This window comes from Lactuca saligna, chromosome 6 (genome assembly GCF_052625555.1).
Source record: "Lactuca saligna cultivar CGN05327 chromosome 6, ASM5262555v1, whole genome shotgun sequence".
In the NCBI taxonomy this organism is placed as follows: domain Eukaryota; kingdom Viridiplantae; phylum Streptophyta; class Magnoliopsida; order Asterales; family Asteraceae; genus Lactuca; species Lactuca saligna.
The window spans coordinates 8565318-8709496 of NC_136422.1; the positions used below are offsets into that span (position 1 = coordinate 8565318).

General features: G+C 39.4%; 5 protein-coding genes across 5 annotated transcripts; all 5 read left to right on the forward strand.

The window, feature by feature from the left end:
- Window positions 1-41569: 41569 nt before the first annotated feature.
- Window positions 41570-42499, forward strand: LOC145002285 (uncharacterized). The gene is made up of 2 exons (XM_078961583.1): window positions 41570-41816; window positions 41916-42499. The coding sequence occupies exons 1-2, from the start codon at window positions 41570-41572 to the stop codon at window positions 42497-42499; spliced, it is 831 nt and encodes a 276-aa protein (XP_078817709.1).
- LOC144999657 (uncharacterized) lies at window positions 42462-43296 on the forward strand. The gene is made up of 3 exons (XM_078958783.1): window positions 42462-42658; window positions 42751-42869; window positions 42940-43296. The coding sequence occupies exons 1-3, from the start codon at window positions 42499-42501 to the stop codon at window positions 43063-43065; spliced, it is 405 nt and encodes a 134-aa protein (XP_078814909.1). The 5' UTR covers window positions 42462-42498; the 3' UTR covers window positions 43066-43296.
- A 734-nt stretch (window positions 43297-44030) lies between these two features.
- LOC145002081 (blue copper protein-like) lies at window positions 44031-45612 on the forward strand. The gene is made up of 4 exons (XM_078961380.1): window positions 44031-44368; window positions 44468-44635; window positions 44850-45023; window positions 45131-45612. The coding sequence occupies exons 1-4, from the start codon at window positions 44197-44199 to the stop codon at window positions 45388-45390; spliced, it is 774 nt and encodes a 257-aa protein (XP_078817506.1). The 5' UTR covers window positions 44031-44196; the 3' UTR covers window positions 45391-45612.
- An 11783-nt stretch (window positions 45613-57395) lies between these two features.
- Window positions 57396-103992, forward strand: LOC145002287 (uncharacterized). The gene is made up of 8 exons (XM_078961585.1): window positions 57396-57564; window positions 57672-58022; window positions 58114-58339; window positions 65207-65218; window positions 66108-66129; window positions 102853-102946; window positions 103059-103409; window positions 103501-103992. The coding sequence occupies exons 1-8, from the start codon at window positions 57396-57398 to the stop codon at window positions 103764-103766; spliced, it is 1491 nt and encodes a 496-aa protein (XP_078817711.1). The 3' UTR covers window positions 103767-103992.
- A 17507-nt stretch (window positions 103993-121499) lies between these two features.
- LOC145000894 (blue copper protein 1b-like) lies at window positions 121500-122611 on the forward strand. The gene is made up of 3 exons (XM_078960194.1): window positions 121500-121698; window positions 121813-122163; window positions 122256-122611. Exons 1-3 carry the CDS (start codon window positions 121530-121532, stop codon window positions 122519-122521), a joined length of 786 nt encoding a protein of 261 aa, XP_078816320.1. The 5' UTR covers window positions 121500-121529; the 3' UTR covers window positions 122522-122611.
- Window positions 122612-144179: the final 21568 nt, after the last annotated feature.

Sequence of the window (144179 nt, forward strand, 5' to 3'; positions counted from 1 at the left end):
CCTTGCGCCTCCAGAGATGCAAGAGTTATCCTTGCAACTTCAGGAGTTGCTAGGGAAGGGGTTTATTCGGCCGAGTAGCTCGCCGTAGGGAGCACCCATCCTGTTTGTAAAGAAGAAAGATGGCTCGCATCGCATGTGTATTGATTACCGGGAATTGAATAAGCTGACGGTCAAGAACCGTTACCCGTTGCCGAGGATCGACGATTTATTCGATCAGTTACAGGGAGCATCTTGGTTCTCTAAGATTGATTTGAGGTCGGGCTATCATCAGGTGAGGGTGCGGGACGAGGACGTCCAGAAGACAGCATTCAGGACGCGTTATGGGCATTATGAGTTTGTGGTGATGCCTTTTGGGCTCACCAATGCCCCGGCTGTATTCATGGACCTCATGAACAGGGTATGTCGGCCGATGTTGAATCGGTCGGTGATTGTGTTCATTGATGATATTCTGGTATATTCGAGATCTAGAGAGCAGCACGAGGAGCATTTGAGGGAGGTTCTTGGAGTTTTGAGATCGGAGAAACTTTATGCAAAGTTTTCCAAGTGCGATTTCTGGTTGCGGGAGGTCCAGTTTCTGGGACATCTCGTTAACCAGAAGGGGATATTGGTCGATCCGGCCAAGGTTGACGCAGTGATGAGGTGGGAGGTGCCAAGGTCACCTTCTGAGATCCGGAGTTTCCTTGGGTTGGCAGGGTATTATCGGAGGTTTATTAAAGATTTCTCCAAGATTGCGGTTCCACTCACCAGATTGACCCGGAAGGGTGTTACATTTTTATGGGGTCCCGAGCAGCAGACCTCCTTTGAGACGCTTCGCCAGAGGTTGTGTGAAGCTCCGGTATTAGCTCTTCCGGAAGGGATGGAAGGTTTTGTGGTATTCTGTGATGCATCGATTTTAGGACTGGGAGCGGTACTGATGCAGAAGGGACATGTGATAGCATATGCATCGAGGCAGTTGAAGCCTCACGAGACGAGGTACCCCACACATGATTTGGAGTTGGGGGCAGTGGTGTTCGCCCTCAAGATTTGGCGGCACTACTTGTATGGGGTTCGTTGTACGATTTACACGGACCATAAGAGCTTGAAGTACTTGATGGATCAGTCTAACCTAAATATGCGGCAGAGAAGATGGTTAGATGTGGTCAAGGATTATGATTGCGAGATCTTGTACCACCCGGGCAAGGCTAATGTGGTAGCCGATGCATTGAGTCGCAGGGTGGAAAGTACTCCACTGAAAGCTGTATGTTTGAGATTGACCCAGATAGCTCTAGTTCTGGATGCCATTCGTGGGGTTCAGGCCGAGGCTGTGCGTCCGGAGATGCAGAAGAGAGAGCGGGTCGTTGGGTTGGTTTCTGAGTTTATATCGGATAGTCGGGGTCTTATGACTTATCAGGGCCGGATCTGGGTACCGTTTGTGGGCGGTACGCGTACTACATTGATGGAGGAGGCTCATAGATCGAAATTTTCGATCCATCCCGGGGCTACAAAGATGTATTTGGACTTAAGGAAGGAGTATTGGTGGCCTTGTATGAAGAGGGATGTCGCATGGTTTGTCGAGAGGTGTTTGACCTGTCGAAGGGTAAAGGCCGAACACCAGAGACCGCACGGCAAGTTGCAGCCATTGGAGGTTCCCGAGTGGAAGTGGGAACAGATAACTATGGATTTCATCACCAAATTGCCGAGGACTGCCAGAGGAGTCGATGCAATTTGGGTGATTGTGGATAGGTTGACAAAGAGCGCTCACTTTCTTGCCATCAGTGAGAGTTCTTCGGCGGAGAAGTTGGCGGAGATTTATGTGAGAGAGGTTGTATCTCGGCATGGGGTGCCGATCTCGATTGTTTCAGACCGCGATGTGCGTTTCACTTCCCGTTTCTGGAAGAAATTTCATGAGGAGTTGGGTACTAAGCTGCATTTTAGTACCGCATACCACCCCCAGACCGACGGCCAGAGTGAGCGGACGATTCAGACACTGGAGGACATGCTTCGAGCATGTGTATTGGACTTTGGGGGTAGTTGGGACACGTATTTGCCCTTGGCAGAGTTTTCCTACAATAACAGCCATCATTCGAGCATCGGTATGTCGCCCTTTGAGCTGTTGTATGGTAGGAGGTGTCGGACTCCCATATGTTGGGGAGAGGTTGGGCAAAGGGTAATGGGTAGTATAGAGATCGTGAATCAGACGACAGAGCAGATACAGCTGGTGAGACAGAGGTTATTGACCGCTCAGAGCTGACAAAAGAGTTATGCGGATAGGCACCGGTCCGAGCTGGAATTTCAGGTCGGCAACTTCGTTCTCCTGAAGGTTTCTCCTTGGAAAGGAGTGATCCGGTTCAGGAAGAGGGGCAAATTGGGGCCCCGGTTTACAGGTCTGTTTCGTGTGATTGCAAGGGTAGGCCGGGTAGCCTATCGGCTGGAGTTACCAGCAGAGTTGGGGCAGATTCACAACACTTTTCATGTATCGCAGTTGAGGAAATGTATAGCCAATGAGTCGGCAGTGGTTCCATTAGAGGATATTCAGGTGGATGCAAGCCTGAATTATGCTGAGAGACCAGTGGCTATTAGGGATCGGAAGATCAAGATTTTGAGGAACAAGGAGGTACCTCTGGTATTGGTTCAGTGGCAACATCGGAGGGGATCAGAAATGACCTGGGAGCCGGAGGGTATGATGCGGAAGCAGCATCCGGAGCTGTTTTAGAGCGAGACTTCGAGGGCGAAGTCTAGTTCTAGTGGGGGAGAGTTGTAACATCCGGATTTTTACCAGGTATCTTGTAAATTTAATTTTGTGGTATTGTGAGGGGGACTCTGCGAGTTGGAGCTCAGACTCACCGAGTAGGGACGCGGATTTGGGCAATGGAGCGCGCCTGGACTCGGCGAGTCCAGGATATGGACTCGGCGAGTCTGCGCTGTGTAATGAAACCCTAAATTTCCGGGTTTGAGGCCTATTTAAAGGGCCTTATGGCCGTCATTTGTGCTCACCCAACCCTCAGTGAGAGACCCTTGTGTTCTTGAGCGATTTGTAAAGAGAAAGGAGCATTTCTTGACCTTGTGTGTGTTATTTAGCAAGAAGAAGGAGACTCTATGCAAGAGGAAGCAAAGGAGGTTGCTATTTCGTGGATTTGGAGCATAGATCATCACTCTAGAGGTATGATCTCAGACTATTTTCTGTTTGGTGAAGCATTATGCAATTTAGGGCTTATGATGGTCATTTATGGGATGATTTGGTGCCCATTGGTTCCCTCCTTGAGTTGAGGTTATGGATTTGGACCCATAGAGGTCCAGAGAGCCTCACTCATCAAGCTTTATGTATGACAATGGAGTCCATGACCTTGTGTTGTAGTAAATGAGTCACAAACATCATATATGGTCATATAGAGGTTGTATGTGCATCAAGATTGTAACTTTACGTGCTAAATGAGCTTGGAGGGACTGGATCTATGGATTAATGGACTGGATCTGACCTTTAGAGCAAGATTGAGTCAGTGCATGGCACGGACTCGCCGAGTCCGAAGAACAGACTCGGCGAGTAGCATGAATGTTGCCCGACCACACTGTGAGTGGCCTCGCCGAGTTGGGGAGGGTGGACTCAGTGAGTCAAGGGGGAGCCAGAATGGACAGGTGGACTGAGTCAAACTGGACTCGCCGAGTTGTTCTTGAGACTCGGCGAGTTGAGTCGTGGTGGCCCCACAACTCGTGCCAGGTGGAACTCGTCGAGTTGAGTGAATGCTCGACGTGTCAGGGGAGGATTCCAGGGAAATTGGGGTATACGCTCAGACTCGCCGAGTCGCTATAGCGCACTCGCCGAGTCCGATCAAAGTTGACTGTTGACCGTTGACCAGCGTTGACCTAGATTGACTTGTTATAGTATGGTCAGCCCTAGTTGGGAAAGTGTTAATTAGAGATGTATTGTGCTATAGGGGGACTACAGCTCGGCAGATCGAGTGATTAGCGATTTCAGGTTTACGATTTACCGAGACACGAGAGGTGAGTCTTCTCACTATACTTTACCTTGAGTAGGTAACCAGAGTTATGTGATAGAGTATTTGTATGCTATGTATGTTGTGTGTTGTACTGCATGATTTCTATGTGATTTATATGGTGCATGTTTATCAGAGCTAGAACCTGAGGGTTCACAGAGTTTGGGTGCACGGACCCACATAGTTATAGCCTAGAGTGGCTAATATGTGTTATATGTGGTATTTTGGGGAACTCACTAAGCCTTGTGCTTACAGTGTTGATGTTATTTGTTTCAGGTACTAGTGACGACCGCGGGAAGGCGCCGGCTTGATCCGTATACACACACGTTCGGAGCTTGATATTATGATCTTGGGATTTTGTACTGTTTTGTTGGATAATTAAAATGGTTGTTTTTATGAATATCGATGGAATTATGTTTTATAAAAATTGAAAATTTTGTTTGAAATTTTCGGTGTTACACAAAGGACAATCCAAAGTTCACTGAGGATTGGTCGCTTGTGAATAGTTGGATGTATAGTACTGGATGGACCATATCGACATTATTATGAATAGATAAGATTCTATTTAGAATGAGCTGTCATATGACAAATATGAAAATGTTTCCATAATGGAAGTTGGATATTAAGAATCTATGTCTGGATTAGAAACTTTTATATAAGAAGGATGTTCAAAGGAATGAACTTTGAATGAGAGACTTCATGACTATGGAATTGTCGTGTAACAATTTCTAATAGAGAACCTTGTGATCTCATTGGCCGAGTCTTAGTGACTTTATGTTGTGACTTGATGAAAGGATTGTTGCATAAAATGTTAGAATCTAGCATATTCTGATAGTGGCAAGAATTCGTTATTCTTACACTTATGATAAGGATTAGGAATTGTGAAATGAGCATCATTGGAAAAGTTTTCAATTGATCTATTTCACAAAGTAGGGAACATAGGAAACCAAAGTGTGCATGCCTGGTGCATGGGACAGCTATTGTTATAATTCGAGTGTCAAGTTGATTATCCAAAACATTATACAATCAATAATGAGTAATCAATATGGTGACTAAATAAGAGGTGTTTTATTTATACTCAAAAGCTTTGAGGCCATATAGGATTAAGTATTATTATTGTGTTTCACTTTGCATGTTTTGACTTCCAGAATAACTGAGTTATTCGAACCTCCACAATCGGTCATACGTTGGAAGTAGGTATGAAGGAAGACTGTCATGAATCTGTCTGTAGATTGTCTAAAGTGTTTAGACATAGCACAAGTTTGCTGCAGATTTCATGAGTGCTTTGATAAGATTAGAGTATTGGATTAAACTCACGCTCACTTGAATCACTTCATGGATTTTATCACGAGTGAATGTGAGACGATAATATTGTATATTCTTGAATCGAGACATGTGAGTTGTAATTACGATTCAGTTGTGCATTGATAATAAGTAAACGCACCAGTAACTTGGTGTTATAAAACTTATTGTTGTGTGTGATTTGATGAGTAAGAGCAAGTGAGCATTTGGGTCGAAGTTTATCCGTTCCTTTTACCCAAAGTGGGGTAAAAGCGATATATGTGGACCCTTCGTTGATTTAGTGATGATACCCTAAGTGCTTGGCCAAGTGGGGACCAAGTTGATGTGTTCAATTGTAGTCTGTTGTCAATAATCATAAATCGAATGCTAGGAAACAATACATAGACAGAGAGAATGAGTTAAATCCATTTCTCGTGTCTATATGATATCTTGTAGAATGGAGGAATATATGATCTCTTATCTAAAGGATACGCGTATCTGATAAGATCAGAGTTGATAGCGACTTTTGAAAGCTACGATTGCTGATCAGGTTCTGAAGTCATGCAAAATAGTTATTAGACTTATCCAAGTGGGAGACTGTTAGATTAGTGTCTAAGTCCATAACTATTTTGGTATGTACTTGACTCGATTATGAGCATGGTCCTTTAGGGTTGCCTTCACCATAACAATATGTAGGATGAATTAAGGAGAGAAAGGTTTAATTATGATTTATTAATATATTATGCGAATAATATATTAAAAGAGAAATCATATAGTTTAATTAATATTAGTGAAGAATTAATTAAGAATTTATTTTGTGGCTAAAAGAGATTAATTAAACTTAGGGGAATGGAATGGTAATTATAAGATAATTGCAATTGGGCTATGGATCAACTTGGAATATAGGTTGGACAAAATCTATGGGAAGACCATATGATTTTTGTCCAAGGCATGTTCCAGAAGGGGTCCATGGGTTGCTTAGGGCTTAAGCAGTCAAATTAGGGTTTCCTTGTTAGATAACCCTAATTGCCTACCTATTTAAAGAACCCTTGAGACCCAAAAACGTGGCAAACACTTATGAAGGGGACGTTTTTTGCTGCCTCCTTTCTTTTCTTCTTCATCCAATTGCTTAGTGGTGTCTGTGACTCCATTAGAGGGGCAACACTTGAAGTACTAAGCTTTCTGAAGCCAATTACAAGGAGGAATAGATTGCTATTGCTACATAACAATCAAAGGTATTCTCTAAACCCTAATTCAATTTATAATATGTTAGATCTAGGGTTTATAGCTTTGGATAATTCAATTGCATGTTCATTAGACAAACTAGATCCAAAGCATTAAGGTTTGAATGTACACCATAGAATTGATGTAGTGCTCAAAACCCATCAACTTCAAGGTAGAATATTATTAGAAATGGTCAATGTGATGCGGAGTTAGTTCGTGCTTTGGGCACATCGGTCAGGATTGTTCAAAATTAATTCTCTGTTCTTGGTTGTGGACCATCGGGGTTCGAGGCATATTTGAACCTGAGTGGCACTTGATAGGCGGGGTCGTGGGTGAGGCCCACATGGTTATGAAAATTCAAAGTTAGACCTGGTAGAGACCGTTAAGTCAAGGTTTCGAATCTTGAGTGCAGGATCACATGGGTGATAAGTGTATGACGCATGGGGGTTTAAGGCTGAGTGGCCTTGTGGTTTGGACTCTTGGGAACCTAGTGGTTGGACCAGGTGCGAGACTGGTATTTTCAGGGATTAGTTTGATGGTATTTATTTATCGAGCAAGTAAGGGGTGTCAATAATCAAAAGGTGGCAGTGTATCCTACAAGTGCAGATTCGGGGATCTCGGGGTATGAGTGGAGCAAAGATTTGGTTTCGATAAGATCTTGAGTCGGGTCCATGATTGTTAAGTGCAAGATTTTTGTTCCAGTGGGATGAGGATTGAAATATTTATATGTTGAGGGCATCAATCATAGGGTTCAAGGGTAATGAATGGATTTAGCTCGTAGCATCCGGGATTTTCCAGGTATTATTATTATTCATCCTATTAAACTGTGGTGTGGTTTGGTTTAGGCTTTCACCTTTGGGCCTTGCTTGTAGGCTGAAGGAGCTGCGTACGCGGAGCGTACATTGCCGTGTATGCCTAGCGTACTCGTGTAAAAGAAGCGCGGAGGCCAAGCATGTACACCTAACATACGTGTGCAGATCATTAAACCTTAAAAATTATAATTTTCTCCCTATATAAAGAACATAACCCCTATTGGTTCAGCCTCCCTTCACTCTTTCCCAACCACCACGAAAACCTTAGCTCCCTTTGTATGTCTTTGTGCTATAGAAGCCATTTGAGAGTGTTTGTGTGTTATTTTAGTGAGAAAAGAAGAAAGGAGCTTGAAGAAGAAGCAAGGATCCACCAAGAGCTTGTAGATCCAGAGGATTGACACCATTTCTGACTCTTTTGAGGTATCAAGCTCCATACTTAACCATTGTATGGTTAGATTTGTTTATTTGAGGCTTTTATGTCCTTTGTGGACCCCATTGTTGGGAATGTTTGAGTATTGTTGGTTCTAGAGCTTAAGAGTTGTCCTTTCGGACCCTTAGAAGCACCTAGGATCATAAAAATCGGATCTTGGTGGTTAAGCCAAAACCATGCAAGGGCTAGATGGTCTTATTGTTGGATTAATGGACCAAAATCATGTTTTTACCCTAACCTTGCATGCAAGCACATAAAGTTCATGACTTTATGGTTTAAGAGGCCTAAAAGGGCCTGGACCTGCAGTTTGGACGTAAAGACTTAACGAATTAAGTCATGAATAAAGTCCCAAAGAAGCTACCTAGTACATTGGGCGTACTCCTTGGTACGCCACGCGTACTGGGTCAAACTCCCCGTATTGGTCAAGGCCAACGTACGTTGGGCGTACATGCCGAGTACGCTGCACGTACGCATGCAAATTGGGAAAATTGGGCTTTTGGGCTCTAAGAGGATGGGTTGGGACTTTTGGGCCCCATGGCCCATTAAGAAGTATCATTTTGAACTTAGGAATAAGAAGCTTGAGTATTGACCCTTTTAGGCCAAGATTGGGCACTTTGGAATTATTATATTTGGACTTGGAACTTTTGGGCCCATTTGGAAGGTGATAAGGCCAAATTTAGAAATTGGGCAATTAGTAGGATCTTAGGGAATATTTAATGGGCCATATCAGAGCTGGGCCTAATAAGATAGAATTGGGACACATGTATGTCACAATTGGACTAAGGGGTAAAATGGTCATTTTACCCTGAATAATGTTATAGACTCTGATTGAGTATTAATGTGACTATGATAGTCGGGAGTCATCGGAGCAGCTGTTAGAGATTGCTTCCGTGAGATTTGACACATAGTTTTACGAGGTGAGTTACCTTTCAATAGAAGTGGTTCTAAGGCACCAAGGCCAACCCACTAGTAGTTGGTTACAGTTGAGATGAGTGTCTTTGTTATAACTGTTTGGTTTGCTATTGCTTGATATGTTCTATGTGCTAGTATGCTATGTTGTATATGATAGTGGTATTAGGAGGGGAATAGTCCCCCGATCGGTTGTTAGGACCGAAGGGTAGGTCGAACACCCCAAATATGTCTGACAACATGTTATGATAGATTGTTATGGGATAGTAGTAGGGGTGAACTAGTCCCCGTGATCGGGTGAGATAGACCGGAGGGTAGGTAGGAAACCTAGAATCGCCTGACATGGGTAGTCAGCACCCCATAATGGATTGACACGAGTAGTCAGCACCCCAGAATGGCTTGACACGAGTAGTCAGAACCCCATAATGTCTTGACATGGGTATGTTGGGGGAACTCACTAAGCTTCGTGCTTACAGTTTCAGTTTTGGTTTCAGGAACCTCTTTATCCAAGGGGAAGGAGCCAGCAGCGTAGCAGCGTATCACACATACACACATGATTTTTGCATCAAGTGTTATGGGATTGTACTCTTATTTTTATTACTGTTTGATGTTTGTTTTTGGGACATATTTATGATGGTTTATGGATGGATTTGATATCGAAAATGTTTTCAGTAAACGATTTATTATAAATTAATTAATTAAAAATGAATTTTTTTTACTCGAAAATTTGGACGTTACATAGCTGATGACAGTTCGAGTTATTGTGATGTGTCTTGGGTTGGTTCTATCAATGAGAGCGCCATAACGTGTTTGAAGTGAGGAAAAGATGGGTTGTTGGAGACCGGGTCTTGTTAGTCGGAATTCTTTTCGGGAGGTGCGTAGGGTTGCTGTGCGTGTGGTTTTTGGCTCAGCAATCGGGTAGGTGTCCGATGTTTCGGGTATTTTGCAGACAAGTTAGGACCAGGGAGATCTCGGTTGTTTTAAGAAAGGCAGCTATATGGAAGCAAGGTGATTTGGGGTGGTTTCAACATTTTAGGATTCGTGTGTGGACTCAATTGTTATTCGGGGGGGGGGGGGGGGGGGGATGCTAATTTGCTTGCAGTGGATTAAATAATCTTAGAGTGGTTGATTTGACCGTGTCGCGCAGCTTTCGTTTAAGTCTAACCGTTGTAGGGATGAATCTTTTACTCGAAACATTATCTGAACCTTCTGTGAAGTATAATTACTCTACAACTGTTTATAATCAGTGGCTTTATTTTCGTAGGTTTCATCAAGAAAATCAGGGTTAGAAGTGTTATGTTTGGTCTGTTATTCGATGAGATTTTTGTTTGGTAACGTTTCAGCGTAGGTGGTCTGTCGGGAAGTCAGACCATTATGGACCTCAGGTCTCAGAAAAGTAGAAGTGGTCTTGCAGGGGATAAAGGCTTGTTTTCTTCGGGAATCAAGTTTCAGTTGTCTTGGGAAGGTTGTATTATGCAAAAAAAAAAATTCAGTTGCGTTCCTCAGGATGTTTGTTTTGGCATGAGTGTTAGTAAAGTGCGATTTTGAGGACAAAATCTAATTAAAGTGGGGGAGAGTTGTAACATCTTGTTTTGAATTGTTCCGTTTTTAGTATGAAGATCAAGGAAAAGTATTATCAGGCTTCAGATCCTAGAGGAATTAGGTTTTGGACCCAATTGGAGTTGGTTAATGTAGTTTGGTTTCTTGGGTATTCAATTTGAGTTTTTGGGTCAAAGAAGTATTTCGGTAATTTGATAGATTGGGCTTTTATTGAAAGTGAATTTTAGTTCGGAATATCTTATGGCGAGTCTGAATTGATAATAGAGTTGTGCGTCTCAATACCTTTTTATGGATATATGAATGGTTGGAATCGGGGTTGTATCGAGTGAGTTACGGTCTTCAGAATAATTAGGGTTTTAGGGAAAAGCACTAGTACATGGGGTGTACCAAGGTAGTACACATGGCGTATCGAGAAAAAGGAACTACGCGAGGCATAGCTGGGAGGAACTAGGGGCGTTTGTGCGAGGTTGGGTCCGGGTGCGCGGCCTCATACGCGGGTAATACAAGAAGCTACGTTGGGCATACGAGGGACAAATTGAAAGCCTTAATCCAAGGGTTGTACCCTATATAAGCATATGGTTAAGCCTCCTTCTTCATTCTAAGTCAGCCCCTCTCTCTAAAACCTTAGAAATCATCCTCAATCATCATGGTGGCATTTTGAGCTTATGGTGTCCATTTTTAGTGCCTTTGGTCCATTTTCAAGAAGGAGCTTATGGATCTTGCTTATATGTCTCATTTCTAGCTTGTTGGAGGTAAAAAGTTGTGAACTTAATCATTTCTATCTTAGATCTCTCATTTGTGAGTTTTAGTTCATTTTGGTCCCAATGATGAGATCTAGTGGTCTCGATTCCCTTCCAAGAGCTTTGAGTTGCCCCTCTTAGTGTTTCTGAGGTTCAAGGTCCATAAAGTTGGTACCTTTATAGTTCTAGACCATCTATGTTGTATTTTGAGTCATTTCCATGATAGTAGAATGCTATATTTTGAGTTTGGGTCCATTTGGGGCATGCAAGTCACCAAGCCAGTGACTATACAGGTCTAGACGTTGTTTAGGATTCAGATCTATGATTTGGATTTATGGTATGAGCATTAAGTGCTTAATGAAAAAAGTGGGATTAAGAGTGGAGTATGTGATATGTGCATATTTAGTGTGTATTAAGTGTGGTTTATTATTCATATATTAGCTAAATTGTTGCATATTATGGACAAAAGGTACTTAAAAGTGTTAAATTGTGTTTTTCAGTCCAAAGATGAAGCTCGGAAGCGAAAGGAAGCAAGAGAAGCGGTTAAGAGCTCAAGAGTGGAAAGAAGAAAGAAAACAACAAAAAAAAGCTTCTACTCGTCGAGTTGTCTCTTGACTCGACGAGTCCGGTCGCGGATTCAGAAAGATAAACATTCGGAAGTCAAGACAGTTATCAGGTTACGACTAATGTGAGAGGGACTCGACGAGTCACCATATGACTCGACGAGTCGGTATGCATATATAAAGATAACTCTATAATGCGAAAAGAGGAGAATTCCGGGAAGTTTCAGAGGTGTTTAGCTGCGAATAAGAAGCCAGAAGAACCCTAGAAGTCGACCAAAGAAGCTAGAATCCAATTCCGGGAGTAATTGAGGCGTAATTTCATCATTCTATTTAATTCTTTTGTTTTGTCAATATGATTAAGCAACTTGAACTTATTTGTTTGCTGTTATTCACCTTAGTTATGAACTAATTTCTTTATACTTCTGTTTGGGGATACAAAGTTGACAATATGGTTTGATTGATTGGTAGGATTAATTCTAAGTTGGTGATTAATTGTTATTTTAGCTTGCTAAAGAACCTTGTGCATGAATGATAATTTATTTTCTGTTAATAGGAAGATAGTTAATTAGCATGAACATCTATTAATTATCAACCTCATATAATAAGTGACCACTATATCATATGTCTAGGATTAATGAATATGAAACTAGGATTAATAAGTAAATTGAGTAAATTCATGTGCAAGCTTGTAAGATGACTATCGAACAAGAGGTTAATTAAGAATAACAATTTAATTAGCTATTGCAAGTCTAACTTAACCCGAATAATTAATCTAGTAAGTATAATTAAGTTAAGCAATTGGCCACTGTTTGAGTTAGTTGATTTGCTAAGGATTAGGGTAGTGAACACAACTTAATCACTTGAATCGGTAACCAACGAAAGAATTAATCCATTGCACTATTACCTTAAAAGCAACCATAAAGTTAACCGAGTTGAACTAAGCAGAAGTTTCTTTCCCATTATTGAATCTAGTTAATTTGTTCTTTTCTAGCCTTACATTAGTTTTGTTTAGTAAGTTTCTAGTCTTGTAAAACTAGAGAAAAACCCTTATTTGCTAAAGTAATTTAGATAGAATTAGTTTTTAATTTAATTTGCCGTTCCCTGTGTTCGATACCCTGCTTATTTAGCTATACCACAATTGATAGGTTCACTGCCTTTTGTGTGTTATTTGATAATTAAAGTAGGATTAAAACTAAGTGAGTTTTACACACATCAAGTTTTTGGCGCCGTTGCCGGGGAACGGTTCTAAAATTAGCATTAAATTCTAATTCAATCGATCCTTTGTGTAAGATTCATCTTACGCAAAGTTAATTTCTGTTTCAATTTTTTTTTTAAGTTTTAAATAAAAATATAAAAAAAAAAAAAAAAAAAAAAAACTGATTTTAACGTGAACTCGCCGAGTGCATTCGCTCCGACTCGGCGAGTCTGACGCTGAATCAGATTAAATTTTTGTTCTTTTTTACGCGTTCTGTTTTGTTTTAAGTTGCAGTTAGTTCATGAACCGAGGATCTGCTACGCCTCTAATTCCTCCTCTTGAAGATCCGGAAACCGCATTAAGAAGAAACAAGGGCAAAACCGTTGGAGAAACCGCTTCTTCAAAGAACTCACCACTCAAAAACTTCAAATCCGTTTTTGGCAAGAAGAGGAGCAGCAAAGCAGGAGCATCCAGTGCGTCGTTGTCAACTGAAGATCCGATCCCGAAAGACACCGAATACGAGACCGAAGAAGAAAGCGAGCACACATCCGATATTGAAGAAGACTTAGCCACCGCAATGGCTAATATTGACGAGATCCCCATGGGGGAGTGGAAGAAAAGGATGCGTGATGACACCGGCCCGGGACTTGTGCAACCCGCAATCCCCGCTACCGCGACGTTTGAACTAAAGGGCCATATTCTCGCTCAACTCAAGGAGATACCATTTCACGGGAGAGATCATGAAGACGCCTATAAGCACTTAGATGAAGTAAATGACGTGGCGGATTACTTCAATGTACCTAATGTGCCCCGCGAGGTCCAGCTGCTACGTATGCTTCCTGTCACGTTCAAAGGAGCTGCAAAGGATTGGTTGAAGTCACTCCCTCCCGGATCAGTTACTACATGGGCCAAAATGAAAGAAGAGTTCATAGATCACTTCTGCCCACCTTCCAAGATAGCCAAGCTAAAGAAAGCCATTGCCAACTTCGAGCAACAACCCGGCGAATCCCTATATGAAGCTTGGGAAAGATATAAGAGCCTACTTCGAAATTGCCCTCACCACGATCTCAATAGCCAACAAGAGGTCTCCATTTTTTATGATGGAGTGAATGTCACCACGAGGCAACTACTCGATTCACAAGGCCCACTCACTCGAAAGACACCTCGAGAAATAAAGGAGTTAATTGAAGAATTCTCTAGGCACTCTAGAGAATACCACAACCCGAGGAATGAAGTGAGTCGCGGCGCAGTAAATTCGGTAAACGATGGTATGGCGGCGGTGATAGCGAAACTCGATAGCCTAGACCGAAGAATGACGAAAATGGATCAAACGATCCATGCCATTAGAGTTGGATGTGAAAATTGTGGCGGTCCCCATCTTACCAAGGAATGTGATCGAGATGAAAATGGAAATAAGAAAGCTCAAATATGCTACTCCAGCGGCGATAGATATGATGAAGATTGGAGGAAACTTAAGAAGGAGTGGCTCCCATACGAAGAGTACAGAAAGGCTAAGGAAGAAAAATATAAGCAGAGGGAGAGGGGTTATTATCAAAAGGAAGAACCGGTGACGGACAAGAAGACGAACTTAGAAGACATACTTACAAAATTCATAAGCGCGTCCGAGAAAAGGCATAATGATCATGATGTGGCAATGCAAGAAACCAGAAACATGTTGAAGAATCAGCAAGCATCTATTCTCAACATAGAGAAACAGCTGGGCCAACTTGCACATCAAGTAAACGAAAGAAGACCGGGCCAACTTCCGAGCGACACCCAACCCAATCCAAGGAACGAGAACGTGAGCGTTATAACTTCCAGCGGTGAAGAAGAATTGGAAGAAACGCTAAGGGTTTCCAAAGGGAAGGCAGAAAAGGAAGAAGAACCAGAACGAGAAGAACTCGATCCGACTCGCCGAGTCACCAAAATGGACTCGACGAGTCCAGTCGGGAATGATAAAAAAGCCAGTTTTCTAAAGCCATACAATCCGCCTTTGCCATACCCATCCAGAGCCATTCCTTCAGAAAAAGTTCAAGCCTATAGAACCTTCATGGAGCATGTCAAAGCTTTACAAGTCAATATGCCATTCGTGGACACAATGCTCCAAACTCCCAAATACTTTAACTTGCTTAAAGGTTTGTTTGCTACCAGGAAAGATCTTGCTGAAGTCGCGGAGATATTGATGAGTGAGCTACCTGAGAAGAAGGGTGATCCGGGTAATATAGTAATTCCGTGCCAATTTGGCAATAATGTTTCTACACGAGCTTTGGCTGATTCAGGGGCAAGCATTAATTTGATGCCCTATTCATTCTTTAAGAAGCTAAATTTACCAGCACCAAAGCCGGTAAATATGAGAATCCATTTGGCAAATAAAACAATTATTCATCCACAAGGCATATGTGAAAATCTCCTTATCAAAGTAGACAAGTTTATCTTCCCAGTAGACTTCGTGGTGGTGGAGATGAAAGAAGACCCCGAAATACCAATTATTTTGGGAAGAACATTCTTAAACACCGCATGTGCCCTAATTGACATATCCGAGTCTACTTTGACATTAAGAGTGGGTGATGAGTCGGTGATGTTTAAAGCTAATCCAGAGATCAAGCAAGAAGAAGAAAAGCGAGAAGAAATCTCATTTATCCAATTAGATGATGAGGTATTGCAAAAAGAGCTTGATATTTTATTAAAAGAAGACCCAAGTAAGTTCACGCTACACTCAGAAGAAGTTGCAGATGCTGACAAAGACTTGGAGGAGCTAGAAAAGCTACTGGAAGGAGCCGACTCAGACAACGATCCAGAATTGATGGAACCCGACCCAACTCGCCGAGTCGGCATAATGGACTCGACAAGTCCAGTCGATTTGGAGAAAAACTTGACCCAAGCTGATTTGTTTGTTGACAGTTCTTCACATACCATGGATTCAGTTACTGTTAGTGATTCTTTGGAAGAACGATCGGCAGAAGAAGTAAAAAGAATGGAGGTCCAACACGCTAACGTGGCATGCCTTGATACGATGCCATTTGGAAAAGAGTCGATCACAAAAGAGGATGAATGTAACACCAAGATTTTCAAGACAAAATTTTTTATTTAAATAATCAATTTAATATTAATACACTTGTTTAAAATCTTATTCACATTCGAATTACAAAACATAGTTTCATTTTTATTATAATAGAAGACCAGGATCCTCCAAAACACAACTCTTTCTTCGGTGTGTACAATCGAACCGTTGCCATCCCGCGTTACTGTATGAACCTGAAACAACATAACATAAACAACGTAAGCACGAAGCTTAGTGAGTTCCCCAATATACACCTTACGCACGTACGCCTTTCCAGGCCCTGACCTTCCGGTCCACTGCGCAATGCCTTCCGGCCCATGAGATAATCGCCTTCCGGCCCATAAGATATTTGCCTTCCGGCCCATAAGATAATTGCCTTCCGGCCCATAAGATAATTGCCTTCTGGCCCATAAGATAATTGCCTTCCGGCCCATAAGATAATTGTCTTCCGGCCCATAAGATAATTGCCTTCCGGCCCATACACATATATAACACATAACACAAATACTCTAACACATAAAGCACATATATCATATATCAACCTGCCTTCCGGCCCGTAACATACTCTAACACATAAAGCACATACATCATATATCATACCTGACCTTTCTGTCACATAATACTTTGCCTTCCGGCCCATATATAAACATGTATATCACGCGTAGCAGCTAACTTTCCATTTATAGCATATAATCATAACACATAACATACTTGACCTTCCGGTCACACAATCAAACCCTTCCGGGTACAGTATAGTGAGAAAACTCACCTCGCGGACGCTGAAAGATAACAACTCCTGAAATCCCTTGCACTTGATCCTCCGAGCTACAAGCTCCCTGTAACATCATATATCTCTTCATTAATACTTCTATCTTCCATGTTAACTGACCCTAAGAAATCACACCGGTCAACTCTGGTCAACGGCCATCTCGACTGGACTCGGCGAGTACCCTGGCGACTCGGCGAGTCTAGTCGTCCTCACAAATTCCTGAATGTTCCCTTTCTACTCGTCGAGTATCCCTCTTGACTCGACGAGGTCCTCGTGGAAGAATCGCGGGGCCACCCCGACTCTACTCGCCGAGTCTGAAGAACACACTCGGCGAGTCCCAGTGAATCTTCAAGCTACTCGCCGAGTCTGCTCATCCGACTCGGCGAGTCCACGCCATGCAGTCGATCGAACTGCTTCCTGAGATACATATATTCCCGAATATACAAACATGGGACCTTCTGGACCTCTAAGGGTCCTAATACAAGGTTATAAACATTGGATAACGACACAACAATCCATCTAATCTCCAAATGGGTTTCATAAACCCTAAATTCGTGTACACATCAAAATAACAGGAATGATCCGAAACATAACCTGAAAACGTACTCTCTGTGTCCCCAAACCTCAGAACTCGACCCCCTTGATCTTCCTTTGGCCAAAATCCTTCCTCTTCTTGCACCCCAATTCCTTCAAAGTCAATAATGGTCTTATAGTTTGCTCTAGATGCCACAGTCGTTTAGGGTTCTCCTCAATCGGCCAAAAGACGTGAAATGACGACATAACAACCCTTATATACGACCCAATACGAAACGGCTAGGGTTTCCGCTGAACAGCGTCGACTCGCCGAGTCCATACCTGGACTCGTCGAGTCCAGTCGCGAACCCGCGACCAAAACTGCGACCCTACTCGGCGAGTCTGGCTCCAACTCGCCGAGTCTCCCCTTTAAAACACCCCAAAATGCAATTTAACAATACTTGAGATTTTGGGCTGTTACAATTCTCCCCCACTAGAATTAGACTTCGCCCTCGAAGTCTCACTCTGAAAATAGTTCTGGATGCTGCTCCCGCATCACACGTTTCGGCTTCCCTAAACACTTCCGATATCTTCCGAGGTTGCCACTGAATCAATGCCAGAGGTACCTCCTTGTTCCTCAGAAACTTGATCTTCCGATCCCTGATGGCCACTGGCCTCTCGGCGTAACACAGGCTCGCATCCACCTAATCGTTCTCTAGTAGAACCACTGCTGACTCATCTGCTATACACCTCTTCAATTGCGACACCTAAAAGTGTCATGGATCCATCCAAATTCCGTTGGCAGCTCTAACCGGTATGCCACTTTTCCTACCTTCGCACCTTCACGCAAAGACCCAACATACCGGCCCCTACTTACCCCTCTTCCTGGATCCAAAACACCCCTTCCCAGGGAGAGACCGTCAGGAATACGAAGTCGCCGACCTGAACTACATGCCCGCAACGGCGTCTGTCTGCATAACCTTCCTGTCAACTCTAAACGATCTTTAACCTCCGATTAGCCTGACGCATCCGCTCTGTCGACCAAAACACGATCGATGCACTATCCACCACTTCCTGCAACCGAGAATTACCCAAAACGCGACTCTGCTCTAAATCTCAATGATCACACGACTCATAAGGCTTATGAAACTCAGAATTACCGGTTCCCCGATCCTAAGCCCACTTTATCCATATCGGAACAACTGAGGGACCCATTCTCAATCTTAGGGCAACTCTCACGAGTTCTCTTCCTGCAAACACCTACCCTGGCTGCATTAGCCCCAACATACCTTTCCCTTCCCTCACTTAGTGAAACCCGCTGGACAACCTTGACACTACTCCCTGTATCACACATGCACTGGATCTGCTCGCAAGGACTCTCGAGTCCATGCATTACCTTTCCTCCACGAACGAGGTTCCGACATCACCTTCCATGCAACAGCTCAAAGGGCGGCATACTAATGCACTAATGATGGCTGTTAATATGGAACAACTCAACCAATGATAATTACGTACCGCGGCTTCCTCCGACAGCTAATACACATGCCCGAAACATGTCTTCGAACGTCCGCATCGTTCGTCCTCTCTAAAGTGTCCTCAGATGTCATCATGATAAGCTCCTTTCCCATATTCCTCTTCAAGACTGAGTACCAGATCAACTTTTGGCTCCACATCTGAGCCCCCAACGGTCACCCATATCACGATCCCAATATTCCACTGACTTTTCTCCCCGTGACCACTATCCCGACCCAGTGACACGTAAGTCACAAAATCTTCTTTTTCTCGTGAGAGAAAATACAATCCCACCGAGGATCGTCTCAACTCTAATCTATGGTTTCTGCTGTGCCTCTTCCTTGCGTATCTCCCCGCATCCCCCGACAGAGACGAAGACCCCCGTTTCGCCCCTGACTCAACATACAAGCTCAAAAGACTCAATATCAGGGCTACCCAAACTCGAAACTCTTCCACCTCATACGCTGCTCGAAAATATTCCAACATAAAAATTCTCTTGCCACCCAGTGAGTACTGCAACTCCACGCAGCATCACAACACCCTCTGACTAGTGAGTACTGCGACTCGAACATCCACCACAGACTATGGAGGCAATCAACATAACGAACGCCCATCTTGCGAAAATCCACCCTCTCAAATAATCTCCCTGAATGCCCATACCCGAAGACTCCTACTAATTCCGCAGATACCTGATATGCCACACGTCGATTCAATTCGGGATTCCCGAATAACTCCAAAATAAGGATATCATACCCGAATATCCCAGAATACTACCACCACCACTGATCTCCTGCACCCCATAATTAAGCCTATATTTTCCCCGCCTTACAACCTTGGTGCATCTAATTTCTCGATTGGAATGCGAGGTAACGTTAACATACGAAATGCGCTGATAATTCTCCAAATCCCTTTTTCCCGACACTCAAAATCCAAACAAGGATACGCATACCAACTCCAGAAGTTGACTGCCCAATCATTCTCTATCTTCTTGCAACAACACCAATCATCTGTCATGAATACGTTCGTTCTCCTCTTCAAGTACTTCCCGCATTAACTCACTCTGACCCCTTAACTCGATCATCGACACCTCTGGTCTCATGATTTCTTACTGCATATCTCTATACTCCGTTTATAACTACTCTTGCCAACTCTTTGTTTTCTACGTACCGCACCCGGTTCTCCCCCACTAGGGTTCGAACCGTCACTAGTTAGCATACCATCAACCCACGACTATCTTTCACCAGCGAAATCGTACCTACTCCAGGAAAGTGCTATGCAACGCCCAATAGTCCCTCCCCTTATGAAGTCAATCAACCCTCTATACTCTAAACCTCTGGTTAACTCCCAAGAACTTCTCATCACGGCTGTCTCTAATCGTCCCAAATCCCATACCAATCCAACACTAAGCATCTGCTCCGCTCGATAACATCTTTGACTCGTAGACTGCACCACAAAATCATCGTTCCTCTCAGCTCAACTCATCAACCCATATCCAACGCCGGATTTGTCCCAAGAACAGGAACTCACTCTCAACATAGACGAAACTCTCTGCACTGCAAAACTCGACTGAACTCTTCACTGCTACCACTATAACACAACCTGTCCTTCTCAATTAGGTGTGGTGTGGTTCTCGACTACCTCAGTCCCAACTGACTGTCTGCTCACGGTAAATCACTGTCTCGCGGCACACCCGCTACCTGATGCTCTGAGGGAAGTCATTATCGATAACCACCTGCAGGGTGTACTCCCAAATCCAAAACTGAAACACCAGACCTCTCGTGTCTTCCACACGAACATAAATGGCACTACCCACCTAGAAGGTGACCTCTCCTCTATCGACCGATTTCCCAACTCAGACCGAAATTTCCTCTCCCTTTAACTCCCTACCACCATACTCCGATAGGTACTCGCCTTTCCCCTCAAGGAACGCCTCTCCATCCTCAATCATGGTTCACAGGCCTAAAACCCATAGCGTCCGATCTCTACCTCATCGATCCTAACCGGATAACAAGATAGTCATCAACATCATCCACTACGAACTACGATACTCATCCCATGACATCCCTTCTCCATTTGCTTCGGTGCATGGTGCCTGAACCATAGTATTACTCCTCAATCTGTTCCGACGTATGGTACACGAACCATAACATCACTCTGTAATCCGCTCCGATGTATGGTGCTCGAACCACAACATCCATCCTCAATCTGTCCCGATGTATGGTACCCGGACCATAACATCGCTCCGCAGTCCGCTCCGACGTATCGTATTCGAACCATAACATCACTCCTCAATCTGTTCCTTAGGACCTTCAGAATGCTCCCTGTATCAAGTATGGGTCCTCTGCTTTCAGTAGTACGGGCCCATACTACCTGCCACATCTACCCATACTTTCCACACGGACCATCCCAGAGTTCCTAAGTAGCTGATCGACCTGCTCTTTTCACCAATCCCATCTTGCATGCTCGCTCTCCAGTGAAATCCTCTACTCTACCCGCGCACCCATCTTGGCTAGGTTTAATCTCTAGCCCCTTCCGCCGTCCTCCCACTTCTTTGCTATCAGCTGCTGAAGAGCTCCTACTGATGCCAAACATCTACCTCCTGAGTATCGTCATACTCACTTAGTAGCTGTCTCCCATCATCGAGAACTCCACAAAGCACGAAGCAAGCAACATTCGAGCATCGAAGCATACATAGGACTCCCTAGCTGTGATAGCTCCACCTTCTCGGCTCATCCTCGGAAGTACCACTGTACTCTGTAGCTCTACCCCTCGCGCGTTCTAACTAGATACCCTCACTCATCACATACACACAAAAGCATAACGCACATATAACCACAAACCCTAGACTAAGGCATCACAAATCAGGCCACTCTAGTCCTAAGATATGAAATACCTAGCCTGTCTCTAACATGCAATAATATCTCATAAGTGCATAATAAATATTTCGTAACACAAAAGTAAGGGTGTTTTGGGAAATCACCGTTTGGCTCTGGCTGATTGTACACACTGCTCTTTCTTGCTTTCTCTTTGAACTCTTATTCACTTTTAGAAAACCATTTATTTGGAAAACTTTTTCTTACTTCCTCAGTTTGAGTCCAGATTTACCCGTAGGCGCGTCCGAATCCCTCAAACCAAGGCTCTGATACCAATTGTAACACCGAGATTTTCAAGACAAAAATTTTTATTTAAATAATCAATTTAATATTAATACACTTGTTTAAAATCTTATTCACATTCGAATTACAAAACATAGTTTCATTTTTATTATAATAGAAGACCAGGATCCTCCAAAACACAACTCTTTATTCGGTGTGTACAATCGAACCGTTGCCATCCCGCGTTACTGTAAGAACCTGAAACAACATAACATAAACAACGTAAGCACGAAGCTTAGTGAGTTCCCCAATATACACCTTACGCACGTACGCCTTTCCAGGCCCTGACCTTCCGGTCCACTGCGCAATGCCTTCCGGCCCATGAGATAATCGCCTTCCGGCCCATAAGATATTTGCCTTCCGGCCCATAAGATAATTGCCTTCCGGCCCATAAGATAATTGCCTTCCGGCCCATACACATATATAACACATAACACAAATACTCTAACACATAAAGCACATATATCATATATCAACCTGCCTTCCGGCCCGTAACATACTCTAACACATAAAGCACATACATCATATATCATACCTGACCTTTCTGTCACATAATACTTTGCCTTCCGGCCCATATATAAACATGTATATCACGCGTAGCAGCTAACTTTCCATTTATAGCATATAATCATAACACATAACATACTTGACCTTCCGGTCACACAATCAAACCCTTCCGGGTACAGTATAGTGAGAAAACTCACCTCGCGGATGCTGAAAGATAACAACTCCTGAAATCCCTTGCACTTGATCCTCCGAGCTACAAGCTCCCTGTAACATCATATATCTCTTCATTAATACTTCTATCTTCCATGTTAACTGACCCTAAGAAATCACACCGGTCAACTCTGGTCAACGGCCATCTCGACTGGACTCGGCGAGTACCCTGGCGACTCGGCGAGTCTAGTCGTCCTCACAAATTCCTGAATGTTCCCTTTCTACTCGTCGAGTATCCCTCTTGACTCGATGAGGTCCTCGTGGAAGAATCGCGGGGCCACCCCGACTCTACTCGCCGAGTCTGAAGAACACACTCGGCGAGTCCCAGTGAATCTTCAAGCTACTCGCCGAGTCTGCTCATCCGACTCGGCGAGTCCACGCCATGCAGTCGATCGAACTGCTTCCTGAGATACATATATTCCCGAATATACAAACATGGGACCTTCTGGACCTCTAAGGGTCCTAATACAAGGTTATAAACATTGGATAACAACACAACAATCCATCTAATCTCCAAATGGGTTTCATAAACCCTAAATTCGTGTACACATCAAAATAACAGGAATGATCCGAAACATAACCTGAAAACGTACTCTCTGTGTCCCCAAACCTCAGAACTCGACCCCCTTGATCTTCCTTTGGCCAAAATCCTTCCTCTTCTTGCACCCCAATTCCTTCAAAGTCAATAATGGTCTTATAGTTTGCTCTAGATGCCACAGTCGTTTAGGGTTCTCCTCAATCGGCCAAAAGACGTGAAATGACGACATAACAACCCTTATATACGACCCAATACGAAACGGCTAGGGTTTCCGCTGAACAGCGTCGACTCGCCGAGTCCATACCTGGACTCGTCGAGTCCAGTCGCGAACCCGCGACCAAACCTGCGACCCTACTCGGCGAGTCTGGCTCCAACTCGCCGAGTCTCCCCTTTAAAACACCCCAAAATGCAATTTAACAATACTTGAGATTTTGGGCTGTTACAATGAAGCCATAAATGGAAGAGGAGCGGAAGCTGATCACCAATTCACCACTAAACCTAGAGCACGGACCAATATGAAGTATGAAGTTATCAAATTTAAAGAAAAGGAGGTTCAAGAGTTGGTGAAAAAGCATGGGTTGAAAAAGAAGAAAAGGAAAAGAGAGGCCCAACCAGCTGAGGATGATACAGCGAAAAAGAGAAGAGACGAATTGAAAAGGGCTTACAAGAAAAAGATTCACGCCTACAAGACTAAGTATAAACCGCAAAAAGTACGGCGCCCATTCCCGATGCTTGAAGGCGACAAAACGTAAATGGGAAGGAGTCTAGCTAATGACTCCTCAAAAAGAAGCGCTTGGCGGGAGGCAACCCGTCGTTAGAGTTTGCTTTCTTTTACTCTTTAGTTTTTTTTATTTATTGTTTTTGTTTTGTGTTTCAATGTTAATCTTCCAAATCATCGGACTTGTCTGCTTAAGGGAGCGCCTAGCTTAAGAGTGGGGTGAGAATATTTTGAATAAATAACAAAATTTCAAAAAAATTAGAAATGTTTTACAAACGACTCGCCGAGTCTGACCCTGACTCGACGAGTACATACTGATCTCAGAATAAATTTTAACTGCTCGCTGGAACTCACCGAGTCTGACCCTGACTCGATGAGTCGAGCTTATTTACAGAAAAAAAAAAATAAACATTTTCGAAATTACTTTTACATATAATAGGGTTTTAACCCTAAAAGTTCAGTTTTCACATTACACTCGCCGGGTACAATCCTCTCACAAGCATTCAAGACTTCTTCAACCTTTCTTCCAAATCTTCAAGAATTAAACTAAAAAGGTAACAACTTTCTTCTTGTTTTCTAGATAGAGAATGATTATAAGGCCATCTACACTTGCAATTTCATGAAAAAAACCCGTTTTTGAAATAGTGACTAAATTCTAGGTTTTTGATTTTATCATGAATCTTGTTGTTTTGAATGTTTATTATAGCCTTGTTACTTAGTAGGACGTCCCTGAACAAAACCCTTGTAAGAATTTAGAGATTACATGGTTCAATCTTGTGAGACCCGTCGACTGACTCGTACAGGTCCCGCGACTCGCCGAGTCGGGCATGGACTCGACGAGTCCAGTCGAGATGCAGAAACAGTTCGGTTTGTTAACATTCTGTGTTTTCTGGGTATGGTTTATATGTTTTGCAGGAATCATGTTTAGAAGAGGACAATCTTCAAGGGGTAGCCAAGAGGAATTTCCATGGTTAAACTTCCCGCAAATCGAGTCCGCTTCAACAATGCGGAAGTGGAAAAAGAAGCTTGCCGATATTAAAAAGAAGGAGGTCTATGTCCCGAACAGAATAGATTGGGAATGGTTGCAAACGGTGCGATATGAAGAGGAATTAGCTCCATACATTTTAAAGGAGTTTCAACATGACGGCGAGTCAATGATATGTGATGGATGGAGCCGGGTCTTCCGCATGCAAGAGCCGGTGTATTTGGAGCTTTGCTTGGAGTTCTTTTCCACGGTATCTTTTACCGGTGGAGTGGATTTGTATCATCCGGCAAGTTTTACATTTTGTCTTGGGGGCGAGTATCATCAATGCTCGGTGGTGGATCTTGCTTGCCGGCTAGGGATTTATGATCAACCGTTGGTTTCTACGAACCTCTTTCGGGCCTTTTTGGCAACCACTCACATGGTGTTTCCCGATGGGGTTACTAGCACGGGTTGGTGGCACACTATTGGGAATAAAGTTTATATCCCGAAGTCCGCGCAGGAAGGGAGCATCCAATCCCCGACCCACCGCCTCATTCACCGCCTTATTTCATCCACCATCAACCAGAGGAAGGACGATGACAAGGTTTCCAACCTTGATGTTTTCTACCTTTGGAGCATTATCACACCAGGCGTCTTTTGCAACATCCCGTGGTGCATTGCTGCATACCTCTCAGCGGGTGCGGTCAAAGATCGCAAAACATCACGCATCAATGGAGGCATGTTTGTCACCCGATTGGCTAATTCATTCGGGTTGATGAACCGTGGTGCCTGGAACCTCATGACTTTGATTCCGACACCCCCATTTAATCCCATTCTTTTCCGCAGGGCCCGGATTATTGAAGACTATGGTGGTGGCCATTATGCCATCCCAAATGATGACCCGGTTGTAGGTCCCGAAGCACCGGGAAGGAGGGTGCGATCGCGAAGGGAAAGGGATATGGAGGATGAGCCGCCAGTGATTCCGGTAGAGACTGAAGATGTACCAATGGATTGGTACAATATAGAGATGAGGCGGATGCAAGACCAAATGGCGCGGGGGCTAAATTTTAGCAATCAATCCCACATACGACTTTTTGACCACTTCAATATTCCACATATTGATGGTGGGAATTATCCATATATTCCATCGTGGGACGAGAGGATTAGCGCACGCCATAGCGGAGCGGGAGGAAGTGGAGCTAATGTCGATGATGAGGAGGATGAGGATTAATTTTTTTGTGTTTTTGTGTTTAAACAATTTGCATTTTTTTTATTTTGTTTTATTTTTGGTGTGTATGCTTTAAGATATTATTTTGTTTAATAGTTGTTTGCTTTAAGTATTTTCAGGATTGCATTTTAATTGCTTAGGATGAGGTAAAGCATGGATGTTTTTACGTGTGAGAGCGAGTCAAGGAAGCGAGTTTTTAACGTCAAAGTGTCAAGTCCGGTCTTAGGAGTGTGAGCGATTGAGTCTGCATGTGAGGAAGCGTTAATGAAGTTGTTAGGGACTCAAACAGTTGCCACATACCTAGAATTTACATTCAGGTGCCAACTCGTCGAGTGCACTAAGCTGACTCGACGAGTCGCTTTGTATTTTCAGATATTTTGAGAATGCGCGCTGCTACTCGGCGAGTCCATCAACAGACTCGACGAGTCGATCATTTTTTGAGCCAAATGACTGCTGATTTGGTGCTACTACTTATACCACTTGCATCCTTCTACTTCCATATCCATTCTTGAAGATCTTACGCCGATTATCGCATATTTAGAGCGACCCACACGATACATGGATGAGATTGTTCCCATGTATGAAGTTTATTGAAGATGGAGCTTAAATGAGAGTGATCAACCTATCCACTGCTATCCCAAGGGAGTTTGTTCCAATTCCCTCTTTATTTTTATGTTTTTATGCATCATATGCAATGAGGGCATTGCATCACATAAGTGTGGGGTAGGGGGTTGGTTACATAATAGTCAATTTTAAAAAATTTTGCATACCAAAAGGATTATTTAGGATCTAATTTAGGAAATTTTGGTAAGAAAATAGGAGTCCATGTTAGTATTATATTTAATAATTGCATGACAACCCAAATGTTTAGTTGAGCCTATATACGTTCTAGTGCATTTGTGGCTTCCTTATTTCAGTGAAATCATGAGACAAAAACACGACCTTGCTCAGCCTGAGGGATGCAATATGTTTAGCAACCTAAACCTGAAATGTATCCAGGAAAATTATTATCGTTAACCAATAAAGGTTGAAGTTGAGCGCCCCTGCTTAAGCATGTAGGGTTTTGAGTGAAAAAAAAGTGAGTTAGATGTTATAAAAAAAAAAGAGAGAATTACAAGAAAAAGTTTGAAGAATTTTTGGAGCATCAAAGTCAAATGTCAAATATGAAGATTGAAAATTCTGAAGAAATCCAAAAAGTTGAAGATACCAAAGAAATCAAACAAAGGTGGTGAATTCAAAGATATGCAAGATCAAATTATCAAGCAAGTGAAGAATTCCAAAGAGCTCTAAAGTGGTATCGAAAAGTTGTAATTCTAGATTATGTATGCTTGGGTTGCTCAATTAAAAATACCTTGAGGTTAAAGAGGTTTTCTGAGGATGGATTCGGAGGGTTGCATAAAATGAGCATAGTTCGGGGTCAGTGGGCGAATGTTTATGAGGATTGTGATTATTTGAAGTATGGGGGGTTTTTAGGAATTTTAGACACAAATGCATGCGTTGCGGTCTTGGCATAATGGCTGGGTTGGATTGGAGTTATTATATGTGATTCTAATGTGTTAAAATTCAGTTTTGCTTGAGGGCAAGCAAAGGACAAGTGTGGGGTATTTTGATATGTGCATATTTAGTGTGTATTAAGTGTGGTTTATTATTCATATATTAGCTAAATTGTTGCATATTATGGACAAAAGGTACTTAAAAGTGTTAAATTGTGTTTTTCAGTCCAAAGATGAAGCTCGGAAGCGAAAGGAAGCAAGAGAAGCGGTTAAGAGCTCAAGAGTGGAAAGAAGAAAGAAAACAACAAAAAAAAGCTTCTACTCGTCGAGTTGTCTCTTGACTCGACGAGTCCGGTCGCGGATTCAGAAAGATAAACATTCGGAAGTCAAGACAGTTATCAGGTTACGACTAATGTGAGAGGGACTCGACGAGTCACCATATGACTCGACGAGTCGGTATGCATATATAAAGATAACTCTATAATGCGAAAAGAGGAGAATTCTGGGAAGTTTCAGAGGTGTTTAGCTGCGAATAAGAAGCCAGAAGAACCCTAGAAGTCGACCAAAGAAGCTAGAATCCAATTCCGGGAGTAATTGAGGCGTAATTTCATCATTCTATTTAATTCTTTTGTTTTGTCAATATGATTAAGCAACTTGAACTTATTTGTTTGCTGTTATTCACCTTAGTTATGAACTAATTTCTTTATACTTCTGTTTGGGGATACAAAGTTGACAATATGGTTTGATTGATTGGTAGGATTAATTCTAAGTTGGTGATTAATTGTTATTTTAGCTTGCTAAAGAACCTTGTGCATGAATGATAATTTATTTTCTGTTAATAGGAAGATAGTTAATTAGCATGAACATCTATTAATTATCAACCTCATATAATAAGTGACCACTATATCATATGTCTAGGATTAATGAATATGAAACTAGGATTAATAAGTAAATTGAGTAAATTCATGTGCAAGCTTGTAAGATGACTATCGAACAAGAGGTTAATTAAGAATAACAATTTAATTAGCTATTGCAAGTCTAACTTAACCCGAATAATTAATCTAGTAAATATAATTAAGTTAAGCAATTGGCCACTGTTTGAGTTAGTTGATTTGCTAAGGATTAGGGTAGTGAACACAACTTAATCACTTGAATCGGTAACCAACGAAAGAATTAATCCATTGCACTATTACCTTAAAAGCAACCATAAAGTTAACCGAGTTGAACTAAGCAGAAGTTTCTTTCCCATTATTGAATCTAGTTAATTTGTTCTTTTCTAGCCTTACATTAGTTTTGTTTAGTAAGTTTCTAGTCTTGTAAAACTAGAGAAAAACCCTTATTTGCTAAAGTAATTTAGATAGAATTAGTTTTTAATTTAATTTGCCGTTCCCTGTGTTCGATACCCTGCTTATTTAGCTATACCACAATTGATAGGTTCACTGCCTTTTGTGTGTTATTTGATAATTAAAGTAGGATTAAAACTAAGTGAGTTTTACACACATCAGTATGTGTCACACCCCCAAACCGAAACGGCGGAAAAGTTCGGGGGTGGAGGACGTCATGTGTAGTATCACAAGAATTGCATCATAGTAATCAAAGTAAACACAACCATTACAATAAAATATGAATATTTACATCTGTTTGATTCATTGTTTGTGTACATAAAAAGTATAGCATAATATAAAAGATGTGTTGTTATATGCTCCATCTTCTCAAAATGTTGCACCAGTATGTATAGTATGTTCTGTCTGAAAACCCTGGCTACCACCAGTATGTATAGTATGTTCTGTTGAAAACCCTGGCTACCACCAATATGTATAGTATGTTCTATTTGAAAACCCTGGCTACCACCAGTATGTATAGTATGTTCTGTTTGAAAACCCTGGCTACCACGAGTATATATAGTATGTTCTATCTGAAAACCCTAGCTATCATCAGTATGTATAGTAGTTTTATTATTTAAAATAAAACCAAGTGTTGTATCCCTGGAATCCTCCAATGTAAGGTATAGTAGTTCTATTAATTAAAATAAAACTAATGAAGAATGAAATCCCGTAAACAAAGGTTAGTTTATACTATTGTGAGTTTGTATAACCATGCTTGATATGACTGATGACCTCTGTGACATTCTTCAGGCGTCGTACGGTATGATATTTGTCACCCCAGACATGCCTGCCTAACTGTAGCTAGCAGTTTAGGTGTGGGATTGTCAGTCCCAAATAGATATATTCAAAAATCTCACGCTCTCCCTCCAGGAGACTTTGGTTATACTAAACGTTGAGGATTTTGCTAATACCCTAAGGGGTACAATTGAAGAGTTGTCTCACAATCCTATATTAACTAGTTTATGTGTAGTTCTGTATCGTTTTCTCGTAAATGAAGCTGTTTGTATACTTGGTAGAGTATGAACAATTATACTTAAATAATTACTTAGTGTTATACTCTTGTTATCTAGACGTGGCAATGAATATCATAAACTAAAGTTGTCATAGTTTATTTTATTTACCCATGTATATAGTTTGAATCGGTAAAACTAGTAATGAATTCCCCAAGCTATACCCATTATAGTTTGACTGAAATGTTATGTACTTAGTTCGTGAATTGTTCTGAAAACTATGCAATTAGAATTTCAAGTTGAAAGTGTCCCTTATGCTCCGCATGATACAAAAGGGATTATATATATATATATATATATATATATATATATATATATATATATTATGGAAATCGTTGGACTGTATCAATTGCATAAGTTTTAAACTTGTTGAAAACCTTTTGTTTTGGTTCACAAAATCATTTGTGTTTGGCTTGTATTCCCCCTAAAAATGTTTTAAAATCATAAAAGCGTAGGGGTTTGAACTCACAGCTAGTTGTGTGCAAGCGTCGAACTAGAAATGAAGACCCTCGAGTTGTTGTTTGTGACACTTAACGAAATACTAATAACAATTGAATACATATATGTATCTAAAATAGCGATTTTGTTAGATAATGTGGTAGAAAAACACTTGCTTTCGGTAAAGGAATGTTACCGGGACTTAATTGAATCGAGGGAAACGGGTTTTTAGCCTAATGCACCATTTAGGAAGGGTTTACGGTCGTGAAGGGGATTTACAACCGTGAACTGCCCCTTGAAAGGTTTACGGCCGTGAACTACCTCTTGAAGGGTTTACAGTCATGAACTGTTTACGGCCAATGAAGATTTGCAGGTTTGAATGGTTTAAGGCCGTAAACTCAAGATCAGGGATGTTGAAATCGATGAAAAATGTGTTTTTGATGCTCCTAAACAACCTCCAAATGTGATTTCTTGATGATTTTCGGAAGAATAAGGGTGTTTTGGGAGTTTACTGTCGAGAGGTAGAGAGAGAATGAGAGAGTTTTCGGCCAAGAAAGTTCTAATGAAGGTGGGGGTCCCGTATATATAGGTTGGGGGTATGGTTAGTGGAGGGGTCCACCTGGCACCAACCGCAAACGGGTTTACGATCGCAAACAAGTTTACGACCGTAAACTCACTTAGTCCGAAGAATTGTTGTATTTCGAGAAAATTTGGGTTTTTCGCGGGATTTTTGGTTCTGACTCGTATTTATAATTTAACTATTTATTTTAGAGGATTTTCTAAACCATAGGAATTTGACGGAACTTAAATAAAAACTTAAATTTATTTGACGAAATCGGTTAATATTAACGGAAAAAGTTTCGGGTTGTCACATCATCCCCCCGCTAGAGGAAATTTTGTCCCGAAATTCAAACGTAGAATACAAATCATGGACTCGGGAAAAGATGTGGGTGTTTTTGTTTCATCTGATTTACGCTCCCAAGTGAATTCAGGTCCCCGCTTGGCATTCCAGCGAACCTTCACTATTGGTATGCGACCTTGTTTCGTTCGTTTGATCTCCCGATCCATGACTTCGACTGGTTCTTCCACGAAGTTAAGGTTCTCATTGATCTCAATCTCATCAAGAAGGATCACAAGGGTTTCATTGGATAAACACTTCTTAAGATTCAATACGTGGAAGACAGGATGAATATTGTTAAGCTCTTGTGGTAAACTAAGTTTGTATGCTATGGGACCGATCCTAGCAAGGATCTCAAATGGTCCTATGTATCTCGGATTTAGCTTTCCACGCTTTCTAAAGTGTATCATCACTTTCCAGGGTGAGACCTTCAATAGAACACAGTCACCAACCTGAAACTCCAAGGGTTTTCGTCTCTTATCGGCGTAGCTCTTTTGTTTATCTCTCGAAGCCTTTAGTCGTTCTCGGATTTGTACGATCTTTTTTGTGGTTTCACGAATGATTTCTGGGCCTGTAAGAGTGCTGTCGAGAACTTGCCCCTTGGTTAGCTGCGTGTCGCCCACCTCAGCCTAGCACATAGGGGATCTGCACTTACGGTCATAAAGGGCTTCAAATGGCGCAACCTTGATAATGGTGTGATAGCTATTGTTTTAGGAGAACTCAACCAAGGGAAAATGGGTGTCCCACGACTTAACGAAATCTATTACACATGCTCTCAACATGTCTTCCAATGTGTGAATGGCCCTCTCACTCTGCTTGTCTGTCCGTGGATGGTAAGTTGTGCTCATATCCAGCTTAGTTCCAAGAGCTTTCTGCAGTGACTGCCAAAATCTCAAGGTGAACCTGCTATCCTGATCGAAGATAGTAGACACAGGCACACCATGCAGGCAAACTATCTCTTGAATGTATATCCGAGTCAATCTCTCCATCTTGAAAGTTTTTCTGATTGGCAGGAAGTGGGCGGATTTGGTCAACCGATCGAAAATTACCCATATGGTATCATACCCACTCAGAGATTTGGGTAATTTGGTAATAAAATCCATCGTACTCCTTTCCCACTTCCACTCAGGTATTTCTAGTTGCAGAAGCAGACCTGAGGGCTTTTGATATTCCAAATTCACCTTGGCGCAAGTCAGACACTTGCCCACGAAGGTCGCAATCTTTTCTTTCATGTTTGGCCACCAATATAGCTTCTTGAGATCCAGATACATCTTATCTAAACCTGGGTGAACGGAGCATCGAGTCTTATGAACTTTGCTCATGACGACTTCTCTGTAACTACCAAACTTTAGGGTCCAGATCCGGTTCATGAAATGATAGAATCTGTCTCCCTTGATCTCTAAGTTCTTCTCCATTCCCCTCAGGGCTTCATCTGACGTGTTCTCTGGTTTTAAGGTTTCCAGTTGAGCCTCTATGATTTGAGCGGATAAATGGGATTGGATGGTCATTGTCAGTGCCTTCACTCTAAGACCTGAATACTCTTTTCGGCTGAGGGCATCTGCTACCACATTGGCCTTGTTGGGATGGTAGCGTATTTCGCACTCATAATCATTTAGTAGCTCTACCCATCGCCGTTGCCTCATGTTCAACTCTTTCTGTTCGAAAATGTGCAACAGGATTTTATGGTCTGTGAAGATGGTGCACTTGGTTCCGTAGAGATAATGTCTCCAAAATTTTAACGCAAAGACCACTGCTCCCAACTCCAAATCGTGATTTGTATAATTGACTTCATGTGCTTTCAGCTGTCTCGAGGCATACACGATCACCTTTCCTCACTGCATGAGCATACAACCTAGGCCCTGACTGGATGCATCGCAATAGATGATAAAGTCCTCCATCCCTTTAGGAAGAGACAAGATAGTTGTGCTGCATAGGGCCTGCTTTAATGTTTGAAATGTAGTGTCTTGCTTTTCTCCCCAACAAAAGGGTACATCTTTCTGAGTTAGGTTTGTTAGAGGCTTAACAATTTTGGAGAAATTCTGGATAAACCTACGATAGTAACCAGCGAGGCCCAAGAACTGACAGATTTATATGGGCGTCTTTGGTTCTGACCAATTTTCAATCGCTTTGATCTTGGAGGGGTCCACGTGTATGCCTTCCTCGCTAACCATGTGACCAAGGAAAGTTACCTTTCGAATCCAGAATTTGCACTTAGAGAATTTCGCATGTAGATTCTCCACCCTTAGAGTTTCCAACACTAGCCTCAAGTGCTGACTATGATCTTCCTCACTTCAGGAATAGACAAGTATATCATCAATGAACACTATCACCCACTTGTCTAGGAAAGGGCTCTAGGAAAGGGCGGCACACCCGATTCATCAAATCAATGAATATTGATGATACGTTGGTTAGACCAAAGGGTATTACTACAAACTCGTAGTGACCATATCGAGTCCGAAATGCTGTCTTAGGAACATCACCCTCATGGACTCATAGTTGATGGTACCCTGATCTTAGGTCTATTTTCGAGAAGTAGCTGGCTCCTTGATGTTGATCGAAGAGGTCATTGATTCGGGGAAGAGGATAACAAATTTTGATGGCAATCTTGTACAATTCGCGACAATTAATACGTATCCGAAAAGATCCATCCTTCTTTTTCACATATAAGACCGGGGCTCCACAGGGTGAGGAACTCGGTCCGATGAATCCCTTGCTGAGTAGTTCATTGAGTTGGCTGGATAACTCTTGCATTTATGCTGACACTAGGCGGTATGGGGATTTAGCTAAGGGGGTAGCTCTGGGGATTAAGTCGATTCAAAAATCAACTTGGTGCTCGGGAGAGATTACCATAAGCTCTTCGGGAAAGACTTCAGGAAAGTTTCAGACTTCGGGGATGCTCTTGAGGTCTTTAACTTCTTGCTTCTCATTAACGACATGAGCTAGGAACGCATGACACTCCTTTCTTATATATTTTTGGGATTTGATGCACGAAATGATACGAAGGTTTGAGCTAAATTTATCACCATAAATCATGAGGGATTTGCCAGATGGTAGATTGAGGTGAACGGCTTTTTCATAACGATGGATATCAGCACAATTGGGGCTTAACCAATCCATGCCGATGATGATGTCAAAGCTTTTTATGGAAACTGTCATAAGGTCGATTGGAAATGAATGGTCCTTTAGGGTAAGGGTGCAACCGATGAATATGTCGTTAGTGTTCTCTTTCTTACCGTTATCCATCTCAACGGTGAATGTTTCGGTTAAGGGTTAGGGTTTATGTTTGAGAAGATGCTTGAATGCATGACTAACAAAACTTCTCTCCGCACCAAAATTGAAAAGAATGCATGCATAAGAGTTGTCAAGGAGGAACGTACCCGTAACAATGGTGGGATCATCAACTGATTCCTCTTGGCCCATCGCTAGCACTCTCCCTGTATTGCCAACTGTTGTCTCCTTGGGACAATTTATTTTGAAGTGCCCGATCTTCCAACAACCATAACAGGCTTGGCTTACTCCTGCCCTAGGAGCCTAATTAGTGGGTTGGACTTGTGCCTTACAAAAACGAGTTGTGTGCCCCTTTCTGCCACATCTATTGCACAACACTTCACGGCATGGTCCGTGATGATGATAATTGCATTTGTCGCACCGAGGAAGGGTACCAGCATATCTATTAGTAGGTGCTTGAGCTGCAGGAATAACAGCAGGAGTGGTAGCAACATGAACTGCCACTATTTGTTGTTTCTTGGAGGGCTCCTGTGAAGACAGGCCCTTACGCTTGTTCCATAATTCTTCTCCTCCCACCACTCGCCTTCTGTGGTTTGGGAACAATTGCTATTGCATCACGATCAAACCCGTGATCTATGAGAGTTTCTGCTAAACACTTGGCACTATCAAATGTGAGAGGTCTAACAACCAAAACATTTCCTTGAGTTAGGGGCGTCAATCCCCAAATGCAACTCTCTATCTTCTTGCTTTCTGGGGCGACCATTCCTGGACAGAGAAGAGCCAGATCGCAGAATCTAGCTATGTAGGTGGAAATATCGGAACCCTTCATCTTCAGATTCCAAAGTTTGTGCTCCAACTTCTGCATCTCGCCCCTTGGGCAGTACTCAACAAGCATGAGTTCCTTTAAACTTTTCCAACCCATGACGCTTTCCACTAGAAGGGTTAGGGATTTAACTCGACCATTCCACCAGGTCAATGCTCTATCGATGAAGGTGCAAGCGGAAAACTTCACTTTTTTTTGCTTCAGAGCACGTACAGATCTCAAAGACCGATTTGATCTTCTCGATCTATCAGGTTAGGGCAATGACACCTCCATTTCCGTCAAAGTATTTGGGCTTCGCATTCATGAAATCCTTGTAGGAACACTCCTTCTGGTGTCCTAACTACCATCAAGATTATGGGGATGGGTACCACTTCCTAACCCGCTACAGCCGCCAGAATTAATCTGCGACATCGCGGCAGCCACAACGGCTGTAACTGCTGCCTGGAACATGGAAAGATCGAAATGAGGATGTGGTGGCGTTGGATCCGTTGGGGGATCGTTGTTCTTTCTGTTGGGTCTTTTCTTCGGAGGCATCTTGTTCTAAAAATAATTAGGAAAAGAGGATGGTAAGTCCCCTAGATTTTTGAATCAAGAGATATGAAACAAGATATATCTCAGCTTGACAGATAAAGTGTTCTACTAAGCGATAAACAAGGAAATGTAATCAATACAAGTAAACTATCGCTAAGAAGAAATGAGTAGCAACACTTGAAATGAATCTGTACACTGTATTCGGCTCTAGCTAAAATACTCATATAGTATTTTAAGTTGTATGCTCTGTTCTATTAATATCTTGTTGTAGATAACTTGATAAGTTTTAGGCCTGCTGCAACACCACCGTCACTCCCAACACATGTTGGTCATGTCTCAAATAAATATAGTTGACCATGCTATATTTATCCCAGACATGATTACATAGCTATCCATGTTTAACCACAGTGTCTAACATCCAAATACTTTTGTTTTGTTCTACTTACGACGATGTTTCTGGTGCATACGTACACTTCTTATAAAATACTTATATTTTAAAAGTATACTTTTAGTTCAGATCACTGCATCCCTTTAGTGTTTATAGTTGTATACCATGTAAGGTTCGATATACTAAATTCACTATAAACAATAGCTCTGATACCAATCTGTCACACCCCCAAACCAAAACGGCGGAAACGTTCGGGGGTGGAGGACTTCATGTGTAGTATCACAACAGTTGGATCATAGTAATCAAAGTAAACACAACCATTACAATAAAATATGAATATTTACATCTGTTTGATTCACTATTTGTGTACATCAAAAGTATAGCAGAATATAAAAGACGTGTCGTTATATACTCCGTCTTCTCAAAATGCTACATGAGTACTTGTCTACTGATTTCCTGAGAATACAAGCGATTTTGATAGAGTATTAGCATAAAACTGGTGAGTTCATAAGAATGTTTTTATAGTGAAAACCAGTCATTGAATTCTGAAAAATATATACATGTTCCCTAAGAAAATCCAATATTTTCTAACATGTATATTCGTTAATGTGTTATGTTTCGAAAATACTGGTTACCACCAACATGTATAGTATATTCTGTTAGAAAACCTTGGTTACCACCAGTATGTATACTATGTTCTGTCTGAAAACCCTGGCTACCACCAATATGTATAGAATCTTCTATTTGAAAACCCTAGCTACTACCAGTATGTATGTATAGTATGTTCTGTTTGAAAACCCTCGCTACCACCAGTATGTATAGTATACATACTGGTGGTCAATTTTAATGTCTCTCATTTTTATTTTATATATTTTTAGTTTATTTTTTATCTACTAATTATAATTTAAATGCAATATTTAATATTTATAATATCATGTTATATACTAATTTATATTAATTAATCGTAAATAGAGAGTCTAATATTTATTTATCGAATCCAATATGCTCGTGATCTTGATATATTTATTATAAATATAATCTTATTTATTTAATAATTATTTATATTAAAGTAATAATTAATTTATATTTATTATATACAAACATTTTATTTATGATAATATAATTTCTAATATTTTTGTAGTGAAAAATATAATATATATTTGTAATTAAAATCTAATTAGTAGAGATGTGTATTTTACAATATATATAAGTTATAAAAATAGAATATTCTAGAAATATATTTTTTGGGGTAAAAATGGGGTAGAAAATAAAGTAAGATTGGAGATGAAACATTATTTACCCTATTTTTTTTGAGAAAATATCATATTAGCCTATCGAACTTTTCATGTTTATTTTAAAAGTAAATTACACGAATGGTCCCTATGGTTTAGGGTAATTTGCATGTTTGATCCCTAACTTATTTTCTTAACTCGGAAGGTCCCTATTGTTTGTTTTTGTTACACACTTGGTCCTTGTCTTACCTAAAAAGACTATTTTACCCCTGATTTTTTAATTTATTTAAATAAACACACTCTCAACCCCACTCCCCTCACCTTACCTACCTATCCCATCATTTTTCCATATTCAAATAATAGTATTTTTAGGTAAGACAGGGACCAAGCGCGTAACAAAAACAAATAGAAGAGACCAAACGCGTAACAAAAACAGTCAGTAAGGACTTTCCGAGTTAAAAAAGTAAATTAGGGACCAAACGTGCAAATTTCCCCAAACCATAGGGATCATTCGTGTAATTTACTCTTATTTTAAAGGGTCATCCAACTTTTTTTTGGGTACATTAAGGGAATAAACTATCGTTTAACCTGTTAAAAAAGTCACTTGACCTACTATAACAAGTTTCCCATCTCCAAACTTATCCCCAAAACTAAATTCAAGTACTTCAAATTTTAGAATCATTTTTAGTGAATCAAAACAATCTAATACATCTTCTTCGTGAATCGGCGTACCAAAAACGCGAATCAGGAAACGTGAATCAGAACGATCCAATTCATCTTCTTCGTTGTTAATTCGATCTTCGATTGTTGATTTCAAATTCTATGTACATCAATTTCATTGTATCGATACTTGAGATTAAAACCTGTTATATATAAGTTTTAGATTTCAGATTTTGTACAAATTTCTATCATTGAGGGCTTAAAATCGAACGGCAACCGGGTTTTGTCAATTTGAAGAAAATAGAGCCCTTTCCACCGATTCAAACCTAACAAAAGGTGCCCTCGTCATCCCATCCTTTAACAGAATCGTCGTGGCTCAGCCTGATGCAAATATGGCTTCTCTATTTGTGCTCGCAACCAAACATCCCTCCGTCGTAGCCATGGGCACCATGTACTTCCCACCATTCAACAACCAAGGTCCTGCAATTTCGACAGATACCTGAACAAATAGGCATCTTACAGCACTGCCCCAATATCGAATTGTAATCGAATCCTTCAAGCGGTAACCTTAATAACGGCCTCCCCGTTTTTATTTATAATGCCTCCCGTCGAATCCAAGCTGCTCTCCGGTAGTCCCCAAGTTGTCCTCATCCACACATAAGGCACCGATGAAGGATTGAACGAAATCGATGCCAAAGAACCCTAGAAGGTAGATGAAGGAGGCAATAAGAGAGACGATGATGGTGAGTTTGGAGAGGGTAACGACGTAAAGATGGGTAGAGGATCGGATTTTTTCCCGCCAACGGTAGAGGAGGAAGTAGGCAACGCAGAAGAACAGAGTGAAGAAAATTCTGTTTGTTAGGTGTAGAGTTGTAGGTTGACGAAAGTTGGAAGCTTTAGTGTTAAGCCTATTTATCAAGCATATATCACTACATTTTACCTGGTTATTCGGTATCAGGTCAAATAAGGACCTTTTAAAAGGGTAAATTCAGACATCATTCCCTTAATGTACAAAAAAATAATTAAGTGACCCTTTGAAATATACACAATAAGTTTGATGGACTAATATGATATTTGCCCTATTTTTTACTCCATTTATGGGGGAAAAAATGGAGATGGGTTGATGATGGTCTTACACCAATCTCTCATAAGTTTTGACACTTATCATTTTATGGTATTTTTTAAAAAGCCACATAATACATATAGTTATATAAATAAACTATTAAATATAATAAATATGATCATAAATGACAATAAATATGTTTTTTTTTTTCTTTCCTTATTTTAAAATTTAATTTTTTTTAAAATAATACTTTATGTTTATATTTTGATATTTAATTTTTTTTACTTAACTTATGTAATACATGAGTCTCACACCTAGTTATTAACTATATCTAATTTGAAAACTAAAATGGAGAGTAAAGTTTGTGGGTTTTTTTTTTTTTTTTTTTTTTTTTTTAATAAAAGTTTTAGTATTGACAAATTTAGTCACTAAACAATTTTGGATTTTAGATTTTTGGCATAAAGATTTTGGATAGTGGAAGATTTAATCCCTAACCACTTTTATATTTTAGATTTTGCACAAAGGTTTCATTGGCAGATTCAATCCTTATAATTTCGTAATTTTCAAAAACATCCTCATGTAACATAAATAGCTCATATGTTTAATATTTTCATATGTTGGCAAGTTGACCTTGAATAGAAAATAAATTACAAAAAATGTGTCTCTAGTTCACATAAAATGTTATTATGCTTTTTATGCATAAACGGTCCATGTATTTAAAAAATTTCAAAAATAGTCCCTAGCTATAGAAAATGGTAAGCTACGACTGACTCTTCTCCCCCGCAATATATATTTACATGTTTGCTAATTAAAACCAAGGTTGTAGAAATCGAGATTAATCGTGGATTAATTGTAGATTAATCGTTTGACGTTTTGCAACCGATTAGGATTAGGGGTCTTTGGCGTTAATTGGTCAATTTCGATCAACGACGCACTTGGCGGTCTTGGCGGGCTTGGCGGTCAATGAAAGTCAAACTAAGTCAAATCTCAAAGTTGGTCAAAATAAAAAAAGGCTCCAAAAAAACCCGTCTAACCCTAAAATCGTCATATTCATCAGCTGTTTTTTGCTCTCTCTCAAACATTGAAGCGACGCAAGCCCACCCCAACGATATAGCTGATGCCGACATCCACCATACTCCAACGAACTTCCGGCAGCCACCGGTGAACCTCCAAGGACAACGGCATTTGTATTTCAGGTTAGCAATTTCTCTTAATCAAAGTTCATTTTTCTCCTAAAAAAAGTTGAGTTATTGTTTGTTCATTGAAAGCTCACTTCCGATAGTGTTATACAATTGATTTGTTCTTTTATTTTAGAATCTTGTATACAATTGATTACATTTTTTAATTCTTGAAGCTAATATTCCTAAATATTAAATAGTCGCCGACCATGTCGGTATGTAGCAAATGTAAAAGCCAATATTGCTTCCTTTTTGCCGTTAAACATGTATGCCACAAATTTCCTTTTTTTTTTTATTATTTTTTTTTTATTTTTTTTAATTATTTTCTTAGTAATTTATTATAAATATATTAGCAAAAGGTTTGTGTTGTGTTGGAATGTTATCACAATCTATCATTTGGACAGATAACAAAGGAGTAATATGCTAACTATTGATATGCTGAATAGAGTTTCCATTAACATACAAAGAAAGAAAATATATTCTCAAAGATGCCTACGTGCTTCTTCAAGAATAAAGCTAAACATTAGCTTTATATTTTTGCTGTGATATTTTGATGTTTGCTGAAAATTTATGATTTATATTGTATATTTCTGATGTAGTTTTCTGGTATGTATAACAGTGTTCAATCATGACATCTAAAAATTCGACTTCACCATCAGTGGGATCAACCGCCACCGATGCTCATAAACGGAACTCATATGATATTGGTTGGGAATATGGTTTTTGCCTGGATAAAAACAAGATGAATACAGTGAAATGTAACTTGTGTGGAAAAGTGTTTACTAGGGGGGTTACTAGATTGAAACAACATATTGGTCATGTAACGGGAAATATAAGTCAATGTACAAACTCTACAAAAGATGATCAATTGAAAATGCGAAGTTTTATCAACGAAGGGAAAAGAAAAAAGAAAGCTAAACACGCACATGACGAGACCTTAAGAGCAGAGGCAACACAAGTGTTAAATGATAGTGTTGAAATGGATGAAGTAGAAGATTCTTTGGGGTTGAAAGCACCAAATATTATAGGACCCATGGATGGCTATGCAAACAAAATAAACCCTGAAGTTATGAAGGGAAAGGGAAAAAAAGTTGATCTTAACGATGTTGTTCGGAAAGAAAGACTTTTAGCATGTCATAAATTCATTAGTAGATAGGCATATAAAACTGCAATTCATTTTCATGCATTGGAAGATGATAGCTTCAAAATGATGTTGGAGGTTGTTGGACAATTTGGAACAGGGGTCCCACCTCCTATCAGGTATTCTTTGAGTGACCCACTCCTAAAGCATGAGGTTGAAAGAAAAAAAGCTTGTTGAAAAAAAATAAAGAAGAATGGAAAGAGATTGGATGCTGAATCATGACAGATGAATTTATGAATTTATGTGTAAATTCAAAAATGGGTACCGTTTTTTATCATCAAAAGAATGTTCCAATGAAGCACATACAAGCCAATACATATATGATTATGTGGAATCTTGCATTCAACAAGTTGGTCTCGATCATGTTGTTCAAGTTGTGACCGATAACGCCACGAATAACATGGGAGCTGCAAAGTTACTACAAGAGAAAAGTTCAACCATTTTTTGGACATCATGTGCGACACACACAATTAACCTTATGCTCGAAGGTATTTATATTTTTTTATTACATTATTTACCAATTTAGTTTTTATCATCTTTTATTTTATATTGTAATTCATTAATTTGTTATGTAATTTTTTTTCAAGGTATCGGTGGACTTCCAAGGTTTAAGAAAGTCTTACATCAAGCAAAGAAATTAACCATCTTCATTTATGCTCACCACAAAACCTTGGCAATGATGAGAAACCACACTAAGAAAAGGGAAATTATCCGACCGGGAGTCACGAGATTTGCTTCCGCCTTTCTAACATTACAAAGTTTATCCGAAAAGAAGGAGCAACTAAAAAATATGTTCTCTAGTAACGAGTGGGAGGAATGCAAATTTTCCGGTACCCCTAAAGTAAGAGCCTCATATGGAACGGTGACAAGTCTCCAATTTTGGTCCGGTGTGACACAATGTTTAAAAGTGTTTTCCTCTTTGGTGAAAGTCCTTCGAATGGTTGATGCGGATTGGAAGCCTTCAATGGGTTTTGTTTATGGTGAGCTTAAAGTAGCAAAAGAAGAAATTATGAAAGCTTTGGGTGGAAACGAGAAAGCTTACAAGCCTATTATAGATATCATAAACAACAAGATGAAAGGTAGGCTAGATTCAAAATTACATTTGACGGCTTATCTTTTGAATCCTTATTACCATTATATGATTCCCAACTCCAACATGATCCCGACGTAATGGATGCGGTTCTTGAATTTTTTGATACATTACTTTTTGGAGATTTTGAGATGGAAAGACAAGTCGTGATGATTGATTTGCCAAAATACAAGGAAAAATTGGTAGATTTGGAGCTCGCAATTAAAGGTTGTATGGTGAATAATGCCGACTTTGATCCGGGTAATATGCTTTATGTTTCTTTTAGTAATTTATAAAATAATAAAATTTTATATCTATCAATTTAATAATGTTTTTTTTCTTTAATATTATAGCAAGATGGTGGGGACTCTTTGGCGGCTCAACTCGTCATTTGAAAAAGATTGCAATGAGGATTCTTTCTTTAACTAGTAGCTCATCAGGTTGTGAAAGAAATTGGAGCACGTTTGAAGTGGTTAGTTATAAAGTTGTAATCTTTAAATATCAATAATGTTTTTAACCTTTTGTTATGTGTACTTTTTTAGGTACATACGAAGAAACGAAATAGATTGGAGACAAATAGATTGAACAATCTTGTTTATGTTCAATTCAATGCTAATCTAATGGAAAAAACAAAAAGAGAAAAGATAGGACTTTGGAAGTGCTTTTAGCAAATGATTCTCACTCGGCTCAAGAATGGATTGTAGACGAAGATGACGGTGATGGAGATGAAGTTGACCCCGAACCAGTTATGGAAAAGATTGATGAAGCTCTCAAGACCAACAATAATCAAGTACCCCGTAAAAGTTCAACAACGACAAAACTTTACAATGAAGATTTCGAATCCGAGAATGATGAGCAAGTGTTTGAAGAAGATGAATATGAGTCGAATGGAGTTAAAATAGTGGAAGAACTTGAAGATTAGAAGAATATGAACATTTAAATGTATGAAAATGTGTGTTTTTATTATTATTAAACTTATTTTAGACTTGTAATATGATGGATTATGACTTAAATGTTTAAATACTAGTTATGACTTTTTGTATGGTTATTTACTTATTTTATGACTTTTGTATGGTTATTTGCTTATTTTATATTAACTTGTTATTAATAATTAATGATCCCCGATTAATACTCGATTAATCCCCGTCGAGACTGATTAATCCCTTAACCCCAATCGACCGCCAAACTACCGTCGAACGATTTCTGCAACCTTGATTAAATCTAAAATATACCCAAACCCATCAAAGTATCATGGACAGCCTTATCTTGCTAATTGTTATCCCATTTGATAAAATAACAGGATGAAAATATTAGTCCCTTTGATAAAAGAAGCAACGAGAATACTCTCGTTGTGGAACTAGAATTATAAAACAAACATGCCGTTTCACAAAAGACTAACAATAATAATAGAAAAAGCCCAACATAATCAATATAATTATCTTTTATTTATTTAAGTTGAGTTTTTTTAACCAAATAATTAGATAATTAAATTTACTAATAAAAGAGATGGTTTGTCCAAATATGGAATACTTGAACGAGTCATTAGGCAACAAAATACGGTCTTCATTAGTTCTCGTGGTTGAAAGAAATTTAATGCATGCCTCTTCTTTCTATATTGGCGGTCCAAGTTCATAACATCATCTTAAACCGTTTCATGCAAAAACTATTTGGCGCCAAGCCATCCAAAACTCATTAAAAACTCACTTGTCTTCAAAGTTTTTACGTAAATAGGCATATCGATCCATTTGCAATTCAGATATAAAAAAGTAATTAGAATTTCATATATTGTGTGTGTAAAAATGGCTATTAACAAGCCAACGATCATCATCTTCATAGCAACCGTAGCAGCTTTAGTTATTCCGGCCGCTTCAGCCACTGAGCACATCGTTGGTGGTGACAAAGGTTGGGTTTTCGGGTTTGATTATCAAACATGGGCATTCCAGCAGCATGTCTATGTTGGCGACAAACTTGGTATGTGTCTGGCATCTTATATAAATCAATTAATGCATCAGTTATTTCTCTATCTATTCATAAGAAGTGTTTCTGAAAATTCTTTTTCTCTTGATGTAGTTTTCAATTATCCTGTTGGAAAATACAATGTATTTGAAGTTGGTGATGCGGGCTGGGAAGATTGTTATGCGTCTAGTAAACAAAAAGGACTCACGAGTGGACACGATGTGATAACCCTAGAAACCCCTGGAAATAAATTTTTCATCTGCAAAGCAAAAAACGATGAAGGTCTCTTTTTGTTTTTGTTTTGTTTTTGAAACCTAACTTGATTAATTACATCTTAACTGTAGTGTACATATATAAAAAAAATGGTAAACCCCTTAAGGGTTTAATTATGGCGTAGGACGAACATTGATATCTCTTTGACCTCTATAAAAAAAAAAAAAAAAAAAAAAAAAAAAAAAAAAAAAAAAAAAAACTAAACTACGCATTTGTTTAACAGGAAAATGGTGCTGTGAGGAAGGTTCTATGAAGTTTTACATCACGGTATTGGCTGCTAATGAGCCTGCTCCCCCGGGCAAGTTGTATGTTGTTGGAGATGATAAAGGCTGGACCCTGAATGTGGATTATCAAGCTTGGGCGAATGGAAAGAAATTCAATATCGGAGATCAACTTCGTATGCTCATTATACTCTAGCTATATATAATGTCATAACTATAAGCATCGTATGTCTTGAAGCAACTAGCTAGCTAACCGGTTAAACAATATTGTGTATGCATGCAGTCTTCAAGTATCCAGCCGGAAAGCATAGTGTCTTTCAAGCGATCGATGAAACTTCCTTTAAGGAATGTATCCCTCCTAATGCTGATGAAGGTCTCAGTAATGGATACGATATTGTGACCCTAGATGCCCCAGACACCTGGTTTATTTGCGGTGCCCCAGACCATTGTAAGAAGGGCATGAAGTTTTTCGTCCATGCATCTGATCCATCCAAATCTCCTGGATTCCAAGGATCAAGAAAACTAATCCCACCAAAACTCTAGGCTTTGAGGATTGGATTCTCCCTTGTGCTGTGAAGAGTTATACCCCCTCCTACGTACATGATATATATTTTTGTGTTTTTCTTTCATATGTCTTTACTTTTGTGTGTTAATGGCTGGAGCCAAATATGTGGCATATATAAGCTCTTGTTGTAAATATTATGTGTAAATTAAGTGGATAGGATGATCATTTTAAGTATGATTTTGTTTATAAGGAAACTTAACTTGGATATAACCCTTGACATTGCTATATCGAGTATATATACTAATTAGTGATAGATCTTGGTTGTTCACTTGTTCCTTCCAGCATTAACCTCATCGATCATCGTGCTTGTTCGAAGAGAATTGAAGAAGTTTAACATATCAAACAGATACATGAGCCTGTTTATATTTATACATGATAATAACATTATTTACAAACATACATAGTAAATTACTACTTATATACAATGTTTGAACCATCACAACCATTCATGCGTAACGGAAAATTGATACTCGTATTAATAATTGTCACTGTAACCGTTACGTTAACCAACTAACTCTCTAGCTTACTTCGAATACTCTCCGGCCCTTAAGCTAGATACAATCCATTCCTAACATACATGTAGGGGCTTTAGTGAATATATTTTCCTATTACTCCATGGTGCTACAATGATCAATCTGAATTTCATAGTTATCAACATGCTCACGAATGAAATAGTATTAGATTCTGATGTGTTTGCTCTTTCCATGGTAAACATGATTCTTTGACGTCAGAGCAATAGTTAATTTCTTATCCAGAAAATCATAGATATTGACTTAATTCCTTCAACACGACTCCTATATCCATAGAGTCTGCTAACAAACACTAGAGAGATATGCACTCAACCTCGAGGATTATAAGGCAACTACGCTCTGTTTCTTGGATTGCCAAAACACAACTCTAGAATCAAGACTGAAAGCAAAACCGGATGAGGTGCTATTTTTATCATATATCCTCTCCAAAGTCTATCAGTTTAAGCTAACAAGTCCCGCCTTTGTAGACTTTCCATAAATGATAATGTGATCAAGTGTCCCTTCAACATACTTCATGATTCTTTTCTATGCTCCTTGTACCTTACATCAAGCTACCGACTAAGCTACGGAACAAACAAGCGTTTAAGCTCATTTCTTGAACTCCCTTTGAAAATTTTAGCTTTTATTCCATGAGCAGACAACGACATACATTCTCCCATTGAACTTTTACGGAAAGATCCTTAACATACTCTTGTTGAGAAACAAAACCATGTTTAGATTTTGTTTGACCTCTATACCTAAGAAATATCACACTACAAGAAATAAACGCATTAGCGGCGACGCCTATAGCGGCGACGCATAGCAATAGCGGCGACACGTAAATGACGCGTTACGTGTCGCCGCTATTGCTATGCGTCGCCGCTAATGCGTTCATTTAGCGATCCGCGTCGTTTTGACCCCATCCGTCAGATTTCACTTTGATCTAACGGCTGTAGAGCAAAGCGGAGACGCGCCTTATTTTTCCCCTCCACATGTCGCCGCTAATGCCCTTATGTCGCCGCTGTTGCCCTAACGTCGCCGCTAATACCCGTCGCCGCTAATACCTAACGCAGATTACCCCCTTCACAGGTTCCCTTTCTGCCATTTTCTTCTCTACTTCCACTTCTCTCGTTCTCCTCTTCTTCTTTCTTCAATATCACGCTTTTTTAACAAGTTTGTGGAGTTGGAATTGCTTCTTGGACCGGTGCTTGCCCCTCATTCCCCCAAGACAGCCATAAACCGGTGATATTTTTGCAAATTCCGAAATTGCCCCTCCTTCCCCAAGGTCGAATTTCTCATCTTTTTCTATGATTTTTCTGTTTTTGTGTTACTTAAGATGATAAAATGTGAACATTTTTCAATTATATTGAGTGATTATGTTTGTATTTTGAGATATGAAGTGGTTAATTATGCATTTTATTGGATAATTTTGTTTGATTGTATATATTTTGTTGAAATATTTTGTTGGTTTGTGTGTGTTTTTTTTTTCAGATTTGTAGGAATTTAATTATGCATTTTGTGTATATTTTGATATTTATGTTTAGATTAGATTGATGTATAAAAAAATGACATGAATATATACATTTGTTGGATTGAAATTTATGTTTATACCACATTGCCTTAAAATGAAAGTTAGATGTTTATATTTGTATGAAATTGGATAAAAATATGATATGGCAAATTAGATGTATACATTTGACTTAAGTGTATGAAATTGGAATGTGCAAATTGGATTAAATTGGAATATGCAAATTGTATGAAATTGGATATATACATTTGACTTAATTGTATGAAATTGGATGAAATTGAAATATGCAAATTGGATATATACATTTGGCTTAATTAGGTTATTAATAGCAACTTACTTCTAGTAATGTATTGTATATGGTTTCAAAGTATTTAATTTATTAGTGACTTAATGTTTGGCCAACTTAATAGGAACATACTTTTAGTGACTTAATGTTGGTCATTACAACTTTAGCTTTAATTATATTAATTATAAAACTAACTTAATAGCAACGTACTTCTTGTGATTTTAATTTAAATAGAATAAAATTAAATTAATTTAAAAAAAAACATTAAAAAATAATAAATTAATTGTAAAATCAACTTAAAGTAGTTTTAAAATCAAGTTAATGTTAATATTAAAATAAAATAAAATTAGTTTAATAAATAAATTAAACTAATAACAAAAAAGAAAATATTAAATTAATTATAAAATCTAATTAATTTACTTTTAGAATCAAATTAAGTTACATTTGTAAAATCAAATTATATTAATTAGAAAACTAACTTAATAGCAATGTACTTCTTGTAATTTTAATTTAAATAGAATAAAATTAAATTAATTTTAAAAAAACATTAAAAAATAATAAATTAATTGTAAAATCAACTTAAAGTAGTTTTAAAATCAAGTTAATGTTAATATTAAAATAAAATAAAATTAGTTTTTATGTAAGTGGTTAATTTGTATTTTTCATATAAGTGTTTATATTGTCAAAGGTATTTAGTAATCTAATTTTTATGATTTTTATTGTTTTTAAAAAATACAGAATGCTTTACTCAAAGAGATAAACCAACGAACCCAAGCTACTTCTGAGGCAAGCGGTCTAGCACCAACTGATATAAAAGATTGTTTTGAAAGAATATTGGGTGTTCGACGCGGACATATCAGAGGCATTGGGCGTAAACCCCCTACCGTTGTGTCTATGTACGATCAGCAACAACCAATGACACAAGAACAACCACAATCACAGGTAATTGTTAGTAAATGCTATAATAGATTGGTATAATTAATTATAATGTTATTCTGATATATTGTTAATATATTTTGTTTTTTTTATAGTTGCAAATACTGCAAACAATACTACAGGACCCGGCTTGTTCTGCAGCATTGGAAGAGTGGTTTCGCTCATTGCCGCCACAAAATAATGAAGATGATGATGAGGAAGACTAGTTATTTTAGGATTTAATGAAACGTTTTGTAATTCGAAACAATACTAAATGTGGTATATATATGGATTAATATTTTGGATTGATTTTATGTATTAATATTTTGGATTGATTTTATGTATTAATATTTCTATATAAAATTATCAGATTAATATTTGGATTTGGATTGATTATAAATTTAATGTGAAATAAATAAACAAAAAAAATAAATAAATCAAAAGAGCATTAGCAGCGACGGGAATAGTGGCGACGACGTCTTATTAGCGGCGACGAGCAGCATTAGCGACGACAGGAGTATTAGCGGCGACACCAAGTATTTGCGGCGCCAATGAGCGTATTAGCGACGAATCTATACCGGCGACGTATTTGCAGCGACACGTCGCCGCTAAAGGTATTAGCGGCGACATGCCTAACCTTTAGCGGCGACGCGTGTCGCCGCTGTTGCTCAATCTTCTTGTAGTGTCATAAAGGCCCAAGATTTGTCATTTCAAATTCTCTCTTCATAGCTTCTTTGAATGTTTTAACCAAGTTCTAAGAGTTGTTTATGAAGTCTAAATCATCAACATGTATACAAACTATTAGTAAACTACCTTGAGTCTTTTTTATATAGAGTGGGTGTTCATATGTGCACTTTATAGAAACTAATTTTTCAAAAATACTCGTCAACACTACAAGAAATGCGATCACTAGCGGCGACAGACGTCACCGTTAAAAAGTAGGTTTGTCGCCGCTAAAGGTATTAGTGGTGATCTGTCGCCGCAAAAGGTCGCCTCTGTTGTTTCGCTGCAAATGCTCTATATGTCGCCGCCATGCTCTCTGTCGTCGCAAATGCTCTCTCGCCGCTAATACTAACATGTCGCCGCAAAAATATTTTCCTTTTTATTTAACATTAAAATTATAAAAAAACAATATAACATGCATAAAAACTGCTATGGAACTTAACTTTGCAGAAAAACTTAATTTTGTAGCTGTTTTTTCTTTCATAAGTACGCTTTTGCCAGTTCAGATATTTGGGCTTTTAGATGGGCATTGTTGATCTCTTCTATTTCTCTTGGCCGATGTGGGTACCATTCTTCTTCAATTACCAAATAATTAGATTTGTTCGCTGGTTTCTCAATTAATGATATATTTCAGTCGGCTTCATATCTTGTAATGATCCCCCGCTCGAAGCGTTAATCAACCATTTCTGTAGTGGTATAAGACCTTCACAGAGACACTGATATAATTGATAATCGCTTATCCCATGTTGTGGGCATTGAATAAGTAACTTCTTAAAACATTCCCAGTAGGTGTGGAGAGATTCTCTTTTTCTTTGCTTGGTTGCAACGATTTCTGTACGAAGGTTTGAGACTCTTGCTTCTAGAAAATATTTTTCTAAAAATAATTCTGACAACTCGTTCCATGTAGTTATATTATGGCGCCGTATGGTAGATCGTAAAGCCACTTTTTTGCTAAATCTTGAAATGAAAAGGGGAATACTCTTAGTTTTATTTGATCTTCAGTAGTTGCATGTGGCTTCATTCGTGAACAAACCATATGAAACTTCTTGAGGAATTTATGTGGATCTTCATTTTCTAAGCCTCTAAACGTGGGAATAAGGTGTATCAACCAAGATTTAATCTCAAAATCTGGGCTTTTGGAAATGTGATGCAGAGAGGCTGTTGATTAACCTCATGGGTGGCCCATTATCTGAAAGTTTTTTATGCTTCGTCTCCTGCTTCACTCATGGCTGATTTTTCTAATTTGTTTTGGGAAGAGTCTATGGTTTCGGATTTTTTAGAGGGTGGTGGGGAATACTTTTTAAATGGACTGTTAGAAGTGAAGATGATGGTACTTTCGAGAAGGATGATATGGCAAGTTTTGGTTCGTACCACAAGGTACTGCCTTGTGGTGTGGTGATTTCTCGGGCTAGAGAAGATGATGTACCAAAGAAACCAACTGATTGCTTATGTTTTTTTGCTTCTTTTTCATTTTTTATTTATTTATTTATTTATTTCGGGAACAAACTCTAGTGGTGTACCTGCATGTGAAGATCTTGGCATACAAACTATTAGCAACACCGTGTCTCCATCAAAGTGGCCAATTTGTTAAACCGTTGTCGCGCACGATTAAAGCAAATAAAATTTCACTACTCGAAGGCACTAAATGATAGCACATGGAAGCATGGTTGAATCCACAATGACACAACCTAATGGTAAATACCTCTTTGCATAAGACACATATTAGTCATAAAAAGAAAATATAAAAGGGTTTTTTTATTAATAATTAAACTAAAATAGACGTGAAAATAAACTAAAGCATATTCAATAATAAAAAGAGAATCTAGTTCTAATGCGACTTTTCTAATCATTCAATCAATCCATACTCGACTATTCAAAATGTATTATGTTTAAGATGGTACTCAGAAAAACTAACAGACTCCAGTAAATTCTCTTTTACCTAATTACTTAACCAAAAAAGCTCTTCAATTAACTATAACTTTTTACTGATCTAATTAAACAAGCTCTTAATTAAATTTAGAAAAGTAGCTTTAAGATCAGTGTAAAATTCTCATCAATATACAATACTTCTTAGAAGATCGGAAGCATAAAGATATGAAATTTCAATTTATAATAAAGTCAAATCCAAACATAGAACCGATTTATTACTTGTTACTTATTACCATATTGTCAAAACAATTACAAATTTCAACAACTGATTAACTGGAATGATTAAACCCCAACTAGATGGTCAGAGTAACAATAATCAAAATAAAACATTCATTAAGTATACAACTGAAATTACTAAATAGAAACAGATAATGTAAACCAAATATGATGTTTGATCACATGAAAATTACTAGTCTTTTGTAAAAGTGAAAACTAGAGTTTAGCCAGACATGGCTAAAATCTGATCAAAACTAGTAAAAAGAAACATTAAACTACTAAATCTTACTAAACTAAGCATAAGAGATGATCCCCAACCTTCAGATCTTCAAAAAGTGATGAAAAATAACAGAAAATCTCCTTCAGAATGGTTTTTCGTTGTTTGGGAACGCCTAGGATCGTATGAGAGGACATATATGGTATTTATAAAGCAGACTTGGCAATGAATAAGGATTATGGCAAGAAGCAAGGCTCGTGCTTTGGGAGCACGACCCGTGCCAGGTCAATGCAAATTGAGAATCCATAAAAAGTTAGAAAAAAACCAAAAAACTAGATTTCAATGGGGAAATCACGACCTGTGCTTGGGAAAAATGGCCTGTGCTTGGGCTTCACAGATTAAAAAAAATCTAAAATAATGGCATCAGGAGGTAGGCACAACCCGTGCTTGGGAGGCACGACTCGTGCTTCAGGACCAAAGTTTTAAAATGCCTAAAAAAATAAGAAATTTTCCAATTAAGTTTCTTAAGTGAAGAACAACTTATATGTGGTGAGACATAGCTCGTATTTGGTCCTTTTTAGCGTTTTGGCCCCGTCTAAGCTCCAAATATGCTCCAAAGACTTTCAAACTACTGCCCCACTTCGAATTACCTGAAATAGACACCAAAACATGAGCAATACGGTAATTCTTATGGAGTACATGAGTTGAATATTATCTAAACTAATGCACATAAAAAATCATAAAATATGATGCAAAATTCTAAAAAAAACTAATATACAATATGCATAAAATTGCATCTATTCAGTCCATGTATGATAATAAAGTATGGAATTTGGTTGATCATGAACCTGGTTGAAAGACAGTAGGTTGCAAATGGATCTCCAAGAAGAAGATCGACATGGATGGAAAAGTACATATGTTCAAAGCGCGACTGCTTGCAAAGGGCTTTCCTCAAACCTAAGGGGTTGACTATGATGAGACCTTCTCACCAGTGGCTGATATCAAGTCGATCAGGATTATGCTTGCCATAGCTACCTTTTATGATTATGAGGTATGTCAAATGGATGTTAAAACCGCTTTCCAAAATAGGAAGTTATATGAGGACGTCTATGACAACCGAGAAAATCCTATCACAAACCACTGCTAGGAGAGAGTATGAAAATAAATGTAATAGCTTAATGTTTGATTTATGAGATAATAATAAAAAACAAAATATGACGTTACATTTATGATAAAATCGACCGTTCGGCTACAAAATAAGCATCCAAAAATTTGTAATGTCTTAAAATTGTTAATGTATTTAGAAAGTACTCGTTAACCTAATCCCCATGATACAAGATTCGTAAAAACCGACTCCAAATAAAGGAGTTAAGGATTTAGTAAAAAGTAAAAATCAATTGCGCATAATTAAAGTTAATTACATAAAAACAATACATAGAGATTGGTTGAGTTTTGACTAAAAGCGCAAAAAGGAAATTTGAAGTACTCCTTGAGTTATAAAATTTAGGAGAAAGAATGTCGGAAACAGGATCCATATGAGAGATATATGATTTTTGTAAATTCAATTATTTTTACCCCCGTAGGCGTAAAAATGAAAGTCAAAATAGCTAGAACAACCTAAAGGAGAGTTGTAGTATTCTTTGAGATCATCAAATAGATATAAAGAGGGATTAGCTCAGAGCTCGCACGAAAGTGTTATGATTTTTATACAATCATTTCGTGCGTGAGAGGTATGTGTCTATGCCAATCACATACCTAACACCAGATTCGAGTAGATTGCAAGTGACGTGGATAACTGGGGAAGTGACACGTAGCTACTTCCGGTTGGAGCGACAATGATCAGGAGCGATACATACAGATTTTTCATTGCCCGCACCCCAAACCATGCCTACAAATAGAATGCAGTGCAAACTCCTTCTGTACAACTTTCTTAAAGTCTCCGTCTCTCTCTCTCTCTCTCTCTACCTCTCTACTTCGAAGTCACTACTGCGCTAGGTGGTTTCTAGAGTCCCAAGCATGATTCAACCCTACATCAACGGTCTCTTACGTCAAGGGTGAGTTCACGATCACATGTTACTATTTTCCATGTTTTAGGGGGGGGGGGGATACATGCTTATCAAAGTGCTTTATCTATATATATATATATATATATATATATATATATATATATATATATATATATATATATATATAGTAGTTATATAAAGCATGAAACCTTAGGATAATATACCCATAGATACTTTACCTAGTTGTAAGATATGATATTATGCTTAAAAGTTATAATGTCTGAAAGTCAAGGAAAATAGCTTTTACCTAGATGTTATAATAGTCAATTTCCTAGGATAACATAGTAGCTAGATGTAATGATAGTTAATTATAGGGATATGTACTATATCAAGTCATTACTCTGTCCAAATATCATGTTTTCATTGAACTCTATTGAGTTCAATGCATTATAGATAAATTAATGTAAAATTATATAGTAAATAAAATAATGATGTGCCAATTCATTAAATTCTAATAAGTTCATTGCATTGTTGATGCCCTAACGCTGATCACCATTGATTGTCGGTACTTCATAATTCTCTTTTTACTACTCTGCTAGTCGCCATTGGTTGCGATCACCACATTGGTTTTCTTTCAATTTATCATCATACGCACATATATAGTATATACATAGAGATTGGTTGAGTTCTGACTAAAAGAGCAAAAAGGAAATTTGCAGTACTACTTGAGATATAAAATTTGCAGTACACCTTTCTTAAAGTCTCTCTCTCTCTCTCTCTCCCTCTCTCTCTCTCTCTCTCTCTCTCTCTCTCTCTCTCTCTCTCCTCGAAGTCATTACTGTGCTTGGTGGTTTCTAGAGTCCCAAGCCTGATTTAACCCCACATCAACCGTCTCTTACGTCAAGGGTGAGTTTACGATATCATGTTACTATTTTCCAGGTTTTAGGGGGGGGGGGATACATGTTTATCAAAGTGTTTATATATATATATATATATATATATATATATATATATATATATATATATATATATATATATATATATATATATATATCAGTAGTTATATAAAACATGAACCCTTAGGATAATATACCCATAGATACTCTACATAGTTGTAAGCTATGATATTATGCCTAACAGTTATAATGTCTGATAGTCAAGGAAAAGATTTTACCTAGATGTTATACGAGCCAATTTCCTAGGATAACATAGTATTTAGAAGTAATGATGGTTAATTACAAGGATATGGACTATACCAAGTCATTATTCTGTCAAAAAAATCATGTTTTCATTGAACTCTATTGAGTTCAATGAATTATAGAAAAATTAATGTAAAATTATATAGTAAATAAAATAATGATGTGTCAATTCATTAAACTCTAATAAGTTCAATGCATTGTTGATGTTCTAACGCTGATCACCATTGATTGATAGTATTTCATAATTCTCTTTTTACTACTCCGCTAGTCGTTATTGGTTGCGATCACCACATTGGTCATCTTTCAATTTATCATCATAACTACATATATAGTATATACATAGAGATTGGTTGAATTTGGACTAAAAGAGCAAAAAGGAAATTTGCAGTACTACTTGAGATATAAAATTTGGGAGAAAGAATGTCGAAAACGGGATCCATATGAGAGATATATGATTTTTGTAAATATATTTAGTTTTACCCCTGTTAGGCATAAAAATGAAAGTAAAAAATAACTAGAGCAACCTAAAGGATATTGTAGTGCTCTTTGAGATCATCAAAATAGATATAAAAAGGGATTAGCTCAGAGCTCGCACGAAAGTGTTATGATTTTATACAATCATTTTGTATGTGAGAAGTGTGTGTCTATGCCGGTTGCATACCTAACATGGAATTCGAGTAGATTGCGAGTGACGTGGACAAGTGGGGAAGTGACACGTGGCTACTTCCGGTTGGAGCCACAATGATCAGGAGCGATGCATATAAATTCTTTCGTTGCCCGCACCCCAAAACCATGCCTACAAATAGAATGCAGTGCAAACTCCTTTTATACACCTTTCTTAAAGTCTCTCTCTCTCTCTCTCTCTCTCTCTCTCTCTCTCTCTCCCTCGAAGTCACTACTGCGCTAGGTGCTTTCTAGAGTCCCAAGCCTGATTTAACCCTACATCAACCGTCTGTTATGTCAAGGGTGAGTTCACAATATCATGTTACTATTTTCCAGGTTTTAAGAGGGGGGGGATACATGTTTATCAAAGTGCTTTATCAAAATATATATATATATATATATATATATATATATATATATATATATATATATATATATATATATGTCAATAGTTATATAAAACATGAAATATTATGATAATATATCATAGATACTCTACCTAATTGTAAGCTATGATATTATGCCTAAGAGTTATAATGTATGAAAGTCAAGGAAAAGATTTTACCTAGATGTTATACGGGCCAATTTCTTAGGATAACATAGTATTTAGAAGTAATGATGGTTTATTATAAGGATATGCACTATACCAAGTCGTTATTCTATCAAAATATCATGTTTTCATTGAACTTTATTGAGTTCAATGCATTATAGAAAAATTAATGTAAAATTATATAGTAAGTAAAATAATGATGTGTCAACTCATTAAATTCTAATAAGTTTAAATAATGCCTTGTTGATGCTCTAACGCTGATTAGCATTGATTGCAGATACTTCATAATTCTCTTTTTTCTACTGCCTTAGTGGCCATTGGTTGCAATCACAACATTGGTTTTCTTTCAATTCATCATCATTCCCACATATATACACATTTGATTTTTGTGTTTTAATTTTATAAACCTAACATCCGTATTTTATTTGTGTTTTAATTTTAATCACCGACCGACTTATTATGATTAATTTACCTTTATTATATATTTTTTCTTGTTTTTCTTTTCTTATTTTTAGTAATTAATTATATTATTTATTAATATAAAATTAACAAATAGCGGAAAATATAACACTTTAAAGTTTATATGTGCAATCCATCCATCGATCATGAGAAAATAAATGTTCTTTTTATTTTGTTTTTCTATTTATCTTTTATCCATATAAAATTAATAATATCTTAAATTATTTATCATCACAGATTGGAAGATAAAAAAAATATGAAATTAAACAAAAATAGAAAAAAATGAGGATATAATTTGGGTTCACTTCGTGTAATTTAGTCTTTATTTGTTTGCATTGTCCTGCGACAAGACACAAAAGATATAGTCAAAAGAAATATGCAAAAAATTGCAGAATCCACCGAACGAGGGATGGAATCTTATAATTAGACAAATCATTTTGTTTAAAAATCATAGATTTGAACAAGTCCTCAAAAGCTCAAACACAATATGTTGTTCATTCTCCCAAGGTTTATAGAAATACCATGCATGCTACTTCTTTTTCATATTTAACTCGTAATTTTGTCGTAAACCCAAATAGAAGAATGTAAAATATAAACAGTAAGAGATCTCAACGTTCTTTTTAAGATATAGACCCCCAGTTCAAGACTTGGTCCAACAAATATATTTGATGCCATGCCGCTCAAAACTTGTTCAATGCCTTCAATCTATAAATACCCACTTTATCTAAATTCTATTTCACATATAGACGCAAACAACTTAAATCAGTAGTTAAGCGAACAAAGATGGGTACAAACAGGTGGAACATCATTCTCTTTGTAGCAATGGTTGCTGCAGTAGCTACTTCAGTTTCCTCCAAGGAGTTTATTGTTGGCGATGACAAAGGTTGGACCCTCAACTTCGATTATCAAGCGTGGGCCTATGGGAAGGAGTTCGTCGTTGGTGATAAACTGAGTAAGCGCCCCTCTATCCCACAAGCATTAAATTAGTGGATTAGGTTCTTGAGCATGATAATATATATATGTGATAGCTCTAAATCTTTTCCTTTATTCTGGATGTAGTATTCAAATATGCTGCTGGAAAACACAATGTCTTCAGAGTCAATGGAACAGTTTTCCAACAGTGTATGATTCCTACTGTTAACGAAGCTCTCACTAGTGGATACGATGTCATAACCCTTCAAACACCTGGCAGAAAATGGTATATTTGTGGAGTTGGAAAACATTGTGAGCAAGGTGGTATGAAGCTTTTCATCACTGTTTTTCCTCAATCAACACCACCCCCAGCTCCTTGGGTCTCTCCTGTTCCATCAAGCAAGGTGTTTGTGGTTGGTGACGATAAAGGATGGACCTTGAACTTTGATTACCAAGCATGGGCCACGGGAAAGCAATTCTTTGTCGGGGATAAACTTGGTATATTTTCTTATAAACCAGTGCAAAAATTATAACCGTTTTATGTTCTCAAAGGCTATGATAGCTAACTGGTTAAATATAATTGATACAGTCTTCAGATACACTGTGGGAAAGCATAATGTGTTTAGAGTAAATGGAACTTCCTTCCAGCAATGTACTATTCCGGCTGCTACTGAAGCTCTCACAAGTGGATACGATGTGATCTCCCTCGATACCCCTGGAAGGAAATGGTATGTTTGTGGTGTCGGAAAACACTGTTTGAAGGGACTGAAACTTTTCATAAATGTACTCCCCCTGTCAACATATCCTCCTCCTCCGTACTATCGAGCACGAAAACTTGCACCACCAAAATTCTAGGTTGCAAGGATTGCTTCCTCTTCTGTTGTTGACAATGATGTGATGTCTTTGTTATGGTCTCATGAATTATGATATTTATCATATTCATGTCTTTTTTCGTGTTTTTTTTGTAGTATCTGTTGGCTGGAGCCAATTTGTTCCCTCGTGTGGCACCTGTTATAGTATTATTAAGACTCATTCCGGTGATTCAGAAATATATTATATATACTCTCTTTTTCAAAATGATGGACTTAATTGACCATTCCAAGTCAGTATGTTTAATTATCTATTGGCCTTGTTAAAATCACGATTGTAAGATTGCTCACACCCAAGTAAATCAATCACGATTATGATCGTTTTCCGGTAAGATTGTAGGATATATATATATATATATATATATATATATATATATATATATATATATATATATATATATATATATATATATATATATATATAAATATTTTTTAGAGTAACTATATAGAATATCCCTTATTAATTGTTTATTGTTAAAAGATTTATGGAATATGCTATTTATTGCTAACTGAATGTTAACACACGTAGACAAAAATATATTTTTTTATGTTATAAAATGTTTTTGATAGTATTTTACAATTCGATTTTAATCTTGCAGTCACAATCTTGCAAAGATAAAGCGATCATATATAAGATCTTCGATCTTGACAACCTTGCCTGGTATTATTGGAATTGGATTTTTATTTAACCCACAAATTTTGGGGGCATAGTTTTTAGTTGGTGTATAGTTTTTATATATTTGGGTCTAATTTCATTAATTTCTAAATCATGTATGAAGAAATGGAGAAGTAACCTAGAACAACATAGCAAACAAAAATTCGAATTGTATATGTGTAAATTCACGAGACCATTCTTTTGGTAACTGTTGGTAGATACCAAAGCCTTTTCAGTAGAACTCATTCAGTATGGTTTGGTGGTTTTAAAAATGGTTCGGGTGAGGCTGAATAAAGAAGAAACGTATAATAGAATTCATTGCTAACAGAAGAGTGTATGCTGACGATCACGTCCATGGCAATCGGTGTTGCCTATGCACGACTACTTTGCAAGATATATATTAAAAAAAAAAACCCTATTTGTATCTCTCAAAGCTAATTCCTTAACTTTTCGAATTCTTTGTTGCTCTATATGTCTCTTCCTCTTGCATAACTACCCCAAACGACTAATCTTTGATTCACTTTCCGAACCTCTTCGTTGATTTCAAATCTTAATAACTTATTCAAAAAGTCATTTTATAGAGTAAGACCGTTATTTAGAAGGATAAAATCCCCCATGTTGTTTGATAATATATATATTTCTCTGATTCTTTGTTAGTTTATATATGACTCTCAATTAGTGTGCAAATTTGTCAAATTCTTTTTGTTAGGTGACAACAAAACTAGTTAAGCACTTCAGACAAATACCAAAAAACAAACTTCGGTGAACTCACAAAAACTTCTGAAAAATGTAAATCAAAAGAACACAATATTTAATGTGGTTCTGTCATGGTGACCTATGTCCACGGGCGACAGAAAGAGAGAGAGAGAGAGAGAGAGAGAGATGATTTTATTAACTTTCTGGAACTATTGCAAGCACTCAAAATTGTATCTCACTTTGACCTCTCACAGAAATCTAGGCACTTACAATGATAGCGGTATGAACCTATTTATACTTGAGGAATCAAACCTTAAATCATAATGGGCCAAGCCCATTGACTCATAGGCCCATAAATGGTGACAACCAATCATATTCTGCCATGCGGCATCTTTTGGAACATTCTTCCATCTTGAGCATCATAAAGGACTTCATAGCACACTTGGTTCATCAAGGACCAAGATGGTCTATTTTGCGCCATCACGGCGTAACAGGAATATGGATCGTGCAAGTGGCTTCAAGTGTTGTACAAGAACTTGTATGTTGGAGCTACCTCACCATCGTGGTACAACAACATCATGCATGGAGCAACAAGGCCATGTTTATCACAACAACATACTCCATGGTGCAACAAGAGTACCTCATGGCGCAAGAGAGATACCCCATAGCACAAGAGGGAATAGATTTGGAACAACAATATCCTTCTTGGCCCAACCCTTCAACAAATGGTGCAACAAGATCCCCTTGTTGCTCCATATCACTCCCAAGTGCTCCAAACCTATTCCAGGTGCTCCAAACCTCCTTCTACATGATATGTTCCTTTTTCAAATGATCCATTCCTTTATCAAATGATCCATTCTTTTATCACATACTCCATGAACCCCATGTTCTCCATTTTTATCTAAGTGCTCCATGTTGGACAAGACTTCATACCCCAATAATCTCTCACTTAAAGGCTTGAAGAAATTCATTTTACATTCAAATTTATCCATTCCTCAAAGTACTCCCTCCCTCCCTCCATCCCCCCTCTTTCTTTCTTTCTTTCTTTCTTTCTTTCTCTCTCTCTCTCTCTCTCTCTCTCTCTCTCTCTCTGCCAGCTTCTGCAAGTGCTATGTATTCTACTTCTGTGGTTGAAAGAGCAAAACTCTTTTGTATCCTTGACATCCAACTGATTGTTGTACCTCCAATTATGAACACATAACCCGTTGTGTTCTTTCCTAAATCTGCACATCTACCTAAGTCTGCATCACTAAACCCTTCTAAAAGTAATCCTTTTCTTCTAAAACATAAGGAACACTCAGTTATTCCTTTTAAGTATCATAGCAACCATTTCACTCCTTCCTAATGTTGTCTTCCTAGGTTTGACATGAATCTGCTCACAACCCCCACTGCATGACCAATGTCTGGTCTTGTGCAAACCATTAAATACATTAAACTACCAACAACATATCCATAGGGAACTTTATCAATGTATTCTATGTATTCTTCTGTTTTTGGGGATTGCATCTTGGTAAGTCTCAACTGACTCCTCAAAGATGTACTTCTGGCTTTCGCATTTGCTATGTTGAACTTTTATAAGATTTTCTTGATGTACTTGGCTTGTGAAAGTTTTAGTATACCGGTAACTCTGTCCATGGCTATGCTCATGCCCAATATTTGTTTAGCAACCCCTAAGTTTTAGATGCTTTTTTAGCTTGTTAATCTCCTGCATGTCGGATCCAACAATCAACAGATCATCAACTGTAAAAACCCAAATTTTACAAAGAAAATTTTTTGTTTTAATTAATTAAACCGATTACACATTCTATAGGTTTTCAAAACATTTGTTTCAAAATCACATTCATTACATCATTGTTGTCTTTTTCTGAAAACATCAAAGAGTCCCAAAACATCCAAAAGAGAGGTAGAGTACGCGCCACATCATCACGCCTTGCCCTTACCCTTAGGCTCCGAAGTACCTGCAACAGTCAACAACCTGTAAGAGAAATGCTTAGTGAGTTCCCCAGAGCATACCACACATAATTCACACAATACATATCCCGATAGCCATAAAAGCTACACACATAACACATAAGCCATGCATACATAAAATTTGTAATAGTGCTATGGGCTACCCCGCATGGTCTTTACCTAGGACTGCCATGGGCTCCCCCGCATGGTCTTACATCGAATGCCATGGGCTACCCCACACCACATGGTCTTCACCTAGGACTGTCATGGGCTACCCCTCATGGTCTTACATCCAATACCACGGGCTTCCCCCGGGGTCTTCATACAACATGCAATCACATATCATAACAAACACAAAATATCTATCACATCTACCCACTAAAGACCACACACACACACACACACACGAATCATGGTTTTTGGAAAATGAGGAGTTGTAAAAGGAAAGTTGGGGGAGGCTAATGGCCCCTTTAAATAGGGCGCATGGCCCTGTACATAGGGTTTCATCTGCCAGGAGCTACTCGTCGAGTGCCTTCCTGGACTCGGTGAGTAGATCATTAAACTTCGCGAACTAACTCGCTACTACTCGACGAGTAGGGAAGCCAATTCGTCGAGTAGATCCTTCAAAACTTGAAAGAAGCAATACTAATATTAGTACCCGAGGATCAGGGTGTTACAAATCTCCCCCACTTGGATTAGGCTTCATCCTCGAAGCCCGCTGGTTCAAATAACTCCGGGTAGAAACCTCGCATTTCATCTTCCGATTCCCAGGTCCATTCGGAACCCCTTCGGTGCTGCCATTGCACCTTAACCAACTTCACTTCTTTATTCTGGAGCTTCTTTGTCAACCTGTCCAAAATCGTAATTGGTCTTTCGACGTAATTCAGGCTTCCATCCAACTGAATGTCGTCCAAGGGTATGACTGAGGACTCGTCGGCAACGCACTTCTGAAGCTGGGATACATGGAATGTGTTGTGAATCCGACTAAGCTCCTCTGGAAGCTCTAATGATATGCCACCTTGCCCACCCAGTCTAAGATCCTGAACGAACCTATGAACCGGGGCCCCAATTTTCCCCTCTTGCGGAACCGAATAATCCCTTTCCATGGCGACACCTTTAGTAGAACAAAGTCCCCTTTCTGAAATTCGAGGTATGATCGTCGTCGATCCGCATAACTCTTCTGACGGCTTTGCGAGACTCACAACCGGTCGCGTACCTGCTGAATCAATCTGGTGGTCTCAAGTACCACTTCCGTGCTCCCCAAAACCCGATGCCCAACCTCGTCCCAGCACACTGGGGTCCTGCACCTCATCCCATATAACATCTTAAATGGTGCTCCGTCAATAGTGGCATGATGGCTGTTATTATAAGAAAACTCTACCAGTGGAAGATACGCATCCCAACTTCCTCCGAAGTCCAGCACGCATGCCTGCAGCATGTCCTCCAGTGTCTGGATTGTCCTCTTACTCTGGCCGTCGGTCTGGGGGTGATATGTCGTGCTAAAATGCAGCTGGGTACCCAGTTCCTCATGGAACTTCTTCCAAAACCTGGATGTAAACTGAACATCCCTATCTGAAACCATTGATACCGGCATCTCGTCGCTAGCCACCACTTCCTAAACATAAACGTTTGCCAACGTTTCTGCAGATATACTCTTGGAGATCAGGATGAAGTGGGCATTCTTCATCAATCTATCCACGATCACCCATATGGCATCTAGTCCCCTCGTTGTCCATGGTAGCTTCGTGACGAAATCCATAGTGATCTCTTCCCACTTCCACATGGGAATGGGTAATGGCTGAACCTTGCCATGAGGTCGCTGGTGCTCGGCCTTGACCTTCCTACAGGTCAAACACCGCTCCACATTGTTGGTGATTTCTCGCTTCATGCAGGGCCACCAATAGCCCTGCCTCAAATCCCTATACATTTTTGTTGCACCTGGGTGTATAGAAAATCTGGACTTATGCACCTCCTCCAACAGTCTCTGCCTCACTCCCCCTAACATCGGTACCCACACTCGGCCACACTGCGTCAACAAGCCGCAACTATCCCTAATAAACAAAGGATACTACCCCCGAATCCTTTCCATTTTCCAGTTCTCTTTCCTCACCTGCTCGACATGAGCCCCTCGAATCATGTCAATCAAGGGGGGACTTACCGTCACCCTCATACAGATACCTCTGATTTGCGACCCAAACGCCATGTGGTTGGGATGTCAAGCCCACCAAGCAAATTACACCCTTTGATTGCTAAATAAACGTAATATAATGGTAAAAAGGGGTATTGATCCTCGGGGAAATGGTTGTATTCAATCACCAATGCAATTCAATAGAACTAGTGAAATTAAACTAACTAACTACAATTAAAATAAAATGGGGGGGGGGGGGGGTGTTTGATTACTTGAAAACTAAAATACCTGAATAACTAAAAACCTTGCAATTAAGCAAGTTGATGAGATGCTCAAAGGTTGGGAATAATTGGTTAACTAAGGTAATTCAACGCAATGAACATTTGTGTGTTTATCATTAGGATCTAATACAAAGCTTATCCTTCATCCCAAATTGGTTATAGCAATCATGAAGCATGATATGCCAAGATTCCTCATAGGTAGTATGGAGGTTGGGGAAGCCCACAACATACCTTCTTAATTAAGATCATGGGTCAATTGAAGCAATTAATCCCAAGAAATCAATTAGCCTTAAGAATGAAGGAATCCCCAATTCTTAAAGGATGTCAAATGCTTACACATCCATAAAGGAGATATGATTCATAAGCTAGAGATGATTTCTACCATCATAAAGCCTTTGTTCTAGATAAATTCAATGATCCAATGCAAAATCAATGAAATAAATCAACCATTTCTCAATCAAATACTAAGCTCACGATCAAAGCATCAAATAAGCATAAGAATTGCAAACTAGAATCATAAACATGGAATAAATTGATAATCAACATAAATCCTTCAAAACCCACAAACATTCATTGGTTTTCAGCCAAAGTCAACCAAATAAGAGTATTAGCCACTCATGGAAACAAAGTACCAAGAACAATAATCTAATTGCATAAAGAAACTACCTAAGATTTGGAAAGATGAAAGGAAATGGTTTCTAGCTCCCAAAATCGCCTCTTGCAGGTCTCTAATGGTGGAAAATCGTGAATAAGCTTCTAGATCTGATCCCCAAGGGTTATGGCAAGCCAAATGACCAAAATGCCCAAACGGGGATGTTACGTGGGTACCCGCGCGACGAAAATTCCACCCGCGCAAATGTTGCAGTAATGCTATTGGTCCACCAAGCCACTCCACCCTTCCACTACCAAAGATTCCTTTAGTCCCCCTCCTTTTCCACGTAATTTGAAATGCACCAATCATCATTTAGCCACCAAATGGATGCTCCAAGCCCAAAATTTGAATTTTATGATCCATCTTCACTAACCCAAATAATCCAAGCCAATAACATTCAAAGCCCAATTCTTCCTCTTTGATTCCGCCAAGCCCAATAATGCCTCGGGAGCCCACCAAGCCCGTCTCCAATCAACCCGCAACCGCAACAAGCACCGAAAAACCTACAAAATATCTCATGCAACATAACAAGCACCCGGTATGATCCATACTAAAGAAAAATAAATAAATTACAATGCATTAATGATAAAAAGATCTAAAAATCTAAAAATAAACTAATAAAATAAGGAAATAAAATAAACTATCACCTTGCGATCCAACGCATCGGCCACCACATTGGCCTTCCCTGGATGATATAGTATCTCGCAGTCATAATCTTTAAGCACGTCCAACCATCTCCTCTGTCGCATATTCAGGTTCTGCTGGTCCATCAAATACTTCAAGATCTTGTGATTTGTATACAAAATGAATTTCGCACCATACAAGTAATGCCTCCAGATCTTGAGGGCAAACACCACTGCCCCCATTTCCAGATCATGAGTGGGGTAATTAGCCTCATGATGCTTCAACTGTCTTGAGGCATAAGCGATCACGTGCCCCCTCTGCATCAGAACCGCACCCAACCCTGAAATAGATGCATCGCAACACACTACTAAATCATCCAACCCCTCGGGCAGAACTAGAACCGGATCCTCACATAACCTCCACCTCAGGGTCTTGAAAGCCCTCTGTTGGTCCTCACCCCATCGAAAAGTCACATTCTTCTTGGTCAGACGGGTCAATGGCACATCAGTCTTGGAGAAATCTTGGATAAATCTCCGATAGTAACCCGCTAAGCCAAGAAGCTACGAATCTCAGAGGCATTCCTCGGTACCTCCCATCGCATCACCGCTTCCACCTTTGCTGGGTCAACCGAAATACCCTCTTGATTGATGACGTGACCCAGAAATTGTACTTCCCGCAACCAGAATTCACATTTGGATAACTTTGCATACAACTTCTCTGTCCTCAAGGTCTCCAGTACCTCTCTCAAATGTTGCTCGTGTTGTTCCCTGGTCTTAGAATAAACCAGAAGTTGTCAATAAAAACAATCACTGACCGATCCAGCATCGGCCTGCACACTCGGTTCATGAGGTCAATGAATGCGATCGGAGCATTAGTGAGCCCAAATGGCATCACCACGAACTCGTAATGCCCATAATGAGTCCTGAAAGCTGTCTTCGGCACATCCTCGTCCTGAATCCTCATCTGATGATACCCTGACCGAAGATCAATCTTAGAGAACCACGATGCCCTTGGAGTTGGTCAAACAAATCGTCAATTCTAGGCAAGGGATAGCAGTTCTTCACCGTTAGCTTATTCAGCTCCCTATAATCGATGCACATCCTATATGACCCGTCCTTCTTTTTCACGAAGAGGATTGAAGCTCCCCACGGAGAACTACTCGGATGGATGAACCCTCGGTCTAGTAGCTCTTGGAGCTGTGCAAACAATTCTTGCATCTCGGGTGGCGCCAACCGATATGGTGCCTTTGCAATCGGGGCGACACCCAATACCAAATCGATTCGAAACTCCACCTGTCTTTCCGGAGGCACTCCGGGTAACTCTTCGGGGAAAACGTCCCGAAAGTCCCGCACCACTAGTACATTATCGATACCCGTCACTGTCTCCACCCGCGTAACTGAAACATAGGCCAAAAATCCCATGCAGCGCTGCTGCAAGTACCTCCTTGCCCTCGCAGCCGAACAGAGAGTCATGCCCTGTGAGGCCCTCTCGCCCTGGATAACCAGTTCTACCCCCTTGGGGTTCGAACCCGGACTAACTGCTGCTCACAATCGATCATGGCCCCTTTAGCCCCCATCCAGTCCATCCCAATAATCACTTTCAATCCTCGCAATGGTATGGGGACCAAATCAAAGCGGAACCTCTCGCCATGTACATTCAGAACACAGTCCTGATACACCCTCGCAACACTTATACTATGGTCATCTGAAATCTCCACCTCAAGCGGGGTATCCAGGGTCCCCGTTGCATCTCGGAACTTCTTGCTAAGCGCAAGAGACACAAAAGATCGGGTAGCCCCCGAATCAATTAGAACATGAGCCGACATACCATTGACCAAGAAGGTCCCTAACCAAAGCATAAAAAGCACACATATAAACATTTAACATAAATTCAATAGAAATAATGAACACATACCAGCCACGACATCTAGTGCTGCCTGAGCCTCCTCGGTAGTCAGCTGGAAAGCACGACTCTTCACTGTTGGAGCTTCTGCCTTAGGGAGGCCATTCGTAATCCTCATAGTGGCGGGCGCGGGCGCCGCCACATATCCTCCTCCTCCACCCTGCAACCTCAGACAATCGGCCTTTTTATGACCTATCTGGTTGCACTAAAAACATATCAATCCCTTCTTGGGGAAATCCTTACTCAAGTGGCCCTATTGGCTACAAGAGTAGCATCCTGACATCCCGGCTGTCCGACAAGCACCACTATGAAATCTCCCACACTTGGCACACCGGCCCCGACCCTGTTGGCCCTTACTTGAGGAATCAGAGGTCTTAGGCTTCTTAGCCCGAGTCCCCGCTGCCTACACCTGCTTAGTCTTCCGCTTCGTGCGGGGCTCCAACTCCATCTCCCATTCACGGGCCTTCTCAACCATCTCATTCAGGGTTTTGCACCCTGTGAAACTCACAAACTCCCGAATGTCCTCCCTCAGCATAGAGTGATATCCGGTCCTCCTCATGTCCTCATCTATTGAATACTGAGGAATCAGCAAAACTCGCTCTCGAAATTTGGCGGTGGTCTCCGCCACAGTCTCCGTAGTCTGTTGTAGATCATGAAACTCTCTCACCATCCGTTGCACCTCGATAGGTGGTGCAAACTTCTGATGAAAACTTTGAACAAACTCAGCCCACATCATGCCAGCCACACCGGCTGCTCCCATCTGACTAGTAACCTCGCCCCACCAATCTCGGGCCCTGTCCCTTAGCATACAGGAAGCAAATCCAACCTTTGCCTCCTCTGGGCAAAAACTCATACGCTGAGCATTTTCAATGTCTGCCACCCAGCGTTTACTCACAATGGGATCCCTGTCCCCTAAAAACTCCGGAGCTCCACACGCCTTGAACTCCCTAAACGAGGAAGTTCGAGCTCCACCCTGGCCCGCAGAAATATCAGCCCTAAATGCTCTAAGTCTCTCCTCCATGATCTCCATCATGCCCTCCTTGACCATCCTAAAGATGACTGGGGTAGCGTCAAGGATGCCCCTCGTATCCTCGGCCGCAATCAACTCACGCAGCCTCTCATCAATACCATCCGTAGGGCCGCCTGACCCAGCCACGGATCCCGACCCCGATCCCGATCCCGATCCTGATCCCCATGCTCCAAATCGTGCAATCACCATGCTGAACTGTCATAACACAAACATAAAGATCAGGATACCCATATCAAGATTGCATCCACACCATGCTTCTTTGGAATTCCCAGGTAGAACATGGGTTCAGGTACGGGTCCTATGCTTCCAATAGTATGGTCCCAGTACCACCTTCCACACCTACTCGTACCTTTCCCCCTGCTTTACCCAGTACTTCCAATCTATCGTATCCATAAAACTATGACTCACAGCTCTCGCATGAATCATTCCCTGAACACCCTATGATCGTCCTACTCACAACAATCATACCAATCACTGCAGGTTGCTACTAGGAAGCAAATTATACATAGAAAGGATCGAATAGAATTTTGAATAATAGATTCTACCCTAAGACCACATCCAAACAAGGAAAAGGATATAAGGTAAATCACCCATTCTGAGGTTGCGACTCCTAACTGTATATAATTTTTTTTCACATACACTTAGCAAGTTCACATAATCGACAGAGCTCATTATCAGTATAACATGGCTTATTCAAATTGGGAAACTACTTACTTGGCTCGGCCGATCACGCGCGTCGTACTCTCCTCTTTTGGGTTTAAAATACTTTTTAAGTTACTTTTGAAAACATTTACCACTTCCTCAGTTTGAGTCCTGACACATCCGAGGATGAGTCCGAATCTCTCAAACCAAGGCACTGATACCAACTTATAACATCCTAAATTTTACAAAGAAAATTTTTCGTTTTAATTAATCAAACCGATTACACACTCTATAGGTTTTCAAAACATTTTTTTCCAAATCACATTCATTACATCATTGTTGTCTTTTTCTGAAAACGTCAGAGAGTCCCAAAACATCCAAAAGAGAGGTAGAGTACGTGCCACGTCATCACACCTTGTCCTTTCCCTTAGGCTCCGAAGTACCTGCAACAATCAACAACCCGTAAGCGAAATGCTTAGTGAGTTCCCCAAAGCATACCACACATAATTCACACAACACATATCCCGATGGCCATAAAAGCTACACACATAACACATAAGCCATGCATACATAAAATCTGTAATAGTGCCATGGGCTACCCCGCATGGTCTTTACCTAGGACTGCCATAGGCTCCCCCACATGGTCTTACATCCAATGCCATGGGCTACCCCACATGGTCTTCACCTAGGACTGCCATGGGCTACCCCTCATGGTCTTACATCCAATTCCACGGGCTTCTCCCGGGGTCTTCATACAACATGCAATCACATATCATAACAAACACAAAATAACTATCACATCTACCGTAATTACACAATGGGCCGACCTTGGTTCCTTAGATCCATAGGTATGGTGAGAAGACTCACCTGACACGAATGTTGAACTAACACTTTTCGACTGAATATACCCCACAAGCTGCTCCAACTCAACTGCCTAAAGAGCAACAGATGATAACCAGTCATTACCCTCAAAATCCGCCCAGGTCCACTTCAGTTAAGATCGAGTCAACAGTCCATGTTGACCCTAACTCGCCGAGTTTCAGGGATAATATTCTACATGTCGATTCACCCAGGTGACTTGTCGAGTTGCTCCTTCGACTAGCCGACTCTATGGAAATCTTCATCCGACTCGCCGAGTTGTTCATCCAACTCGTCGAGTTTATGGCAACATTCATCGGGCTCACCGAGTCCATGCCTATCTTCATAAGACTTGCTGAGTCACCCTATGCGACTCGCCAAGTTCCTACAGATTTGAGGCCATGTACATTTGAAGCCATGCAAAGCTTCCAAATTATAGATCCAAGCTTCCAAGGTATGCTTCTCATGTAAAGTTGCAAACTTTACGTGAATGCGAGGCTTTTAAGCTCTTAAATAGCAATCTAAGCTTAGAATGGATTCATACACTTGAGGGGAAGGCTCATGCTAGGCACAACTGATAACTTTATGCATCTAAAGTCCAAAGGGAGTCCAGATCTGAAGTTACAACTTCGAGATCTTGGCTTAAACTCAAAAGCCCTTTCTTAGATTTCATGCAAAAGAGGGTTTTAGGGGGAAATGAGCCAAAGAATGACCTAATACCTCCAGGGATTGCTTCACAAGGGTGGATCTTGAATCCCCACGAGCTCTTTGCTGCCTCTAGCTTGCTTCCTCAAGTGTTCCCTTCACCAAGTCCTTCCTTCAAGCTTAAACCCACTAAAGATCACACACACACGAATCAAGGTTTTTGGAAGATAAGGAGCTGTAAAGGGAAAGATATGGGAAGCTAATGGCCCCTTTAAATAGGGCGCATGGCCCCATACTTAGGGTTTCATCTTCCAGGAGCTACTCGTCCAGTGCCTTCCTGGACTCGGTGAGTAGATCATTAAACTTTGCGGACTAACTCGCTACTACTCGATGAGTAGGGAAGCCAACTCGTCGAGTAGATCCTTCAAAACTTGAACGAAGCAATACTAATATTAGTACCTGAGGATCAGGGTGTTACATCAACATATAACAATAGGATGATATAAGAGGACTGTAATTTATTCAAATAACAACAATGATCCATCTCATATCTGATGTACCAATTCCTCTACATGAAGCTATCAAGCTTCAAGTACCACTACCTTGGAGCATGCTTTAAATCATACAAACTTTTCTTTAGTTTGCACACCAAATTTTCCTTGCCAACTATGGGAAAACCTTCTGGTTGTGCCATGTAGATGTCGTCTTCAAGGTCGCCATGCAGAAAAGTTGTTTTCATATCTAGTTTCTCTAGATGGAGATCTTCAGATGCCACAATTCCCAAAATCATTCTGAATTTAGTCATCTTGGCAACTAGAAAAAAGATCTGATTATAATAAAACCCTTCTTTTGTTGGAAACCCTTGACTACCAATCTTACATTGTATCTCTTGATACCACCAATCTAATCCTTAACCCGAAACACCCACTTGTTTTGCAGTGCTTTCTTTTTAATCGAGCTTAATTCTTCTTCCATATCCTTCTTCCACTGTATGGATTCTTTCATCCTTAACGCTTCTGGATATGAATTAGGTTTACCATTCTCTGTCAGCAACAAAAAGTTTGCTGAAGGAGAATACCTGACTGGAGGCCTTTGTACTATGTGGATCTATGCACGATAAGAGTTTTAGTTTCTACACCTTTATTCTCTGAACTACTATCATCTATGCTCCCACTATCTCTAGTTTCATCAGAGCTCCTACTGCTTCCTAAACTTTCAGATATCTCTGGAGTACTGATAGGTTTTATGATATCGTCTTCTGAAGTTTTTTCTAACTAAACTTATTCTCCCTTTTATGGTTGTTTGTTACTACTTGAGCCCTTAGCAAGTTCATCCTTGTATAGCACATTCTCATTGAAAACCACATCCCATCTTCTGATAACCTTCTGGTGCTCGTTATCCCAGAAGCGGTAACCTATGTTGTCCAACCCATAGCCTATAAAGGTGCAATTCCTTGACTTTGCCTCTTCCTTATCTCTCTCAGAGTCTTTGACTTTTACATACGAGACACAACCGAAGACCTTCATGTGTTTCAATAAAACCTCATAACTTTTCCATTCTTCCTTTGGAATCGTGAATCCTATGGGAACTGAGGGTCCTCTATTGATTTGGTATGCAACTTTGTTGAATGAATCTGTCCAAAACATCTTGGGCAAACCTACATGTAGTCTTATGCTCTTAGCCATTTCATTCAATGTTTTGCTCATCTTCTCAGCTACTCCATTATGATGAGGTGCTTCTAGAATGGTTTTCTGCATTCTGATTCCATGTTCAGCATAGAAATCAATGAATTCTTTGCTACTGTATTCGCCCCCACTATCGGATATGAAACACTATCTTTTCAAGTTAGTTCCATTTTCCACCATCGCTTTCCTTTTATTGAAAGCACAGAAAACTTCAGAATTCTGCTTCAAGAAATAGACCCAAACTTTCCTAGTTGTAACACCCATAAAAATCATGCCAAATTTAAACTTATTAAAACATTCAAAAACCCACAATTATTACAAAACCTATTTTTCAAAATAGTTTAGTGTCAGAGTATCCCAGAATCAAATCATGAAACATAAGGAGGTGTATGATCACGCCTTCGCCTTCCTGCGATCATCAGAAGTACCTGAAACAAAATCAAAAACTGTAAGCCTGAAGCTTAGTGAGTTCCCCCCAAAATACCAACGCCATACAATCATAACCATATCATAAAAACAAATAACATGCGTAATGAGCGTTCAACCTGACTTAACTTCCTTGCAGGGCCTTCAGCCTATCTGGACCACTCCCCGAGCCTTTGGTACGTATGGACCACCTAGTAGGGCCTTCAGCCTATCTGGGCCACTCATCGGGCCTTCGGCCTTACTAGTACGCTCTCTCGGGCCTATAGTCTATATGGTCCATCGTCGGTATGTTGGCCTTCAACATAAAGCATGACTGCCTCAACCCAACCCCGAATCAAACAAACATGTGCACATAAATATCATATGCTATCATATATCACAGTCATACCAATCCAAAAGATCACAAATCATAGCAACATCTTATAACCAGGATACCGACCTAACCGGTCAGTAACATAACATTATCCTATATACCAGGAAACCGACCTACCAGGTCACTAAGCATATCACCATCCTAACTACCAGGATGCACATCAATAAGCATATAATGCAATAAAGCCGGATACAAATCCGAAAGCGCTGGCATTGGTGCCTTAGACCCTATTGATGTAGTGATAAGAACTCACCTCACAAATGTCAAACTGTAGTGCTAAGATCAAACTCTCGAATCACATCCACAAACTCCACCACCTATATTCATCATACGACCACTTCCATAAATTCCCAATTTACTAAAATACTTCATAACTCAAACTGGTCAACCCTTGGCCAATGTCAAAGTCAAAGTCAACGGTCAAGGTCAACAGTCCATGTTGATCCAACTTATTGAGTGCAACTCACTGACTCGTCAAGTCCTTCCAGAACTTGAGAAATTGTGAAAACCCTAGTTGAATCGCCGAGTTTCCAGACAACTCGTCGAGTCCATGTGTGTTCAAATGTCAGGAAAACCCTAACTGACTCGTTGAGTCCATGCAGAAACTCACAACGACCAATCTTCATCTGACTCGTTGAGTTGACCATGGAACTCGCCAAGTCTCTTCAGTCCATTTCACATTCAGATGTTTTTAAGCTACCCCGAAGCTCCAAGATGCAGATCTATCCTCCTAGGACATGGTTTCCACGTAAAGTTGCAAACTTTACGTGGATGCATGGTCCTAGATGCTAAAATTAATTTAAGGGAAAGGTTTAACCCAAAGAGAAGGGTCCAAGCTTGCTAAATATGATAACTCTATGGCTATAGGGACTTAGAGGAGTCCATATCTGAAGTTACAACTTCAGATCATGACCAATACCAGAAATGGTTCACATATAAGCTAAAAATGGCCGTAACTTATGCATGGAGAGATCTGGCTAGAGAGAAGTCAAGGTAACGACTTGTTACCTTCAAAATGATACGAAGATGAAGTAGAGTCAGATCCACAAGCTTCTCTTTACTCCAAAATCCTTAGACTTGAAGCCTTCTTCACAAAAAACCACTTTCCAAGCTCCTTTACACACAAAAATGGAGAGTATTTGAGATTAGGGTTTTCTGGACTCAAGGGGGATGGTAAGGGAGGCTGAGGGAGGCTAATGACCCTTTAAATAGGGTGCAAAACCCTAGAAATCAAGGTTTCATTTTCCAGCTCCTACTCGTCAAGTTGGGGTTAGGGATGTCAAAAACCCCCGTGGGACCCCGATCCCGTACGGGACTAAATTTTTAGAAGAAATAGGAGCAGGAGCGGGGGAAAAATTAAACCCCACTTATTTTCGGGACCGATGTCGGGAGTTGGATTTTCCATCCGGTACTCCCGCGGGGGCCCCGATTGTACATTTATGTAAAAAATATATATTTAATATAAAATACATATACAAAATATATTTTCTAATTTTAGGTTTAGGTTAGATTTTCCAATTAATGGGTATTGAAAAGGTAGTGAATTGATCATATAGTTTTGGACATGTAAGTATTTTAAATTTGTAATACTGGATTTGTCGTATTTTATATTTATAAGATTATTAGAATTGTCATTTTGTAATGTTGGATTTTTAATTTTTTAGTTTCTAAAAGACTAAGTTTCAAGCTTTTAAAGATGTTAAAAAAAAAGTCTTTTTAGCCTAAACCAAAGTAGTTGTTTAGCAAAAAAATTGAATTTTAAGCCTATAAACTGGGGGAACCGGGGGAATGGGGGCGGGACTGGGAGCGGGGGAACCAACTGATTTTGGGGGCGGGAGCGAAGGCAACTATTTCCGCTCCCGTTTGGCGTAACATCCGGATTCCCAGGTATATTATTTTATTCATTTATTTTGGAGTTTGTGGAGGGACTCGGTGAGTTGGTACTTAGACTCGCCGAGTAGGGTCACAGATTCTCATCCGGGTTCATGACTGGACTCGACGAGTCCATGAGTGGCGGATTCTCATCCGGGTTCATTAAACAACGTGGACTCGCCGAGGAAAGGAGCCATTTCTTGATCTTTGTGGTTGATTCTTGCAAGAAGGAGGTGTTTCCAGCTTAGAGGAGACCAAGGAAGTGGTGCATCTGTGGATTTCGAGCAAAAGACTTCATCTTTGAGGTACTATATCGCCCCTTTATCTATTTTGTTGAAGGAATCCATAGATATAGAGTTTTCATGTCCTTTAATGGAAGAAATTGTGAGAATATGGCCCCTATTCGCTTTGAGACTTCGGATCTGGACGCATAGTGGTCTAAAGAGCTTATCTCAACTTGCTTTATGTTGAGCTATGGAGGGGATGTTATTTTTGGGGCTAAATCATCAACTGAAACCTCCTAGACGTCCCATGAGTGTCAAGATTCGAGCTTTACGTGTTTATCAGGCTTGGGAAGGTCAGATCTATGGATCAAAGGAACAGATATGACCTCAGGAGGTCAATTGAGTTTGTACATGGCATGAACTCGCCGAGTCCAAGGGCAGACTTGGCGAGTAGAGTTAGGGTTTCCCGTAAATCACTCAGTGAGTAGACTTGCCAAGTTGGGGGAATAACTTAGTGAGTCAGAGAGGGATTAGAGGACTAGAGTTCAAGGCGGAACTCGTCGAGTTGATCTTGAGACTCGGCGAGTTGAGTCAGGGTGGGCCCGCGATTCATGCCAGGTGTGACTCGTCGAGCAAGGGGAGGGACTCGACACGCTAAGCGAGACTAGAGAGTTAGTGGACACGTGTAGACTCGCTGAGTCGCCTAAGTGCACTCGACAATTTGGATCAAAGTTTGACCGTTGACTTTTGTTGACTTTTAGGGTTTGGTCAACAATGGAGCCTTTGAGCCGAGAGAGGGGTAAAATGGTCTTTTACCCTTCTGAGGATGCTAAGAGAGAGTTGAGTCTAGTCTCGAGAGTTATATTTATTAGAGTATTTACCTTATGTGATCAGGCGGAGGCTAGACCATATTTCTACTGAGTCAGAGATTTCCCGAGATATCTGAGGTGAGTCTTCTCACTATACTTTACCTTCAGTGGTAATTAGAGTTATGTGACAGATTTATTGTATGCTACTTATGTGCTGTGTTGCACTTCATTATTTCTATGTGATTTATGCCGTGTGTATATTAGAGTTAGAACCGAAAGGTTCACAGAGCTAGGACCAGAGGGTCCACAGAGTTAAGGCCCAAGGGCCTACAGAGTTATAGCCTCGAGTGGCTAGTATGTGTTACGTGTGGTATTTTGGGGAACTCACTAAGCTTCGTGCTTACAGTGTTTTGTGCTTTGTGTTTCAGGTTTTCTCAGGATTACGGGATGGCACCGGCTCGATTGTACACACCAGAGAAAGAAATATGTTTTAGAGGATCCTGGATTACTATTTATTTGATTATGGAGTTATGTTTTTTTTTTAATTTAAACAAAAAGGAGATTTTTATGAAAAGTTTTAAAGAAATAGACTATTTTAAATGAAAATTTTGTTTTGAATATTTCGGTGTTACATTTGGTCCTGTTGACATCCCTAGTTGGGGTCCTCCAACTCATCGAGTAGATACTTTAAATGCATGCGGTCTAAATCATTTGCACGTGACAAGTTCGGGCATCCAACTCATTGAGTAGGTATAAGATCATGACTATAAACTTTAAAATTTATATCTGGGAGTCGGGATGTTACAATTCTCCCCCACATGAGCTAGACTTCATCTTTGAAGTCTGTTGTGGTAAATAACTCGAGGTAATGCTCCCGCATCTCAGCCCCCGACTCCCATGTCCACTCGGATCCCATCTGATGCTGCCACTGTACCTTTACCAAAGGTACTTCCTTGTTCTGTAGAACCTTTACCTTCCTCTCAAGAATGGCCACTGCCTCTCCACGTAATCCAGGTGCTCATTGACCTAAATATCATCTAACAATACTACTACCTCCTCATCCAGTATGCACTTTTGCAAGTGGGACGCATGGAAAGTGTCGTGGACCTGACTAAGATTCATCAAGAGATCCAGTCTATACGCCACCTTGCCAACCCAATAAATGATCCTGAATGGCACTATGTATCGGGTACCTAATTTCCCCTCTTCCTAAAGCGAACCACACCTTTCCAGGGTGATACCTTCAGGAGTACCATGTCACCTACATGGAACTCTAGCTCAGATCGGTGTCTGTCAGCATAACACATCTGCCGACTCTGAGCGGTCTACAACTGTTGTTTGATATATTGAATCCTCTTGGTAGTCTACAGAACTACCTTTGTCCATCCCATCACCTTGTGACTGATCTCACCCCAACCGACTGGGTGTGACATCTTCGTCCATACAGCAACTCATATGGTGGAGCACCAATATTGGAATGAAAGCTGTTGTTGTAGGAGAACTCTACAAGGGGTAGGTAGGAGTCCCAATTCCCATCGAAGTCAATAACGTAGGCTCTTGGCATATCCTTAAGAGTATGTATGGTCTGCTCACTCTTTCCGTCTATCTGCGGATGATAGGCTATATTGAAGTGCACCTGTGTGCCCAGAGATAATAGAGACCGGTACCCCATGGCGAGCAACGATCTCGTAGATATACAATTCGGCCAGCTTCTTAGGCGATGAACTCTCCCATATCGATAAAAAGTGGGCGCTCTTGGTCAATTGATCCACGATGACCCAAATAGTGTCGAATCCCTTCGCCGTCCATGGCAGCTTGGTGATAAACTCCATCGTGATCTGCTCCCATTTCCACATGGGGATCTCCAGAGGCTGCAACTGATCATGCGGCCTCTGATGCTCGACCTTGAGTATCCGATAGGTTAAGCATCTCTCAACATACCATGCAATCTCCCCCTTCATTCATGACCACCAATAACTCAATCGTAGATCCCGATACATCTTGGTGTCCCCCGGGTGAATAGAGAAGAAAGACTTATGAGCCTCCTCCAGAACAATCTGTTTGACCCCACCATACATCAGAACCCAAACCCGGCCATAACGGGTCAATAATCCTCGGCTATCCTACACAAACTAGGTGTTCTCACCCCTAATCTTCTCAAGCTTCCAATTCTCCTGACAAATACCATCAGCCTGAGCTTCCCTGATCAAGCTCACAAGTGGAGAATCTACTGATATCCTCATACATGTCACTGGAGTAGAAGATCCAGTTGATTTGCGGCTCAGAGCGTCTGCAACCACGTTCGCTTTACCTGGGTTTTTAGGTCATAAATTATGGTTTATACTTTGCTTTTCATAAGATATTAGAGTTCTCGGTCTAGGATTGAAAAACCATATTTTGGTGTTGTTTGGACCAAAATTACATGTGATTTTGGTTAGGCATAATATTGTTTTGTTTGGATTTTGGGCTTGGGCTTGGTTATTAGTGATGGGTTTTAGCCATAAGAACTTTCCTATGTGCGCATGCAAAACCCTATTGCTCGGATCTAGGCTTTCTAATAAACATGCTTTGAATCCAAGACTTCTAATAGCTAATTAGGTTAAATAACAATGATGAAACAGATCTTGAATCATACCTTTGAGTTCGTTGTTGATCTTGTTGTCTTGGAGCTTCTAGAGTCACAAATGTCACTCCTCTAATGGCTTACAAACACCAATAGCAAGCAAGATGATTTAGGAGAGAGGAGAGGGGACGAATTCGGCCATAGGTTCCTTGCTTTAGGTTGTGTGTCGAATTCCCTCACCCCTAGGGTCTATTTATACTTGTAGACTCCTTAAGGATTACAGCTTTAACCCTAATTGGATAACTTAGACTTTAAGTTGATCCATATCCTTTCCTTGATAACCCTGTGGACGGTTTTGGCTTATCCAAGCCCTAGAAATCGTCCATCCTATCTAGGATAAGGATTCATAGTCTAAAGTGTAACTATCAAACAATTGACAGTTTATACCCTCTTATTTAATTAATCTCTTTAAGTCACCAAATTAATACCAATTAATCTATGACTTATATTAATCAAATAACCATATATTATTCCTTATAATATTTACTCTCTTTTAACAAATCATCCATCAAGTTGCTATGGTGAAGGCAACCCAAAAGGACCATGCACAACCGAATATAGTTACAGCCTTAGACACTATTCCAACAGTCTCCCACTTGGATAAGTCTAGTAACTATACAAGTACAATTCGGTTTGCAATCGTAGCTCTCAAAGACGCTGTCAACTCTAATCTAATCAATCTTGTCCTTTAGATAAGGGATCGTACAGTCCTCTGTTAGATATCATGCTGACAATCCTATGGAATGGTTAGTCATGCATTTAAATTTCTCGATCTCCGATTTATTCGACATAGAACTTAATCAAACACATCAATTTAGTTCTGACCGGGCCCAGCACATAAGTCAAATCAAATCATCGAGTGGCCAAGATATCTCTTCTACCCTCTTAGGATAAAATTTACAGATAAACTTCGACTTATATGCATTTACTTATTCATTAGCCAACAATACACAACAATGCGTTTTATAACATCAAGTTACTGATGCGTTTTCGCATTATCAATGCACAATCAATTAACAAATAATAAACCATATATCTAGGTTTTAAGACTATATGATATTATCGTCTTGCGATCACCTTTTATATCGTATTCCATAAGGTGATTCCAGCAAGCGCGGGTTTATTCCAATGCTCAAAACCAGTTCAAAAGCACTCATGAACGTTGCAGCAACCCTTGCTATGTCTAACACCATTTAGACATTCTACACACCAATTCATGACAATCTTCATTCATATATACTCCCAACATATGAACGATTGTGGACCATTTGAATAATTCGATTATTCCTAATAAACTCAATTATTCTGGAAGTCAAAACATGCAAAGTGAAACAATAGTTAAACAACTAACATGTGACAGTAACTTTACTCATAAATAAAAATCCTTTATTTAATCATCAAATGTTAATTACATTTATCTATTATACGTTTCTAATACTATCTAATCTATACTAATATCATCCTTCAGCCCAATACTCCTAGCATGCTGCAAGTGCTTAACCCTACTCAGTCCCTTCGTAAGCGGATCTACTGGGTTATCTTCTGATGATATCCTCTTCACTAAGAGTTGTCCTTCTTCTACACGATGTCTAATGAAGTGATATTTTATGTCGATATGTCGAGATCTACCATGATCCCTCGGTTCCTTGGTCAAGGCAACCGCACCTTCGTTATCACAGAAAATCTCCATGGGCTCCTTTATGGCCGGTACAACTCCAAGATCACCAATGAAGTTCTTTAGCCATATTGCCTCCTTTGACGCTTCGCTCGCTGCGATGTACTCTGATTCGCACGTTGAATCAGCTACGGTTTCTTGCTTGGAACTCTTCCAAGTCACTGCTCCTCCATTTAGGGTAAAGACCCAGCCCGACTGCGAACGGTAGTTTTCCCTGTCGGTCTGAAAGCTGGCGTCACTATACCCTCGCACCTTCAAGTCATCACTCCCTCCAAGGACTAAGAACCATTCTTTCGTCCTCCGAAGGTACTTAAGGATGTTCTTCACCGCAATCCAATGTGCTTTGCCAGGGTTCCCTTGATATCTACTAAGCATGCTCAAAGCGAAGGCTACATCAGGGCGAGTACAAGTCATAGCGTACATGATTGAGCCAACTGCGGAAGCGTATGGTACTCGGCTCATTTCTGCTATCTCAGCTTCGGTACTCGGACTTTGAGTCTTACTCAACTTGGCATTTCCTTGTATCGGTAATTCTCCCTTCTTTGAGTTTTCCATACTAAAACGTTTTAGTACCTTCTCTAAGTAAGTATTCTGACTAAGTCCAATTAGTCTCTTACTTCTTTCTCTTACTATCCTTATTCCCAAAATGTAAGAAGCCTCTCCGAGGTCCTTCATAGCGAAGCACTTCCCGAGCCAGGACTTAACCTCCTGCAGAGTCGGGATGTGGTTCCCTATGAGTAATATGTCATTGACATATAGAACGAGGAAGCTTACTATACTCCCACTGGCTTTGACATATACACAAGATTCGTCATCGCTTCGTACAAATCCAAACTCTTTGACTTTCTCATCGAAGCAAAGATTCCATCTGCGAGATGCTTGCTTAAGTCCATGAATGGACTTCTCAAGCTTACACACTCTATTCGGATGCTTCGGATCCACAAACCCCTCTGGCTGAGCCATGTAAACATCCTCAGCCAACTTTCCGTTAAGGAAAGCGGTCTTGACATCCATTTGCCAAATCTCATAATTATGAAATGCGGCAATTGCTAGCATCACTCTAATAGATTTAATCTTCGCAACTGGTGAGAAGGTCTCATCATAGTCAACTCCGGGAGTTTGAGTAAAGCCCTTCGCGACCAATCGCGCTTTATATGTGTGTACGTTCCCATCCACGTCGGTCTTCTTTTTGAAGATCCACTTGCACCCTACGGTCTTACGTTCGGGCACATAATCAACCAAATTCCAAACTTGGTTATCGTACATGGATTGGATCTCGCTATCCATCGCCTCTTTCCATTTCGCAGACTCCGGGCCTGCCATGGCTTCCTTATAGCTATTAGGTTCATCAAGATTTACTAGTGTACCATCACTAATATACGTGTCCCCTTCGGTAGTAATATGAAAACCATAAAACTGGGGATGAACTCTAACTCTATCGGAACGTCTAAGAGGTAAGGATTCGTCAATCGGTTCAACCGGAGTTTCCTCCTCGGGTTGAATGCCAGCGGTAGAGGTTCCTTCATCTATCGACTCTTGAATCTCTTCAAGTTCGATTTGCCTCCCACTGTCTCCTTGGCTTATGAGTTCTCGCACTCGGAAAACTCCTCTCCTCGCAACAAAAACAACATTGTCTTTCGGTCTATAGAAGAGATATCCAAAGGAAGTTTGCGGGTAGCCGATGAAAATACATCGCTCACTTCGAGGTTCAAGCTTGTCGTGAGTATCTCGTCTTACGAAAGCCTCGCAACCCCAAACCTTGATATGTGCCAACGAGGGAGCTTTCCCTGTCCACATCTCGTGAGGTGTTTTGGCAACCTTCTTAGTTGGGACTCGGTTAAGGATATGGGCGGCAGTCTCTAAGGCATACCCCCAAAAGAAGATAGGTAGTAAAGCACGACTCATCATAGAGCGAACCATATCCAATAAGGTTCGATTACGCCTTTCTGCCACACCATTCAACTGCGGTGTCCTAGGAGGTGTCAATTGCGAAACTATTCCACACTCCTTGAGATAATCGTGGAATTCAAGACTTAGGTACTCTCCTCCTCGATCGGATCGAAGCATCTTGATTTTCCTGCCCAATTGATTCTCCACTTCATTCTTGAACTCTTTGAACTTTTCAAACGTTTCTGACTTTTGCTTGATTAAGTAGATATACCCATATCTACTATAGTCATCGGTAAAAGTCACATAGAAGCGGTTCCCATCCTTCGTGGTTGATCTAAAGGGTCCACATACATCGGTATGTATTAGGTCCAATAGCCCCTCACCCCTTTCACAAGTACTCGTGAAGGGTGACTTAGTCATCTTTCCAAGTAAACAAGACTCGCATGTGTCATCTTCCCTAAGGTCGAATGACTCCAACACTCCATCCTTTTGGAGTTGGGCTATGCGTTTCTTATTGACATGTCCAAGACGACAATGCCACAAGGATGCTTTATCCATACTAGTGGAAGAATCAATATTCAAAACATCATTTCCTAAGTTATCAACAATCATAACAGTTTCATATATTCCATTACATGGTATAGCTTCAAAGTAAAAGACACCATTCAGATAAGCCAAAATAGAACCATTCTCATTATTAAAAGAAAATCTAAATCCTTGTCTATATAAACCATGAAATGAAATGATGTTTCTAGCCATTTCTGGCGAATAGCAACAATTGTTCAAATCTAAAACTAAACTATTCCTAAGCACTAAAGAATACACTCCAATCTTGGTCACAGGCGACGATCTTCTGTTCCCCATGATTAGATTGATCCTTCCTTGCTCCACATCCCTACTTCTTTTTAGTCCCTGCACATTAGAACAAATGTGATAACCGCAACCGGTATCAAGAACCCAAGAAATAGCATGGTTAGAATCGTTAGATTTGATTGTGTATATACCTGCGAAAGATGGCTTGATCTTTCCTTCCTTGATGGCTTGCAGGTAATCCGGGCAGCTTCTCTTCCAATGTCCTATCTTGTGGCAGTGGTGGCACTCTGCCTCCCTTGGGTTGGAATAAGGCTTAGAGGGATCAACTTTGGTCCCACTAGAAGAGGAACCATCTCGGGCTTTCACCTTTCGATAGTTATTCGATGAAGCTTTCCTCTTCTTTCCCTTCCCTTGACCAATAGCCAAGACAGGAGCAGTGGATGGATTGGGAGTTGGTGCAACAGACTTGTCCTCGAAATTGCTCTCAACAACCCTCAAAAGACCTTGGAGTTTGCTTAGGGTGACCTCCTCTTTGTTCATGTGGTAGGTCATCCTAAATTGGTTGTACATCGGAGGCAAAGAGTGAAGCACCATGTCGATCGCCAAGTCTTCGCCGAAGTCAACATTTAACTTGTGAAGGCGGTCGACATACCTTTGCATCTTTTGCAGGTGCACGGTAAGAGATTCTCCATGACCCATCTTAGCGGAGATCATGTTAGTGAAAATCTCGTAACGCTCTTGTCTCGCGTTTTGGTGATACCTCTCCAACAAGTCTTGATGCATCTCGTATGGATACATGTCCTCGTAGGACTTTTGGAATTCGGAGTTCATGGTGGCGATCATGATGCAATGTACTTTCGTTGCATCTCGCTCATGAGTTTCAAAGGCGGTGATTTCGGCGGGAGTAGCAACTTCGGGGTTGATTTTCTCGAGCTTCTCGTCGAGGACATACTCTTTATCCTCATAGCGAGCAATGGTGAGAATGTATCTTATCCATTCGCTAAAGTTCGTTCCATCGAAGGTGACCTTTTGACAAAGGCTCATCAACGTGAAAGAACTAGCAGCAGCGTTGTTTGCGTTTGACATCTATAGAAAGGACAAAGATAGATTGGAACAAGAATCCCTAATTATCGCCCAATAAGAAAAATTAGGGCTAGGATCCAACAATAACATTTACATACTGGAAAAGGGATGCCGTAATCCAATATGCAAATAAATTGAAGGTAAGTGAATGACGATTCACTAATTCTCCATTACAAAACTTAAACTATTAGTCCTAAGTGTTTTTGAGAATTCCTAGGTTCGGATGAGATTCATTGAACTATTCAATGGCATGTTTAAATCTCGATATGCCCCTCTTGTTTGTGACTGGGATGCCGAGGATCACAAAGCGGGTGTGAATTACCATGCAAATTCACATGGTGCCTTCATTGTAACGATCACCTATTCGATGTGCCGGTAAACCACACACGCTCCATCGAACTATGATAAACAATGAATCACCCTTTGCCACCTTCGCTTAGAACCAATTAGTGTGCCGGTAAACCACACACGCTCCACTAACTTCTTAGCAAGGTGCAAAGTGTAATTTCATGGGATTGCATCAATTCACTTTTCCTAAAGTAACTAAGATTGGGAAAAAAAATTTAAAACGTGTAGTTACTTTGTGTTTCTTATTATACTTTTAATGAGAGGATGAGGTTGCCCTATCCTACCCGTTCGGCTAACGACCCTCCACCAATCAAGCAAGCGGTGGGTGTGAGTGTACACCCATTAAGCACCATTTTATAGGCCGCAACCTTATACCCACCTTATAGATCGGCTTCGTGAATGAGGCCTACTAGCGGTAAGACTAGCATTTAGTTATACATATATATATATATATATATATATATATATATATATATATATATATATATATATATATATATATATATATTATTCTAGTAATATCATATAGGTATAGGGTTGTATTTTAAAACCTTTTAAAATCTAGGGTTTGAAATTTAAGTTGTCTAAATTAAAACTTTTAATCACAAATATAAATTTCAAAACTTTAGGGTAGGTTTTAAACATTTAAAACATGGATGATCAAATAACAAATAATTCCAATTAACAATTAATATCCTAATTATCTTTATTTGATTTATCTAAGATTTCTTTCAAGATAATTATCAAAATAATTAATCATTATCATATAAGGAAATTAAATATTTTATTAGATGATAAATATCTTTAATTAGATCAAGATAATAGTCATATTTATCAAAAAATCGGATTTAGATTGATCTAATATGATTAAGGTAAGTTTCCATAAGATAATTATGAAAAAATCCCGAATCTGGCCATTCCTGACGCCTGGACTCGCCGAGTCAGGCCTACTCGCCGAGTCCACCTTGGAACTCGCCGAGTCAGTGACTCATAAACCCAAAAATCGAATTTTGCAGGTTTGTTTCAGTTAATCAAGCAACAATTTAAAGAAAACCAAGCTAGGCTCTGATACCACTGATGGGTTTTAGCCATAAGAACTTTCCTATGTGCGTATGCAAAACCCTATTGCTCGGATCTAGGCTTTCTAATAAACATGCTTTGAATCCAAGACTTCTAATAGCTAATTAGGTTAAATAACAATGATGAAACAGATCTAGAATCATACCTTTGAGTTCGTTGTTGATCTTGTTGTCTTGGAGCTTCTAGAGTCACAAATGTCACTCCTCTAATGGCTTACAAACACCAATAGCAAGCAAGATGATTTAGGAGAGAGGAGAGGGGAGGAATTCGGCCAGAGGTTCCTTGCTTTAGGTTGTGTGTCGAATTCCCTCACCCCTAGGGTCTATTTATACTTGTAGACTCCTTAAGGATTACAGCTTTAACCCTAATTGGATAACTTAGACTTTAAGTTGATCCATATCCTTTCCTTGATAACCCTGTGGACGGTTTTGGCTTATCCAAGCCCTAGAAATCGTCCATCCTATCTAGGATAAGGATTCATAGTCTAAAGTGTAACTATCAAACAATTGACAGTTTATACCCTCTTATTTAATTAATCTCTTTAAGTCACCAAATTAATACCAATTAATCTATGACTTATATTAATCAAATAACCATATATTATTCCTTATAATATTTACTCTCTTTTAACAAATCATCCATCAAGTTGCTATGGTGAAGGCAACCCAAAAGGACCATGCACAACCGAATATAGTTACAGCCTTAGACACTATTCCAACAATTAGGTCTAGGTATAAATAGTGTTATTTAGGCCTTGTAGTTAGTGTGGTATGTTTTGGGGGCTTTCATAAGCTTAGAACGTGTTTTTGGAGAGAAACAAGAGAGAACCAAGTGTAATCAAGAATCGTATGTACCCGATTTATTCAATAATATGGTGCATTGAAGATTAACCGTTGTGTTCTTATTCTATATTTCATATTGTCTAATTCACTTGATTGGGATTCCACACCATCAAGTGAATTCGATTGATACATCATAGCATTTTGGGTTTTACAGTTGGTATCAGAGCTTGGATCGGTATCAATCAGGTCATTGCAAATGGTTTTTCTTGGAGTTTCTTGGTGTTTTTTATTTATATTTTACAAATTTTTTTCCTTTGTTCTTTGTGTTCTTGACTATTTTAGGGAGTTTGATTGATCTTGGCATTAAAAAGTTGAAAATTTTGTGTTTTTGGCAAGTTTTGGGGAGTTCTAGGTCAAAATCTGTGAGATTTCGGTGGCCAGCTTCGGATTCGGTCAAGCCTAGCAGATCTCGGAGGCACAACAGCGATTTCGGTCGGTGTCGCAAGTTCTCGGTTCCGAAGTCCTCAGACTCGTTCTCGGTCCGAAGCGTCAGAGTTCTCGGTCCAATTGTTCTCGGCCTCCGATTTCAATCTTGCGTTTTCGGTCAGCAGCTCTTCTCGGTGCGAGACTTCTTGGTCAACATTAGAAGCTTCGCATTTTCGGTCTAAAAATCAAGTTTTCGGTATTAAAACCTGGTTTTCGATACTAAAGCTTCATTTTTGGTCCTAAAGCTTCATATTTGGTCACAAAGGCACATCTTTGATCCAATACTCTCATTTTCGGTCTAGAAACTTTTGTTCTCGGTCAAGGTTATTTTTTCGACAAAAAGTTTGATTTTCAACTTTTGACTTTCGAATTTGACTTTTGACTTTCCAGTTTGACATTTGACTTTCAATTTTGACTTTTAAGTTTGACTTTCAAGTTTGACTTTTGAGGTTTCAAATCAATGGAAATTTTTCTTGGCTTCACAGTGAGTTCTACTTTTGGTAAATTCTTCTTTTTGATGAATAACGAGTTCTTCAATCACCAAGGTTAACAAACGAGATGTGAATAACCATGCAAACCTGCATGACACCTTTAATGTCGTTTATTATCTCTCATTGGCGTGCTAGTTAACCACACACACTCCATGTTTGTTATAAGGAGGAGGAGGAAAACTAGAATGGTAATGACAACAATGTTTGTTAAAAACTTGTTTGTGACAACCCGGAATTTCCATTATGTACAAACAATATCACTTTAATAGAAGTTATATCAGTCACAGTAAACTTTCAGACTTTTCCGTATAAGTTTGAGTAATTTAGGGTTTACACTTCAGCAAATATCAAGAGAGTGGATGCACTAGGGTTTTGTGCAACACTGTTATTCCAACACTCTATTATATTAGAGATCATTTCGGGAATAAAATATTTTCTGCCAATAATCTCAGGACTATAAATAGAATTCTGAACCAATTTCATTCATTATTCACATTTTCAACTAGAGAAAAGCCATTTCCTCTCTCACGAATCTTCGGGTTTTTATCCCAAATCATGAGTACCTCTCTTGAGTAGTGTTATATAGCTTAAAATGTGTTCATAACATAGATTACATAGCTAAATAACTAGATTTAGGAGTTTACTCCCCAAGGTGTTCTTGGGCGGTAAACTCCCGAAACAATGCCTAGCCTTTCCCCCGTGATATGCTACTACCTTAGACTCATATATATGTGTGTTAGGGACAAGAAAACAATCAAGAAACACAAAAACATGGGTGTTCACGGCCCAAGATGATCTTGGACCGTGAACTCCAATAACTTGGATCAAAGGGTGCTTTTAAGGCACCTAAAGCCTTAGACAATTACTAGGAATTGTTTCCACTTAAATCAAGGACCAAAACACATCATTTTGGATGATTACGGCCCTAATAAAGCTCTTAGGCCGTAAACATGAAAGAAGGGCACCAAAGTGTTCCTAAGGCCTTCATATGCTTGGGATAAAAGTATAAGACCTATACTACATGTGCAAGAGACTTGAAAGCATCAAAAACACCATTCCAAGGGAGTTTACGGTAGTAAACTCCAAAGGAATTGGCCTTGGGGCTGTAACCTCCTCAAAAGAGTGTTTCTATGCCCTAAACCCTTCCAAGAATTAACCCACAAAGTTAGAATGATTCTAGGGATTATTTAACACCTTAAAACAACCAAAGACATTAAGCCTTGGATTTTACGGCCGTAAACTCAAGATTTTACAACCGTAAACTCCATGTGTGAGGTTATTTGGAGAGTAAACTCAAGTATAGGGTCCTTTGGAACCCTAAACCCAAGTGCCTTGTCCCACAATAGCTTAGATGCAATCCTTAGGGCTTATAACACTTATATAAAGTGCTTATTATGTTCTAGGATGTCTTAACATTATCAATTAGTAATTTAAGACTAATTGAGTGCATATATGTGTGATTATATGTTCATTAGGATCGTAGTGTGTGTACAAGTCCTCACTTGACACCTAACAATCCTACATCGTCCAGTTCATCCAAACCACCATCTACAGGTGAGTTCATACCCATAAATGAATATTTCAAATGTTTTTAAATGCTTTAATGGGGGGGGGGGATACAAATAGAAAACAACATGTTATTAAATCATTCATATGTATTTTATAACTGTGTTTTCATCCAGTAGATTTCACATACTACAAAATGTGATGCATGAAATGGTTTTCCATCTTAAAATACCTTGATAACAAAAGTATTAGTTTTGAAATGTTTATTAACACACTACTAGAAAAACAGCCTTTTACGACGCTCATTGCGCATCATAAATGGCTCAGACGATGTGCAAATGCGCGTCAAGGAAGGCCCTGTCATAAAGAGAGACGACGGGCATTTACGACGCTCATTTACGATGCACAATTACGACACGCCTTTACGACACGAAATGCGTATCAAGGAAGGCCCTGTCATAAAGGAAGACAACACGCATTCGCGTGTCGTAACCTTACGACGCGCGTGTTAATGACACGCAATGCGTATCAAGAAAGCCCCTGTCAAGAAAGGTCATGTCATAAATGAAGATGACACACATTTTTGCGTATCATAATTTTAAATGTTTAAAAAAAATATTTTTTTTATAGATTTACTAATTTTCAGATTAAATTTGCATTTAATGCATCATAATAGAAAATAAAATATGATATACAAAAAATATAATCCATTTCATAAAATTTAATGTCATACAAAAATAGAATCCATTGCCTAATATTTTATTACAAATTTGACATTTTTTGTTTCCGTACTTTGACAATTTGTGTTGCTGCTGATTCCGGAGCCAATCCGCAACTGCATTCCAGAGCTGATTCAGTGGAAAGAGCATCCCAGACTCCATCACTTGAAATTACAAGCCGCCCAAAAGCAGAAGATAGTTGAAGATCATGAATAAATAAAAGTTGTTAATAATAAGAGGAATAAATTGAGTTTAATTACTAAACACTAACATTCAAAGCGAGCGGACGATTCAGAGCGAGCGGACCGACGGTCAGAGCGAGCGGACAATTCAGACATTGGAAGACATGCTTAGAGCGTGTGTGTTAGACTTCGGGGGTAGCTGGGATGCGCATCTGCCGTTGGCTGAGTTTTCCTACAACAACAGCCATCATTCGAGCATTGGTATGCCACCTTTTGAGTTGTTGTATGGTAGGAGGTGTCGGACTCCCATTTGCTGGGGAGAAGTGGGACAGAGAGTGATGGGCAGTACAGAGATCGTAATTCAGACGACCGAACAGATTCAACGGGTGAGGCAGAGGTTATTGACCGCCCAGAGCCGACAGAAGAGTTATGCGGACAGACGCCGGTCCGAGCTCGAATTCCAGGTCGGCGACTTCATTCTCCTAAAGGTTTCTCCTTGGAAAGGAGTGATTCGGTTCAGAAAGAGGGGAAAATTGGGGCCCCGGTTCATAGGTCCATTCCGGGTAATTGCAAGGGTAGGTTGGGTAGCTTATCGGTTGGAGTTGCTAGCGGAGCTGAGTCAGATTCACAATACCTTTCACGTATCACAGTTGAGGAAGTGTATAGCCGATGAAGCGGCAGTGGTTCCGTTAGGGGATATTCAGGTGGATGCAAGCCTGAATTACGCTGAGAGACCAGTAGCTATCAGGGATCGGAAGATCAAGGTTCTACGGAACAAGGAGATACCCCTGGTGTTGGTTCAGTGGCAACATCGGAAGGGATCGGAGATGACTTGGGAGCCGGAAAGTGAAATGCGGGAGCAATATCCGGAGTTATTCGCAGAATGAGACTTCGAGGGAGAAGTCTAGTTCTAGTGGGGGAGAGTTGTAACAGCCGGAATTTCAGGTATTTCTTCAAATTATTTTTGGGGCATATTTAGGAGGGGACTCGGCGAGTTGGTGCCTGACTCGCCGAGTAGGACCACGGTCTTGGTCACAGATTCGCGGCGGGACTCGACGAGTCCATTAGGGACTCGGCGAGTCGACGCTGTTCAGCTGAAACCCTAGCCGTTTTGATTCTGAATCGTATATAATGTCTTTAGGGCCGTCATGTCTCGTCTTTTGGCCGATTGAAGATAACTCAGGAGTCTGTGGGCATCTGGAGCAAGGGTGAGGGCTAGTGGAAGCTTGAAGAGGTTGTTAGACAAGGAGAGGCAAGGTGGTGATCAAAGGAGGTTCAAGGGGTCGAGTTCTGAAGGTTGGGGACACAGGGAACACGTTTCCAGGTAATCTTCGGATCATATCTGTAGCTTTTACATTGTATGCGAATCTAGGGTTTAGGAAACCCATTTAAGGATTTGATAGATTATAGTGTTGTTACAAGAGTTTAAACCCCTGAAATAGTATATGTGAAGGTCCAGGAAGCCCCATATCTATATATTATGGAATCATGCGAAGTACAGGAGGCAGTTGATTGATTGCATGGCGAGGACTCGCCGAGTCCAATGATCAGACTCGGCGAGTAGCTTGAAGATTCACTAGGACTCGCCGAGTTGTTCTTCAGACTCGGCGAGTAGCTTGAAGACCTACTGGAACTCGTCGAGTCGTTCTTTAGACTCGGCGAGTGGGGTCGGGGTGTCTAGACTCGCCGAGTTGCCTTTGCACTCGACGAGTCCGGTCAAATTGACCGTTGACCTGTATGTAATTTAGTAGGGTCAGTTGTCTTGTTTGATAAGATCATTAATAAAGGTATGTGGTATTATAGGGAGCCTGCAGATTAGTGGATCGAGTGCGAGTAGCTCGAAGGGTTTATAGCTTGCATACTACGAGGTGAGTCTTCTCACTATACTTCACCCGTAAGGGTTTGACTGCGTGACTTTTGTGATAGGAAGAACGGTATGATGTATGACTTATGTGTTATGTGTGATATGTTATATGTGTTATGTTTTATACTATTATGGACCGGAAGGCAAAATACTATGGGCCGGAAGGCAATGTAATACGGGCCGGAAGGCGATATGTTATGGGCCGGAAGGCGATTTTGTTACGGGCCGGAAGGCAATGTTATGTGGACCGAAAGGTCCGGGCCGGAAGGCGTATGTGGGTAAGGCGTATACTGGGGAACTCACTAAGCATTTATGCTTACTAGTTGTGTTTATGTTTTTCAGGTACTAGCGATGACCGTGGGAAGGCGCCGGCGTGACACGTACACACTGCCATTGCTGAAGATCTTGAGGACTTATTATTTATACTTTTGCAATAAACTTGGAATAAACTCATTTGTCGAAAATGATGTTTTATTTTAAATGAAAAATTTATTTGAAAATTTGAGCTGTTACAATTGGTATCAGAGCCTTGGTTTGAGGGATTCGGGTGTACTTTCGGGTGCAACTGAACTCAGACTGGGGATTTGAGGAAAAACCTTTTTAAATAATAAGGACACAACATTTTAGAAATGGTAAGGCGGTAAAACAAGAATGGAGCAGTGTGTACGATCAGCCAGCGCCCGAACGGTAAAGATCCCCAGAATACCTTACAATGTTATATTATGCACTGCATTATGAATTGTTATGCATGTTAGAAGACTAGGTATACATTATAGGACTAGAATGGCCTGTTTTGTGATGCCTTGTCTAGGGAGATTGCTTATATGAGATATTTGGTAGCGTGCAAGTAGATAGTGCATACTAGAGGTAGAGTACTCATTATTCGGGATTTGGGGAGGAAGATTTGGGACGAATACTGATACGGTGTGGTCGGTAGTATTGCGCCCGTACTACCGAAGACACCGGATCAGTGGAAGACCCAAGTAAGAATCCCTGGAAATCGGAGACTGAGTAGGGCGCGTATCGAGTACAATTGTACTTGGTGGAGTCTCTGATGATTTTATGTTGTATTTCAGAGACATCATGGTCATCACACGCAATGGGGCGAGTTCGAGCGGTGCGAGTGACGAGGAGATTCGTCAGATTATTCAGGAAGAGGTAGCTGCGGCGGTTCGGGCTGAGATCCCGGAGATGTTTGGGTCTATTAAGACCACTCTGATGGAAGAGTTTGAGGAGCGGTACGCCGCACTTACTGAAGCTGCAGTCGCTGCCGCTACCGCAGCTGTGGCTGCTGCTAGGCCGCAAGGGGGTGATTCATTACTATTCAGGGAATTCAGCAACATGAAACCCCCTGAATTTGATGGGACGCAGGATCCGATTGCGGCTATGAGGTGGATCGCCGACATCGAGGGGTGCTTCTATACTTGCTCATGCCCGGAGCACTTGAGGGTACGGTTCGCCTTGAACCAGCTCCGTCTAGGAGCGAAGGATTGGTGGAAGTTCGTGACGGCGAACTTCACTCAGGCAGAGATTTCAGCGGTGACATGGGAGAGATTTACGGAGATGTTCAGGGACGAGTACGTTCCCCCGGTGGAGAGGGAGCGATTGATTCAGGAGTTCTTGACCCTTAAGCAGGGTACTGATTCCGTGGCAGTGATCACGCGGAAGTTTCATGAGAGGGCAATGTTCTGTCCTGAGCTGGTATCTACAGAGCAGTCGCGGATGAGCCGGTATTTGGGCGTTTTGAAGAGGGAGATCCGGGAGTTTGTGTTAAACTCCACCTATCGTACCTTCACTGAGCTTCAGGCGAACGCCAGGAAGCGCGAGATCGAGTTGGAGACTCAGGCGAGGGAGGAGGCTGAGTCTCGGCAGGTGGATCGACGGCCGGCTCAGTCTCAGCCGGCAGCCAAGCGGACTAAGTTCGCTGATTCGAGGATGGGAGGTCCGAAGGGTCGCACTTGCGTGAAGTGCGGCAGGAGTCACGAGGGGGTGTGTCGAGCTGGTGGTTGCTACAAGTGTGGCAAGGAGGGACATATTGCCAGGGATTGCCCTAAGGGGTTTATGGTTTGCTTTCACTGCAACCAGACAGGCCATCGGAAGGCCGAGTGTCCGCAGCTTCGTCAGGGAGCTACACCTACTACCAGGACTACTGAGACCCGACCGGCGAAGGTCGAGGCCCCGAGGGCTCGCGGGAGAGCCTTTCAGCTGACTACGGAGGAGGTCCGCGCTGCGCCCGATGTTGTGGCAGGTATGTTATCATTCACGTATTTACTTAAAGGTCAAAATGCTATGCTTATGTTAATGTATGTGTAGGTACTTTCCTTGTGAACTCTATGCCTGCTCTAGTGTTATTTGATTCGGGTGCGAGTAGATCGTTTGTATCGTTAGCTTTTAGTCAGCACATCGGCATTAGTCGTGAGCCGTTAAGTCGGCCTTTGAGCGTTTCTATTGCGGCTGAGAGGGTGGTTTGTGCTACGGAGGTTCTTCGAGGATGTGTGCTAGAGATCTTCGGGGTCGCGTTTCCGATTGACCTAATTCCTATTGCGATGGGGGATGTCTGTGTCATCGTAGGCATGGACTGGTTGAGCCGATTCAGCGTTGTCATCGACTGCGAGCGTCAGCTGGTGACTATACGAGACCCTAGTGGGGGAGTTCTTACGGTATACGGCGAGGGTACCCGTTCGGGATCAGCCTTTTGTTCGGCCGCTAGGGCGAGGCAATGCCTACAACGGGGATGTGGCGGTTTTGTGGCATATGTGATGGATACGCGGGAGATTTCCGAGAGACCGAAGATTCTGAAGGAGGTTCCAGTGGTGCGCGAGTTTCCAGATGTTTTTCCCGAGGATTTGCCGGGAGTACCTCCTGCGAGGCAAGTAGAGTTTGGTATCGATCTAGTTCCAGGGGCTGCGCCTATTGCGAAGGTGCCTTATCGTCTTGCACCTCCAGAGATGCAAGAGTTGTCCTCGCAACTTCAAGAGTTGTTGAGGAAGGGATTTATTCGGCCGAGTAGCTCGCCGTGGGGAGCACCGATTCTGTTCGTCAAGAAGAAGGATGGTTCACACCGGATGTGTATCGATTACCGGGAGCTGAACAAGGTGACGGTCAAGAACCGCTATCCGTTACCGAGGATCGATGATCTATTCGATCAGCTGCAAGGGGCATCTTGGTTTTCCAAGATTGATTTGAGATCAGGGTACCATCAGGTAAGAGTGCGGGATGAGGACGTCCAGAAGACAGCATTTAGGACGCGGTATGGGCATTACGAGTTCGTGGTGATGCCTTTTGGGCTCACCAATGCCCCAACAGTGTTCATGGACCTCATGAACAGGGTATGCAGGCCGATGCTGGATCGGTTCGTGATTGTATTTATCGACGACATTCTGGTGTATTCGCGGTCTAGAGATCAGCATGAGGGATATTTGAGGGAGGTCCTGGAGGTACTGAGGTCGGAGAAGCTATATGCAAAATTCTCCAAATGTGACTTCTGGTTACGGGAGGTCCAATTTCTGGGGCACGTTGTAAATCAGGCAGGGATATTGGTCGATCCGGCCAAGGTGGAAGCGGTGATGAGTTGGGAGGCACCGAAGTCACCTTCTGAGATCAAGAGTTTCCTTGGGTTGGTGGGGTACTATCGGAGGTTCATTAGGGACTTCTCCAAGATCGCGGTGCCGCTCACCAGATTGACCCGGAAGGGTGTTACATTTTCATGGGGACCCGAGCAGCAGACTTCCTTCGAGACACTTCGTCAGAGACTGTGCGAAGCCCCAGTATTAGCTCTCCCGGAAGGGATGGAGGACTTTGTCGTATATTGCGACACATCGATTTCAGGACTGGGTGCAGTGTTGATGCAGAGGGGTCATGTGATAGCCTATGCATCGAGGCAGCTGAAGCCTCACGAAGCGAGATATCCCACGCATGACTTAGAGTTGGGGGCAGTAGTGTTCGCCCTCAAAATTTGGCGTCACTACCTGTACGGGGTTCGTTGTACCATATACACGGACCATAAGAGTTTGAAGTATTTGATGGATCAACCCAACCTAAACATGCGTCAGAGGAGATGGTTAGACGTGGTTAAGGATTATGACTGTGAGATCCTATACCACCCAGGCAAGGCTAATGTGGTAGCCGATGCTTTGAGTCGTAGGGCGGAGAGCACTCCATTGCGGGACGTATGTTTGAGATTGACGGTGATGACTCCGGTATTAGATGCTATTCGTGGGGCACAGGCCGAGGTTGTGAAATCTGGGATGCAGAAACAGGAGCGGGTCGTCGGGTTGATTTCAGAGTTCGTTATGGATGGACGGAGACTTCTGACGTTTCAGGGTCGGATCTGGGTACCATTTGTGGGCGGTACGCGTATTACTTTGATGGAGGAGGCACACAGATCGAAATTCTCGATCCATCCCGGTGCTACGAAAATGTATTTGGATTTGAGGAAGGAGTATTGGTGGCCTTGCATGAAGAGAGACGTCGCTTGGTTCGTTGAGAGGTGTTTGACCTGCCGTAGGGTTAAGGCCGAGCACCAGAGACCGCACGGTAAATTGCAACCCTTAGAGATTCCTGAGTGGAAGTGGGAGCAGATCACGATGGATTTCATCACCAAATTGCCGAGAACTGCCAGGGGAGTCGATGCGATTTGGGTGATTGTGGATAGGTTAACAAAGAGTGCACACTTCCTTGCCATTAGCGAAAGTTCATCAGCAGAGAAGTTGGCAGAGTTATACGTGAGAGAGATAGTATCTCGGCATGGAGTGCCGACCTCAATTGTCTCGGACCGCGATGTACGTTTCACTTCCAGGTTCTGGAAGAAATTCCATGAGGAGTTGGGTACTAAGCTGCATTTTAGTACCGCATACCATCCCCAGACCGACGGTCAGAGCGAGCGGACGATTCAGACATTGGAAGACATGCTTAGAGCGTGTGTGTTAGACTTCGGGGGTAGCTGGGATGCGCATCTGCCGTTGGCTGAGTTTTCCTACAACAACAGCCATCATTCGAGCATTGGTATGCCACCTTTTGAGTTGTTGTATGGTAGGAGGTGTCGGACTCCCATTTGCTGGGGAGAAGTGGGACAGAGAGTGATGGGCAGTACAGAGATCGTAATTCAGACGACCGAACAGATTCAACGGGTGAGGCAGAGGTTATTGACCGCCCAGAGCCGACAGAAGAGTTATGCGGACAAACGCCGGTCCGAGCTCGAATTCCAGGTCGGCGACTTCGTTCTCCTAAAGGTTTCTCCTTGGAAAGGAGTGATTCGGTTCAGAAAGAGGGGAAAATTGGGGCCCCGGTTCATAGGTCCATTCCGGGTAATTGCAAGGGTAGGTCGGGTAGCTTATCGGTTGGAGTTGCTAGCGGAGCTGAGTCAGATTCACAATACCTTTCACGTATCACAGTTGAGGAAGTGTATAGCCGATGAAGCGGCAGTGGTTCCGTTAGGGGATATTCAGGTGGATGCAAGCCTGAATTACGCTGAGAGACCAGTAGCTATCAGGGATCGGAAGATCAAGGTTCTACGGAACAAGGAGATACCCCTGGTGTTGGTTCAGTGGCAACATCGGAAGGGATCGGAGATGACTTGGGAGCCGGAAAGTGAAATGCGGGAGCAATATCCGGAGTTATTCGCAGAATGAGACTTCGAGGGCGAAGTCTAGTTCTAGTGGGGGAGAGTTGTAACAGCCGGAATTTCAGGTATTTCTTCAAATTATTTTTGGGGCATATTTAGGAGGGGACTCGGCGAGTTGGTGCCTGACTCGCCGAGTAGGACCACGGTCTTGGTCACAGATTCGCGGCGGGACTCGACGAGTCCATTAGGGACTCGGCGAGTCGACGCTGTTCAGCTGAAACCCTAGCCGTTTTGATTCTAAATCGTATATAATGTCTTTAGGGCCGTCATGTCTCGTCTTTTGGCCGATTGAAGATAACTCAGGAGTCTGTGGGCATCTGGAGCAAGGGTGAGGGCTAGTGGAAGCTTGAAGAGGTTGTTAGACAAGGAGAGGCAAGGTGGTGATCAAAGGAGGTTCAAGGGGTCGAGTTCTGAAGGTTGGGGACACAGGGAACACGTTTCCAGGTAATCTTCGGATCATATCTGTAGCTTTTACATTGTATGCGAATCTAGGGTTTAGGAAACCCATTTAAGGATTTGATAGATTATAGTGTTGTTACAAGAGTTTAAACCCCTGAAATAGTATATGTGAAGGTCCAGGAAGCCCCATATCTATATATTATGGAATCATGCGAAGTACAGGAGGCAGTTGATTGATTGCATGGTGAGGACTCGCCGAGTCCAATGATCAGACTCGGCGAGTAGCTTGAAGATTCACTAGGACTCGCCGAGTTGTTCTTCAGACTCGGCGAGTAGCTTGAAGACCTACTGGAACTCTTCTAGTCGTTCTTTAGACTCGGCGAGTGGGGTCGGGGTGTCTAGACTCGCCGAGTTGCCTTTGCACTCGACGAGTCCGGTCAAATTGACCGTTGACCTGTATGTAATTTAGTAGGGTCAGTTGTCTTGTTTGATAAGATCATTAATAAAGGTATGTGGTATTATAGGGAGCCTGCAGATTAGTGGATCGAGTGCGAGTAGCTCGAAGGGTTTATAGCTTGCATACTACGAGGTGAGTCTTCTCACTATACTTCACCCGTAAGGGTTTGACTGCGTGACTTTTGTGATAGGAAGAACGGTATGATGTATGACTTATGTGTTATGTGTGATATGTTATATGTGTTATGTTTTATACTATTATGGGCCGAAAGGCAAAATACTATGGGCCGGAAGGCAATGTAATACGGGCCGGAAGGCGATATGTTATGGGCCGGAAGGCGATTTTGTTACGGGCCGGAAGGCAATGTTATGTGGACCGAAAGGTCCGGGCCGGAAGGCGTATGTGGGTAAGTCGTATACTGGGGAACTCACTAAGCATTTATGCTTACTAGTTGTGTTTATGTTTTTCAGGTACTAGCGATGACCGTGGGAAGGCGCCGGCGTGACACGTACACACTGCCATTGCTGAAGATCTTGAGGACTTATTATTTATACTTTTGCAATAAACTTGGAATAAACTCTTTTGTCGAATAATGATGTTTTATTTTAAATGAAAAATTTATTTGAAAATTTGAGCTATTACAAATGTATTCTATGTATTCTTCTGTTTTTGGGGATTGCATCTTGGTAAGTCTCAACTGACTCCTCAAAGGTGCACTTCTGGCTTTCACATTTGCTATGTTGAACTTTTATAAGATTTTCTTGATGTACTTGGCATGTGAAAGTTTTAGTATACCGGTAACTCTGTCCATGGCTATGCTCATGCCCAATATTTGTTTAGCAACCCCTAAGTCCTTCATCTCGAACTCTCTTGCTAGATGCTTTTTTAGCTTGTTAATCACCTGCATGTCGAATCCAACAATCAACATATCATCAACTGTAACAACCCAAATTTTACAAAGAAAATTTTTTGTTTTAATTAATCAAACCGATTACACATTCTATAGGTTTTCAAAACATTTATTTCCAAATCACATTCATTACATAATTATTGTCTTTTTCTGAAAACATCAGAGAGTCCCAAAACATCCAAAAGAGAGGTAGAGTACGCGCCACATCATCATGCCTTGCCCTTACCCTTAGGCTCCGAAGTACCTGCAACAATCAATAACATGTAAGAGAAATGCTTAGTGAGTTCCCCAGAGCATACCACACACAATTTACACAACACATATCCCGATAGCCATAAAAGCTACACACATAACACATAAGCCATGCATACATAAAATCTGTAATAATGCCATGGGCTACCCCGCATGGTCTTTACCTAGGACTGCCATGGGCTCCCCCGCATGGTCTTACATCCAATGCCATGGGCTACCCCACATGGTCTTCACCTAGGACTGTCATGGGCTACCCCTCATGGTCTTACATCCAATACCACGGGCTTCCCCCGGGGTCTTCATACAACATGCAATCACATATCATAACAAACACAAAATATCTATCACATCTACCCACTAAAGATCACACATACACACACACACACACGAATCAGGGTTTTTGGAAAATGAGGAGTTGTAAAAGGAAAGTTAGGGGAGGCTAATGGCCCCTTTAAATAGGGTGCATGGCCCCGTACTTAGGGTTTCATCTATCAAGAGCTACTCGTCGAGTGCCTTCGTGGACTCAGCGAGTAGATCATTAAACTTCGCGAACTAACTCGCTACTACTCGACGAGTAGGGAAGCCAATTCGTCGAGTAGATCCTTCAAAACTTGAACGAGGCAATACTAATATTAGTATCTGAGGATCAGCGTGTTTCAACTCTCCCCCACTTGGATTAGGCTTCATCCTCAAAGCCCGTTGGTTCAAATAACTCCGGGTAGAAACCTCGCATTTCGTCTTCCGATTCCCAGGTCCATTCGGAACCCCTTCGGTGCTGCCATTGCACCTTAACCAACTTCACTTCTTTATTCCGGAGCTTCTTTGTCAAGCTGTCCAAAATCGTAATTGGTCTTTCGACGTAATTCAGGCTCCCATCCAACTGAATGTCGTCCAAGGGTATGACTGAGGACTCGTCGGCAACACACTTCCGAAGCTGGGATACATGGAATGTGTTGTGAATCCGACTAAGCTCCTCTGGAAGCTCTAATCGATATGCCACCTTGCCCACCCAGGCTAAGATCCTGAACGAACCTATGAACTGGGGCGCCAATTTTCCCCTCTTGCGGAACCGAATAATCCCTTTCCATGGCGAAACCTTTAGTAGAACAAAGTCCCCTTTCTGAAATTCGAGGTATGATCGTTGTCGATCCGCATATCTCTTCTCACGGCTCTACAAGACTCACAATTGGTCGCGTACCTGCTGAATCAATCTGGTGGTCTCGAGTACCACCTCCGTGCTCCCCAAAACCCGATGCCCAACCTCGTCCCAACACACTGGGGTCCTGCACCTCAGCCCATATAACATCTCAAATGGTGTTCGGTCAATAGTGGCATGATGGCTGTTATTATAACAAAACTCTACCAGTGGAAGATACGCATCCCAACTTCCTCCGAAGTCCAGCACGCATGCCCGCAGCATGTCCTCCAGTGTTTGGATCGTCCTCTCACTCTGGCCGTCGGTCTGGGGGTGATATGACGTGCTAAAATGCAGCTGGGTACCCATTTCCTCATGGAACTTCTTCCAAAACCTGGATGTAAACCGAACATCCCTATTTGAAACCATTGATACCGGCATCCCGTCCCTAGCCACCACTTCATAAACATAAACGTCCGCCAACTTTTCTGCAGATATACTCTCGGAGATCGGGATGAAGTGGGCACTCTTCATCAGTCTATCCACGATCACCCATATGGCATCTACTCCCCTCGCTGTCCATGGTAGCTTCGTGACGAAATCCATAGTGATCTTTTCCCACTTCCACATGGGAATGGGTAATGGCTGAACCTTGCCATGAGATCGTTGGTGCTCGGCCTTGACCTTCCTACAGGTCAAACACCGCTCCACATACCCAGTGATTTCTCGCTTCATGCAGAGCCACCAATAGCCCTACCTCAAATCCCTATACATTTTTGTTGCACCTAGGTGTATAGAAAATCTGGACTTATGCACCTCCTCCAACAATCTCTGCCTCACTCCCCCTAACATCGGTACCCACACTTGGCCACACTGCGTCAACAAGCCGCGACTATCCTTAATAAACAAAGGATACTACCCCGAATCCTTTCCATTTTCCAGTTCTCTTTCCTCACCCGCTCGACATGAGCCCCTCGAATCATGTCAATCAAGGGGGGACTTACCGTCACCCTCATATAGATACCTCTGATTTGCGACCCCAACGCCTTGCGACTCAACGCATCGGCCACTACATTGGCCTTCCCTGGATGATATAGTATCTCGCAGTCATAATCTTTAAGCACGTCCAACCAACTCCTCTGTCGCATATTCCAGTTCTGCTGGTCCATCAAATACTTCAAGCTCTTGTGACTTGTATACACAATGAATTTCACACCATACAAGTAATGCCTCCAGATCTTGAGGGCAAACACCACTGCCCCCAATTCCAGATCATGAGTGGGGTAATTAGCCTCGTGAGGCTTCAACTGTCTCGAGGCATAAGCGATCACGTGCCCCCTCTGCATCAGAACCGCACCCAACCCTGAAATAGATGCATCATAACACACTACTAACTCATCCAACCCCTCGGGCAGAACTAGAACCGGAGCCTCACATAACCTCCACCTCAGGGTCTTGAAAGCCCTCTGTTGGTCCTCATCCCATCGTCGTCGATAGAGGCTTTAGCGACGACAAGTCGTCTGGACAAAGCTCAAAATTATCATCTCTATAGTGTACAATCGTTGTAGTGTTAGTATTGGTTTTGATTTCACTAGGTTTGATTTTATTTCACCATATGTTTAAGTGTGATTGGCATAAGGTATAGTTTTGAGTATCATTACGTTCAGTTTTTGTTTACATCGGATTTGATTTTGATTTTCATCAGGCTTAATTCGTTTTAATTTTGATCAAGTTAGATTTTACTTTTATTAGTTTTGTGTTTGATTACAGCTTTCAGGTTTTATTTTGATTTTAGTTTTTTTTTTTTTTTTTTGGTGCTCAAAGTGATTGATGATGGTTGGCTGAGGTGACTAGGATGGGGTGTGACCACATCTTTAAAATGAATCTAGTAGAAAAATGGTGAGGTAAGATTGTTGGTCTCTCTAAAAGAAAACAAACAAATATAAAACTAAATAAAATACCAAATAATATTTAGCAGCAGTACCAAAAACTAGTATTTTCCGGTAGTTGTGACGGAAATTGTAACAACCCAATACATTAAATTGGTCCGAGTTAAAAAATATATATATAAACAAAACATATAGATTACTACAAACAAGAGGGCCCATTCCTGTAATATACCCTATTTTTTATTTTTTATTTGTCTTGTCACGAGAAATTAAATATATAATCGAGAGGAGCCATACATAAATAGCAGAATCCAACGGATATGAGGGATGTGGAATCTTAGATTTGAACAAGTCATCATTAGCAATCATAGATTTGAACAAGTCATTAAGCACAATAATATGTTCTTCCATTCTCCTGACGCATAGAGAAATCCCATGCATGCTTCGTCTTTTTCATATTTTAACAAGGAATTAGTTTTGTCATAAACAAAAAGAAAATAATGGAGGATCTGAACAGTAAACAGACGGCAACGATCTTTTTAACATGTAGACCCTCAGTTCAAGACTTGGTCCAACAAACATATATATTTGATGCCATGCCGTACAAATTAAACTTATTGTTCAATGCCTTTGGAATTCGTTCTATAAATAGCCACTTCATCTAAATTACATATCATATAGACGCAAATAACTTGAAGCATATTGTACTTAAGTGATCAAAGATGGCTACAAACAGGTCGAGCATCATTTTATTTGTAGCATTAATGGTTGCTGCAATAGCTTCTTCAGTTACTGCCAAGGATTTCATTGTTGGTGATGATAAAGGTTGGACCCTCAACTTCGATTATCAAGCTTGGGCTTATGGCAAGAAGTTCGTCGTTGGTGATAAACTGAGTAAGCGCCCCTTAATTGTACTATGAGCATTACGTTAATCGTTTAGGTTTGTGTATGATGATATATATACATGTGATATAGTATCTAAATCCTATCTTTATTCTGGATGTAGTTTTCAACTATGCTGCTGGAAAACACAATGTCTTCAGAGTCAATGGAACAGTTTTCCAACAGTGTATGATTCCTCCTGTTAACGAAGCTCTCACTACTGGATACGACGTCATAACCCTTCAAACACCTGGCAGAAAATGGTATATTTGTGGAGTTGGAAAACATTGTGAGCAAGGTGGTATGAAGCTTTTCATCACTGTTCTCCCTCAATCAACACCACCCCCAGCTCCTTGGGTCTCTCCTGTTCCATCAAGCAAGGTGTTTGTGGTTGGTGACGATAAAGGATGGACCTTGAACTTTGATTACCAAGCATGGGCCAAGGGAAAGCAATTCTTTGTCGGGGATAAACTTGGTATATTTTCTTATAAACCAGTGCAAAAATTAAAACCGTTTTATGTTCTCAAAGGCTATGATAGCTAACTGGTTAAATATAATTGATATAGTCTTCAGATACACTGTGGGAAAGCATAATGTGTTTAGAGTAAATGGAACTTCCTTCCAGCAATGTACTATTCCGGCTGCTACTAAAGCTCTCACAAGTGGATACGATGTGATCACCCTCGATACCCCTGGAAGGAAATGGTATGTTTGTGGTGTCGGAAAACACTGTTTGAAGGGACTGAAACTTTTCATCAATGTACTCCCCCTGTCAACATATCCTCCTCCTCCGTACTATGGAGCACGAAAACTTGCACCACCAAAATTCTAGGTTGCAAGGATTGCCTCCTCTTAATTATGTTGTTGACAATGATGTGATGTCTTTGTTATGGTCTCATGAATTATGATATTTATCATATTCATGTCTTTTTTCGTATTTTTTTGGTAGTATCTATTGGCTGGAGCCAATTTGTTCCCGCGTGTGGCACCTTTTATAGTATTATTAAGACTCATTCCTGTGATTCAGAAATATATTATATATACTCTCTTTTTCAAAATGATGGACTTAATTGACCATTCCAAGTCAGTATGTTTAATTATCTATTGGCCTTGTTAAAATCACGATTGTAAGATTGGTCACACCCAAGTAAATCAATCACGATTATGATCGTTTTCCGGTAAGATTATATATATATATATATATATATATATATATATATATATATATATATATATATATATATATATATATATATATATATATATATATATATATATATATATATATTAAAATAATATTTTTTAGAGTAACTATATAGAATATCCCTTATTAATTGTTTATTGTTAAAAGATTTATGAAATATGTGTTTTTTATATTCTAAACTATTTATTGCTAACTGAATGTTAACATGTAGACAAAAATATTTGTTCTTATGTTATAAAATGTTTTTGATAGTATTTTACAATCCAATTTTAATCTTGCGGTCACAATCTTGCAAAGATAAAGCGATCATATATAAGATCTCGATCTTGACTGGTATTATTGGAATTGGATTTTTATTTAACCCACAAATTTTGGGGGCATAGTTTTTAGTTGGTATATAGTTTTTATATATTTGGTTCTAATTTCGTTAATTTCTAAATCATGTATGAAGAGAGGAGAAGTAACCTAGAACAACATAGCAAACAAAAATTCGAATTGTATAAGTGTAAATTCACGAGACCATTCTTTTGGTAACTGTTGGTAGATACCAAAGCCTTTTTAGTAGAACTCATTCAGTATGGTTTGGTGGTTTTAAAAATGGTTCGGGTGAGGCTGAATAAAGAAGAAACGTATAATAGAATTCATTGCTAACAGAAGAGTGTATGCTGACGATCACGTCCATGCCAATCGGTGTTGCCTATGCACGACTACTTTGCAAGATATATATTTAAAAAAACCCTATTTGTATCTCTCAAAGCTAATTCCTTAAATTTTTGAATTTTTTGTTGCTCTATATGTCTTCCTCTTACACAACTACCCTAAACGACTCATCTTTGATTCACTTTCCGGACCTCGTCGTTGATTTCAAATCTTAATAGCTTATTCAAAAAGTCATTTTATAGAGTAAGACCGTTACTAAGAAGGATAAAATCCCCCATCTCGTTTGATAATATTTATATTTCTCTGATTCTTTGTTAGTCTATATATGACTCTCAATTAGTGTGCAAATTTGTCAAATTCTTTTTGTTGGGTGACAACAAAACAAGTTAATCACTTCAGATAAATATCAAAAAACAAACTTCGGTGAAGTCACAAAAACTTCTGAAAAATGTAAATAAAAAAAACACAATATTTAATGTGGATCTGTCAAGGTGACCTACATCCACAGGAGAGAGAGAGAGAGAGAGAGAGAGAGAGAGAGAGAGAGAGATGATTTTATTAACTTTCTGGAACTATTACAAGCACTCAAAATTGTATCTCACTTTGACCTCTCACAGAAATCTAGGCATTTACAATGATAGCGGTATGAACCTATTTATACTTGAGGAATCAAACCTAAAATCATAATGGGCCAAGCCCATTGACTCATAGGCCCATGAATGGTGACAACCAATCATATTCTGACATGCAGCATCTTTTGGAACATTCTTCCATCTTGAGCATCATAAAGGACTTCATAGCATACTTGGTTCATCAAGGACCAAGATGGTCTATTTTGCGCCATCACGGCGTAACAAGAATATGGATCGTGCAAGTGGCTTCAAGTGTTGTACAAGAACTTGTATGTTGGAGCTACCTCACCATCGTGGTACAACAACATCATGCATGGAGCAACAAGGCCATGTTTGTCACAACAACATACTCCATGGTGCAACAAGAGTACCTCATGGCGCAAGAGAGATACCCTATAGCACAAGAGGGAATAGATTTGGAACAACAATATCCTTCTTGGCCCAACCCTTCAACAGATGGTGCAACAAGGTCCCCTTGTTGCTCCATATCACTCCTAAGTGCTCCAAACCTCTTCCAGGTGCTCCAAACCTCCTTCTAAATGATCTGTTCCTTTTTCAGATGATCAATTCCTTTATCAGATGATCCATTCTTTTATCACATACTCCATGAACCCCATGTTCTCCATTTTTATCGAAGTGCTCCATGTTGGACAAGACTTCATACCCTAATAATCTCTCACTTAAAGGCTTGAAGAAATTCATTTTACATTCAAATTTATCCATTCCTCAAAGTACTCCCTCCCTTCCTCCCCCCTCTTTCTTTCTTTCTCTCTCCCTCTCTTTCTCTCTCTCTCTCTCTCTCTCTCTCTCTCTCTCTCTCTCTCTCTCTCTCTCTCTCTCTCTCTCTCTCTCTCTCTCTCTCTCTCTCTCTCTCTCTGCCAGCTTCTGCAAGTGCTATGTATTCTACTTCTGTGGTTGAAAGATAAACACTCTTTTGTATCCTCGCCCCACCAATCTAGGGTCCTGTCCTTTAGCATACAGGAAGCAAATCCGACCTTTGCCTCCTCCGGGCAAGAACTCGTACGCTGAGCATTTTCAATTTCTGCCACCCAACGTCTTCTTACAATTTGATCCCTGACCCCTAAAAACTCCGGAGCTCCACACGCCTTGAACTCCATAAACGAGGAAGTTCGAGCTCCACCCTGGCCCGCAGAAATATCAGCCCTGAATGCTTTAAGTCTCTCCTCCATGATCTCCATCATGCCCTCCTTGACCGTCCCAAAGATGATTGGGGTAGCGTCAAGGATGCCCCTCGTAACCTCGGCCGCAATCAAATCACGCAGCCTCTCGTCAATACCATTTGTAGGGCCACCTAACCCAGCCACGGATCCCGACCCCGATCCCAATCCTGATCCCGATCCTGATCCCCCTGCTCCAAATCGTGTAAACACCATGCTTAACTATCATAAAAAAAACATAAAGATCAGGATACCCATATCAAGATTGCATCCACACTATGCTTCTTTGGATTTCCCAGGTAGAACATGGGTTCGGGTACGAGTCCTATGCTTCCAATAGTATAGGCCCAGTACTACCTTCCACACCTACATGTACCTTTCCCCTTGCTTTACCCAGTACTTCCAATCTATTGTATCCATAAAACTACGACTCACAGCTCTCGCATGAATCATTCCCTGAACACCCGATGATCGTCCTACTCACAACAATCATACCAATCACTGCAGGTTGCTACTAGGCATGCAAATTATACATAGAAAGGATCGAATAGAATTTTGAATAATAGATTCTACCCTAAGACCACATCTAAACAAGGAAAAGCATATAGGGTAAATCACCCATTCTGAGGTTGCGACTCCTAAGCGTATATAATTTTTTTTCACATACACTTAGCAAGTTCACATAATTGACAGAGCTCATTATCAGTATAACATGGCTTATTCAAATTGGGAAACTACTTACTTGATGGGTTTTGAGCATTCTAACACTTCCTAAGTGTACATGCAACCCTAATAACCTTGGATCTATGTTTGTCTAATTATCATGCAAACTTGAATTCCAAGGTTATATTCCTATCTAGCATACATGGGGAACAATTTTAACATAAAGTATAGATAGAATAACTTACCTTGTTGTTGTTTGTGTCCCTTGAAACCTTGTGAGCCTAGCACCCCAAGTGTGATGCCTCAAATGCTTCACACAACACCAAATGCTCTTGGAAGAACTTATGAGAGAACACACACTTCTCAAAATCGGCCAAGCCCTCTTGTTTCTTAGTGTAGCCGATTTTAGGTGGAGAACATGTTACTTATATAGTGTTGACACATCTAGGGTTAAACCCTAATGTGTCATGACTCTTCATTTCCATGACCCATGGGTTTGTAACTCCCATGGAGCATCCTATGGGTGGAACCCAACTTGATAGTCCATGGAGCCTTTTAGCCCACTATACAAGATATGGATGATTTACATAATCAACCCATATATTTAATTAGTTATCTTTTGATCACATAATTAATTCTAAATTAATTCTTGATCAAACTAATCAAATAATATTATTAATATATTAGAACTTATAATATATTAATAATCTCCAAGTGTTATTTCTCTCATTTAGTCTATCCAATTGCATGATGCCATGCAACCCAAATGGACCATGCCGGGTCGGGTCAAGTACATACCAGAAATAGTTATGGACTTAGACACCTTATCCAACAGTCTCCCACTTGGATAAGTCTAATAACTATTACTGCAAGTATGACTTCAGGAACCGATCGGCAATCGTAGCTCTTTACAAGGTTTCTCGAAACTGAGAAGATGATGGTACGCCATTTAAGATAAGTGATCATATAATCCTCTGTTCTAGATATCAGTCGGACAAATACATGGAACAATGTCTTACTTATTGTCCAACAATTTGTTTCCCGATTTCCGATTTGTTTGACAAAGAACTTCATTGAACACATCAATTTTAGTTCTGACCGGGCCCGGTACATAGGTCAAAACAAAATCATCGAGGGGCCCAGATATCAGTTTCTAATCCAAGAAGGAACAGATAAACTTCGACTCATATGTTTGTTCTACTACTCATTGAATTACACACAAGAGCGCGATTTATAACATCGAGTTACCAATGCATTTTTCGTACAATCAATGCATAACCAACTTGTAAGTAACAAATCATATCTCTAGGCTTAAAGACTTATATGATATTACCGTCTCACGATCACTCGAGATAGAATTCCATGAAGTGATTCCAGTGAGCGTGGGTTGAGTCCAATGCTCAGAACTTATGAGCACTCATGATTGTTGTAGCCTTGTCCAAGACCTCTACAACCAAACATGACAGTCTTGATTCATATCTACTTCCGACATATGACCGACTGTGGAGGTTTGAATAATATGTTATACCAAACAAAATTATTCTGGAAGTCAAAACATGCAAAAGAAATATAGTAAACGATCGACAAGAGATAGCAACACTTTACTCATAAATAAAACACTTTTATTCATCATCAAATGTCAATTACACTTTACAAATTTCAAGGTTATCTAACTACTAAATCTAATATCATCCTTCAGCCCTATGCTCCGAGCATGCTGGAGATGCTTAACCCGAGTCAGTCCCTTCGTGAGGGGATCTGCCGGATTCTCATCTGATGATACCCTCTTTTCCACGAGGAGTCCTTCTTCGATCCGATGTCTGATGAAATGGTATTTTCTGTCGATATGTCTGGATCTCCCGTGATCCCTTGGTTCCTTGGCTAAGGCAACAGCACTTTCACTATCACAGAAAATTTCCATTGGCTCTTTAATAGCTGGTACAACTCCAAGGTCTCCAATGAAGTTCCTCAGCCATAATGCCTCCTTTGCCGCCTCGCTAGCTGCAATATACTCTGATTCACAAATAGAATCTGCCACTGTCTCTTGCTTGGAACTCTTCCAAGAAATTGCTCCTCTATTTAGGGTAAAGACCCAGCCCGACTGAGAGCGGAAGTTATCCCTATCAGTCTGGAAACTAGCATCACTATACCCTACAACTCTCAAGTCATCACTCCCACCGAGGGTAAGGACCCAGTCCTTAGTCCTTCGTAGGTACTTGAGAATATTCTTTACCGCAGTCCAGTGTGCCTTGCCAAGGTTCCCCTGAAACCTGCTAACCATGCTCAGGGCAAAAGCTACATCAGGTCGAGTACACGTCATAGCATACATGATCGATCCTACAGCCGAAGCATAAGGTACTCGACTCATTTGTGCTATCTCAGCCTCAGTGCTAGGGCTTTGTGTCTTACTCAGTTTGGCATTACTCTGGATGGGCAACTCTCCTTTCTTGGAGTCTTGCATTCTGAACCTCTTCAGCACCTTCTCCAAGTAGGTACTTTGACTAAGTCCAATTAGTCTTTTACTCCGATCTCTCAAGATCCTTATCCCCAAAATATAGGCAGCTTCACCAAGGTCCTTCATAGCGAAACACTTTCCAAGCCAGGACTTTACTTCCTGCAGGGTTGGAATGTCGTTTCCTATGAGTAGTATGTCATCCACATACAATACCAAAAAGCTAACTATACTCCCACTAGCCTTGACATACACACAAGATTCATCTTCACTCCTAGAAAAGCCAAATTCCTTGACCTTTTCATCAAAGCAAAGATTCCATCTGCGAGGTGCTTGCTTTAATCCATAAATGGATTTCTCAAGCTTACACACTCTATTGGGGTACTTGTTGCTGACAAAACCCTCTGGCTGACTCATGTAAACATCTTCAGCCAACTTTCCATTAAGGAAAGCGGTTTTGACATCCATTTGCCAAATTTCATAGTCATGAAATGCGGCTATGGCTAACAGAACCCGAATAGACTTAATCTTGGCTACCGGAGAAAAGGTCTCATCATAATCCACTCTAGGAATTTGAGAGAAGCCCTTTGCAACCAGTCTAGCCTTATAAGTGTGTACTTTACCATCCATGTCGGTCTTCTTCTTGAAGACCCATTTGCACCCTACAGTCTTTCGACCTGGTACATTTTCAACCAAGTTCCAAACTTGATTGTCATACATGGATTGTATCTCGCTATCCATAGCCTCTTTCCATTTAGCAGACTCGGGGCCTACCATGGCTTCCTCGTAGCTGTTAGGGTCATCTTGACTTACTAGTGTTCCATCACTAATAAGTGTCTCACCTTCTGCAGTAATATGGAAACCATAGTAATGCTCAGGTGCACTCCTAACTCTCGTGGAATGCCTCAGAGGTACAGATTCGTCAATTGGCTTAACAGGAGTTTCCTCCTCAGGTTGAGGGCTAGAGTTCGAAGTTCCATCACCACTTGACTCTTGAATTTCTTCAAGATCAACTTGCCTCCCACTGTCTCCTTGGCTTATAAACTCTCTTTCTCGAAAGACTCCTCTTCTTGCTACAAAGACCACATTGTCACTAGGTCTGTAGAAAAGGTAACCAAAGGATTGCTGTGGGTAGCCGATGAAAATACACCTCTCGCTTCGGGGTTCGAGATTATCATGAGTCTCGCGTCTCACGAAAGCCTCGCATCCCCAAATCTTGATGTGGTCTTGTTTAGGTACTTTACCAGTCCACATCTCGTGAGGAGTTTTGGCAACTTTCTTTGTAGGGACTAGATTAAGGATATGGGCGGCAGTCTCTAAGGCATACCCCCAGAATGAGATTGGTAGCGAAGCTCGACTCATCATGGAACGAACCATGTCCAACAAGGTTCGATTACGCCTCTCAGCCACACCATTCAACTGCGGTGTTCTGGGAGGTATCAATTGTGAGACAATCCCACATTCCCTTAGATAGTCAAGGAACTCTGAACTAAGATACTCACCACCCCAATCGGATCGAAGCATCTTAATGTTCCTGCCCAATTGATTCTCGACTTCCTGTTTAAATTCCTTAAACTTCTCGAAAGTCTCTGACTTATGCTTGATTAAGTAGACATATCCATATCTACTGTAATCATCAGTAAAAGTCAAATAATAACGATTAGCATCCCTTGTGGCATGTTTGAATGGCCCACACACATCCGTGTGTATAAGGTCCAACAAACCTTCACCCCTTTCACACGAGCCTGTGAAGAGTGACTTTGTCATTTTTCCAAGTAAGCATGATTCGCAACTATCATTTAAATTTAGGTCAAACGACTCCAAGACTCCATCCTTTTGGAGTTGGCCTACGCGTTTCTTGCTTATATGTCCAAAACGACAATGCCATAATGATGCTTTATCCAAGTTATTATTATTAGTAGAATCAATACACAAAACATTATTTCCTAAGTTATCTACAACAGATACAGCTTCATACACACCATCACAAGGTAATGCTTTAAAATAAAGTACATTATTAAAGAAAGCATTAATCGAACCAACTTCATTATCAAACGAAAAGGTGAAACCTTGTTTGTACAATGCATGAAAGGAAATAATATTTCTTGCCATTTCTGGCGAATAACAACACTTATTCAAATCTAAATTTAACCCACTACTTAGCGATAAAGTACAAACTCCAATCTTGGTGACAGGTGTAACTTTCCTATTCCCCATGATTAAGTTTATTCTTCCTTGCTCCACATTCTCACTTCTTCCTAGTCCCTGCAAGTCACAACAAATATGAATACCGCAACCGGTATCAAGGACCCAAGATTTCGAATGGGGTGAGTTATTAGAAATGATAGTGTAAATACCTGCATGGTTGGGTTTGACTTTCCCATCCTTCACATCCTGCTGGTACTTTGGGCAGTTCCGCTTCCAATGAGCTTTTTCATGGCAATAGAAGCATTCAGCCTCTTTTGGGTCAGAAGAAGGAGTAATGAAACCTTTCTTGGTTCCACTTGAAGAAGAGCCATCAAGGGTCCGAGCCTTGGTACCCTTCGAAGATCTCTTTCTCTTCCTCCCTCGACTTTGCCCGATTGCCAAGACCGGAGTTGAGTCTGGAGTAGGAGTGATAGCAACCGACTTCCCCTTAAGACCTGTTTCTGCGGTCTTGAGAAGTCCTTGAAGTTTGCTGAGGGTGACCTCTTCCTTGTTCATGTGATATGTCATGCGGAATTGATCATAGAACGATGGTAAGGAGTGCAAAATGATATCTATTGCAAGCTCCTCAGGGAAGTTCACATTAAGCTTCAGCAAACGATCCACATACCTTTGCATTTTCTGCATGTGGCTCGTAACGGAATCTCCGTCCTTCATCATGGTTGTTATCATGGAGCAGATGACTTCGTACCTCTCTTGTCGTGCACTTTGATGGTATCTTTCCATCAAATCTTGGTGCATTTCATAAGGGTAGAAATCTTCATAAGACTTTTGGAGTTCAGCTGTCATTGTGGCCAACATGATGCAAGCCACCTTGGTTGCATCTCTTTCATGAGTATGAAAGTCAGCGATCTCCTGGGGAGTTGCAGTGGACTCATCAATTTCCTTAAGCTCCTTGTCAAGGACATATTCTTTGTCCTCGTAGCGGGTAATCATCCTGATGTTTCTGATCCATGTATTGAAGTTGGATCCATCAAAGGTGACTTTCCCACACAAACTCATAAGAGTAAAGGAGCCATTAGGATTCGAGCCAGAAGCATTATTTGAAGACATCTGAAAGAGAAGAACAAGTTTAGTATAGATTTAAGGGAGTCCTTAATAAAACACCCAAATGTAATATTAAGGCTAGGATCCAATCACAATATAATATAACTTAGAAGAGGTATGCCGTAATCTAAGCTATACCATACTTGAAAGGTAGGTGAATGACGATTCACCAATTTCCACCACGAAAACCGAAATATTAGATATTTAGTTTTTATTGGTTTTAGAAATTCCTAGATTCTTTGAGATCCAATGAACTTTTCAAAGGCATGTTTCAATCTCGAGAGTGCCCTCCAAGTTTTGTGACTGGGATACCGAGGATCACAAAACGAGGTGTGAAGTAATCATGCAAATCACTTGGTACCCTTAACGTTTATCACTCAATCGATGTGCCGGTAAACCACACACGCTCCACCGATACTATAATAAACCTTAAGTCACCCTTTACCTACCTTGTTAAGTCCAAGTTAGTGTGCCGGTTAACCACACACGCTCCACCAACGACTTAGACAAAGTGTAAAGTGTAATTTCATGGATTAGCACCTTATTCACATTTTCCTAAAGTAACTAAGATTGGGAATTTAATAAAACATTTAGTTACTTTATTATATTCATCATACTTTGAATGAGAATTTATAAGTCCTTGTCTTACCCGTTCGGCTAACGACCCTCCACCAGTCAAGCAAGCGGTGGGTGAGAGTAAACACCCATTAAGTCACCATTTTATAGGCAACAACCTTATACCCACCTTATAGACCGGCTTCGTGAATGAGGCGTACTAGCGGTAAGACGACTTTATTCTTATACATATATATATAATTATTAAATCATCATAATATAAGTATAAGGGTTGAATTTTAACTTTTAAAATTCTAGGGGTTGGAACTTAAAGTTTTAACTTAACTTTACTTGTTCCAAAACTTGAGGGCAAGTTTTGTAACTTTCAAAACTTTTCATTTCTTGTAACTTATGAGTTTAATAGAGTAATAAAATGAAGACTCTTCATTTTTCTAACTCTTGTATTTGTTTTAATGGTTTTAATTCAAGTGCGACTCTTGGTTTTCCATAACTTGAGGACAAGTTATGGACTCCATTAAAATACATTATGATCAAGAATTAATCTACCACATAGGTTACAAATAATTCCTATGATCATCTAAAACATCATAAGAACAAGAACATGAATATGAACACAATCAAAAATTACATTTAAAACTTTGTAATTTTGATAACTAGTTGTTGTAAATGAATTAGCAAAGACATTACACCACCAAAAACAAGTTTTCAATTACCAAAACAGTTTAGGGTAATGTTTCTAATTCATTTCCAGCAACTAAATCAAAATTCTGCAATCAGTCGACCCTACTCGCCGAGTGCATGAACTCACTCGCCGAGTTGGTTAAAGATACTCATGAACTCGACGAGTCCCCCCTATAAACTCGACGAGTCCATTCGCAGACAGCAAGATTTCCGATTCTTTTTTCAACTTTTAAGCACAAATAAGAGCAAACAAGCCTAGGCTCTGATACCACTGATGGGTTTTGAGCATTCTAACACTTCCTAAGTGTACATGCAACCCTAATAACCTTGGATTTATGTTTGTCTAATTATCATGCAAAGTTGAATTCCAAGGTTATATTCCTATCTAGCATACATGGGGAACAATTTTAACATAAAGTATAGATAGAATAACTTACCTTGTTGTTGTTTGTGTCCCTTGAAACCTTGTGAGCCTAGCACCCCAAGTGTGATGCCTCAAATGCTTCACATAACACCAAATGCTCTTGGAAGAACTTATGAGAGAACACACACTTTTCAAAATCGGCCAAGCCCTCTTGTTTCTTAGTGTAGCCGATTTTAGGTGGAGAACATGTTACTTATATAGTGTTGACACATCTAGGGTTAAACCCTAATGTGCCATGACTCTTCATTTCCATGACCCATGGGTTTGTATGTGACATCCCCAAAATCTCGGCCAGAAAAGTCCGATTTCATTTATGCTTTTTAAAATAATTTTCAGAGTAAATCCTTTTAATTTTAAAAGAGATGCGGAATTTGTTCCCAAAAACAAAACATGATAAAATAGATATTTATCAAAACATTTCATAAAGAAATATGATTTCATTTCACAATCAAAAGTCGTGTTGTTATGTTCCGATACAGATCATAAAGCATAAACGATAGCATTACAAGTCATTCAACAAATATATACATATACAGACTTGTAAACAAAACAACTTGATGTTCGCCCATCTTAAGCTCTTGCGCCACTTCCTGTAAAATAAATCAACTGAGTGGGTCAGGCTTGGGAGCCTGGTGAGCATATAGGGTTTTCAACCCACAATAATTATATTTAATTTCAACAATCAACAATAAACCCGATTACCCATTCCCGTTATCCTCACCTTACGTTCCTAAAAATAACGTCTATTATAAGGAACCTATTTCACGATTTTTCATCGGGATGGACATTACTGCAGAGGGGCTTCCTCAACATTAAGTGTCCTAAAGGCAACCATGTGGGGGATAGAGTACACCGGTGAACACGTCGTTCACAACACCTACAGGTAATGAGCCTGCTAGTGTTCCACAGGACAGTCTAGAATAGTCCGTGGTCGTCATCCATACTCTGCTGAATGACTAGAATAACACCAATAACACCGAGGCCTCTCATCTGTTTATTACACACCAATTATCTATCCATGTTCTACCCAACATATTAGTAGATAAAAATATACATTTTTATACATAGTTTAAAAACCTGTATAACATGCTTTAAGCAATACATATTCCACATAACAGATGAGGCATACACACATAACACGTATTTCATAGAGAATACATCAGATCTGTAAGATAGAAGAGAGTGAATATACACTCACACGTATAACAACCAAATATATACACATAACACGTATTTTATAGAAAATACTTCATAATATTGCGTTGGAATGAAAATAACTACACACTCACTTGATCAAAAGATGATCGGGCAGCACTACGGCTTGCAGAAGAGGTGTTTCTCCATAGATCTGGAAGATCTTCACAAAACCGGGCTCCTCGCGGGCAGCGTTTCGGCTCGGGAATAACGCTCTTCGGAATCCTCGGGGCTTCGGATCTTACTTCGGGGCTCGGAAATATTACCGGGGCTTTGGGGTATAAACGGCACGCAAATCGAGGCAAAACTTAGAGAGAGGGAAGAGTTTGAACAAGAGAAAATGGCTGAATTCGAGTTCTATTTATAGGCTGCTGGGTCTGGGATTACGCGGGGCGTACTTTGACGTCACTGCGTGCGTCGACTGGTGGCACTCGAGTATTGGTCAGACAAGTTGCATCCGACTGAGTACGCGGGGCGTACTCAAATTACGCGGGGCGTAATTGACTTGTCAAACTTCTAAATTGCGTAACTTTCGCATACGAGCTCCGTTTTCGACGTTCTTTATATCCACGCGAAGGTCAGACCATACTCTACAACTTTCATTTAGACTTCGTCGGCTAATTTTGAATTTTATTTTTATTATATATTTTTAGAAGGCCGGGACAGAAAAACTTCGTTATAAATTCATAACTTCTTCGTCTGACGTTCGTTCTCGCCTAACTTTTCATTGCTTCGCTACTAACAACAAGATCTTCGATTCTCATTTAGATTGTTTCGGCTAAAAACCGCTCGATCTCAAATCGAGTATTCGGGCTGTATACTGCTAAGTCGAAACTTCATAAAATCATAACTTCCTCATACGAAGTCAGATTTGGGCGTTCCTTTTATGCACACTCTCGGTTTAACGAAATCTACGACTTTCGTTTGGATCGCTAAGGCTAAATATCGCTCTATCTTAAATTCATATTTTACGTCACTCGGCGTCGTGTCGGTTCTGTCGCGAAACTTCGACAGGTCATAACTTCTGCGTTATAACTCGGATTTTGGCATTCCTTATATCCCCGGAATCCTTGTTTCGACCACTACAACTTTTTGCAAAGATGTCGGGCTTATCTCACACTTAAATTTTGACGCTTATTTTATTCTTAATTTATTAAATTATAAAAATTAAGAAAATACACACATAAATCACATAATTCAAATAATTCACAAATAATACATTCTTATTATTTCAAGTTGAGTTACAAGGTTAACCTAGACTATTACATTGCTAAAAATGGCAAGCCTAGAAACACGGGCGTTACATTGTAACTCCCATGGAGCATCCTATGGGTGGAACCCAACTTGATAGTCCATGGAGCCTTTTAGCCCACTATACAAGATATGGATGATTTACATAATCAACCCATATATTTAATTAGTTATCTTTTGATCACATAATTAATTCTAAATTAATTCTTGATCAAACTAATCAAATAATATTATTAATATATTAGAACTTATAATATATTAATAATCTCCAAGTGTTATTTCTCTCATTTAGTCTATCCAATTGCATGATGCCATGCAACCCAAATGGACCATGCCGGGTCGGGTCAAGTACATACCAGAAATAGTTATGGACTTAGACACCTTATCCAACATTACTTGGCTCGGCTAATCACGCGCGTTGTACTCTCCTCTTTTGGGTTTAAAATCCTTTTTAAGTTACTTTTGAAAACATTTACCACTTCCTCAGTTTGAGTCCTGACACATCCGAGGATGTGTCCGAATCTCTCAAACCAAGGCTCTGATACCAACTTATAACAACCCAAATTTTACAAAGAAAATTTTTCATTTTAATTAATCAAACCGATTACACGTTCTATAGGTTTTCAAAACATTTGTTTCCAAATCACATTCATTACATCATTGTTGTCTTTTTCTGAAAACATCAGAGAGTCCCAAAACATCCAAAAGAGAGGTAGAGTACGCGCCACATCATCACGCCTTGCCCTTAGCCTTAGGCTCCGAAGTACCTGCAACAATCAACAACATGTAAGAGAAATGCTTAGTGAGTTCCCCAGAGCATACCACACACAATTCACACAACACATATACCGATAGCCATAAACGCTACACACATAACACATAAGCCATGCATACATAAAATCTGTATTTTTGTGTCATGGGCATGGTCTTTACCTAGGACTGCCATGTGCTCCCCCGCATGGTCTTACATCCAATGCCATGGGCTACCCCTCATGGTCTTACATCCAATACCACGGGCTTCCCCCGGGGTCTTCATACAACATGCAATCACATATCATAACAAACACAAAATATCTATCACATCTACCCACTAAAGATCACACATACACACACACACATGAATTAGGGTTTTTGGAAAATGAGGAGTTGTAAAGGGAAAGATGAGGGAGGCTAATGGCCCCTTTAAATAGGGCGCATGGCCCCGTACTTAGGGTTTCATCTGCCAGGAGCTACTCGTCGAGTGCCTTCCTGGACTCGGCGAGTAGATCATTAAACTTCGCGAACTAACTCGCTACTACTCGACGAGTAGGGAAGCCAATTCGTCGAGTAGATCCTTCAAAACTTGAACGAAGCAATACTAATATTAGTACCTGAGGATCAGGGTGTTACAACTCTCCCCCACTTGGATTAGGCTTCATCCTCGAAGCCCGCTGGTTCAAATAACTCCGGGTAGAAACCTTGCATTTCATCTTCCGATTCCCAGGTCCATTCGGAACCCCTTCGGTGCTGCCATTGCACCTTAACCAAATTCACTTCTTTATTCCGGAGCGTCTTTGTCAACCTGTCCAAAATCGTAATTGGTCTTTCGACGTAATTCAAGCTCCCATCCAACTGAATGTTGTCCAAGGGTATGACTGAGGACTCATCGGCAACACACTTTCGAAGCTGAATGTGAATCCGACTAAGCTCCTCTGGAAGCTCTAATCGATATGCCACCTTACCCACCCAGGCTAAGATCCTGAATGAACCTATGAACCGGGGCCCCAATTTTCCCCTCTTGCGGAACCGAATAATCCCTTTCCATGGCGACACCTTTAGTAGAACAAAGTCCCCTTTCTAAAATTCGAGGTATGATCATCGTCGATCCGCATAACTCTTCTGACAGCTCTGCGAGACTCACAACCGGTCGCGTACCTGTTGAATCAATCTAGTGGTCTCGAGTACCACCTCCGTGCTCCCCAAAAGCTGATGCCCAACCTCGTACCAGCACACTGGGGTCCTGCACCTCAGCCCATATAACATCTCAAATGGTGCTCGGTCAATAGTGGCATGATGGCTGTTATTATAAGAAAACTCTACCAGTGGAAGATACGCATCCCAACTTCCTCCGAAGTCCAGCACGCATGCCCGCAGCATGTCCTCCAGTTTCTGGATCGTCCTCTCACTCTGGCCGTCGGTCTGGGGGTGATATTTCGTGCTAAAATGCAGTTGGGTACCCAGTTCCTCATGGAACTTCTTCCAAAACCTGGATGTAAACCGAACATCCCTATCTGAAACCATTGCTACCGGCATCCCGTCCCTAGCCACCACTTCCCAAACATAAATGTCCGCCAACTTTTCTGCAGATATATTCTCGGAGATCGGGATGAAGTGGGCACTCTTCATCAGTCTATCCATGATCACCCATATGGCATCTACTCCCCTCGCTGTCCGTGGTAGCTTCGTGATGAAATCCATAGTGATCTCTTCCAACTTCCACATGGGAATGGGTGATGGCTGAACCTTGCCATGAGGTCGCTAGTGCTCGGCCTTGACCTTCCTACAGGTCAAACACCGCTCCACATACCCGGTGATTTCTCGCTTCATGCAGGGCCACCAATAGCCCTGCCTCAAATCCCTATACATTTTTGTTGCACCTGGGTGTATAGAAAATCTGGACTTATTACAATGAAAGAACACACATGTATTAAAATTTTACTTATAATGCAATGGATGATGTTGTTGCTTATTTACTAGTTTACAATGTTGTGATACTATACATGACGTCCTCCACCCCAGAATGTTTCTGCCGTTCTTGGTTTTGGGGAGTGACATTGTTTTTTTTTTTTTTTTTTTTGTTATTTTTTTATGTAGTAGAATTTGAATGGTATGTTATGTTTATTAAGTGCTTTTGGATTTTAATATATTATCTTTTGTTTATATTATTATGCAAATATCCCTTTTGGATTTCTTTTAAATGGTATATATAGCAAAACTTGTGGAATATATTAAAAAAATAAAAATGGCTATAGAGACACATGTCGTCGGTATAGCTGTCCAACTGTAAAAACGGTTTTCAGTTTTCCAAACGACAAGTCGTCTCTATAGCTCTCACTTATTCAAACGACATGTCGTCTCTATAGCGTAACACTTTTACCGACGACAAGTCGTCTCTATAGGGTTCGAATAAAACTTTTTTAAATTTCCTCGAAAATCAATCCCGACAACCCTTTCTAGACGACAAGTCATTTGGACTAACTATGCTATACCAACGACACTTGTACCGACGACATTTCCGACTTTTACCGACAGACCTATACCGACGACTTTTTACAGATCACATGTCGTCGGTAGAGGCTTTAGTGACGACAAGTTGTCTGGATAGAGCTCAAAATTGTCGTCTCTATAGTGTACGATCGTTGTAGTGTTAGTATTGGTTTTGATTTCAATAGGTTTGATTTTATTTGACCATATGTTTAAGTGTGATTGGCATAAGGTATAGTTTTGAGTATCATTACGTTCAGTTTTTGTTTACATCGGATTTGATTTTGATTTTCATCAGGCTTAATTCGTTTTAATTTTGATCATGTTAGATTTTACTTTTATTAGTTTTGTGTTTGATTACAGCTTTCAGGTTTTATTTTGTTTTCAGTTTTTTTTTTTGGTGCTCAAAGTGATTGATGATGGTTGGCAGAGGTGATTAGGATGGGGTGTGACCATATCTTTAAAATGAATCTAGTAGAAAAAGGGTGAGGTAAGATTGTTGGTCTCTCTAAAAGAAAACAAACAAAAATAAAACTAAATAAAATACCAAATAATATTTAGCAACAGTACCAAAAACTAGTATTTTCCGGTAGGTTGTGACGGAAATTGTAACAAACCAATACTTTAAATTGGTCCGAGTTTAAAAAAAATAAACAAAACATACAGATTACTACAAACCCGTTCCTGTAATTTACCCTATTTTTTATTTTTGATTTGTCTTGTCACGAGAAATTAAATATATAATCGAGAGCAGCCATACATAAATAGCAGAATCCAAGGAATATGAGGGATTTGGAATCTTAGATTTGAACAAGTCATCATTAGCAATCATAGATTTGAACAAGTCATTAAGCACAATAATATGTTCTTCCATTCTCCTGACGCATAGAGAAATCCTATGCATGCTTCGTCTTTTTCATATTTTAACAAGGAATTAGTTTTGTCATAAACAAAAAGAAAATAATGGAGGATCTGAACAGTAAACAGACGGCAACGATCTTTTTAACATGTAGACCCTCAGTTCAAGACTTGGTCCAACAAACATATATATTTGATACCATGCCGTACAAATTAAACTTATTGTTCAATGCCTTTGGAATTCGTTCTATAAATAGCCACTTCATCTAAATTACATTTCATATAGACGCAAATAACTTGAAGCATATTGTACTTAAGTGATCAAAGATGGCTACAAACAGGTCGAGCATCATTTTATTTGTAGCATTAATGGTTGCAATAGCTTCTTCAGTTACTGCCAAGGATTTCATTGTTGGTGATGATAAAGGTTGGACCCTCAACTTCGATTATGAAGCGTGGGCTTATGGCAAGAAGTTCGTCGTTGGTGATAAACTGAGTAAGCGCCCTTTAACTGTACTATGAGCATTACGTTAATCGTTTAGGTTTGTGTATGATGATATACATGTGATATATATATAGTATCTAAATCCTATCTTTATTCTGGATGTAGTTTTCAACTATGCTGCTGGAAAACACAATGTCTTCAGAGTCAATGGAACAGTTTTCCAACAGTGTATGATTCCTACTGTTAACGAAGCTCTCACTAGTGGATACGACGTCATAACCCTTCAAACACCGGGAAGAAAGTGGTATATTTGTGGAGTTGGAAAACATTGTGAGCAAGGTGGTATGAAGCTTTTCATCACTGTTTTTCCTCAATCAACGCCACCCCCAGCTCCTTGGGTCTCTCCTGTTCCATCAAGCAAGGTGTTTGTGGTTGGTGACGATAAAGGATGGACCTTGAACTTTGATTACCAAGCATGGGCCAAGGGAAAGCAATTCTTTGTCGGGGACAAACTTGGTATATTTTCTTATAAACCACTGTAATGTTTTATGTTTTCAAAAATTAAGGCAATTGCTAACTGCTTAAATATGTATATATAATTGATATAGTCTTCAGATACGCTGTGGGAAAGCATAATGTTTTCAGAGTAAATGGAACTTCCTTCCAACAATGTACTATTCCGGCTGCTACTGAAGCTCTCACAAGTGGATACGATGTGATCTCCCTCGATACCCCTGGAAGGAAATGGTATGTTTGTGGTGTCGGAAAACACTGTTTGAAGGGACTGAAACTTTTCATAAATGTACTCCCCCTGTCAACATATCCTCCTCCTCCGTACTATGGAGCACGAAAACTTGCACCACCAAAATTCTAGGTTGCATGGATTGCCTTCTCTTTTATGCTGTTAACAGAAGCTTTTGTTATGGTCTGGTCATGAATCATAATATTTATTATATTTGTCATGTGTGTGTCTTTTTTCATTTTTTTTTTGTTGGTATCATTATGGACTCATTCCTGGAATTCAAAAACATATTATTAATGCTCTACAATCTTTTCATTTGATTGACTAAACTGACTATTATAGGTCTTATACGTTTTATATCTTGGATGATATTATTTCGCATTTGCGGGGTATAATTTTCGGTCCATGTGCAGTTGTAATATAAGTTTCGGTCCAACCTTTGGGAGGTAACCAAGAATAATAACAGAATGGTATAAAATTTCATTAATTTAAATCACATATGAAGAGATTGAGGTTGTAACCTAGAATCAAAACATGAATGGCATAAGTGCATATTCAAGAGAGGGCTATTCTTTTGGCATCCGTTGGTAGATGCTAATGATCACGACTATATGTTACTATATCTCACATCGGTGTGACACAATCATATATATATATATATATATATATATATATATATATATATATATATATATATATATATATATATATATATATATATATATATATATATATATATATATATATAAAACAAGGTTGTAAAAAACGTTCGATGTTAGCTAGTCGGTGGACTGGGGTTAAAGGATTAAACGGTTAGGCGGAGACTAATCGAGTACCACTAATTGCTAATTTGTTGAATTTTAATAAGTTAAATATGACTAATATCATATCAAAGTTTGTAAATACCACTAATATGATAACATAATATGTTAATATGATTAATACAACAATAATCATGCCTCAAATAGTTTACATTGAGATAAAACTTCTTCAAAATGTTAAAATTTCATCGTTTTATAATGTTTCACTCATTATGTATGCAAATTTTAATCGATAGGCGGTCTCTAATCGGTCGAGTAGCGTCTAGGGATTAATTACAAATTAATCGGGACCTAATCGGGATTTGTACAACAGTGATATATATATATATATATATATATATATATATATATATGTGTGTGTGTGTGTGTGTGTGTGTGTGTTTTGGAGTCTTTCATTCTCTTTGTAAGTATTCTTTTGAAGAGTTTATATATATATATATATATATATATATATATATATATATATATATATATATATACTAGCCGTTACCCGCGCACAGCAGCGGGGACAAATAGCTTCTTTCAACGATATTTTTTTAAAGAAAAATGTTATGTTCCAAAAGAAAGTTCACGTCGTGGGTGAGAGGAAAGGCGGTAGTCGTGATAGTGGTTGGTTGAAGGCGGAAGGAGGCAGAGCGGCTGTGGTGGTGGTGGTTATACTGTCTTGGTTACTGGTTAGGGTTCTTCGAGAGAGTGTGCGTATATTTCTTACTTTGAAGGGATTACGAAGATAGATATTATGAGATGGCTTGTTACCAATGTGAGAGAAGAGATCCTCTATAAATTGTTGACATTGACCTTTTCAAATGGCTGAAGTGTTGAGATTGACGGGTTCAATTTGCAAATGAATTCTTCTATTAACTTGATACGAGATTTTTAAGGGATAAAGGATAAGGTTAAAGTTTTAATATTATTATATTATAAATGGGTTGTACTTCAAGTTTAATAGTTTGGACGTCTTAAAAAAATAATATTATTATATTCAATCTATTTATAGAAATAGTTAGATTTCTTTTATAAGTAGTAAAGATATATATATATATATATATATATATATATATATATATATATATATATATATATATATATACTACTCGTTACCCGCGCAAAGCGGCGGCGGCGAATAATTTTTTTGGCTATTAGCTTCTTTTCGAGATGAAAACTATGTGGACTGTAACAAAAAAAAGTTAAAGATGAAAACCAAGAATACGAGAAACCACATGGACCATTTATGTAAAAAATTTAGTATTAAGATTTTCAATAGCAACTTTTTTTAATTTTAATCATCAGATTACACCAACTAAAAAAAATAAACTCAAAACAATGTAAATGTAATTATAATTGTTGATTGTACAATGTTAATCACGCAATCCTTCTTTTTACACTACATTTGAGGTATATAGACTTCGTCATGGTTGAATTTTTTTTCATGATTCACTAATACATTGTATTGTCACGTAATGTTTCTCTGGAAAATGTTATATAAAGTTGCACGTGTCAGAATACTGATTCTGGTAGATACATACCTACTTTTGAAATTGTTTGTTCCTAAGCTTTATCGATTGTTATCACAAAACATCGTCGAATAAGAAAGTATATTTTCTTATGTTTGGATTTGTTTTATTATTTGGAAACTCATTTCCAATAAAATTACTATATTTTTCTATTTAAGTTGTTGACATATTGTTTTTTAGAAAACCACTGGAAGGGATTACTATTAATGAATTAGAAAAAAATAGAAAACATGGAAGGAATATTTGTTTGTTTATTTTTTTAATTTCCATTATTATAGATGTAGACGTTCTTTTAGCTAGCTTATAGCATACTTCATGATCATATTTTAGAAATTGGTTCCTAATGATAAATTGAACACTTTTAAACAAAAATGTTTGTTCATGAATTCAAAATATAATAAACACACTAACAAATAATATTTTTATGGATAACATGGTCGTTATTAAAAAATAAAATATCATTTTTATTTATTTATATTTATTTCTTAATTGTCTTGAGTTTACTTATATATTGCTATATAAGTATTTTTTTTTTTAATTATTACGTTTTAGTATGCCTTTTTATAGCATTTGTTGTATTTTATATTTAAAAAAGCTATTGGTAAGAGAAGTCCCTAACAACAAAACGATATGAAACCTAGAAGAACGATCAAATTTAGAAAATGTTTTAAATTTAAACTAAAATGTAGATATCATAAATCACAGGGACCATTTTGTAAATTACTCAATATGAAATTCCTAGGCAGTGAAAGTTCCATTAGATTGATGCAAGTTTGAAGCAAGTTGAATATTTATATTTGGTAAGAAAAATTTATACGAAAATGAGTAATTTGTTATAGTATGAAGTGGCAATAAAATGCTAAACATTGTTGTCACATTTGCACTTAAAGTATAAACAGAACACTTGATACATGCTCTTATTATATGCTTATCACCAATGTTTTGGAATTTGGACAAATTTGCCCCTAAACATTGAAGATGCAGTAAAAATTGTGTCACTAACTCTCTCCTGTCCAAGCTCCTATAAAACCATATCGGCAAATTTATGAGATTTATCACATAACCATTACTATAGATGAAGGAAATGCATTCTCAAAGTAACTAAAAGAATTTACTTTGAAGAAATAGCAAAAATAAAATAAAATGATCAATAAAACCATCAATAATGAACATATTTGACTAATCCAAATTAAAGATGCACCATGTAATTAATAGAGGCATCACAAAAAGTTTGGACAGATTTGCCCCTGAAATGGTATACTTGATATGCGTGTATTAGGGGTGGGGTAACGACAAACCTCATGTTTTGCTTCTGTGTAGCTTTTCCTGAAAGTACACAAATGAATTTATGTTGAGCAAAAACATAGTAAGATTACCTTATTGGGCTTCTTCTATACAAACCAAAGAAAGTGCGTTTAAAACTTTTCAAAAAGCATAAGATAAGAAAGCCATTAAACCATCTTAATATGTACAAAAAAATAACATCTAATATGTATCTGTGATTAAAAAAAAAAAAAAAAAAAAAAAAAAAAAAAAAAAAAAAAGAGGGCAATGTTGTTTACCTCAGATTATGCACTTAGGCATCATGATGTGACTGGGTACAAATGCAATTAGGAAATAGTTTAACTGATATGAGAACACATATAAAGCCAATAAAGTCATTTTTTGATACATACGTGCTTTAGAAAAGTATTCAACCTCATTTGGTTCAAAATATATGCAGAAAGATAGCTACCTCAACCTCCCCCCTGCAGCTTCCATGGTAAGGTGTGGTCCATTTGGCATTAGAAATTAATTACTATTAACTAAATTTTATAAAGAGAAAAACATCAAATTAATTCGTTTTCATACCTATTGCTTGTATACTTCAATTAGACAATCTCAATCAAGAACAGGGGCATGTTCAAATCATAATAGGTGCTGGTCTGAAACATGTTGTATGAACAAAACTACAAAGTTTAGGAAATTTTTATTTAAAATTAATCGCAATGTATTACATTGGTGTACATTACCTGTAGGTGTCAAGTACTTCATAAAACCACAAAAATTGCCATTACCACCCATGGTTATGTCATAAGGACGGATTTTTTAGATAAACAATGATGATCCAAGCATTTCTTGAAAGCGTAAACTTGAAAAGGTATTAGAATTTAGAAAGCCCTTCTAACATTAATGATATCAATCAAGCCAAGGGCCCCTTTTCCAACCATCTCCAATTCGCTTCTAAGCTCTCATTTTTTTAAGCATTTGATTAAAAAATGCAAATTAAGAGCTTGTTTTGCACATCAAGTGTTGTACACACGAATATACACATGGATGGATAGATACAAAGAAACAAATTCAAATAGACACATGGGTACATACACATATACCATATATAAATCCACACAACAAATAACTCAAAAGGAGCATGCAATTGTAATGGGAGTATGATGCACTCTTACCGTTAATTGAAATACTTTCTAGGGTTTTCAAATAAAGCTTAATGGTGGTGGTTGTAAAGTGGTTTAGAGAGAGAGAGAGAGAGAGAGAGAGAGAGAGAGAGAGGAACCTATAATGTGTGATGTTGGTGATTCGGTTGTAGCAGGGGTGGAAGATGGTGTCATAAAAGAAGGCGGCCTTTGATGCTATGGTCCTCTAACGACGGTGACGGTTCGAGATGGATAAATCGACTGCTTGTGGAAGGCATGCAATCAGTAGAGTAAAAAGAGCACACAAAGTTTGAGTAGAGAGAAAGAGTAAGTGTTGAGACCTTAGTGAAGAAAACAGGCGATTTCACCATCTTTGTTTTACGTCTACAAATGAGAGAATGTGTGGAAGCCTTAATAACAAACAATAGAGAGTACGGTGTGGATAGATATTTACCAAGATTTTAGGAATAAGCATGGACTCAACTCAGCTTAAAGAGATTAGGTCAAAACTTTGAAATAGATAAGATTTCAAAGTAATAAGATTAAAATTTAATATTATTTTATTAATATCATTTGTACTATTAGCTTAAGAGTTTGAACGTTTTAAAAAAATATTAATATTATAATCAATCTATTTTTAAAAATAGTTAGATTTACTTTATAAGATAGTAAAGATATATATATATATATATATATATATATATATATATATATATATATATATATATGTTGTATGGTATATGGTATCAGCTTCGGTGTCTCCAACCCCCTGACTTAGCACATTCTTGTCGACCTCATCGAGCCTTCATCTTTAAGAAGAGTGTTAGTATATCTCATTTCAATGTGACATAATCTTTTATGTCTCTATCTATGTTAGAGTCTCTCATTTATACTTAAAGACTCTTTTGGAGAGTTAATATATGTGATTCCACATATATATCTTACACTGTGTCAATCAATGTTGCTTAAGTGTGATAAATTTGTAGGAAATGTATCAAAATAAGTGTTCTAAATGGTGTGTCATACGCCAAGGAGTTCCATGGCATGAGATGTGAATCCACCTTTTCAAAAAGCCTCAACAAGGTGCTATTAGGCGTGTTGTATGGAGAGTCGTGATATCTCGTGCCTTAGCCAGTTTTTTATTCGTGTAAGACATATTTTTTTGTTATTTTTTATGCTTTTTTTATGATCAGGAATACAACCACTGATTTTTTTATAAGTTTTTTATTAGTTGTTAATATATCTTTCTTAAAAAATTGATATACTTGATATATATATATATATATATATATATATATATATATATATATATATATATATATATATATGTGTGTGTGTGTGTGTGTATGATAAATATAATAATAAATCAATATAAAATTTCAACCATAAATTAGACCTTGAAAAACGTAATTGTCACGCCAAGGCTCGTAAAGATTGAGAATTTGCCTTGCAGCTACGCCATACATCACACCTTTTAGAACTTGATCAAAATCTACCTCTATTTTGTCAATCCCAATATGTTAATTTCTCCAAATTTCTGATTCATTGTTAATCTATTTGAATATTCATAAAACAATAGTATATATTAATATAAAATGTTCGCCTTACATCACACCGTAAAAAGTGTAATGTCTACGCCAAGGCTCATAAAGCTTGAGAATTTGTGTTGCAGCCACATCACACATTTCACCTTTTAGAACCTTGATCAAAATCAACCTCTATTTTCTTAATCACACTAAGCAAATTTCTCTAAATTTATGATTCTTTGTTAATCTATATATATATATATATATATATATATATATATATATATATATATATATATATATATATATATATATTGTTAATTCTTTGTTACTCTATATGTCTATTTTGACACAATATAGTGATGCCAGTTTTAAGACCGATCGAGACAACTTCCACTCTCAGTCGGGCTTGGTCTTCACCCTGAATGGAGGAGCAGGAGACTGTAGTTGATTCAACGTGCGAATCAGAGTACATAGTAGTGAGCGAAGCGTTGAAGGAGGCAATATGGTTGAAGAACTTCATCGGAGACCTTGGAGTTGTGCCAACCATAAAGGAGCCTATGGAAATTTTCTATGATAACGAAGGTGCGGTTGCCTAACCAAGGAACCGAGGGATCATGGTAGATCCAGGCATATCGAAAAAAAATATCTCTTCATTAGACATCAGGTAGAAGAAGAACTCCTCATACTAAAGAGAGTATCGTCATAGGAGAACCCAGCAGATCCCCTTACGAAGGGACTGAGTAGGGTTAAGCACTTGCAGTACGTTAGGAGCATTGGGCTGAAGGACGATATTAGTTTTAATGATTAGATAGCTTTTAGAAACTTGTAACAGATAAATTGTAATTAACATTTGATGATTAAATAAAATTGTTTTATTTATAAGTAAAGTTACTATCTTGTGTTAATTATTTACTATTGTTTCACTTTGCATGTTTTGACTTCCTAAATAATAATATTATTTAAACTATCCACAGTTGATCATACGTTGGAAGTAGGTATGAATGAAGATTGTCATGAATTGGCTTGTAGACTGTCTAAGCATTTAGACATGGCAAAAGTTTGTTGGGACGTTCATGAGTGCTTATGAAATAAGATTTGAATATTGGATTAAACCTGCACTCACATGAATCACTTCATGGAATTAATCACGAGTGATTGTGAGACGATAATATCATATAGTCTTTAAACCTAGATATATGAGTTGTTGTTTTCGAGTTGGTTGTGCATTGATAATGCATAAACGCATCAGTAGCTAGATGTTATAAAACATATTGTTGTGTACGATTCGATGAGAAAATAGTACAAGAATATAAGTCGAATTTTATATGTTCCTTTTATCCTACGAGGGTAAAAGCGATATCTTGGGCCCCTCGATGATTTGTTTGACTTATGTGTCGGGCCCAGTCAGGACTGAATTGATGTGTTCAATTAAGTTATATGTTAGACGAATTAGAGATCGAGAAACAAATTGTTGGACAATAAGTATGACTATGTTCCATGTAATTGTCCGCACGATATCTTGAGAACGGAGGACTATACAATCCCTTATCTAAAGGATGTGTCAAAGTTCAACAACGGCTTTGAGAGCTACGATTGCTAATCGAATTTTGAAGTTGTACTTGCATCTATAGTTATTAGACTTATCCAAGTGGGAGACTATTGGATTAGGTATCTAAGCCCATAACTATATTTGTTATGTACTTGACCTGATTATAGCATGGTCCTTTTAGGATGCCTTCAGCAGAGCAACTTGAATGGATGCATAATGGAGAAAGAGGTTATTATGGTTTATTAATATATTATATGAATAATATATTAAAGGAGAAATCATATTCGTTAATTAATATTGGTCAAGAATTAATATTGGTCAAAAGATATTAATTCGACTAAGGGGACTGGAATTGTAATTATAAGATAGTTGCAAAGTGGGCTGAGGAACCGTAAAGATAGGGTGGATGAAATCCTTATGGATAGCCTATAAGATTTCGTCCAAGGGCTTGATTCTGAAAGATTCCTATGGTTTGCTTAGGGCTTAAGTAACCGGGATAGGTATCTGACTCAAACCCTAATTTTGCAGCTATATAAAGACCCCTTTAGCATCCCAAAATTGGCCACTTGAACCCTAGAGATCATTGAGCCGATTTTAAGCCTCCTTCCCCTCTCTCCAAGATCATCCAACTTGCTTTGGTGTTTGTGATTCATTAGAGCCATCACATTTGAGGTGCTAGGTTCTCAAAAGCTCAAGATCTTCAAGCTACAATTAAAAGGTAATTTCCTAACCTTGGTATAGTTATGATTTTTGATTTTTGTATGCTAGTATCAGGGTTATAAGCTTTGGGTGACTTGCATGTACAATTATAGAAACCTAGATTCAAAGCTTTAGGATTTGCATGTGCACCATAGGATTGATGTAATGCTCAAAACCTATCACGTTGTACTATCTACACAGATCACAAGAGTCTGAGGAATTTGATGGATCAGATGAATCTGAACATGAGATAGCAAAAGTGGTTGGATGTGGTGAAGTATTATGATTGTGAGATCCTTTATCACCCAGGGAAGGCTAATGTGGTAGCCGATGCTTTTAGCCGCAAGGAAGTCGCAGCTTCGATCTAGGATATGTGCTTGATGATGACAATGATCACCCCACTATTAGAGCAGATTAAAGAGGCTCAGATTGAGCCTACGAAGGAAGAACAACAGAAAGATTGAGCACATTGTGGGGTAGGTGGCTTCCTTCAATTATGATAGTCGGGGATTGTAAACCCTTCATCGGAGGGTGTGGGTCCCGTATTGGGGTGGTATGCGATAGGTTTTGATGGAGGAGGCGCATAAACAACCATGTTTAAAGTTGTATGTAGAGAAGTGTTTGACTTGCAGGAAATTCAAGGTCGAGCATCAGTGACCTCAAGGCAAGATGTAGCTGTTAGACATTCCCGATTGGAAATGGGAAGAGATTACTATGGATTTCATCACGAAGTTACCACGAACGACACGTAGAATGGATTCGATATGGGTCATCGATGATCAATTAAGCAAGAGTGCACTTATTCTGATCGAAGAGAGTATCTCTACAGAGAAGTTGGCAGATATCTACATTCGGGAGGTTGTGGCATGCCATGAGGTTCTAGTTTCTATGGTCTCGGATAGGGATCTTCGATTTACCTCTCGATTTTGGAAGAGTTTTCACGAGGAGTTGGGTACTCGTTTTCACTTTAGCATGACTTTTCATCCGCATCCGGATGGTCAGACTGAGTGGACCATCCAGACATTGGAGGATATGTTGTGGTCATGTGTTCTGGATTTCGGTGGTATTTGGGATACGTATCTTCCGTTAGCATAATTTTCATATAACAACGGTTATCATGTCAGCATCGATATCGACCTCCTTTTGAGATGCTCTATGGGAAGAAGTGTAGGACCCTGATATGTTGGGAGAGGTTAGTTAGTGGGTCATAGGGAGTACTTAGGTGGTACTCAAGACGACCAAAATGATTCAGCAGGTTAGGGGAAGACTCCAAACATCCCAGAATCGGCAGAAAAGCTATGCAGACAAGCGCCAATCAGATCTAGAGTTCCAGGTCGGAGATATGGCTCTCCTAAAGGTTTCACATTGGAAATGTGTCATCCGGTTCAGTAAGAGTGGCAATTTGGGCCCCATGTACATTGGTCCTTTCAGGGTTTTGGCTCGGGTGGGACGGTTGGCTTATCACTTGGATCTTCCTGAGGAAGTTAGTCAGATCAATAGCACGTTTCACGTCTCTCAGCTGTGGAAATGTTTGGTTGATAATTCCATTGTTGTTCCATAGGAGGATATTTAGGTGGATGATCACCTAAATTATATCGAGAGACTAGAAAATGAAAGCCTTGAGAAACAAGGTTGTTGAGTTGGTAAAAGTGAAGTGGTAACACCGCAAGGGTTCTGAGTGGACATGGGAACCTGGGGATGAGATGAGGGAGCATTACCTAGAGTTATTTGCAACAAAAAACTCCGAGGACAGAGTCTGATTAAGTGGGGGAGATTTGTAGCATCCGAAACCTTGAGGTACTTAAATTCTTGAATATTTTCATTTTGGAAGATGCTCACAACGTGAGCCATAGTGGTAACAGCATAAGAGTGACCATTGACTATTTGACCTGTATTTTTGAACCTCATGACGTGAGGGATAAGTCTCACGATGTGAGCCGGGCATGATGACCCAAAACCCTAATTTTCGAGTACTTAAAGGAATCACAGAGCTATGGTTGCCTATCCTCAGCCGATCTCACTCTCTAGCCCCCTAAAACCCTAAATTTAGCCTCCTTGAGATCTTTGGCCATTTTTGGTGATCTTGAAGAGCATACTTGGAGGCTTTTTGTTCTTTGAAGTAGAAGAAGGCTCGTGTGGTGCTTCATTTTGACAATCTAGCTTCTACCTTTTGGTCTTGCTGAGCTTTTGGGCATTTATATGGAGTAGCATCGATGTAGATGACCGTGCGAGCAACAGTAGTTGATTATTGATCGAGAGGTGAGTTTCCTTCATTGTACTCATGGGTCGAAGGAACCAAGACCATCCTACTAGATTATGTATGTAGGATGGTAATTGTCTTCATGACAATTACATGTTATGTCTGTATATGATTGATGTCTCTGTGACTTGTACTGATATGTATGCATGCTTGGTGTAGGGATGAAATAGACCTGATACCGATTGAAAGAGACCAAAGGGGTTGAAATATACCCGTTATCGGTTGAAAGAGACCGAAGGGTTGAAATATACCCAGGAAGGGGTTGAAATAGACACAATACCAATTGAAAGAGATCGAAGGGGTTGAAATATACTCAAATATGTTTGACTGAATGTATGTATGTGATAAGTCTATTTTATGAATATACTAAATTGTACTAAATATGTTGAATTGATGCATAATTTTTCAAGAATGGCACTACTTTGATGAGTTGTTGAACTTTGTATGCATGTAAATACTTAGTGCTAAAGTGGGCGGAACCCGCAAGAAAAACGAGCAACTGAAGTTAACAAGCGTGGGAGACGAATTGTTAAAGGAATGATGAAAAATGGTGCTGAGAAATTTGACCACTCTTCAATGTTTTGATCATATCTCAACTAGACAAAATTTCCTACAACTTTTATGTTTTGCATTTTTACTGATTCTACCATTTTCATCACCAAAAAGGAGCGACAAAGATGAGGGACGTCCTAGAACGCATCTAAGATGCCCCCTATGACACCTACCCGTTTTAGGCCATTTTCAAGTGTAAATCAAGGATGGCAGAAGGCATGTAAAACGCCCTGAAGGATGCCCAGACGTCCTACCTTACGTCTAAGACGCCTACTAGGACGCTAACGCGGAAAACAGCTCCGGAAGGCTAAACCACCTAGGTTACTTCCGGGAACGTTGTAGGATGTTAGGATGAACACGTTTTGATTATTACTTTTATTCTAATCAATTTCAATTATTGTTTCATTCTTAAAGTTATGATTTTTACTTACAATAATTGGAGTTGGGTTTTCTTGTTGTGTGATATTGCAACTAAGATAGTGTATTGTTAATTCACTAATCATTATGAATTCAAGTAGTTTAGGAACTAAGATGATCAGTTGAACCCACGTACATTATTCCGAATTTGTAGTATTATATATTCAACATTGTAATAGGTAATTGTAAGACACATTATCGCCAAACCACTAGTTGGTCCTAATCCAAATAGACATATGAGTAAGACAACTAGTTGGGATAACATATTGTGTGCTCAATATTATTTGTTGCAAGTTAATCAACCTTAATTATGTCTAGGTAATTAAATTGGAATTTAAGGGAAGAAAAACGTGTAAGTCCAACCATCTAAACAACTGAACCGGAAGTATCTTGTTTTTTTTCTCTTTGATAGTAGTTTGTTTTAGTAGTTCTTGCATTACCAAGTTTTTAGCTTTTTCATCAACTTTTAGTTTAAATAATTTCGTGACAATTGCTAGTAGTTTTTCATTAACTATTTAAACACAAAGTTTGACCACAACCTCGTCGTGGATTCGACCCTTACTTACCCTAGCTATCTAGTGTGTTTGAGGTTTATTTTTGACCGAGACAACGACCTCGATCGGTATGGTATGGGGTATTTTGGTTGAGTTCACTAAGCTTTGTGCTTACCGTTTTCAGTTTATGTTTAAGGTATTTCTAGCTCAAAAGGGAAGGGCCCAGCTTGATCGAACCGTATCGGCCTATTTTTTCCGCATCTATGTGATTTTGGGATTTGTACTCTGATTTTATGATATTATGATATACTCTCGATTGATTCAATATAATCATTGTATGGTTGAAATGAATTTAAAAGAAAAAATTTTATTTGAATTTTGGATATTACAATATGGCTTAGATGCACCATTTTGAAAAGATTCGTGTTATTGGTTTTGAAAAATGACGAGTTGATTATGAGTTCTCAAGTTCTTACAAATGCTTTGGTTCTCAAAAGAATATGGCTCTTTCTCTCTCTCTCTCTCTCTCTCTCTCTCTATATATATATATATATATATATATATATATATATATATATATATATATATATATATATATATATATATATATATATATATATATATATATATATATATATATATATATATATATATTCATTTGAGACCATGTTAATTTGGTAAGACCTTGAGATGCATCAAAAAATAATTTTAACATACAAAATAAAAGGAAAATCCGAAAAAACTTTTTTTAATTATTGTTTTTGTCATTTTATTTACCTGAAAAAAAAAACTCCGTTTTTTTAAAAGACGTTAAATATTCAAATAGAATATTACACTGTAAATATTCCAATATGATTTTTAGAATGTTAAAATATTCTAGTAAATTTGTCAGATATGTAAAATATTCTAATATTCTACTAGAATATTTCACAAATATTTAAAAAAAAAAACGGTTATTTTTATTTGGATAAAAAAAGTGACAAAAATAATATTTTAAATTTTTTTTCGAAAATTTTCAATTATTTTGAATTTTATTTATTTACAAAATGAGTGACTGGGATTGCGTCTCCCCATCTCACAAAATATAGTGGTCTCACATGAACCTAACCTTATATATATTCCTGCCGGTACCCAACGGGTAGCAGTTCTGAAAAAATATAAACTGGAACTGGAGTCGCTTAAGGCGGATCCGATTATGGGACCGACAATTTCGAGGTGGTTTCAGTTCCGAAAGCAGGTATCCTGTTTCGATGCTCATCCTTAGCAGCAGTCGTGGTACCAAAAGACAAGACATGTGCACAAGGAAGAAATAGTTAGTAGGATGTTATTTATTGTGTCTCCTTGATCATTTAGATAGATAGATATTTATTGTAAACCCGTGACATATCTTGGGAAGTAAAATGTTTTAATTTTAGTAGATTGTAAAAATTGTAAGAAAACTCTCTCCGATATTTCCGTTAGATTAGATGTTAGAAAATTTGGGTTCTTGGAAAACTTCAGTGTATTGAACAAGAAGATATGAAGGATTTCAGTCAAAAAGCTGAGGTGAAGTACGGAGTCGAAGCCGATGAAAACTCAAAAGTTTATTACGGTGCCAAACTACGATTAGGTGTATAAAAACCGAAGTGTTGTTGGTTACGACTCCTTCTACGGTTAAAGGGATATTTTTTTTATTTATTTTGCTGAGAGATTTAAAAAGGTAGAAGGTGTTCCAGTTATTCGGGTAGTTCTAATTTTTAGTTTCTTACACGAGAATAGGTATTGAGTTTGGAAATTATGGTGTCTTGAACAGAAAGTTAAGGATATGGTTTGGGCTTCTGGCTCGTATAATTCCCCAAGACTGATGGATTTATGTTTTCTTTTTATAAACTTTATTGGGAGATTACTAAGCAACATGTGATGGATTTTGTTATAGAATTTTTTTTAATTATTTAAAGATTTCCTCGTGATGGGACTCTTTGTTTATTACGTTGATCCCAAAGGATTCTAGTCAATCGGTTGTGACTGAGTTTTATCCTATTAATCTTATATATTAGGTGATTCGTTAGTGGGTGCTACTTTATCACCACATTCAACCACTAAACCTATGAGATACCTACCAATATATTCTTCTAATTTTTTTATTTTTAAATTAAAATATATATATATATATATATATATATATATATATATATATATATAATTAATTAAAATGTAAAGAGGGGTAGAGAGTGATAGAGAGACATGGAGAGAGAAAAAAATTGATTGGATGTTGTTGTCCGTTCTCCCCACTACATTTGACCATAAATTTTTCCACCACTAGCCACCACTAAGAATATGGGATGGTGTTCACATTTTGTGTTCGTGGCCACATAGACCAAGAACATGCTCGTTATGAGTATACCACAAAGCCTTAGTGTTATGTGCGCTCAATACAAAATCATTGCGAAATCTTTGGCACTTCGGATGTCAAAGGTGATGGATTTTTTAACTAGTTGTGAGCAATTGGCATTTGTAAAAGGGAGACAAATTTTGGATAGCGCTTTTGATATTTTAGTTAAAGTTGTCGATTAGTGTAAGAGGACAAAATAGAAGAGAATTAATTTTAAAGTAAACTTTGAAAAAGCTTATGAATCAGTGAATTGAGAGTTCCTATTCTACATTATGACATTTGTGTTTGATCAAAATTGATAAATTGGATGTGTGGGTGCTTGCAGTCGGCTAAAGATTTTAGGTGTGTGGGTGCTTTTAGTCGGCTAAGGATTCTGTTTTGGTTAACGGAAATCCATTTAAGGAACTCATGATGGGTAGAGGTCTTCGGCATGGGGACCTCTACAGTTTCTTTTTATTATGGTGTTAGAAGACCTTCATTTAGCGGTTTTGGATAAGGGTCAGAAAGGTTTGTTCAGGGAATTAAGATTGGATCCATTTTACTCACCCATTTTTTTATGCAGATGATGATGTGCTCTTTCTAGACGATTGGTCTCGAAAAAAATAACTGCTTAGTTACTCTTTTATACTGTTTTTATCGTGTTTTTGGCCTTAAACGTAATTTACATAAGTCTAATCTTATATGGGGTGGGAGTGGGTTTTCAGGATGTTCTAGATTTAACAGGGGTTACAGGATGCGTTTCGGTAAAGAATTTGTTTTGCTTTTATACATTGGACTTCCAGTGGGATCAAGTATGGCTAGAGTAAAAGGGTGGACACCGCTCATGGAGAGATTCAAGAATAAACTTTCTATTTGGAAAACGAGTATGCCTTCTCTCTTGAAAAATCTCTTGGAGTCTCTTTGTGTCAAAAAAAATAAGGGTGTGATTAAAAGAGTAAGAAAATATTGTGGGTGAACTAGAATCTCACTTTGTCGTTTAAAGAAAAAGGTGGCCTTGATATAGGGAGTTTGGAAATGTAAAATCATGCTCTAATTCAAAAATGGAGATGTGGAGATGTAATGACTGAAGTTCGTTGTGGGTCAAAATTATATCTGAGTTGCACAAGTATCAAGGAAGTGATATTTTTTCTAATTGTTTACAGTTTCGTTCGGGGTGCGGGATCAAATCATCAGGTCGATAAATATGATGCGTGAAAGTGGGATTATTCCTTATAGTTCTATTCGAAAACGAGTTGGAGATGGGAGAAATACTAAGGGTGCGTTTAGTTGCGGAAAAATGGGCCGTTTTCCAGAAAATTTTTCCAAGAAAAATGAGAATTTAGAAAACGCGTTTAGTTCGTCTATTTTTCTAAAATGCTCACGGAAAATGAAAATTTTCCGTTTTCTAAAATTACAAAGAAGTTGGAAAATTTTGGAAAACTGATAATCATTATTTTCCATATTTTTCTAATTCCAAAATTTTTCTATAAACACACACCCACTTCACCCCATCCACTTCTACCTACCCCCACCTTAACACCTCCCACCCACACACACACATACATACCCACCCACACACACACACACCCCCCCCCCCCCCACACACACCAACCCACAAACACACACATATACATACCCACACACACACCAACCCACACACACACATACATACCCACACACACACCAACCCACACACACACATACATACCCACCCACCCACACACCCACCCACCCGCACCAACCCACACACACACATACATATCCATCCACACACACATACCCATAAACACACACACATACATACCCACCCACCCACACACACCCACCAACATACACACGCACACACCAACCCCCCCCCCCCCCCCCCACACACACACACACCCACAAACACACACCCACCCACAAACACACACACTTACACATACATACCCACACACCCACCCACAAACACACACATACATACACATACATAACCCCCCCCCCTCACCCCCACACACACAAACACACACACATACACATACATACCCACCCACCCACAAACACACACACACACCCACACACACACACCAACCCACAAACACACACACACATACATACCTACCAATACACACACCAACCCACACACAAATACACAGACACACACACCCACACACACATAAACCTACACCTACCCCCACAAACACATAGACACACAAACATACACTTACACCCCCACCCACCCAGCACCACCACCACAACAATCACCGACCTACCATCACCACCACCACCACTAACCCGTCACTAGCACCAACACCATCACCACCACTGACAAAATTGACGTCGCCACCACCATCGCCTGTCATCACCACCATCACCGCCGACCCGCTACCGTCACCCTACTACCACTACCGTTTTTTAAAAATGAAAACCGATAGAAAAATACACATCTAAACACGTTTTCTAATTTTCTAAAACTGAAAATGAAAAATGAATAAGTTTAACTAAACGCTCTCTCTAAATTTTTCAATGAAAAATAAAAACGGAAAATGAAAATTGAAAAGGGAAAACAATAAAAAAAATGAAAATTGTTTTTCCGTAACTAAACGCAACCTATATTTTAGGAGGAGGTTTGGAGGGAGGAGGTTTGGAGTGGAGAGAACCTATGAAAGTACAATTTTCTAGATTTTATATGTTGGATAAAAAAACGTGATTGTTTGATTGCGGATATATGGAACGGAAATTAGACTTGGTATTGGAGTAGATCTATTACAAGAGGAAGATTAACATGTCATTTCAATGATCTTATTAGCATGTATGGAACTATTCAGAATACTTCTCAAAAGGATGTTTGGTCTTAAGAGATGGGAGGGCAAATGGAGTTTACCATTAACGAAATTCGTTATGTTATTGATGATACTTACTTGTCGGATGGATTGAAGTCTACTAGATGGAACCAGTATATCCCTAGGAAGGTAAATATCTTCCTTTGGCATGCTTTAATTGATCATTTACAAACCCGATGGAACTTGAGTTGAATAGGAATTAATATAGTGTCTTTAGCATGTCCTGTTTTTATGAATCATGTGGAGGCGATTGATCCCACTCTGATCAAATGTGATTTGGCGATGACTATAGTCTATATGCCAAAGGGTTTTTCGTTGGGTGGATGTTGTGTTGTCGTGTATGGATACTTTACATGATCTTTTTACTTGGCTTAAGCTTTCTCAATTAATATGCATAAGAAAGAAGTGTTAGATTCGATTATTTGTACGACGTTATGGTTGATATGAAGATATCGAAATGGTGTGTTATTTGGAGATTAAATGTCAGTTAAGGCTTTACTTTTTTATAACATAGTTGATTTTCATATAATTGGTTTTTGTATAGAAAAAATGAGATTAAAGCAAGTTGGGTTGAGTGGTTTCAAAACCTATTCTAGTTATCCTGTGTATTTTTCTAGCCTCTTTGTTTTGTAATAAAATATTGTTCTTTTAAAAAGGAACATAAATTGATACATATCAATAAAATGAGTTGGAATATCCTATCTGTAGTTGCGTTGCGCTAGGTATTTGGAGGAGTTTACTATATATTAAAATAAAATACTTAAAGTTGCATTTAGTTACGGAAAAACAATTTTCATTTTCCGTTTTTTGTTTTCCCTTTTCAATTTTCATTTTTCATTGAAAAATTTAGAAAACGCGTTTAGTTAAAACTTATTCATTTTTCATTTTCAGTTTTAGAAAATTAGAAAACGTGTTTAGATGTCTATTTTTCTATCGGTTTTCATTTTTAAAAAAACGGTAGTGATAGTAGGGTTTGGGTGGGGGCGGTGACGGTAGCGGGTCGACGGCGGTGGTGGTGATGACAGGCGATGGTGGTGGCGGCGTCAATTTTGTCAGTGGTAGTGATGGTGGTGGTGCTAGTGACGGGTTAGTGGTGGTGGTGGTGATAGTAGGTCGGTGATTGTTGTGGTGGTATTGGGTGGGTGGGGGTGCGAGTGTGTATATGTGTGTTTGTGGGGGTAGGTGTAGGTTTGTGTGTGTGTGGGTGTGTGTGTCTGTGAGGGTAGGGGTGGGGGTAGGTGTGGGTGTGTGTGTGGGTGTGTGGGTATGTATGTGTGTGTGGGTTGGTGTGTGTGTTTGCGCAGGTGTGTGTGTATGGGTGAGTATGTATGTGTGTGTGTGTTTGTGTGGGGGTGTGTGTGTGTGTGTGTTTGTAGGTGAGTGTGTGTGTGTCTGTGACGGTGGGGGTGAGGGTAGGTGTGGGTGTGTGTGTGGGTGTGTGGGTATGTATGTGTGTGTGTGGGTTGGTGTGTGTCTGTGTGTGCGGGTGTGTGTGTGTATGGGTGGGTATGTATGTGTGTGTATGTTTGTGGGTTGGTGTGTGTGTGTGTGTTTGTGGGTGGGTGTGTGTGTGTGGGTTGGTGTGTGCGTGTGTATGTTGGTGGGTGTGTGTGGGTGGGTGGGTATGTATGTGGGTGTGTTTGTGAGTGTGTATGTGGATGGGTATGTATGTGTGTGTGTGTGCGGGTGGGTGTGTGTGTGTGGGTATGTATGTGTGTGTGTGTGTGGGTTGGTGTGTGTGTAGGGGGGTATATATGTGTGTGTGGGTTGGGGTGTGTGTGTTTGTGGGTTGGTGTGTGTGTGTGTGTGCGGGTGTGTGTGTGGATGGGTATGTATGTGTGTGGGTGGGGGGTGTTAAGGTGGGGGTAGGTAGAAGTGGATGGGGTGAAGTGGGTGTGTGTTTATAGAAAAATTTTTGAATTAAAAAAATATGGAAAATAATGATTATAGTTTTCCAAAATTTTCGAACTTCTTTGTAATTTTAGAAAACGGAAAATTTTCATTTTCCGTGAAAAATTTAGAAAAATAAACGAACTAAACGCGTTTTCAAAATTCTTATTTTTCTTGGAAAAATTTTCCGGAAAACGGCCCATTTTTCCGCAACTAAACGCACCCTAAATATCTTCACTTTTTTGCAATCAACTTCTTAATATAAAATTACTATATTTAATAAGATGTTAAAACTATAAGCTCATTTGAAGCATTTTCAATTAAAATTTTCAATTTCATTGGTATAATTGGCTGTAAACATAATACAAATTAGAGTAATTTTTAATTAACATATGGGTAAAAGAAAATGTTGGAATATTCTTATATACGAACTTGTTGTCAAAAGAGAGATCATGGTGAGACATTGCGGAGAATTTTTGTTTTACATTTGTCATTTATGTAATTTTACATTTGTTAGCAAGTTAGTCATTATTAAATAATTTTTTTTACGAGCTAACTTAGCATCTAACAAATAATTTTTGCAGGGTTGTAAAATATGTACACGCAAAACCAACTAATATGTTACCAACCGAAAAAAAAAGTTACCAATATGTTTGATTGAGAGTACTATACCAATTCAGTAAACTTTATACGGTCATATTATTACATTTTGAAAGTCACAGTTACAATTTAAATGCACGATATTAATCATTAGGCATAGTAAATAGTTATTACCACATTTTATTTAACGAGTGAAAAGTTTTTTTTTTTAATGAGTGAAAAGTTATTTTAAAGTTACTTAACAAAATTATTTAGTAACTAAATAGTAACTTTACTAATTTATATTACTAGACAAGAGAATTGTCTCGTATTATTAACTATCTTTAACTATTACAACCGAACTTGTTGGTAGTCATACAGTTCATACCAAATATATTTGGTATGTATTTGTAGCAAAAATTATGTATCAATTATAGTTTATATGGTACACGGTTTAACTATAAAATAAATTGGTACTGTAAATTAATTGTAAATTAATACTATACCATGCTCAGCCCTAAAATTTTCAATTAATGTATCAAAATAGCTCAAGAACTTAAACAAATCTTGACACAAGAAAAATTAGAAATATATAGCAAATAGTACCCCATGATAAGGCTATGTTTGACGTGGTAACTAAAAAACTACCCGATTGATAGCTGAAAAATTAATTGTTAGTTAAAAAGTTAGCTAATAAAAATAACATTTGACAAAAAGGAGGTGAAATATATAAAATCACTTAAAAAGACATTTAGAAAAGTATGTTTTCTATAATTAATTAGGGGTATATTTGAGATTTTTTTATAAAATTTCTAAAAAGCTATTTTAAATAGTTTTTTAAAAACTAGCTTATAAGCTATTTTTTAGTTTTCGAAACATAATAATATAAAAAAAACTTGAAAAATAAGCCAATTTTGATTCGCAAAACATAATGTACCTCTAATAGTCCAAAATTGCAATAATTTGTGCAAATAAACATAAAAAGTTTGAAAACGATTCCCCGATGTTTTTATTAGGAGTGACAATTCTCAACGCAACCCGTAAATCGACATGAACCCAACACGAAAATAAACAGATTTTGGTTGAGATTTTTTGACGCGCCAACCCACAAACCCGTTTATTTTATGGGTTGGGTTGGGTTAGTTATTTGGGTTCGCGGGTCAACCTACCAACCCGACTATAAATTATACTATTTAAAAAAACTAAAATTTTATTTATGAATCAATGGAATATTCGACACAATTGCATTTTGATTGAATGTTTTCAATTTCATTTGAATGTTTATGACTTAATGACTTTATGTTGGAAACTTGGTTTTTGTTTTCCAAATTATTATTTATTGAGTTATTATGTTAGATTCATATTTGGTTGTTCATTTCATTCTAACAAATGTAAAATGTTAATTATTAATTAATTTAGTGACATATAAATTTAACATGTGAAAAGTTACCCAAAAATGACCCACTAACCCACGATCCCACGAACTTATATACTTAAACGGATTATGTGGGTTTGGTTGGGTTGATGTTAATTATATGGGTTGGGTTGGATCAATATATTCTGATTCATGACCCGACAACCCGAACCCAACCCAATTGTCAGATAATCATCACAAACAGATAGTATTACTATGAATTTTAGATATGTAACAATGATCAATGTAACTTTTTTCAGCTTATATATAAAACAAAAAATCATAAAACTTCATGGCACAAATTAAATTAAATATATACTCACCCTGTTCAAAGAGAATTCCACAAATTGACCAGACATGAGTGGCTTTTAATTAACAATCAGAATAATTAAATACTCTTCAACAAGTTAAAATTGAAAAACTATGAACACAATTCAATTTCACCAAAAGAGAAATAATATATTTTCTCGATATTTATTTGGTTTGGGA

Excerpts from the sequence above, each read along its gene's own strand:
- LOC145000894 (XM_078960194.1), top strand. The coding sequence starts at position 121,530 with ATGGCTACAAACAGGTCGAGCATCATTTTATTTGTAGCATTAATGGTT. Across the intron at positions 121,699-121,812 it reads CGTCGTTGGTGATAAACTGA|TTTTCAACTATGCTGCTGGA; the intron begins GTAAGCGCCCTT and ends TTCTGGATGTAG. Across the intron at positions 122,164-122,255 it reads CTTTGTCGGGGACAAACTTG|TCTTCAGATACGCTGTGGGA; the intron begins GTATATTTTCTT and ends TAATTGATATAG.
- LOC145002081 (XM_078961380.1), top strand. The coding sequence starts at position 44,197 with ATGGCTATTAACAAGCCAACGATCATCATCTTCATAGCAACCGTAGCA. Across the intron at positions 44,369-44,467 it reads CTATGTTGGCGACAAACTTG|TTTTCAATTATCCTGTTGGA; the intron begins GTATGTGTCTGG and ends CTCTTGATGTAG. Across the intron at positions 44,636-44,849 it reads CAAAGCAAAAAACGATGAAG|GAAAATGGTGCTGTGAGGAA; the intron begins GTCTCTTTTTGT and ends TTTGTTTAACAG.
- LOC145002287 (XM_078961585.1), top strand. The coding sequence starts at position 57,396 with ATGGGTACAAACAGGTGGAACATCATTCTCTTTGTAGCAATGGTTGCT. Across the intron at positions 66,130-102,852 it reads CTCCAGTACCTCTCTCAAAT|GATTTCATTGTTGGTGATGA; the intron begins GTTGCTCGTGTT and ends GTTACTGCCAAG. Across the intron at positions 103,410-103,500 it reads CTTTGTCGGGGATAAACTTG|TCTTCAGATACACTGTGGGA; the intron begins GTATATTTTCTT and ends TAATTGATATAG.
- LOC145002285 (XM_078961583.1), top strand. The coding sequence starts at position 41,570 with ATGTGTAAATTCAAAAATGGGTACCGTTTTTTATCATCAAAAGAATGT. Across the intron at positions 41,817-41,915 it reads AATTAACCTTATGCTCGAAG|GTATCGGTGGACTTCCAAGG; the intron begins GTATTTATATTT and ends TTTTTTTTCAAG.
- LOC144999657 (XM_078958783.1), top strand. The coding sequence starts at position 42,499 with ATGGATGCGGTTCTTGAATTTTTTGATACATTACTTTTTGGAGATTTT. Across the intron at positions 42,659-42,750 it reads TAATGCCGACTTTGATCCGG|CAAGATGGTGGGGACTCTTT; the intron begins GTAATATGCTTT and ends TTAATATTATAG. Across the intron at positions 42,870-42,939 it reads ATTGGAGCACGTTTGAAGTG|GTACATACGAAGAAACGAAA; the intron begins GTTAGTTATAAA and ends GTACTTTTTTAG.